Source organism: Vitis vinifera, chromosome 10 (genome assembly GCF_030704535.1).
Source record: "Vitis vinifera cultivar Pinot Noir 40024 chromosome 10, ASM3070453v1".
Classification (NCBI taxonomy): domain Eukaryota; kingdom Viridiplantae; phylum Streptophyta; class Magnoliopsida; order Vitales; family Vitaceae; genus Vitis; species Vitis vinifera.
The window spans coordinates 13,547,829-13,663,534 of record NC_081814.1 but is presented as its reverse complement, the minus strand read 5'-3'; the positions used below and the strand labels follow the sequence as shown (position 1 = coordinate 13,663,534).

General features: G+C 32.6%; 4 protein-coding genes and 4 long non-coding RNA genes across 15 annotated transcripts; 1 reads left to right on the top strand and 7 right to left on the bottom strand.

The window, feature by feature from the left end:
- Positions 1–19,461: 19,461 nt before the first annotated feature.
- LOC104880530 (probable LRR receptor-like serine/threonine-protein kinase At3g47570) lies at positions 19,462–20,482 on the bottom strand. The gene is made up of 2 exons (XM_010657438.3): positions 19,921–20,482; positions 19,462–19,799 (listed from the first exon to the last, which is right to left on the bottom strand). Exons 1-2 carry the CDS (start codon positions 20,387–20,389, stop codon positions 19,462–19,464), a joined length of 807 nt encoding a protein of 268 aa, XP_010655740.2. The 5' UTR covers positions 20,390–20,482.
- Positions 20,483–21,499: 1,017 nt separating this feature from the next.
- LOC104881025 (uncharacterized) lies at positions 21,500–30,949 on the bottom strand. 6 transcript variants are annotated; one of them, XR_009466788.1, is made up of 11 exons: positions 30,704–30,942; positions 30,229–30,346; positions 25,069–27,378; positions 24,675–24,986; positions 24,479–24,575; positions 23,660–24,400; positions 23,406–23,553; positions 23,012–23,259; positions 22,717–22,920; positions 22,464–22,557; positions 22,324–22,380 (listed from the first exon to the last, which is right to left on the bottom strand). It is a non-coding gene; the product is annotated as an uncharacterized LOC104881025 (long non-coding RNA). The 6 variants fall into 6 exon arrangements; XR_009466786.1 differs by having other exon boundaries at positions 24,675–27,378; positions 30,704–30,949; XR_009466787.1 differs by lacking the exons at positions 30,229–30,346; positions 30,704–30,942 and having other exon boundaries at positions 25,069–28,037.
- A 4,071-nt stretch (positions 30,950–35,020) lies between these two features.
- LOC100256005 (LRR receptor-like serine/threonine-protein kinase GSO1) lies at positions 35,021–37,029 on the bottom strand. Its single transcript, XM_010657520.2, has 2 exons — positions 36,765–37,029; positions 35,021–36,645 (listed from the first exon to the last, which is right to left on the bottom strand). The coding sequence occupies exons 1-2, from the start codon at positions 37,027–37,029 to the stop codon at positions 35,021–35,023; spliced, it is 1,890 nt and encodes a 629-aa protein (XP_010655822.2).
- A 13,932-nt stretch (positions 37,030–50,961) lies between these two features.
- On the bottom strand, positions 50,962–52,410 carry LOC132254501 (uncharacterized). Its single transcript, XR_009466803.1, has 2 exons — positions 52,101–52,410; positions 50,962–51,565 (listed from the first exon to the last, which is right to left on the bottom strand). It is a non-coding gene; the product is annotated as an uncharacterized LOC132254501 (long non-coding RNA).
- Positions 52,411–57,389: 4,979 nt separating this feature from the next.
- LOC109123283 (uncharacterized) lies at positions 57,390–59,934 on the bottom strand. The gene is made up of 3 exons (XM_059740439.1): positions 59,821–59,934; positions 59,556–59,759; positions 57,390–57,566 (listed from the first exon to the last, which is right to left on the bottom strand). Exons 1-3 carry the CDS (start codon positions 59,932–59,934, stop codon positions 57,390–57,392), a joined length of 495 nt encoding a protein of 164 aa, XP_059596422.1.
- A 20,039-nt stretch (positions 59,935–79,973) lies between these two features.
- LOC132254495 (uncharacterized) lies at positions 79,974–83,252 on the bottom strand. Of its 2 annotated transcripts, none has more exons than XR_009466793.1 (3): positions 83,115–83,252; positions 82,276–82,767; positions 79,974–80,258 (listed from the first exon to the last, which is right to left on the bottom strand). It is a non-coding gene; the product is annotated as an uncharacterized LOC132254495 (long non-coding RNA). The 2 variants fall into 2 exon arrangements; XR_009466792.1 differs by having other exon boundaries at positions 82,276–82,809; positions 83,115–83,225.
- A 17,314-nt stretch (positions 83,253–100,566) lies between these two features.
- Positions 100,567–102,668, top strand: LOC104880528 (uncharacterized). 2 transcript variants are annotated; one of them, XR_786780.3, is made up of 3 exons: positions 100,567–100,648; positions 100,730–100,796; positions 101,970–102,668. It is a non-coding gene; the product is annotated as an uncharacterized LOC104880528 (long non-coding RNA). The 2 variants fall into 2 exon arrangements; XR_002030970.2 differs by having other exon boundaries at positions 100,633–100,796.
- Positions 102,669–105,987: 3,319 nt separating this feature from the next.
- On the bottom strand, positions 105,988–113,442 carry LOC104880527 (probable LRR receptor-like serine/threonine-protein kinase At3g47570). Its single transcript, XM_010657437.3, has 4 exons — positions 112,958–113,442; positions 109,537–110,022; positions 106,836–109,415; positions 105,988–106,720 (listed from the first exon to the last, which is right to left on the bottom strand). Exons 1-4 carry the CDS (start codon positions 113,298–113,300, stop codon positions 106,383–106,385), a joined length of 3,747 nt encoding a protein of 1,248 aa, XP_010655739.2. The 5' UTR covers positions 113,301–113,442; the 3' UTR covers positions 105,988–106,382.
- Between the last annotated feature and the right edge of the window lie 2,264 nt (positions 113,443–115,706).

The following is a 115,706-nucleotide window of genomic DNA, read 5'->3' as shown; positions in this document are numbered from 1 at the left end:
TTTTCAAGGAAAAAGGATAAATAAGCAAAAAAAATATATAAATTTTTATCAAATTTGATTTTCTATGGTATTTTTTATCCCATAACAAATAAGAGAATTTAAAGGCCTCTTCACCCATGTTTTAAAAAATAATTCTCAAAAAACAGATTTTTAAAACTGTATTAAAAAGTTTTTTCAAAATTGAACACAAATATTAAATACAATCTTCTAGGCTTATTCTCTATAAATATATTATATACCTATGTATAATAAAAAAAATCAAAATAATTTTTATTTTTTAATTATTTCTCAAAAACTATTAAATAAAAAACAACAACTTAAAACACTTTAAAAATTATTCTAGAAAAAACTTGTTTCGGAGCAAATTCTAAAAAATAAACTTGTTTTTTCATCAAAAGTTTGTTAAACTCAATTTTTAAGTTAAAATTTTGTTTTCTCTTTAAAAATACTTTCCAAATAGAGCCTAAGATTTCTTTACATTTTCTTTTTCTTTTTCTTGTAATTTTTTTTTAAAATTCTGACCAAATATAATAATAATAATAATAATAATAATAATATAATTGAAAATTAGAAATTCTAGTATTGTGCATTTATTAAATTAAAATACCTTTGTCCTTATGATTTAATTTAATAATATCAAAAATATAAAATGATATTATTGATTTTTAATTTATTCATATATATTTTAAATTTTTTATAATTAATTTTAATTTTAATAATATACAAATTATACATTTATAACGTTATTCAGCCATACTAATTCAATCACCACCAATCCCATTATTTTCATTACTTTTTGCTTCCTGATTTCCATTGGTTTCTTTCTCTTTTAATAATCGCATTGACTAGACCCTCATTTACTTTTTATATTATATTATATATCTATAAAACGTTTTTTCTATCATCCTTCACTTTCTATTATTACTATTTATTTATTTATGTTGCTTTCTCTTCATACAAGAAAACTCCATCCGTCCACATGAAATTGTTGGGAAAGAAAAGAACAAGGAGACCCATCTATACTTTTTAATTTTAACTTCTTCTGATTTTTTTTTTTTTATTTCATTCCTTCACTTGCCGTGAAAAAGAAGCTAACTTTAATGGACACTAATTTTCTTCAAAGGACAATAATTCATTAGGTGAACCCACATCACACAAAGAAAATGAACGTCACGGATTTATTTGCGTCTTCACCATAATTGTTGTTAGGCAAGTTCATAATTACAACATAATCACAATTGTCCACCCAAATGTTCTCAAATAAAAGAAAGAAAAATTTGTAAATTAATAATTTTCAGAAAATATTTTCCGATATACCCTCTAATTAATCTTATAAAGACAAGAACACCATTTTAAGTAATTTAGTACTTAATTTTGAATCAAAGATGATTTCATCAACAAACGATAAATTATAAAGTTTTTCAATAAAAAGGAATCTTCAAATCTTCTTTTCCTCGAGAAATCTTCAAATCTTTTTCTCGTCTTAAAGAAATCTCCAAAGAAAAGCTACACAATAGTATTATCTTCTCTTCTTAAAAGGAGTGAATATGTATTAACTTCTTTTTAATGAAATTTTTTATTTTTAATTCCTCTTTAACTCATACTAAATCCATCAACCTTAATTGTGCTTGGAATTCTCTATCTTAATTATACTCAAAAAAATTTATCCACGTTTTATAAATTAATTGAATAACATGTTAAAAGTTTATACATTTTGATTATGAAACATAAAGAGGGGTGAATATCTAATAACTTTTTTGCTACAAATTTTTGTTTTTAATTCTTTGTCAATAATTAGAAAGAAAGAAGAGAAATCAACAATTTTTATGTGGAAAAGCATCTACGAAGTCTTTCAAAGATCATATAGATATAAAAATAACAGGATTAAAGATCGTAAAAGAAAAATATACAAATTTACGTAGTGGATATATATTATCCCTAAGTTTTATTCACCAATACATATACTAGTTTTCAAGTTTGCAACGCAGCATGCATGTGCAACCAATAGACTATCTCAATACCTAAAAGGATACATATTTTTCTCACGAACCCAAAGAATGAGAACTATAAAAACCTAAGAGTGTGAGAATGTAGTAAAGGCTAATAATCTCTTTTTCAAATTTGCATCAATAACGAAAACAATTTTTAGGCATAATATTTATATAGGGATGAAACCCTAGTGGATAGATATGTAATTGAAGTTTCCAAAAACCAATTCTTAAAACAAAATCGAGAATTCAAATTTGGAAAAATATGCTTCAAACACTCAAGCTTCCCCTTCTTGAGTGCTCTCAAAGCGCTTAAGTGCCAAGTATGAGCACTTGAGCATTAGGTTTGAGCGTTTGTCCAGATTTTAATAATCTAATAAAAATATTTTAGCTCAATTAAAATCCTAAAGTCCACCATATCTTATAATTGGGAAAAAAAAAATGAAGCAATGTGACTAAGGACATAAAACAATTAGATCATGGTACAAATTAATAGAATAAAGGATTTATAACTTTTCCATTGAAAGTAAAATTAAGACATATATATATATATATATTAGAGTGGAATAAAGCAGAATTAGGAATTATTAGAGAAGAATAGTATTATATGGAAGCATGATACAAATTATCGCAGTGGAATAACGAATTTATGGGTGTGAAATTAAGGATTATTGGAGAATCATATATACATGAAGTCTTACATTTTCTAGAAGTAAGTTCCAAACCTATAAACATGAAGATTTACATTTTTTGAATGCCATGATTGAACCATTGGATAATCATCAAAGAAGCCAGACTTTTCTAACTCCCATCCAAATTATAATTCGAGAGAATAATTTTCTGCATGACCATTGACCAAATCGAAAGTTTGATACTTCCTACACATCATCGAATGCATGGACTATGACTAGAGTTGCTGCTACTGTCTCTCGTTGGACATATTTACTCAGAACAATTCAACAACATTTGAATGTGTCATAATGCAATTGGAGAATGTAGGAAGAATGAAGAAAGAACAAAGTAATTGTTGGGTAACCCGGTGTTGTGGACCCTACAATGAGAAGAACACCCTCAACCTCTTTTGGAGAAGTGGGTTAAGCCGGTCAAGAAGGGGCAAAAGACCTAGTCTCGAGTCAAGTCTCATGCAGTGAATAAGGGAATTATTAGAGTGGAATAAAGCAGAGTTAGGGATTATTAGAGAAGAATAATATAGTATGGGAGCATGATACAAATTATAGGAGTGGAATAATGAATTTATGGGTGTGAAATTAGGGATTGTTAGAGAATCATATATTCACGAAGATTTAGGACCCATTTGGTCATGTTTTCTTAAACTTCTTTTTAAAAACTGTTTTTAAGTTCAAGAATAAAAAATAGTTTTTAAAAACAAGTTTAAGAAAATATGGTCAAATGGGTCAATGTTTTCCTTTTATTTTTAAAAACTAGTGGCAACAACTCTTGTTCTCTAAAGATTGTTCTCTATTTTACTTTGTTTTAAAAAATTGTTTCTAGTAAACAATGAAAAAACAATGTAATAAATTTTTAAAAACAATTTTATATTTTTAAAAGTAAAAAACTGTTTTTAAATCACACAGTCAAACAAACTTCTACATTTTCTGAAGAAGTAAGTTCAATCCTATATACATGAAGATTTAAAGCTTGTTTGACGGAGTTTTTTAAAACAGTTTTTAGTTTTAAAAAATAGAAAACAAATTTAAAATATTTTTATATGTTTGGTAATTGTTTTTAAGTTACAATTTTCAAAAACAAGATTCTCTATTGTCTTTGAAAACTCAGGCTTGGGGTACCTGAGGTTATGGGCAGAAGACTGCAGAATAGCACTGAAAGAAGTGTTTGAGGTGTAAAAGGCCGTGGGTACTGGGACAAGAATCTCGGAATTGAGACACATTGAGCAAACTTTTCCACAGTAGGACCTGAAGCTAATAGCAGAATGGAAAGTAATGGAAGGATGGCAAGTTTTTTGTTATTTTGTTTTTAAAAACTATTTTTTAAAACATCTTATCAATCACTCTCGTTTTTTTTTTTTTTATAAAAAAAACTGTTCTTTTTCTGCATGACCCTATACCAAACACAAAGTTTGATACATGGATTATGACCACAGCTGTTGCAACAACTGTCTTCCGTTGGACATACTCAAAACAATTCAACAGCTTTTGAATATGGGGCTCCCTAAAATGATAAGAAAACCCTCAACCTCGTTCGGAGAAGTGGGTTAGGCCGGTCAAGAGAGAGCACCTACAGTGCAGTTTTCCAAAAGGGGCAAAAGGGCTAGCCTCGGGTCAAGCCTCATGCAGCAGAAGAGTGCGGCCTACGGTGCCCTAGTCCACGTTCCACAGGAGACTTAACTCCACTTGCATATAGAGGTGTCTACCTTTTGTAAATGGATTGGCGAATTTATGGGTGTGAAATTAGGGATTGTTGGAGAATCATACATTTTCTGAAGAAGTAAGTTCCAAACCTATATGCATGAAGGTTTAAATTTTCTGGATGCCATGCTTGAACCATTGGATACTCATCAAAGAAGCAAGACTTTCCTAACTCCCATCCAAATTTTAATTCCAGAGAGTTATTTTCTGACTGACCATCGACCAAACAATTCAACAACATTTGCATATGTGTCATAATGCAGGTGGAGAAATGTAGGGAGAATGAAGAAAGAATAAAGTAATTGTTGGGTAACCCTGGTGTTGTGGTCCCTACAATGAAAAGAACCCCTCAACCTCTTTTGGAGAAGTGGGTTAAGCCAGTCAAGAAGGGGCAAAAGACCTAGTCTCAGGTCAAGCCTTGTGCAGTGAAGAGTGCCGACCATCACGGTGCCCTAGTCCACACTCCAGAGGAGCCTTGACTCCACTTGCATATAGAGGTGTCTACTTTTTGTACATGGACTGGCCATCAACCATCCAATACTATTCTTTTGCCTCTTCTTCGTCTTCTCAAGGAAAAAAGGATAAAGAACTAAAAAATGATTTTTAAAATTTATTTCTCTTATTTTCTCGTTCATGTAAGAAACAAGAATTTAAAATATACAAAGTATAATCAAATTTGATTTTTATGGTATTTTTTATCCCATAACAAATAAGAGAATTTAAGGGCATCTTCACCCACGTTTTAAAAAACAATTCTCAAAAAAATAGACTTTTAGATGGATACTAAAAAAAAATGTCAAAATTGAACACAAATATTAAATACGCTTATTCTATATAAATATATTATAAACCTATGTATGATAAAAAAAAAAATTCAAAATATTTTTTATTTTTAATTATTGCTCAAAAACTATAAACAAAAAAAGAAAAAAAACCAACAACTTAAAACACTTTAAAAGTTATTCTAGTAAAAACTTGTTTTCAAAGCAAATTCTAAAAAAATAAATTTGTTTTTTCATCAAAGTTTGTTAAACTTATTTTTTAAGTTAACAAAATAAAATGAAGCCAAATATTTCTTTACATTTTCTTTTCCTTTTTCTCGTACTTTTTTTTTAAAAAAAATCTAACAAAATCTAATAATAATAATATAATTAAAAATTTGGAAATTCTGATGTTGTGCTTTTATTAAATTAAAATACTATAAAATCAAGGTAAACTATTAATAAGAATATATTATAGGTTGGGGTAATGAACCATAATTGTGGTAACATAACTTACATGATTTAAAAGATTGGATTTAGGTTCCCAATTTTGACCTAAGTTAATAAATTGTTGTTAGGCAATTTCATAATTACAACATAATGACAATTGTACACCCAAATGTTCCCAAATAAAGAAACTATGGAAAAATAGTAATTTTATAATTTGAGGGAAATAATTTCCAATAACAATGACAAAAACACCATTTAATAATTTAGTACTTGATTTTGGATCAAAAAGGATTTCATCATATACAAAGTTTTCTGATAAAAAGTAATCTTCAAATCTTCTTTTCCTCAAAAAATATTCAATTCTTCTTCGATTCTTAAAGAAAAATCTGAATCATCTTTGATTCTTGAAGAAATCTTCAAATTTTCTTGAAGTATACAAGAAATCTTAAGTTTTCCAAAAATTTCTTCAAGAACTCTCTAAATTTTCTTTGATCTTCAAATTGTCTCCTTGAAATTTTTATTTTCATATTATCTCTTGATTTTCTAGAGATAATTATCTTATTGATTATCATAATTATCATTTATTTTAATTATAATAATTAATTATCGAGAATAATTATTTGTGGACTAACATTTTTCACGTGTGTTCCATTTGATAGTGAGACTAGTTTTTTATTGTGAAAAAAATAATTTTTAGAAAAGATTTGGAGTAACCACTTATTTTTGTTTTATTTTTTATAGAAAAAACAAAATAAGAAAGAAAACCCTAAGTATGACTCTTAGAAAAGAAAAACAGGTCTATGAAAAACAAAGTATAGATTCGGGGATCATGTTATATATAGGAAAGATACGGTGGTAAGTCGTAACACCCCTTTAAACCCTAAAATCAGGTCACTAATAATAAGTTAAGGAAATGGTTAATCTATGGATATCGAGCAATAAATACAATATACAATAATCAAGATATGGATAGACATATAATCAAACATATGAGAATGAATAAAAGGCGTACTTGAGCAGCTAACTAAGTGCTTCATGAGAAATTAGGTTAGTGTATAATAGCAAGCATAAAATATCTCATGCATGTCATAGAACCGAGCAAAATCAATCAATATCCAATAAAAAAAATTAGAGATGTTGGGCTCCACTAATGCCCAATTTATTTTTGTATGAATTAATTCTATAAATTCCATTTTGCTGATGAGGAGAAGGATCATAGGAATTTGGAGAAAATTCAATTACCGTAGAATTATAGAATTTATTCATGTTTATTAAAAATTGAGAAAATCATAAAATTAAGAAATTATTTAAAAATCAAGAAAAATAAAAGAATGCATGCTAGAAGGAAATTTGGCAACAAATAATTTATTAAAATCGGGATTTTATTATTCTAAAAGAAATATTAAAGAAGAATTTTAAAAGAAAAAGTTATGTGGAGATAAATTTATTGAAAATAGGGTGTAAAATCAATTTTAAAGCATGAAAGAAGGTGCAGTATAAAACCAAGAATCTGCACAATTGGCAAAGGCACACGTGTGCTTGAAAATGGCACACCAAAAGTGGCCATGTAAACCATGCAAGAGTGGGTCCCAGGATGCCAAGGTGTTGTTGATTGCAGCTTCAGGGAAGAGTGTGAGCTCTCCAATTCTGCTATCCGTGGTCCAACAAGTCTTTGTATTGCTGAGAAAAGTTTTTATCCTCCAAGTGCAGCTGCATGGCATAATGCTTCCAACAAGAGGAAAGTAGCAATACTCCAGCTTTGGGAACTTTTGAGCCTCATATTGAGAGTAGCCATAATGCTCTTTTATCTCTTGCGACCACTTAAGCATTTGCTCCAATCCTTTTGCACGCATCTTCAGACCAGTTTATCAACAGCTTCTGGATGACAAGAACCCACTTCTGTTTCAAGTTAACATCATCACTTATGTTGACATCCGCAAAACATTTCTCCAATAGTGGTAGAAATTCAAGAACATGGGCATTAGATAGTGCATTCCAATCAACAAACCAAACTGGAGCTCCTACACTTCAATGCAGATATCATCTAAGGGTCCCTCATACAAGTTCTTAGCACGCACTGAAGTGGCCATGCATTCTTTTGGGAAACTGCAAATGCAGCTTGTTCTGGAGCCATGTTGTCTTGAAGAATCTCTAAGAAGATGGCCATGCAGCCATGCAGAAGTGCGACCTTCTGTTATCTAGCCTCCACACTAGGATGTCTCAGCTACATTAAAGCTGGACTCTTATGTCAACTGCATTCATCCCAAAAATCACAAACAAGCTGCACTCTTGGACCACCATAGATAGTGAAGTACGGTGTATATAAGAAATTTTTTTTTTTTTTCAATATTCTAAAAATTTGTTGTGCTCTATATCGGTGGAAGTTATTTGATAAGTAGGAAGTACGGTGAACTCCAAAAGCATCACTTTTAAAATAGAAGCTGAGAAATCATTGCAAGAGCCGTAAGAAAATCATGTTGAGGACTCTACCCCGAATAAAAAACCATATACATCTCCTCTCCTATACCGGAGTGTGCATATATATATATATATATATATATATATATATTTTAAATTAAAATTAAGAATCTAAACACCATTATCTAACCTATTGGAAAAACTCAAAATTGGTAGAGGTAATGTGGTCCGTTTATTGAACACCATTATCTAAAACCACCTCTCCCATCCAAAATCTCATCTTCCCTTTGTGTATTTAAAAAAAAAAAAAATTAAAAAAAGTCTATTTCAACAAGCTTTACCAAGTCTATTTTTTTGGGAGGTCTTTTTCTTCATTTTTAATTTTGTAATATATATGTATAAGATTCTTTATATTATAAAAATAATAATCTTAATAATAGAAGAAGTTTCATTTTTATAGTGTCATTTTTTCTCCTTATAAAATATTTGATAATAAATAATGTTTGAATTCTCATTATATTGTTAGTTGTGAGTTTATCTACTTAATGCTCTCGCCATGTCATCTATGTTCAACATAATAAATTACAAACATCTTTCTATATATTTATACTTCACTCTAACATTTCCAATTTCCATATTGGTTTCCATGCAATAAAAGGACATTTATCCTCAATGACCACTAATAAGGTATTACATCTTAAATATAATATTCAAAATATTAAGTTTTAAATGTGTACTACAATTACTAATTTAACCAAAATAATCTTAGTTGAAGCTACAACTTTATAGTCCATAATGGAGTGCTACATACAAAGTTAATCCGCCAAATTCTATGGATGATGGTAAAAAATATTTTGACAAAATAGAAGAAACAATGGTTTATTTTCTTAACTTATAAAAACTAATTCATTTTTATCATGAATTTATAATAACTCTAATTTCATATTTTTACATTAATCAATAATACAATTGCTATATCTTTAGAGTTTGAATTGACTATGGTACGTATCTCTTTATCGATAATATTACACAAATTAATCTTTATACTATTCTTAGCTAGGTAAAACTCATAAAAAAGACGATGGGATGTCGACTTTCTTAACACGAATATCCTATATATTCTATAGCTTATTTCCAAATAATTAAATTGAAATTTTATAAACAAAATCTATCTTCCCACCAATTCATTTCAGGAAAAAAAAAAATATGAAAGAGAAGAATTTTATATTAGTGAGGTAAGTATATGTTAGTATCATTATAAATGAATGTTAAGTTTCATCAATATTACCATTTTCTAAGTTAAATTTTAAAATAATAAAACTTATTTCTTCAATGCAAATTATGCAGTTTTTAAAACATTAAGAGAAAAATGAACAATATATATATATATATTCAAAAAACAATATAAGGTAATATACCCTTAACTTAGATAAAAATGTTTTGCACATATTTTTTAAAACGTTGTTTTTCTATTTTATTTAGTACCTTTTCAAATATGTGTTACTTTTATGAAGGAGAAAAAAAGGAAAGGAATATGACCCAAACTATTGCAAAAACAAACAAGTAGTTAATGATCATTATAATAATGATTCCTCCAAAGTTTTACAAGAAGACAACTAAGTTAATTGTTTCAAATGATACATTACAACAATGGTTGATTATAAAACATATAGATTATGACACAAATATGTTCATTGAAATTTTATATTCTATCTATTTTTCTACAAGTAAAATGTCTTAAAATCATAATAATAAATATCGATTTAAATAATATATTTCAAATAATGATGAACAACAAATTCAAATTTTTAAAAACAAATATATGACCTTTAAGATGGATTTCATACCTAACTTAATTACTTAATTATAAAAAATATAAAGAATTTAAAGCAACCTAAAACATCATCTTACATTAAAATAATATATTACATATATTAGCTATCACTATAATCATATATAATAATATATTCCACATATATATATATATATATATATATATATATATATATAATTATTATTTATGGATTAATTAAATTATAGGTATGCTACATCATTTTATATATTATTTTAATCAATGTAAAATTATTTATAAATAATTCAAACCCAATAAATTATAATTCATTCACTAATTACCTTTCTAGACATTCTTTATCCCCTTCCATTAATCTTATATATCAACATCACCTATCTACATACACACCTTCACATGCATCGCATGTGCTTTCTAGACAAAAACTCATAATTTTCCCAACATTCTTTCAACTTGAGCACTTTTAATTTGAGGATGAAGCCCATATATATAGCAGGCTTTACTCGATAATATTAATCTTCAATACTCTAATTAGGTTGGAAGCAGAGTTGTCACATAATTGAGATGGATTCTGTCAAAATAGTTTGGAGTTTCACTTCAAGTATGAGCCTGTTTGAATAAGTGATTTTTTTTCTTAATCAAATTATATTAATTTATTCCATATTTTTAGTATCACCAATCCTAAATTCTTTAATATACTTTATGAAAGAATTATTTCTCATATTTTCAAATTCCTAAGTTGAAGTATTCACAAGAAATCTAAGTTATCTCAAATATTTGATTAAAAAATCAATTTGAGTTCAAATTTGTTGATTACTATATATGTTAATTTGATGAGATGGAAACTTTTTGTTTATAAAAATATAACCGTAGTTTGCATTGCCCTTGTGATTTTATTTTTAGGAAAAGTTGTTTCCTTGACAAATCAACTATAAATATTATCTCAAAAGCTAATCTTCATTCTTTTTTTTCCAATATGAGATTTTAATTCTCACATATAAAAAAATAAAAGATTAAAATTGTAAGATTTCTCAAAATTGCTGGAATTCAATTATAAATATTGATCATGTCATATCTTTGATTGAGTAAAGCAAACACCCTTTTTACTCCATTTTTTCAACAATCAATTGTTATCAATTTATATTAAATTCTTTTGAAACATAAAACATATTTGGAAAAAGAAAGATGTATTTGAATATCAATTCCCTAATTGTTTAATTCTCACATGTCAAGATTTTGAAATGAGTCAAATCCAACTATGCATACGTGTTAAGTATAGTAACTAAGTTTATTATACTGTTTAGTTTTTTTTATTAAAGATTGTTATCTATCTAAATTAGTATTATATATGAAATAAAGTTCAAAGTTATCATTTACAATATGAGAGTCTTTCATAGTTATTTCCTTTAAATTTTATATCCTATTTCCGTATCATAACTTGGTATCAGTGCTTTCTTGACTAACATAAATGGCAATCGATCAACTCAATCCCGTCCCTACTTCAATCTCATCCATTAAAACTTCTCCTTTTGTGAATCCTCAATCAACCATTGAAACTAGTACGATATTGCACTCGTATCAACTACAATTCCTTTCTCTTCTAACCTAAATCCTATTTCAATCAAGCTTGATAGGAACAACTATGGCTTTTAGAGATCTCAAATTCTTCCAGTAGTAAGAGCCCACAAACTTGATGGTTTTCTCATTAGAACCAAAATTTGTCCACTATGATCCATCGAAGTTAAGATTGAAGATTCAATTCAGGTAATTCCAAACCTTGAATATATGAAAATTGGATTGTGTCTTTATCAATTTCTCATGAGTTGGTTACTGTCATCCATCTCTGAATCAATGTTAGACATGTTTTTGTTGCATCAACTCTATTGATATTTGGTCTATCCTAGAAAGGCTTTTCATCTTAAAATCCAAAGTAAGAACCATGCAACTCTATTATATGTTGCAATCTTGCAAGAAAAGGTTTCCTTAACATCAATGACTATGTTCTTAAGATGTAAAACATATTTGATACTTTCTCAGCTTTTGGAAAAATTATTTTAGATGATAATTTGGCTCTCTATGTTCTTGAAGGTCTTGGATTAGAATATGATTATGTAGTAGTGAAGATCAACTTAAGGAGTGACAACACCTCCTTCTAAGAAGTGAAATTCCTCCTCTAGAGCCAAGAACTATGTTTAGAGTAGTTAAATACTGTTATTTCCATCGATATGACAATTTCTGCAAATTATGCAACAAAGGAAGACTACACCTACAACATCAGTTAAAACAAAGGTAATTTCCAAAGAAATTACAACCAAAACACACAAAAGCATGAATTTCAAGATTAAAAATGTTACCACCAAGCAAACTAGGTCACATAGCAATCAAATGTTATCACAAATTTGATCTTAACATCACTGGTACAAACATTAGTCAGAACAACAATTATACAACTTGTTAGGCTAACAACCCAAATCAAAATTCTCAAGCATACTTCATTAGTCCAAAAACTGTGAATGATCCTTCTTGGTACATGGGCAGTGGTCCTACAATTCATGTTACTTCATATCTCAATGTCTTGTCTCTCAAGAACGACTACAAAGGCAAAGGCAAATTAATAATAGGTAATGGTCAAAACTTATTTATGTCTCATATAGGTTATTGACTTAAATGCACAATCTAAACCTCTTCATCTCAACAACATTTTACACATTCCTCACACTACCAAAAACCTATTGAGTATATCATAATTGACCAAAGATAATAATGTGATTGTTGAGTTTCATCCTTATTTTTGTCTTGTCAAGGACAAGAATACGAGTATCTTACTTCATGAGAGACTTAAAGATGGTCTGTAGCAAGACATTAGCACTACAATATTTGTCATCAATAAGATGTAAATCGTCCTCATGTTTTCTTGATTCAAGTCAATTTCTTGTTAGTTCTACCTACACTCCTGCCACTAGTTCGTGTCAAAATAACAATAAAAGCAAAATGTTTTATTTGTGACATAGAAGACTTTTATATTAATTTTAATTCTGCTATGGACCTTTCTTTTTGTCAAGCTTGTTAATTAGGAAAAACTAAACTAATCTTGTTTCCTAGCTCAATTAGTAAAACTTTTTCTCCCTTTGAACTTGTATTTTTCTATTGAAGTAATTTCAACTCATAAGACAATAACTAAAATATGTCTACAAAGTTATTCATGGTTGATGCATGTTGTGTGTCATTGGCTCTTTATTACCGTAACTTTATTGTAGTAAACTTTATCTAGGTCTGGAAGGCATATCAATCCCATCTTTGACAAATCTTGAAAAGAAAAACACAAAATATTCTTCTAGAAATTACTCCTCAAGTACCCTCTCCTAACACTACGCTGATTATAAAAGATGAAATAAACGCATACAAACCCATGAATTATTCAAGCTAAATGATGGAGTTAACTCTCAGCAAGGATGAAGGTTGGGGCTCTCTCTTTAGAAGACAATGGCTAAGAGTATCCAACCCTAAATGCCTGAGGGGTTTATAAACTTTCTTATAGGTGAATTAAGCCCATCTTAAGCTTGGATCACTTAATCTAATCCACTTGGTCTTAATTAGTTAGTTAGTCCTATTAATCTCCAATTAATTTTAAGTAGCCCAATCCAAAAAAAAAAATCATTCATAAACTCTTGTGCAACCTTGCATATTTACCAAACACATATGAATAAAAACTCATAAATCATTGAAAATAATATGTTACCAAGGAGTGTGAGCTCAAATAAGGACCACTAGGACCCTAAGGAAATACTAGCTCCCTTAGAATCCAATTTTGAAGTTAACTCAGCATTTTAGAGAGTTAACTAGAATATTCTTGTACCCTATGATATTAGATAGAGAAAAAATTGATTAAATCCAATTTAATCAATCTTTCGTGTTTGTGACTTAGTAAGCATTGTATGTAAGCTCTTCATGAACTAGTGTTTGTAATCTAGTGAGGTATAGTCATCATCCTCTTAAGATCACTCTACTATCCTTGAGTCTTAAATCCTCTTATTATGTAATCAACTGAGACATTCTAGCTCATAAGAGCTTATGTCAAATTCCACCAAAGGAATTATTATGACCATAGATTTCATGATTACAAATCCTTAGGATAACCTAAGAGGACACATTATCTCAAACCTATGAGATATCATGGTGTATGTCTTGAAAATACCTATTGTCACTTATCTTAATCAATAGTAACTCAACCCATAGGGAATATATAACCATCTTAAGGTCTCACTTGTACGTTAAAGCCACTAATGACCTCACGTAGACCCCCAATTTTGTTCTCCTAGCACATGTCCTATTAGATACTTGTTCGATACTTTACAGTAGTTCCTTGGTGGCCCATAGCTACTCACACTACTTACCTTTTTTGAGCCACCTCGAACATTTTGGTTGAGGGATTTATCTAACCGTTGTGACTCTTGGCAGCCCTAATTTAGACTTAGGCCCATTAGGCATCACCTTAGGCCCATTTAGATGCACTTGGCACCTTCTAGTTTGCACACATTCACCCTAGGTTACTTAGACAATCTTTTAGAATAGGTCACTTGGACACTTCTTTTGGCATAGCCCACTTGGGTGTGTTCTTGATTTTGGTTACTTCTTTTTCCGAGATAGGATAAGTATTGGCTTGACTATTTATTGCATGAAATGAATTTTTATTTTTTATTTTTGAGGGTTTGAGTTTGACATTTAAATTATTATAATCCATTGCATTACTTTAATTTCTTGATTTTTTCTAATTGCATACGTCTGATATTTATTTTTATACCCTTATCAATTTATTTGTTTATTTACTCACTTATTCATTTATTCTTTAATTCCATGAATTGACATTTTAGATTTTTGTGGCTATGTGATTTGATTTTCTATTTTATTTTATTCTATTTCCAATTACATGATTTCTTATTTCAACTTTATTTTTACTTTGCATGAGACTTGGAGCCATCAAGGAGAGGAGATCACGACCAACTAGGGAAACTTGGAAGGAATCAGGGCTGCATATAGAAAGTGGGCAGATCACGGTTGAGACACATCCGGGAGCATATGGAAAGAAGATTAAAGGGGATCTGATCACTTACCAAACAAGATATGGCTACATTCTTGGGGAAATCTCCAAGTGAGCCACACATAATGGGCTTCCCATATCCACACGCACGTTGGAAAAAATGGAAATAAGATATTCCATAAGGAGTGGGCTGCCTTATAAATAAAGGGGAGAATCCAAGCATGGAGGAACTTTTTTTCGGAGGGGAATAGGCGGAAAGAATTTTCACACGGAACTTTGGAGGAGAGCAAGGGACTTCAGGCAAACAGGACACAAGAGCAATTCTTTTGAGAGGACGCGCGAAGAACTTTGAGGAGCCGACACATAACCATAAAAAAGAGAGGAGCAGCCCACAAAATCTCCACAAATAACGGTTTATAGGTAAGTGTACGCTTTCAAATTTATTTGGATTTTGTTTTGATTCATCTTTTTAGTCTTGAGTGTTTTAATGATTTTAGTTCTTTGATTTAATTAATCCTATATAATAAATTTCTTTTTTTAATTTCGATTGAGTTTTAATTTTTTTTCTTTTTTTAGTTTGGATATGTTCATGGTTTTAATTCTTTAGTTTAATTTATCCCATTAGATAAAGTTCCCTTTTTTTTTTTAATTCCAATTCGATTTAGTTTTAATTTATCTTTTATGTTTAGATGTGTTTGTAGTTTTCTTTAATTTAATTGTTTCTATTATAAAAGTCCTATTTTTAATTTTGATTTAGTTCACTGTTAATCTACCTTTTATGTTTAATGTTTGTTGTTTTAATTCATTAGTTTAATTGTTCATATTAGAAAAGTTCTTATTTTTAATTTCAATTTAGTTCAATTTTAATTTATCTCATATGTTTGTGATTTTAGTTCTTTAGTTTAATTGTTCATATTAGAAAAGTTCTTATTTTTAATTTTAATTTAGTTCAATTTTAATCTATCCCATATGTTTGTGATTTTAATTCGTTAGTTTAATTATTCATATTAGAAAAGTTCTTATTTTTAATTTCAATTTAATTCAATTTTAATCTATCCTATATGTTTAGATGTGTTTGAGATGTTAATTCATTAGTTTAAGTATTCCTGATAGATAAAGTTCATATTTTTAAAATCCCAAATTAGTTTAAATTTTAATTTAGCTATTAGTTTAAATATGTTTGTGATTTTAATTCCTTAGTTTAAAAAATTTAAGAGATAAAGTTTATTTTTTTCGGATTAATTTAGTTTTAGTTTATAATTTAATTTGAGTGCGTTAATGATTTCAATTCCCTAGTTTAAATAAGTTGTGAGATAAGGTTTATTTTTTTTAATTTCGGATTAACTAAGTTTTAGTTTATGATTTAATTTGAATGTGTTAGTGATCCTAATTAGTTTGATTTTAATTCGTTTTTTAGTTTAAATAATCACGCTAAATAAAGTTTGTGTTTTTAATTCCAATTACTTTAATTTTAATTCGTTTTTAACTTAAAGGCATTCGTGGATCTTAATTCTTTAGTTTAAATGATTGTATCAAATAAAGTTTGAGTTTTTAATATTCCAATAATTTTATTAAGTAGAATTTAATTTCAATTTAGTTTGATTTTAATTTATTTTATAATCTAAATGCGTTCATGATTTTAATTCAATTGTTTGATTAACCCTCTTAGACAAATTCTATATTTTAAATTTCGACCTTAGTTTAATTTTATTTTGTTAATTTATTTATTTGCTTTAGTTTATAAATATTTTTTATTTCAATTTGATAGTTTAGCCAATCTTATTAGATGATGATGATGTTCTTAATTTAATCTAGTATTAATTATTTTTAGTATTGAATGTGTTTGTGTGTTTTTTATTTCATTAACTTTGTATTTAATCCATTTATATCCAATTTTGCAGTTGATTATAATTTTTTTTAATTGATTAAGTCAATCACGTGTAATTATTTTCATGTTTTAAGTATGGTAATTTTGGCTTTGATCTATTGACATTTAGTATGAGCTTTAGGAATTTTAGATAATCAATCCAATTAATTGTATGTCATTGTTTTCATACCTTCAAGATTGTTGAACTTTGGTCTTTGATTCATCATATTTTGTTAAAATGCTAATTTACCTTAATTGATTCCATATTATTATCTCCATATGCTAAGTTTGTTGGCTTTAATATTTGATTGGTTATTTTTATTTTAATTCATGCGTTTCTTGAAATCTAAATGTTAGTCTTGGGTAATATTTTGTTAGTTTGTTTGATTAGGAAATCATAAATTTGATGCCTTAGTGATTGTTAGTTAAATTCTTATTTTTTCAAGGCCACTGGAAACTCATGAAGGTTGGTCTTACCCTCACCACTTTAATTGACATGATTTTCTAAATCTTTATTTTGTGATTTTTGCTTTCTTTTGTTTTGATTGGTATTTTGTTTTCTATGTTTTATTATTTTAAAAATTAATTCCTTTTATTTTAAAATCAAAACCTTTTTCTCCGAAGACCCCTTTAAGAAATTCTTTTTTTTTTAAAAAAAAAAAATCATTTAGAGTCCTTAGAATAAATAAAAAAAAAACCCTCATTTTCTTAAAATAATATGCAACCATTTTTTGATCGGTTTGCATCTTTCTCGGTTTTTTTAATGAAGATTTTGGTTTAAAACCAGACACGAATCCAAGCTTATGGTCCCACATAAATGGGATAATTCCAGGTTAGATTTGTATATATCAATTGGGGAATTGGTGAAACCCCTACATAAAAAAAAAAAAAAAAAAAAAAAAAATCTTTTCAAAACTTATTTTTGCTACCACATTTGTTTGTTGTTACAATCATATCTATTTTTTTTGGAATTGTACATAAGATGTGTGTAATAATTGATGATTTTGTATTCTTTGATCATTTTTGCTATGCCAATTAGTTAAGTATCTTAGGGTTTCTTATTTTACTATTTATTATCTAACCCCCCATGTCCCGCGGAAGCACGCTATGAGTTATATTACCCACTTTCTAAACCCACCCCGTGAACATGATTGTCATTGCGTACTATGCCCATGCTTGCTATTCTGTTTGATTGCCTTGATATACATTTGATGCTTGTTTGATTATCTTTGACAAATACACATGTTGTGTGATGTATTTCTATACTAACTTTTATGTTTTATGATAGCGTTTGAGAAGCAGTCCAGGTATGCACCCTAACTCTCCTTTATTGTAATTTGGTATCCTCAATTAATCAATTAATTGTCACATTTCCCTTAATTTAGTCAATAGAGACCTCTTTAGGGCTTAGAGGGGTGCTACCTCTTAGAAGTACCTTCCCAATAAGTAACCTGATCCCCGGACCTAGACTTGGGTTTTCAAAGACACGTTTTTCCGAAAATTATGGAGTCATTTTTTAGGGTTTTATTTCTTGTTTTATTTTCCCTTTAAAATAAAAATAAAATAAGTGGTGGCTCCGAATTTTCTTTCTAAAAATTAATTTTTTCCAAATAAAAAAGCGAGTCTCGTTGATCGAGTGGGGACGCACGTGAAAAATGCGAGTCCACACCTCAACTATCGATATACCTATGAAAATCAATAATTTTTTTTAATATTTTTCAATATATCCCTAAAATCCAACTCTCGATATAATAAAATGTAAAATTTTACAAAAGAAATTTTTTGTTGATTGTATCTTATTTTCCCTTTTTTTCATCCATTTTTTAAATTATGGAAGGATTAAAAATATGATTGCAGCCATATTTTCAAGGATTTGATTTGCTCATCTGAAATTTGAGTAATGATAAAAATCATTTTTCATAATCCAATTTTCTTGCTCCAAATTCATCTCCATAGCATACAATTCTATCTACAAGTTTAGTCTGGGTTTGTACATAATTTGTAATTACTATTCATATTTTTATTTGGGTAGTACGTTTTTCAAGTAGTAGAATCATTAACAACTTAGAGGACTATTTTGAATATGAATTTGTTTGAATGGTTGGATTTTAGTATTTTTTTTTTCTTTTTTCAAATGTCTCAATTGTTTCTAAAAATTTAATGAAATTGTGAAGAATTTACTCAAGTTAACAAACAATTATGTTTTCATTTTATATTTAGAGAAAATTAATCCCACTTACAAATTAAATGTATGTCAACTAAAATTGTACTATAGACTATCAAGGCAAGAAAAAGAAATCCAGATGCTAAATTACTTGAGGACACAACAAGCTTTAACACATATTGCTCATTAAAACTGCATATATTTGGAAACTATGTTTCTATTGAAGATATACTTAAGAATGATACCTTGATTTTCATGGTCATTTGATCAACTGGTAGTTATGTTGAGATAATCTATTACCATGATTCCTTTAGTTTAAGTTTGGGTCTCGAGAAGTATTAAGGAAAGAAAAAAAAATAGTATGGAAAATTATTTTCTCATAATTGGTTGTCTTATGGAAAATACCAAAGAAAATCAAACATATATACCCATGACATACATATACCTAATAGTGCCAAGGGTGTTGTTTTGTGTACTCTTAACCAGCTCCGACTTTCGACTTCCTTTGAACTATTGACATGAAGTATTATGTAACACTTTGATGTTCTTAAATTCCATCCCATCTTTTGAAGTAATCCTTACATCAACAGTTTGATTTTGATCTTCTTGAGTTCAACTACCACATCTTTCATGTTGATTCTCTCCTTAGGTGAATCAGTTGTACATGCCAAAGCTAAAGCCATAAGTGAGGATAAATAGCTCAGCTTTGTGGCAAGGTCTTCATCATCTCTTCTCAATAGATTGGCATCAACAACCTCTATCACTGAACTGGATAATGACTCCACCCAAGTCTTCAAGGTTACATCCCCAGTGAACATTTCATCCATAGGCTTCTTCCTTGCAAATACTTCCATAAGCAAGATCCCATAGCTATAAACATCGCCCTTTGTGGATACTATCCCATCTGAGCCATACTCTGCTTGCGTGTGATGTTAGTTTTGGTCATAAATTCAACAAAAAATATAATAAAATAAGGTAGATACTAATTTTTTGTTTTTTTTGTAGTAAATAGGCATATAAGTAGTGAGGAACTTTACCTGGTGCCATATAGCCTATTGTGCCCAAGGTCTTTGTTTGCTGCATAGACTCTGTTTCAGTTAAGAGTCTTGCAATCCCAAAATCAGCCACATGAGCAACCATGTTGTTATCTAACAAAACATTACTGGGCTTCAAGTCGCAATGCACCACAAGGCTCGAACAATCATGATGAAGATACTCCAATGCCGATGCTACATCTATCATAATATTTAATCTTTGGATGAGATCCAAAAAATAGTTGTGGGAATACAACCACTTCTCAAGACTTCCATTAGGCATATATTCGAGCACCAACGCTTTCAAATCGAGGTTTGAGCAACAGGTAATTATCCTAACAAGATTTCGGTGGCGAATCCCTTGCATCACTTCACATTCTGAATCGAAACTCCTCAAGGCTCCTTGGAATTCTAAATTGAAAACCTTTATAGCAACAGTCAAGCCATTAGATAATACCCCTTTATATACCATGCCCTGGCTTCCTTTCCCAATCAAATTGTCTTCACCAAAGTCGTTTGTTGCATAAAGAAGCTGCTGGTGTGAAATCTTTTCATGTGTTCCAGGGAGCCACAACAAGAAATATCCGACCGTCACCAAATCTTATAAATCCGTGACCAAAACCTATTGTCGCGGCCTTATGAAACCGTGACCGAGCGTCACAATATGAGGCGTAGCTAAAGGTATTGGTCACGGTTTTCTAAGTGATTGTGACCATATGATTCCTTTTTGTGACGGCCATACAAAAGTTGTGACCAAAAAGTTAAGAATACTTTGATATTTAGTAAGTTGATTTAGTCACGGTCAGGTAATAAACCGTGACTATATGTAAACTTATGGTCACGGTCAATGCCCTAACCGTGACTAAATGGAATGTTATGGTCACGGTCAATGCCCTAACCGTGACTAAATGTATGTCTATAGTCACAGTCAATGCCCTAACCGTGACTAAATTCAATGTTATGGTCACGGTCAATGCCCTAACCGTGACCAAATGTATGTCTATAGTCACGGTTAATAAGATGACCGTGACTAAATTCAATGTTATGGTCACGGTCAATTCCTTGACCGTGACTAAATGGGTTGTATGGTCACGGTCAATTCATGAATCGTGACGAAATATTGGTATATGGTCACGGTAATTAAGTGACCGTGACTAATAATTAGGTCTATTATGACAAAATGTCCACTTATGGTCACGACTATTAATGACCGTGACTGAAAATAATCATGTGATGGCCGCCCTGTCCCCAAATTTTGGTGACGGTTAATGATTGATTGTGACTAAAAGTACACTTATGGTCACAATTTTTTAGTGGCCGTGACTAAAATTTGTTATATTTTGGAAATTGGTTTTTTATAAATTCAAATTTCCCAAACCTGTTATAAACCCAAACAAACCCATTTTAAACCTGTATATGCAATTAAGCAATTAAAAAAATTTCTATAGATTACAATCAATTATTCCAAGCTAGTTAAAAACTTATATATCAATATATAGTCATTAAATAAAAAAAAACATAATATAACAAAAAAAAAAAAACAAACAAACAAAAAATAAAGAGATTCAAATTTAGTTTCACATTTTAACATAATATAACAAACCAACCAACCAAACATCACATAATAGTCATAGAAAGCAAAAAAAGTTAGGAGAATCTATCATATAAATAAGTAGCATAATCTTCAAAAAAGTTAAGATACTCTATCATATAAAGATGTAGCAAAACCTTCAAATTTATACTACTTTTGCTGAAATTGTTGCATCATTCGCATCATCTGTTCTTGAATTTGTGCTTGCATTTGTGCTTGCATTTTTCTTTGCATTTCCATCATTTTTTCTTCAAACTCTTCTTTCACTTCTTCTCGTGTCTTCTTTTGAACTTCTATCAACCTTTCTTCAAATGTTTCTTTCACATGTGAGAGTTCATCTTTCACATTGGAGAGTTCTTCAGTTGCAGTTGTAAACTTTTGTTCTGCAGCCATTAGCATCTCTTGGGCATTTTCAAGTTGTGTTGAAAGAATAGCTCTTGATCGCCTTCTACTAGTAGAACCAAAGACTAAGGTAGGAGTAGGACCAAATCCATACCCTCGAACACGACCATGTCTCTCTGGACCCATGACTCGAGTATATATCTCATCTACATATGTAGATGCTACAGATGTAGATGATACAGATGTAGATGCTCCAGATGATGCAGAAGTAGAAGAAGATGTCCCTTTAGGTTGGGATAGTAATTGCTGAAATTGATCCTGGAATTGTAAAAAACAAAAAAAAAAATTGTTAGACTTTTAAAATAATTTAGTATGAGGCTATGACTGAAATACAAGTATATAAAATTTATTTACTTCATTACCATAATCTCCTTTGAATGATCATCAACAGGTGTCCCATCTTTTCTTGTGTGTGTCAAGGCAAACATCTCAATTCTATTAGGCTCACTTCGATCCTCTTTCTTTTGTGCCTATTCTTACAAGTAAAACAATTGAGTTATTTATGATGAATTATTTATGTATAAACAAATCATATTAATAATAAATTTCCAACCTGTTCATATCGAATTTGAGCATAACTTTTTGATCCCGATGTATGCTTTATCACTTGCTTTGCCCTATTTGCCTTGTTTTTTTTCTGAGATATCCTACATTAATTAAAAAATAGCAAGTCACCTATATAGGTAATAGAAACATAATAAAAGTTATATACATGAATTATTAGGTTAGATATAACTAATAAATATCATTTTAAGTGAATATGACTATCATAAGATACATTATCAAGAAAAGATAATTATCTTTACCTTGGCCTCAGGTGTACTCCAAAAGTGGATGAGCCACCTCCAATCATCATCCGATAAGTGTGGAGGTCGATGGCACAATCTCTCCTCATCTGTATTATAAGGGTTATAATACTTGGCCTTCATTTTATTTCTATAGCTTCTAAACAAATTTCCACAACATTGAAGAATGTAGCTCTTACATGTTTCTTCTAGTTCATATTTTTCCTGTATTGCATTAAAATGTCATGTATAAATAAGAGGTATCATTTTTAAACAATAACATTACAATTTAGATTGAATAGTAACTAGCATATACCAATACTAAGGCCCAAATCTTTTCCTTCACATCTTCACTAACATGATTCCAATCTTGAACTTGGATGGGTACATTGTGTTGAGATCGCACCAATGTTCCCATATAGCTTGATAATCTTTCCCCTTTTCCATCATAAACAACTTGCCCTCTCGTATTGAATCGTGTAGTTTTTTTTTCCCCGGGTTTCATACTAAGTAAATCTAAGTTACGTGTTGGGCCACGTGTCCTCTTTTTGCTAGAAGATGAACCTATTAAGAGTAATAATGAAATTAAAAGAAACATAATTTACTTATCTTATATAAATTTAAACATTAAAAACCTACCATTCAAGAAATTAAACATATGTAAACACATTTATCATATGTAAAGTTAAACATAATCTTCTTAATCATACCAGCAACAGAAGGATCTGAAGAATCAGAAGGATCAGAACTACTAGGAGTAGTAGTTGCAGCAGGTTGTATGTCTAAGAGTTGTTGTAGATTGTTCAACTCATCTTCTGGAGACACTATTTGTACTCTTCCTCTTCGATGTGACATTTCCTACATAATAAAGTAAATTAGAAAAAGTAATACAAAATAAGTTACATAAATAATATGAAATAAATTACAATTTGTATATCTGGTAAGTATATATGTATGTACTTACCAATATTATTAGCTACACATCATCTATATCATCATCATGAATGAATTCATTATCTCTTTCAACAATGTTTTCTTGTCGTGATAGTAGAACATCCGTTTGGATAGTTTCTCCTGCAATATCATTTCTATCCCAATTGATTAAATCATTCTCGACCAACTCATGCACATCACGTTGATTATGAAGTGTTATAAGCTGTTGATATGGCTCTGGATCATTAGTAGATACTTTCTGATTCATATCATAAACCCCTCGAGTTTGTATCTCTACAACGGTGTGCCAATTTTCCTCATTTGAATTTTGAACATAGAAGACTTGTTTTGCTTGAGATGCAAGCACAAATGGTTCATCTGTGCATATGGTACGTTCAAAATTCAAACACGTGAACCCATATTCATCCTTCTTTATTCCCCTTCCACTATTGATTACATCCCACCAGTCACACTTGAATAAAATAACTCTATTTCCACCAAGGTAATGTAACTCAATTACATCAGTTAGCACACCATAGTAAGAAACATGACCAGGAATTGGGTTCTTATCTCTTGCACTTGCAAAGCTTGATACCTCTGCGGTCACAACAACTCCACTATTTTGAGTTTTTTTTCCTTTTTCTCGTTCTCTTGTGTGAAATCTGAACCCATTAATGATGTATCCTCTATAACATATAACTGATGTACTTGGTCCACGAGACAATGATAGTATGTGTTCAGAAATTGGACCTTCATGTCGCATTTGTATAATCTATAGATTCAAATATAAGATGTTAATACATACATGTGTATTAGATAATAGAACAATTTATGTAGTGAATGAACTTACACGTTCTTCAAACCAACTAATGAATTCTCTTGTGTGAATCAAATCTACATCTCGTGCACGAATACGAGGCTTAACCCTTATAGATTGCTTATGCTCTCTGATAAAAAAGAAAAAATTAATTATAATGTTCACAAAGACCAAAGTTAAATTTTTGTACGAGAATTAATATAAAGTTTTATTCAAATAAGTGTCTTACTCAATAAATGACGTCACTTCCTCACAATTAGTCAACACATATAAATATGCTTGGGACCATTCTTCTGTGCTAAGAACACGAGATGTTGACTTTCCTATTGTACGTCCCATGCATTTGAAAATGGTTAACCCTCCACCATTTGTTATGTTATTTTCAATGACATAATTTCTTTCTTCATGGTCATGCTTTGTTTCAACATCATGCAAATATCTTGAACAAAAGGTTGTACATTCTTCTGCTATGTAGCCCTCTGCAATAGAACCTTCTGGACGACTCTTATTACGGACATAAGACTTTAATGTACGTAAATACCTGTCATTCCACAACATGATAGATTTGTTTCATGAACTATACGAAACCTAATATACATAAGATTAATTGAATGAGAACATACCGCTCGATAGGATACATCCATCGATATTGCACTGGTCCAGCGACCTTTGCCTCACTTGCAAGATGAATAGGTAAATGCACCATAACATCAAAGAATGATGGAGGAAATATTCTTTCTAATTTTCAAAGTGTGACTATTATGTCATTCTCAAGGTGCTCTAATTGATCAGTCTTTAACACTTTAGAACACAACTGTTTGAAGAAACTACATAGTTCAACTATAACAGCACAAACATTCTTATGTAGAACTCCTCGAATTGCAAGTGGAAGAAGTTGTTGCATGAGAACATGACAATCATGAGACTTCAACCCAAATATCTTTCTTTCATTCACTTGTACACACCGAGAGATGTTAGAAGCATAACCATCTGGAACCTTTACTTCTTTCAAAAATTTACAGAATTCCTTTTTTTCATTTGAAGTTAGTGAATAGCATGCAGCAGGCAATATAACTCTATTCCCTCTTTGTATGGGGTGAAGTTGATCTCTGATACCCATAACTTGCAAGTCAAGACGACTATTGAAGTTATCCTTCGATTTACCATCGATAGTCAACAAGGTGCCAACTATACTGTCACATATATTCTTTTCAATATGCATTACATCCAAATTATGACGCAAAATGAGGGTTTTCCAATATGGCAATTGGAAAAAAATGCTTTTTTTTTTTCCAATTATGCTCAAGTTCAACATGTCCTCTTTTTCTTTTTGCTGACACCTTATTTTTTGATGTCTTCCCTAAAGTAATATGTTCCATTCCATCTAATTGATGTAGAATATCTTCCCCAGACAATTGTTTAGGTGCTGCTCTATGCTCTTCATTTCCATCAAAGGACTTTTTATCACGTCGAAATCTATGATCAATCGGCAAAAATCGACGATGACCCATGTAACACCATTTCCGTCCGTTTTGTAATCGAAATGAAGAACAATCCTTATTACAAATAGGACAAGCAAATTTCCCTTTAGTACTCCAACCTGAAAGATTTGCATATGCAGGAAAATCATTGATAGTCCACAATATAGCTGCACGCATACAAAAATTTTGTTTTGTTGAAGCGTCATATGTTTCAACTCCAACGTCCCATAAGTCATTCAACTCATCTATCAATGGTTGTAAGTATATGTCAATGTCATTCCCAGGTGTAGTTGGACCAGGAATAAGTAGTGACAACATGAAGAATGTTTGTTTCATACACATCCATGGTGGTAAGTTATATGGAATAAGAACCACAGGCCACATACTGTATGAAATTGACATATTCCCAAAAGGATTGAACCCATCACTTGCTAAACCGAGCCTAACATTTCGAGGTTCTAATGCAAATGAAGGGTGTACGTTATCGAAGTTTTTCCAAGCCAAAGAGTCTGCTGGATGCCTCATCATCTCATCTTCCATGCGACCATCAACATGCCATTTCATGTGAGAAGTTGTCTTAGCTGACATATATAACCTTTGAAGCCTTGGTTTTAAGGGAAAAAAACGTAAGACCTTAGCAGGAATTTTCTTTTTCTTTGCTGAATTAGTGAACTCATCTGTAGAATGATCATCACTTGATTTCCATCTAGAGACACCACAAACAACACACTCATTTGCATTTGCATGCTCTTTTGAATACAACATGCAATCTGAGGGGCATGCATCAATCTTGATATAATGAAGGCCAAGGTCACGAAGTATTTTTTTAGCTTCATAATAGTTGCTTGGCAATGTCTCACCCTCAGGAAATGCCTCCTTCAACAATTCAAGCAACATTGTAAAGGACTTATTGCTCCATCCATTAAGACACTTCATATGAAATAATCTTATGATAAAAGACAATTTTGTGAATTTTTTACACCCTGGATATAGTTCCTGCTCTGCTTCTCTTAACAAATTATAAAATTTGTTTGCATCCTCATTTGGTTTTTCAAACTCCCCGTGCACATGTGGACTTCTTTCAGATTCCTCATTTGGCATTGGCATTCTAAATGCATCATTTAACATTTCTTGCATCTCATCATGCATATTAGACTCATTAGTGCTAGTATTTGTAGGTTCGCAAAACTCATATTCCCCATGCATCAACCACCGCACATAATTTCTAGCTATCCCATTGTCCAACAAATGATCATACATGATTTCTCGCTTCTGCATAAGACAATTATTGCAACGAATGCAAGGACATGGGAGCATTTCTTTTCCAGGTGCATTGCTAAAGGCAAAGTCTAAGAATTCCAAAACACCTTTATGATATTCACTACTTACTCTTGACTTCTGCATCCAACTCTTATCTATTGCCATTTTCCTCGTACTTCCGCAAATTAAACCCTTCAATCACATAACAATGAATCTTCATATCAACTTATAATGAATGTGATATGCTTTTGATCATCTCAAATTCCTATATTTGGTAGTGGTTCCTATCCCATTTGGAAATACATAATCCCTATGAATCAATCACTAACATGCTTAGTTTCATTTTGATAAAATTTCGGCAGCATTTCCCCATAGTTCTCCAAGTACACGAATTGGCTAAGGTATAAACATACTATTAGTTAGCTTAACTAAGTTGCTAACAATATGTCACCTTCTCCAAATATGCACCCAGAGAACAAGGGGAATCACTGTCAAAACTTATCAATATGCTAAAGCATAGGCGTGTGATTTCATAGATATTATGTATTTCCAAACTGTCCAAACGGACAATTCAAGCATCATTTGCATACAATTCTACCAATCATATACAAAACATATAGGTTGAAAACTTGAATATGATCACAATAAATAATCATATCCACAATTCTACAACTTATATGTTTTTAGTATATGATAAAAGAGACAATTGTCAAGCAAGGATACTTGAACGGGATTTCTAGGGTTTTCTAAAATGAAAATGAGTAAATGATAAAATTACTATAAATATAGTTTAGAGTAAATTACAATTAGTCTAAACAAGTATGTTTGATTAAATTACAGTTTCAAGAAGTAGGTCATCCTAAATGGAAAATTACTATAAATATAGTTATTTTTCAATTATGCCTATAAAATATTGATTTCATAGATATGTAAGTTTTATAGATATGTGGAGCAATTATGCCTACTCTTCCTTGTTTTTGGGAAAGAATTTAATGTGTTTAAAGGAAAGGGATAAGAATAAAGAAAAGTAAAAAGAATAAATTGAAAAAAGTAAAAGTGTTTACCTATATGTTAAGGAAGGAATTCTCTTTTTATATTTTGTAAGTGTTTATCCTTATGATTTCCTCTTTCTTAAATAAAGAATCCTACTTAAAATTTTCTAATAAAAAATGCTAGTACATATATATATATATATATTCTAATAGATTGATTTGCTTTGCCTAGAAATATAGCTAAAGTTCAATTTTAAAGAAACCATCCTCACCCCTAGAATTCAATATATTTTTGGAGTTTATACATATATATATATATGTTCTCATTTCAATAATAAAATTGATGCTAGTGACCCCTACTAATTTTTTTTTTGGTATTCTAATTTTTTAAAACGTAATTAATAGAAATAGAATGATAAAGTACTAACTATAAGATTAAATATGTAAGTCTTATTGATTTTGATAATTTTTTTTAAAAAAAAATGAATTCAATAGGAAAAAAATTATTTTAATAGATATTTTAAAAATAACAATTTATTAACAAATCAATAATGCTAATAACAAAGATTATAAATACAAGTCTTGATTTCACTAATGTAAACAATAAAATTTTTAATTTTATTGGTTTTAATTGTGTTTTTAATTTTTAAAATTTCTTATTTTATTGTTGATGTCAATTAATAAAATTTTTATAAAATAAAGAATGAAAAAATGAGTGGATTTATATAATAAATTATATAAAATCATTATTATTTGGAAAATTAGAAAGATTTTATTTGTTACATAAGAATGTTGAGAATTTTTTCAAAATAATTTGTATGCCATATTATATACTAAAAAATTTATAATATATTTATTTGTAAGATATTTTTATCAAATTAAAATAATAAATTAATTTTTTATAATATTATTTAATATTATCAAGTAGAAGGATATTTTAAGAAATAATAATATGACTTATAAAAAAGTACATATATTTAAAAATAATTAAACGAATAAAGATAAAATTAATTTATAAAAATTGAGATTTTTTTATATTAGTAAGTCAAAACTCACTTTTTCTAAAAAGATTTTATATGAAAATTTTGGAAAAATGAAAATTTAATACATTTTCTATTATCTTTTTAAAAATAAAATATCTTGTATTAAAAAATATGGATTTATTTTATATCTTTAAGAAGTAAAAGATCTTTTACAAATTTATCTTTAATCTTTAAAAATTATTTTTAAAAAAATTTAAATTTAACTCATTTTTGTACTTTTCTCAAATAGTTTTTAAAATCACATGTTTCTTAATGTAATTAATATTATTTTCTAATTTTAAAAAAGGCAAAAAAAACAAAAAATATATTCAAATAAGACAATAAAATATTATTTTTATATTTTGAAAATATAAGTACTTTAATGATGAAAATATTGAGGAAGCAATTGAAATAAAGTAAATATGTTATTTTCTTTCTTTATGAAAACCTATTTTCCATTTTAGTTGCCAACAGATTAATCTTATCTACTTATCTTTTTTTTTTTTTTTTGATAAGCATCTTATCTACTTATCTACTTATCTTATTTTTCAACCATTTCACATTATTTTTATTTATTTTATCCATCAAATTTATTTATTTCACATTATTTTTAATTTTCAACAATATCATACTATACCTTTTAACGCATCAAATCAAATGTTGTTACCATAAACCGAATATCATCAGAAGCATTCAAAAAGTCCTCCAGAATTTCAATTAAACCTAAAATTTTGGTTGACTTTTGGTTGACTAGAACTCCTATATTATCTATAAATAACAAATAATAAAAGATAAAAGCCTGATCTCAAATGAGAAAGGAAGCAATTATGAAGAAAATTCCCAAATTCATTAGTGCTTAAGCATTTAAATCCATTTTCATCACAATTGCAGCTCATAACAATCGAGAAAACAATTCAAACCTTGCAAAAAAAAAAAAATCATAGATCTAGAAACAATTCACATAAAACCAAACAAATGGAATGAAAACAAGACGGTGAACTGAGATTGAGATGAGAATCGAACCCTACCTCACTGGAAAGAATTGTGGAGATCCGACTTTGAGGAGATCGAGTAGAAATTCTAGAGGGCGAAGATAGATCTGAATCGAGGGTTCCGTTTCTCTGCGCTTCACTCCAGTTTTGGATCCTTCAAAAATTATATACCATTATCATTATTCCAGACCTGGTTGGGTAGTCTTATGCAAGGATTGAAATGTTGAAAAATTTCAGCAATATTTATTGGTCGACGAAAATTTCGGTAATTTTTATAGTCTGAGGGGTTTTGAGATATTGAAATTGAACTTCCATTTGAGTCTCATCTTCCTTTCCAACCAAATAGAAACCTAATAAAACCATTTGGTTTCATCCACAAGCTCTCCGATTTTTTTTAATTAATATGAGAATCAAAATTTTCCACTATTCTCTTGTCCACAGTTTCCTAAGAAAGCAAAAAACGGGAAAAGGAAAAAACAGAGTAAGGGAGAGAGGAGGAGGAGGGGCTTACGCTTCGATTATCAGGAGAAACACTGGAGTTTCGGGCCATGAGGGATGACAGTGTTCAAATGATGCCTCTTCTTCTCTAGTTTTTCAGATGAATCTGCGTTTTCAATTAGGCTCCTCCAATCAACACCACCATGAGAGAATGTAGCTCTACCTCTGCGAAACCCTAGAGAGAAATGGAGAAAGAGACTATACCCATTAAAAAATAAATATTCAGATGAGTCTGTCCACTATAGTCAAAGTTTTGAGAGTAAAGTTTTGAGAGTGGGTCCATTGCCTGACACTATCATAATGATGATGAGGATTTGAAGGGATTAATATTAAAAAGGAAATCACGTTTTCTGCCACCTATCAGCTTCTCTCCTTTACCAATAAATAAGGTAAGGAGGAGAATTCATATTAAAAAGGAAATCACGTCTCCTTTACCAATAGAGAAGGTAAGGAGGAGAGGTGCTACCAATTTGGACTCTTGCGGTTGATGTTTAATGCATCCGGTTTTTTTATATCTTTATCTCTTTTATTTATTTATTTTTTATATCATCATTTTTTTTATAAGGATTTATATTTTGAATTCGATGAATATTTTAGCCACTCAATCCCCTTTAAATTTTTTCGATTGGAAAATTTTGTGGTGATTTGATTGATCCGGGTCAGACTTTGGCTTAGACCCGAAGGGTGCTGGAGAAAAAAATAAATGTAAAAGATATCATGGATCATGTATATCCAAAAAGGAATAAGTCCTTTTCAACGCTGGAACTTATTCCTCTCACATACAACTATGCTCCACCAAATAATCATCAATAATGACAAAAATGTGCAAGAGATGGGGACACATGGGTAATTTTTTTTTTTTTTAGGTAATATTAATATTTAAAAAATAAAGTTGGCAGTTTTTTAAAGTAATATTAATATTATAAAAGTTTAATCCAACATGAAAAAATTTCTTATATAAATGAAAATATAATTTTTACAAAATGCAATATTTAAAAAAAATATATATTAAAGATTTTTTTAATTATAATATCTTTGAAAAAATAGCTAAATAAAAATAAATTATTTTATTAAAATTAAAAATAGCCTTTTGGTTTCTAAAGGGTTGATCCAAATAGAGCATCCTATGATCCTTAGGACGTGTTTGATGTCCTAATGAACTTCAATTTCATATTTATTAAGAATAAAAATAAATTTTAATTACAAATAAATTTAAAATATATAGTTTTTAATAAAATATGAATACTAATAATATAATAAAAGTATAAATTATATTTCTTTATAAATATTATAAAAATATTAATATTAACATTAATTGATTTATTTTGTTTAAAATAAATAATAATAATTCAAAATTAATAATTTCTAATACCATTTATATGATTTTATAAATATTATAAAAATATGGATATTAAAATCTTATAAAAATATAATTGATTTATTTTGTTGAAAATAAAGAATAATTATTCATTGCTAATACTATTCTATTTTAAATATATATAAAAACACGTAAAATTTAAAATTTTAAAATATAAATGAGTCAAAATTTTATTATATGCATATATTTATTACTTAATTATGAAAATGACATTCTAAATTATTTTATTTAATATGTAATCAATTAATTAGGTTTTTGAATTTCAAATTATTCTTAAAAATTACAAGATTTATTATACTTAATTAATGCTATATTTTTTTTATAGCTATTATATATATTTTTTGAGTTTTCAATTATTTTTTAAAATTATTAAACTTATTAATACATTTAATACAAAATCTCAAATTAAATTATTTTTTAAAATTATTAAACTTATTAATAAATTTAATACAAAGTCTCAATTTGAAAATTATTTTCTCTAATTAAAAAATCGGAAGAATAATTTTATATTTTCCTTTGCTTTTAAAAATTGTTTCTAAAGAGTACCAATCAAATGGTAGTATAATTTTTTTTTCATATTTTTCTTTTTTATTATTTTTCTCTTATCTTTTTTCCTTTGATTTTATGGGAACCAAATATTATTTATGATTTTATGGGAACCAAATATTATTTAAAAGTTTCAATTGATTTTGGTTAAAATGTTTTCAATATTTACTTTTAAAAGTGATTTTTGAAAGAATAGTTATAAACCACTTTAAAATTTAATAGTGATTTAAAAAAATACTTTTAATATTTTTAATACTTAAAATTTTTTATCATTTAAATATTTAATTTGGGGATATGATCTGTAGATTTGGATGAAGATTGGGCATTTAATGGGATGTGGATTGAAATATGGTAGATTAAAAAAGTTTTTTTTAATTTGGTAACAAATATTTTTTTAAACAAAATTTTTTATCTGATTGGCAGATTTGTATCCAACTACCACATTGAGATGGAGGCAGTGGTGGATGGAAAAATATTTACTCCTATTGCAGGGCACCAACCACCTCAAGTTGAAAATTTAAATTGCTTTTAGGCTTTTACCGGTATTTATATTCCAAGTCTTTTAAGTGGTTTTCCTTGAAATTGTTTAAGGAGATTCATTTTCTGGTGTTTTAAAAAAATGTTTATAGCTCTAAAAATACGTGTTTGATAATATTTTAAAAAATAATTTAGAAAATTTAAAAAAATAATTGAAGTGTTTTTTAGAGAAGCAATTGTAGGTGATTTTCTAATATTACAAAGGGATTTTTTAAACTTAAAAAAATATTTTTAAAATTTTATCAAATACTAAAAGTGTTTATAGCTCTAAAAATACGTGTTTGATAATGTATGTTTAATTTAAATTTATTTCACACTATTAAATGTATTTGAATTAAATAAATTATAATTTTAATATTAAATGTTTCATAATTTATCTCATTAATCTTATTCTATAAAATCAATAATAATAATATTATTGTTATTACTATTTATTAATATTATTATTATTATTATTAATTGAACAAGATTATTTTTTACAATATTTATTTTAAAATTAAAACATTACCATAAAGAGTCAGGAGTAACTATAGGAAGTTTAAAAGTATTTTTGAATATCTAAAAAATATTTTATAAAAAAATAATAAAATTTTTATGGTAAAAGTTTATTACTTTAATTTTTTTTATTGCTTTATTATATTTTTCCTTTCCCCTTTTCAAGTTTTCCATGATATATAATAATAAAATTTTATTATTTATTCAAAGAAAAATAAATAAAATAAATTTAAAAAATATATAAAATAGTTTATTTATATTAAATGTATTTATAAATTTATATTATAAATTTTAAAAATACATTTTATGGTAACACACTAATTTTTTTCTTAAATTAAAATAATAATAATAATAATAATAATAATAATATAACTTTAAACTTTTTATAATTAATAAGAACTATTATTATTACTATTAATGATAATTTCTATGATATATAATATTTTCTAAGAAATTATAATAGGTAACAAAAAAGGTTTAAAATAAATAATAGACTTTGGTCACGATTGTGTCAATCCCGTGACCATAGGTTCAACCTTTACGCATTTGGTCACGGTCAATAAGAAATTTGTGACTATAAGTTCCCATACAGTCACGGTTAATCAATGGCGTGACTAAAAGTCACAATATATATATATATATAGTGACGGTTTCACAAAAAACCGTGACTAAAACAGCATTTGTTATACTTTTTGTCACGAATTATAAAATTACCGTGACTAAAATTATTGGCGCCAAAATTTCCTTCCCTAAATTTACAATTAGTCACGGTTTCAAATAAATCCGTCACTAAAATATCCTCTCATCAATGTTTTTGGTGACGGTTGGTAAAATCACCGTGACTAAATATGTTTTTTTTCCCACCCTAGCTTCATTAACACATATAGTCACAATTTGACCGCGACCGTGACAAAATAATACCTTTGGTCACGATATTTGTGGCCGTGACTAAAAGTTCGTCATTAAAAACCTATTTTGTTGTAGTGAGCCATGAATCAATTGGAGTTGGTATTTCCATGTTATCTCGTCTACGTATCCACAGAACAATGAAAACCACTAAAGTTACTATTGATCCGACTGGTAATAGAATATATTTCAAGATGAATGACTTTGTCTTCCATGATTGAGTGCGGTTGTTTTTATCACATGCCATGACTTGAAAATGAGGTGCTCCACATAAGGCTTCATTGAACATGAACGATTCAGCAGTGAAATTTACGAAAGGTCCTCCATTTGGAATTTCTCCTTGTAGTTTATTGAAAGAAACATTTAGATGCTTGAGATAAATAAGGGCCTCCAATGACTTGGGAATGGTTCTAGATAAATTGTTCTGAGATAGATCCATGGATTCCAAGCTTAGAAAATCACCAAATTCTACGGTATTGAGCCGTGTAGTTTGTTTTGGGACAAGGAAAGATTAACCAAATTTTGTAGTTCTTCCATCCTTCTTGGAATGTAACCTGAAATAAGGTTCTTTGACAGGTCCAATGTTGTAATGGACTTCATGTTTCCAACTTCGGGAGGTAGATTACCAGTCAAGAAATTTGAAGACAAGCTAAGAACCAACAAATCTCTAAGGCTCCAAAAGGACATAGGAATGTTGAAAGCTAACACATTGGAGTCAAGAGAGAGTTCTCGTAGCGCAGGAAGATCTCCAAAACAACTTGGGATTGATCCAGACAATTTGTTAGAACTCAAATGCAAGTATCCCAAGTTCTTCAAATGGCAAAGATCATTTGGAATGGATCCTTGTATTCTATTTCCAGCAATGTACAATCGTTGGAGCTTCTGTAGCTGTCCCAATGTAGTTGGAATCGACCCTGTTAAGTCATTAGCTCCCAGGTCCAGCCATATCAAATTGGTCAAATTACCAATTCCTGTGGGAATGGTTCCTCTGAAATGGCAGGCTGATGCTGTAAAACTTTCAAGAGCAACAGAAAGATTCCCTAGTGAATTTGGTAGAGTGCCTCTTAAAGGATTATAATCTATCCACAATGTTCTCAAAAATTTGCAATTTGTCAAAGAAGTAAGAAAACCAACCTTAGAGGTTAAGTGTTCATCAGTCAATTGATTGCCTGCAAGGTTGAGAACTTCAAGCTTCCTTAGGTTACTGAGATCTTTTGGCATATTACCAGTGAAATAGTTGTCCGATATGTGTAGCCGGATAAGTTTTGACATATTTGAAATAGACACTGGAATTGTTCCACTGAATTCATTGCCTCCTATAAAAAGCCCTTCAAGATCTGGGAGCCAAGTGCCAATACTTGATGGAAGACCGCCTGAAAGGTGATTTTGCGCCAACGCAAGGGTCTGTAGTTTAGAGATGTTAAAAATATCTTCTGGTATCGTCCCTGTAAGATTGTTGGACCCCAACTGAAGGAATTTTAAGGCCTTCAAATTACCAAATGAAGTTGGAATGGAACCTATGAGGCTATTGGTGCTTAGATAGATCTTTTCAAGCTTTGATAAGTTGCCAATATCTCTTGGTATGCTTCCCGTGAATTTATTGATTGATAATGACAGTAACAGGAGCTCTCCACATAAAAATAGAGTTGTAGGAAGTTGACCACTGAGATGATTCTGAGAAAGATAGAGCCCTTGGAGATTAGGAAGATGTTTACAAATATCCATTGGAAGACCCCCCGAAAGGCTATTATTAGTGAAATCAATCCTGTGCAATGAAGAGATATTGAAAATTTCGGCAGGAATAGGGCCATTGATTCCACTAGACGCTAAGTGCAAAATATTTAAATTTGAAAGATTCCCAATCTCTCTAGGAATTCCACCTGTCAATTTGTTATAACCAAGATATAATTCTTCAAGATCAGACAAACCCCCTAAGGCTTTTGGAATGCCTCCAGTGAACTGATTGATTGATAATTTTAGCACTCGAAGCTCTTGACAATGAGAAAAACTAGAGATTTCACCTTCTAGGTTATTTATTTCCAAATTCAAAAACCTTAACGAAGAGATGTTGAATAGTGATTGAGGTATTTCTCCTGCAACACAATTAAAATGAGTGCATTGGAAAAATACTAATGCTTTGTTTATATCTTTGAAAGCTTGAGGGAAAGTGAGTGCATAAAAAGAAGAAAAAAAGAGGAAAGAAAAAGTGTACCTGTCAAGCTGTTATTCTGGAGAGATAAGCTCTGAAGCTCTACCAAATTACCAATTCCACTTGGTATGCTTCCCATGAAATCATTACATGATAAGGAAATTCCTTGAAGCTTTATACATTGGCCTAAACCGGTGGGGACCTTTCCACTCAAATGATTTGATGAAAGATTAAGCTCCTTGAGCTTTAGATTGGCGTAGCATATATCCATGGGAAGACTCCCAGAGAGGCTATTATAGGAGAGACTAATGTTGAGCAAAGAAGACATGTTGAAAATGGTGGTTGGTATGGAACCTGTTAAGTTGTTCATTGGGAATGACAATACCTTCAGATTAAGAAGATTACTCATCTTCTTTGGAATTTCACCAATCAACTGATTATTGCCAAAATATAGCTCTTCAAGTTTTGATAAATTACAAATGGCTTCTGGAATACTTCCAACTAGTTTATTATTGAATAAATTCAACTGTTGAAGCTCCTTGCACTTACCTAACATAAAATTTTAAAAAAAATTATTTAAATTATTATTGGCGTGAACATATGTGGTTCTGGAGGAGAATAAAAGAAAGAAAAAAAATATATTAAAAGAGAATTGTTTTCTTATGATAGATTTTACTAAAGAAAATTATTTTCTCATGATAGATTTTACTAAAGAAAATAAGAACAAAAATGAAATATAATTAAAATTAATTAAAAATTTATACATTTTTAAATTATTAAATCTTTATATAGAAGAATTAAAATAAGTAAATGAATTTGAATAAACATATAAAATCAATTTATTAACTTTAAATTTTTTTTTTCCATTTTTTTCTTCTAAGTTTCATCTTTATTTTCTTTCCCTCATATTTTTTGGGAACTAAACATAGTTAAAGGTTTTACTTGATTTTAAGAAATTATGAGGGAAAGAAAATAGAGAGGAGAAATGAAAAAAAAAAAAAGTAAAGAAAAATAGAAAATAGATTTAAAGTCAATAGATTGTTTACATGCTATTTCAAACACATTTCATTTATTTTAACTTTTCTATATAAAGATTAAATAATTTAAAAATAAATAAGTTTTAATTGATTTTAATTATTTTTTATTTATTTTTTATTTTTCATAGTAAAATCAAATATAAAAAAAAAAATGCTTTAACATTTTTTTCTTAATATTTTTTTGGAATCAAACATCTTGATAATATTTAAAAGAGACACTAATATTGAGGAAAACTTGTCTTAAGTCACATTAATATGGAGGAAAACTAATCATGAATCACATATTGATGGCTGCCAAGCATTTAGGTTGCACATTTTGGTTTGATTGTCTACAATTTCTAACCTATATGATGGTTTGAATTGTATACAATAATGTTTCTTACTCTATAATATATTATCAAATAATTTGTGAAATTGACTATACACTTAACACAAATGTTGAGTATAGAATATAATTAACTAATTGATGTTTTATTTTTATTTTTTATTAGGAATATTAACAACAAAAATATCTACTTTGTCATAAATAAATATTATATTATAGCTTTAAATATATTAAATTAAATTAAATTAAATTAAGTTTTATATATGTGAAATTATTTGATATATATTACATATTTGATTACATTTTAATGTACAATATACTTCCTTAAATTAAGTTTTGTTTTCAATAATTTAATTTTTTTGGATCAAAATTTTCTAGAATTAAAATTATCTATCAAATGAAAAATGTTCTGATTTGTGTTTGGTAATACCCATTCTAAAATTTAAAATAAAAATTATTACAACTACTATGATTATGTTTACTTGAATTCATTCAAAATAGAAAGAAAATAATAATTTTTAAGAAATGAAAAAAATATGAACTAATTTTTAAATTGTATAATAATTTATTTAATTAAAATAAATTTTATATCAAAATAAAGAGAACAAATTAAAATTTTATCAGTCTTTTAGATATTATACATAATCACAATAATTTAACAATCTAGTTACCAAATATTTAATTATTATTTTTAAAACTACAATTTATCAATTCCTCAATTATCTTTTATCACACCTTAATTGTTTTCCTTTCAACCCTTTGAAAGATAAAAATCATCATAATCCCAAACATGCCCCAAGATTGGAGAAGAAAATCATTTCTAATTAAAATCAGTTAAAACTTCTGTATTTTAAAATTATTTAATCTTTATATAAAAAATTAAAATAAGTAAAATGAGTTTAAAACAAGATATAAAAATAATTTATTGGCTTTAAAATTATTTTTTATTTTCTTTCACTTGTTGTTTTCTTTTACTTTTCCTCTTTATTTATTTTTAACCTTTGCATTTTCTCTTAAATTTTTAGGAACCAAAAATGAATTGTCTTTATTGATGTTAAATATTGAAACAAAAAACATGAGTATTGACTCATAAAGTAGACAAAATTTATGAGAATCTTACCAATATCCTTAGGAAGAGAGCCATGGAAGTAGTTATTACTAAGATCAAGCGAAACAAGAAATGAAAGGTTGCCGACTTGTGGCGCAATAGTTCCTTCAAGACCCATGTTAGAGAGATTGATTGCAGAAACTCTTTGTTGAGGAGCATTGCAAGAAATACCATACCAACTGCAATGGGAGCTTTTTGTAGACCAATTTGTTGCCAACATGCCTTGAGAATCATATGTGATATGGGCTTTCAAGGCAATAAGGGCAAACTCATCAACTAAATTGAAGGACAACACCATGGGTGTGAAGCAATGCACCCAAAAAAGCACTAAAACATAAGGTGTAAAAAGAAGCATCTTTTCTTGAGAAAGCAAAATGAAAAGGTAGTTGTGAAGGAGAGGATGAGGTTTATAAAAGCAAGGGTTAAGGAAAAGAGAGGGATTGGTGGGCAACAAGGAGAGTAATTGGTGGGCAACAAAGAAGCAAGACTTTTCTAACTCCCATACAATTAACAATTCCAGAGAGCCATTTTCTGCATGACCATTGACCAAACACAAAGTTTGACACTTCCTACACATCATCGAATGCATGGACTATGACCAGAGCTGATGCAACTGTCTCTCATTGGACATACTCAAAACAATTCAACAGCATTTGCATGTGTCATGATGGAATTGGAGAAATGTAGGAAGAATGAAGAACCCCGGTGTTGCATGTGGTCCCTAAAATGAAAAGAACACCGTCAGCCTCTTTTGGAGAAGTGGGTTAAGCCAGTCATGAAGGGGGAGCTACGGTGCAGTTTTCCAAAGGGGGGGCAAAAGAGCTAGCGTCGTGCAGTGACAAGTGCCGCCAATCACGGTGCCTTAGTCCTCATTCCATAGCAGACTTAACTCCCCTCGCATGTAGAGTTGTCTACCTTTTGTAATAATCCTTTTGCCTCCTCTCCATGCATAATTATTCTTAAAAGAACTTGTTTTCAGAGCAAATTCTAAAAAATAAACTTATTTTCTAAATTAGAAATTTGTTTTTCTTTAAAAATAGTTACCTAATAAAGCCTAAGATGATTTCACATTTTCTTTTCCTTTTTCTCATACTTTTGTTTAGATTATGACCAAATCTAAAAATAAATAATAATAATAATAATAATAATAATAATAATAATTGAAAATTTTGAAATTTATTAAATTAAAATACCATAAAATCAATATAAACTATTAATAAGAATATATTATAGGTTGGGGTAAGGAATCATAATTGTGGTAACATGCGTTACATGATTTAAAAGACTGGATTTAGGTTCCCAATTTGGACCTAAGTTAATGAATTGTTGTTAGCCAAGTTCATAATTACAACATAATGACAATTGTACACCCAAATGTTCCCTGAGGAAATAATTTTTAATATGCCCTCTAAGACACACCATTATAATAATTTAGTACCTAATTTTTTCTCTAAGTATTCAAGAAATTACTTCAAGAACTCTCTAAATTGTCTTTGATCTTCAAATCTTCTCATTGCAATTATCTTATTGATTATCGGTCCCGCATTTTTCACATGTTGCCACTTAATAACGAAACTCTCGCTTTTTATTGTGAAAATTTGATTTTTAAAAAAAATTTGGACTTACCACTTATTTTTGTTTTATTTTTAAAGACCCTAAGTTTGATTCCTTAAAAGGAAAAGTCGTCTTTGAAAAACAGAATTTGGGTCCGGAGATTAGGTTACCTATTAAGAAAATATGATGATAAGTCGTAATACCCCTCTAAACCCTAAAATTAAGTCTTTACTAATCAGTTAAGCTAACTATAACAATTGATTAGTTAATCTATGGATACCGAACAATAAACATAGTGTACAATGATCAAGATATGGATAGATGTATAATCAAATATATGAGGATAGAGGGCGTACCTGAGCAGCTAACTGAGTGCTTCTTAATTGAGTGCTTCATAAGAAATTATGTTAGTGCAAAACAGCAAGCGTAAAATATCTTATGCATGTCATGGAACGAAGCAAAATCATTTGACATTCAATCAAAAAATAAGATATGTTGGGCTCCACCAATACCGATTTATTTTTGTATAAATTAATTTTATAAATTTCATTTTCTTGATATTCATGGAGAATTAAGGAGCATAGGAATTTGGGGAAAATTCCATTATTCTAGAATAACAGAATTTATTCATGTTTATTAAAAATCGAGAAAATAAAAAAATCAAGAAAAATAAAACAATGCATGCCAAAAGGAAATTTGGCAACAAACAATTTATTAAAATCAGGAATTTTAAAAGAAATAGTTATGGAGATAAATTTATTGAATATAGGGTGTATAATCAGTTTTAACGTATGTAAGAAGGTACAGTTATAAACCAAGAATCCGCACAATTGGCAAAGGGACACGTGAGCTTGAAAATGGCACACCAAAGGTGGCCATGCAAACCATGCAAGAGTGGGTCCTAGGGATGCCAAGGTGTTGTTGATTGCAGCTTCAGGGAAGAGTGTGAGCTCCACAAGTCTTCTATCCGTCATCCAACAAGTCTGTATAGCTGAGAAAAGTTTTTATCCTCCAAGTGCAGCAGCATGGCATAATGCTTCCAACAAGAGGAAAGTAGCAATACTCCAGCTTTGGGAACTTTTGAGCCTCATATTGAGAGTAGCCATAATGCCCTTTTATCTCTTGCAACCACTAAAGCACTTGCTCCAATCCTTTTGCACGCATCTTCAGACCAGTTTATCAACAGCTTGGATGATAAAGCCTTAGCCTTATACAATTTGATTTTTACTTCCAGAACTTTCTACTACTTCTGCTCTCCATGAAGAAGACCATCAGTTCATGGAAAGCTCGGAGAAGAACAGAAGGATCACCATTAGTGGATAACCCTCACTGCGAGAAACAAGAGCCCACTTCTGTTTCAAGTTATCATCACCACTAATGTCGCCATCAGCAAAACATTTCTTCAATGGTGGCAGAAATTCAAGAACATGGACATTAGATTGTGCATTCCAATCAGCAAACCAAACCGGAGCTCCTACACTTCAATGTAGCACACACTGCAGTGACCATGCATTCTTTTGAGAGACTGAAAATGCAGCCTGTTCTGGAGCCTTGTTGTCTTGAAGAATCTCTAAGAATTTGGCCATGCAGCCATGCAGAAGTGTAACCTTCTGTTATCTAACCTCCATACTAGGATGTCTCAGCTACGTAAATTTTGGACTCTCATGTCTGATAGAAGTGGTTACACAGGTCAGAAAATACAAAAGGAAGAAGAAGAAGAATTGTCTCATTGCATTCAGAGTACACCGGTGTGGGTATTTATAAGCTAGGTGAGGTGGTTGGATGAGTTGGTTTGGGGTTTGTTACATGGTTGTTCAGTTACAACTATGGGAGAGGAGGTTAGGTTAGAATCTATTTGGTTATCATCCCCCCTCAAGCTCATAGGCGGGGAGGTGACTGTGAGCTTGCTTCGCAAGCTACAAAATTGGGAAATAGACAAATGTTTGGTTAGAATATCAGCAAGTTGATCAGTGGACGGCACATAGCAGATTTGAAGCTCTTGTCGCAACACCTTTTCCCTGATAAAGTGCAAGTCTAATTCGATGTGTTTGGAACGAGAATGAAAGATCGGATTGGCAGCAAGATGAGTTGCACTTTGATTATCACACCATAAGACTGGTGGAGAAGTGGGCAAGCAAAGCTCCTGAAGAAGAGACTGAATCCATACTAGCTCAGCCGTGAGAGAGACTAATCCTCGGTATTCAGATTCAGCACTGCTCTTGGAGACTAAGCGTTGTTTGGAGGAGGACCATGAGATGAGATTTGAGCCGAGGAAGACACAATATCCACTGGTGCTTTGGCGATCATCCGGACAGGAGGCCCAGTCAGCATCACTATATCCCTGAAGCTCCATAGAAGTGGAAGGTTGAAAATGAAGACCAAGAGAGATGGTGCCCTTTAAATAACGAAGAATGCGTTTGACAGCCAACCAGTGAACATTAGAGGGCTTGGCCATGAACTGACAAGCTTTGTTCACGGCAAAAGCAATATCAGGCTGAGTGAGAGTGACATACTGTAAAGCTCCCACTATACGACGATATTCTGAGGGATCTGGGAGAGGAACACCATCAGACTGAGATAATGTGCGTCCAAGGCTGCCGGGTGTAGGGGCTGGTTTAGAAGCCTCCATCTGAGTGCGGTGGAGCAAGTCAGCAATATATTTTTGTTGATTGAGATGCAAAATCGAGCCCTATTGTTGAGCCTGAATGCCCAAAAAAATGATAAAGGGCCAAGATCTCTGAGGGCAAATTTGTCATGGAGATAGGAAATGAAATAGGAAACCAACTTGGGATTACTACCAGTAACCAAGATATCATCCACGTATACAAGAAGAATAAGAATGTCAGAAGCGGTATGGTGAATGAAGAGAGAAGTGTCTGCCCGAGATGACTAAAAGCCATAGTCAACCAATGCAACTCGAAGCTTCTGAAACCAAGCTCTAGGGGCCTGTTTCAGGCCATAAAGAGCCTTGTGTAATTTGCAAACATAGTGAGGATATTGGGGGTGGACAAACCCTTGAGGCTGAGCCATAAAAACCTCCTCTTGAAGGTCCCCATTAAGGAAGGCATTCTCCACATCTAATTGACGAATTGGCCATTGAAAGGAAACTGCCAAGGCAAGGATGAGGCGTATGGTGCAGGGCTTCACAACTAGACTAAAGGTGTCAATGTAATCCACTCCCGGAGTCTGGGTGAAGCCTTGAGCAACCAGCCTAGCTTTATGCCTTTCTACTGAGCCATTAGGGAGATATTTTAACTTGTATATCCAACGGCAACCAACAATGTGTGCTGAGGGCGGAGGAGGAACTAGACTCCAAGTGTGGTTGCGAAGAAGGGCTTGATATTTATGTTGCATAGCCTGAACCCAAGGTTCACTCTTAGAGGCCTAATTGTAAGTGTCAGGCTCACTTGTTGTTTGCATAAGAAAGCTCTTTTTCTTATGAATTCCAGATTTTGCCCTGGTCACCATAGGGTGGGTGTTGAGAGGTGAAGAAGAAGATGAAGGTGTAGGAGAAGGAGTGGGTGCAAATGGGACCTGAAGTAGTGGTGGAAGAGAATCTGAAATGGAGGTGCAATCGGTACTTGAAGTAGGAACAAGAAATGACACAGTTGAGGGTGAAGATGTAGATAAGAGAGGTGGATTTATTAAGGCATACGTGAGAGGAGTGTGTTGTGGTAAGGGTGAAGGAGCAGGTATTGACTGAAATGGAAAAGAGGATTCATGAAAGAGAACATCTCTGGATATGTATAGACGACTAGTGGAGACATCAAGACAAATGTAACCTTTGTGAGCTGAGGCATAGCCAAGAAACACACAAGCAGTAGATCTATAGGAGAGTTTGTGGTGATTATAAGGTCTTAAGGAGGGAAAACACAAGCAACCAAAAACTCTGAGATGATGATAGTTTGGAATTTTATGAAAAATAACTTGTAGATGAGATTGAAAATTGAGGAGTTTAGCTGGTAGGAGATTGATGAGATAGACTGATGTTTGAAAGGCAAATGACCAATACTTTGAAGGTAGGAAGCTTTGAGCCAGAAGGGCCATGCCTGTTTCAACAATTTGGCGGATTTTCCTTTCTGCCCGACCATTTTGTTAGGGTGTATGTGGACACGAAAACTGATGAACAATTCCATGAGCTTCAAGGTAAGGTTTAAATGCTATGAATTCCCCACCATTGTCAGATTGAATGCATTTTATGGTGGAATTTAACTGGTTTTCAATCATTTTTCGAAAGGTAATGAAAGTGGAGAGGGCCTGGTCCTTGGTGGAGAGAAAATAAATCCATGTATACCTGGAATAATCATCAATGAAAAGAAGAAAATACCGTGCACCTGATGTGGAAGGAGAAGGAGCAGGACCCCATAAGTCAGTGTGAATAAGAGCTAAGGGTTGGGATGCATGAGAAGATGACAAAGAATAAGGTAAAGAATGAGACTTAGCCAGTGGACAAATTTTACATGGAGCAATTTTATTAATCTGAAATGAAATAGAAGGATTACAAGAGGCTAAAGCCTTGGAAAGAATAGGAGCTGCTGGGTGTCTAAGTATGGAATGCCAATTGCACCAGGAGTGAGAGCAGGAATGGAGCTTGTAGACACAAAAGCATGAGTAGATGATGAAGAAGGAAACTCATACAGACCATCCCTAAGCCATCCCTTGAGAAGTGTCTGCTTGGTGACCTAATCTTTGACAAAGAAATGGGTTGAATGAAACTCAAAAAAGACAGCATTATCAGTGCAAAATTTGGAAACACTGATGAGGTTAGTGGAGAGTTGAGGAACAGGAAGAACTTGATTTAAGCAAAAGACCTTGGAATGAAAGAAAAAGGATTTGTTACCTGTGTTTAGGATGGGTAAGGAATGACCATCACCAATGGTGACCTGATCAGCACCTGAGTACGGTTGAACATGAGAGAGAGTTTGAGCAGAATGACTGAGATGGTGGGTAGCTCCAGTGTCAAAGAACCAAGAATCTTGATGATTTGGTGCTGCAGCAAGCATGGCTTGTAATGGAGAAAAGTCTTGTGAAGAAGATACACCATTGGTTCCTTGATAGGTGATGTCAAAACGGTGATAACACTTTACAACGGTATGTCCAAATTTACCACACAATTGGCATTGAGGGCGAGTAGGGAGGTGAGGAGGTCTGTGAGGAGCAGATGAGGAAGATCTGTTAGCAGGTCTGTTATGAGGTCTGTTATGGGGTCTGGTATGAGAAAATGGGACATGCTGGTGATTTCCTGAGTAATGAGATTGGAATCGAGGTTGAGGAGATTGGAATCTGGGGTGATGAGGTCTGGGATGTTGGGTGGAAGGGGCAGCAACTATGTGGGCAGCCGCAAATGGCAGGTCTGCAGATGAGGTATGGTGATGGTTTAAGCGTTACTCATGGGTAAGCAGAATGCTGTGGACGGAGTGGAGAGAAAGATCATCTTCACGGGCTGTTAAGGAGGCCACAATAGAGTTGTATTCAGAACCTAATCCTCCAAGAAGTTGCAGGATATGATCAGTTTCCTTAACATGCTCCCTAATAGCAGCAAGATTATCAGAAATAGTCTTGATCTTGAGAATGTATTCTAGCATAGGATCAACCCCTTTCTTTGCTGTCTGAAACTCAAGACGAAGCTGTAGAATGCGAGCCTTGGATGAGGCAGAAAAGATTTTGTGTCGAGCCATCCAAGCATCATGGGAGGTCTGAAACCCAACGATTTGGCCCATAATATCTGGTGTTAACGTGGAATACAACCAGCTAAGAACCATGCGATCGAAACGTCCCCATTGCACAAAGTCGGGATTGAGTTCGCCAGTATGGAGCTCTTAAGGCGGGCATGGCTTGGTGCCGTCGATATATTCTTCAAAGCCATTAGCGTAAACTACATTTTCCATCTGGGTTTTCCAGAGAATGTAGTTGTTACGGTCAAGTTTGATTGGGAGGGCATGGTTGAGGGATAAAGAAACGGGGCTGGAGGTTGAAGAAGAAGGTAAATGAAGATCAGAAGAGTGAGTAGATGATGGCATCTTGAAAAAAAAAATCAAGAAAACAAAGCTGGCTCTGATACCATGATAGAAGTGGTTACACAGGTCAGAAAATACAAAAGGAAGAAGAAGAAGAATTGTCTCATTGCATTCAGAGTACACCGGTGTGGGTATTTATAAGCTAGGTGAGGTGGTTGGATGAGTTGGTTTGGGGGTTGTTACATGGTTGTTCAGTTACAACTGTGGGAGAGGAGGTTAGGTTAGAATCTGTTTGGTTATCAATGTCAACTGTATTCATCCCAAAAATCACAAACAAGCTGCGGGCTTGGACAACCATAGTCAGCGATCAAGGTTTTGCATGGTGGAGGTCCGAACCTTGTTTGATCGAGTTTATACAAAGCTCCATACAGTGTAGTTCCATCATTTGCCTGTATTTGGACCATCTCTGGAGGCTCTTGATGCACTCACTCCACTCAGCATCACAGTCAGACCCACCGAGAACTGCATTGGCTATATCAGTAGCTTTAACACGGACTGGACAAAGAGACTTGATTATAGATCCAAGCATCTGAGTAGCAGTGATCGCTTTGTGGTAATTCTCGACTCAGATTCAGATGATGCTCTCTAAGGAATATTCGTCGTGCTTTCATCCAATGTTCTATTTGTGGATTCACCCACTTGTGTTTGATTTTCTCCCGATTTAGATGTTCTTGCGTGTGAAGCAGTTGAGGGCATGGATTGCTGAATATCTGAACCATTCACCAATGAACCCCCTTTTACTTTTGCATGCACCGGATCAGATTTCACAAGTGAAACATTTTTTGTTCTCTCCAACCTCCCATTCACAGTTTTTGCTCTTAATACCTGCACCTTGACCAAATTCCTAGCATCTAAATATTGGGTTCCAGCAATAGGTAAGGTTGTGGCAGTAAGTTGAAAGGGGCTTGGCAAAGGACTTAGACCAGAAACTGCATGGGTGACAGTCCCAGGTGGGCCCACCTGTGGATGAGATGAGGTAGCAGTGTAGCACAACAGTGGGGAGAAATCCTTGGTGCAACAGGAGGGACTGTCTGATTGGAGAAAGCAGAACCCATGCCATTGAACAATTCTCCTGCTAAGAGTCCTGGGTACAAGTAAGAAGGGAAACCTCACCATTGTTGAGCAAAACAACGTCTCCATCTGTGTGAATTTTTTTTAGGTCCATGGTAAAGATAGCCTCTTGCAAATTACCGAGGAAGGAATCCATGACTAGAGCACCCGATGTCATTTAAACACCAATTAAACTGAAATTAGGAGACGTGCACTTCTTTGTGGATTTAAACATCAGCTGTGCCAGATAATTGAGGAAAGCCAAGGATCCCTTTTGATCGACATTTCCATTGTGAATGTCTTCGTTCACACATTTCAAGTTCTTGTGCTGAAACTTCTGTAATGTCAGACTCCATTCAACCATATGTATTTGCAATGATCTTGTGAAGTTTTTGAACTTGGATGTACTGCGAAGAAGATCAGTCATCAGAGTTCTCGTCTAGGACCCAACTCTACTAGATTCACTTTACTGGGTTGACCCAACAACTTTCCTGATTCCTCAACAGTTTCATCACAATTCTCAGCATAAACACCCACATGATCTACAGCTTCATATGTTATACCAGTGCTTGATGTGTCAAACTCTAGACGTATGCAGGAATGATCAGGCTCCAGTGTATGCAACTCTTGCTGAACTGTAAAATTGACTTCTATATTCAAAGATAACAGTTATTCGAAGAATGGACACAGGACTTATATCATCTTCATCTCGGAGTAATAGATTTAACTCAGGCCACACTAATTCTCTCTAAGCAGCAAATCATCTTTATGCACCGATCGTCATCGCCAAGACCAACTGGAATAAGGCATTTTGCTCCTTGCTCGCTTAGTAGTTCAGATTTCAGAAGATGCTAAAATACAATCCTGAGTTCACATTGCTCTCTCTATCATCTTCTTCATCAATGTACTTGAGTTGGAGTGGCTCCTTACATGGGTGGTTTCTCTCTGGAACACGGAGACATGTGACATGCGCTAAATGGAAGCTCCATCACCACAAACAATTCAGGAGAACTGCTTATACTCTGAAAAACAGGATGCTCTTCTCTACCACCCATTGTTTCAACACCTTTATTTGCTGAGGCCGCCTATCTGCTTTCACAAAGTAGAAGTCATACAGTAGAGTATCCTCAACTTGCCTAATCAGAAATTCTTTCTTCCATGTTGCCAAGATACCCTTGGGAAGTACAACAAGAGGTCTGGCTTGGGAAGACATAGCTAGGAAACTCTGCATGAAACTGATGATCATGAAAGTTTTCCAAGACCCTGGAGCATGAACCAGAAGGCCACCCCTGGGATTTTCTGCCACCAAGTTACTTATCAGAAAATTGAAGCCCTCCATTTGATGGGGGTTCACTTGCATGTTTTGCCTTATCTCCCATTCTGGTGTCCACTTTCCTGGTTATCTATGACTGGTTTGGATTTCCCGAAAGTATCTAGCTTTGCTGATCATGAAGGTGCCTCGCATTGCTTGTCCCCAAGGGGGGATTCAATGATTGCCCGTAATGAGTAATGAGTTCCCCAAAATAGAATATAATTATTGTCAGCCTTACAATACTACTCTCTTAAAATTTTCTGCTCGCTCAACAGTAATAGCTCAGCCCCAAATGTCAAAAGACTTTTCCGGGCAATGTTTACAATGTTATCCAAATCAATAACAAGTGTATATAATAAATATACAAATAAAAAAAGTAAGTAAAAAATTGGAACTCACAAATAAGGTTGATCAAGGCTAAAATTTGACTTTATGTCCTTAATACGAATTTCTCCCGCTCAAGTGTTTACCAATGTTTTAAAAACCGGACCGGACCGGCCGGTCCGACCGATCGAACCACCGACCGGTCAACTTTCCGGTTCGGTCCGTCTCAATGAACCGTTTAGTGATCGAACCGGCATTGAGCCATTCAAACCACCGGTCGGAGCGTCGAACAGGACAAACCGTCCGGTTTTTCACGAACCGGCCAAGCCTTATTTTTTATAATCTACAAAAATTTGTTTACTATTAAAAGGCCCATTATCCATTGAGCCCATTCCACACCCATAACTTTAGAAACTCAAATTAATTATAAGCCCATAGTTGGTTTAAACAACTGGGCCCAAACAAATAAATCATTAGCTTATTGACATGTCCCTTGGGCCATGCCTTTCAAGCCCAATTTGTTGGCTTGTTTAGCTTGTTTTGCATGTTGCAACTTGCAAGGTATTTATAGAGCACTTGAAGCACATGAATTCCATATGCTTCCGATGTGGGACTGGGAATAGGACTGCCTCTTTGAGGGCTGGACGCATGAGGGCTGGATGCATGGGCTGGACGGCTGGACGCATGGGCTGGACGCATATCATTGCAATGTTGTTAAAAAAATATATATATATAAAATGAGACTTAACATTAATGTTTTTATTTCAAATTTTTATCATATAAAATATTTAAAGAAATGTAAATATTTAAATTCCTGTTTATTTTTATAACAATTATAAAAAAAAATATAAATTAATTAATAGAATAATTTTAAAACAATAAAATACAAAGACAAAAAGATAAAATTAAATATATAATTTTTTTCATCTTAAATATATCTTCATTCTTAAATATTACATCTTTCTATTTAATAAAATTTAAAATATTAAACTTTATCATTTAATTTAATATACCAAATATAAAAATCAAACATTATTAAAATTTATAATTTTATATATTTATAATTTTTATAATTATTTTTAATTTTATATAATATATAAATTATATATTTATTACATCATCGGTTCAATAGCGATTCGACCGCCGGTCCGACCGGTGAACCGTGAACCGGTAATTTTTCCGGTTCGATCACCGGTCCGGTTCTGAAAACATTGGTGTTTACGGTTTATTGACAATTGTCTTCTAAAATGAAACAATTAGTTTCTTGTAATAGTAGCAATTTAAATCACAAGAAACAACAAATCACTTAGTTATTTGTACTCTTTTGTATATCAAATATTTGGTAAAAAAAATAAATGACTAAACTTGAAGTTAGGGAGGACTTGAATGACACGAAATGACAAAGAGTGCCATGGGGGGCTATTTATAGATTTGAAGGTGACTTATTAGAAGAGATGTGTTTTTAAAATACTAGACACATCCTTTGAAGGGTTGTGTCTTAAGACATCAAACACATCCTTTGGAATAGTTTCGTCTTTTAAATACAAAATACATTCTTTAAAATAAGTTGTATTTATTAAGAAATAACATGTCTTCAAAGGAAAAAATAATAATATCCTTTATAAAAATTCCAACATACAAGGCAAAAACTACTTTCTTCCTCCAGTCTGGGTACTATACAAATCTGTTTTTATTAATGAATTCTGTCGGAACAGTAGCTGCATTTAACTTTTTGTCCATTGTATTCTACAAAAGTGCATGCTCACACTGTCTTGCTGCTACTTCATCCACCTCCCTGGAATTTTCTCCACTTATAATTTCGCCCATTGGATAATCAGATGATCCCATACTCTGCAAGCCCCTCTTGAGTCTATCAGTTTTTACAAAACAAATGCTGCCTGCTGTGGGTTGAAGCTGTTGCATATCCTTGGGAACATTAACTGGGCATGCTTTAAGCTTCATGGAAACTTTGGGAACAAAGTAGATTCCACTAAACACTTTGCCAATTTCATAAGACGAGCACGGTTCTCTCCAGGCATGGTACGAGTGAACAAAATAGACATGAAGGTTTCCAATATCATCCAAAATTTCGGAGTCTTTCACTGTGTGTAAAGCATTCCACCCAATATGAGGTACTCTGAAACCATTGGACGAGTCAAATGCCCAACAACACCAGGTATCAAACCAAAACCTCTACTGGTCCATTGTCCATTTCTCCATTGTATCAAAGAATGACAGGCACGGGGAGTAATGATACAGTCGATGATAAATGGGATGCACAGAACAGAGCACAAATGAAAGAAATAGAAAGCAAAGGTGAATAACTAATTCGTAAAACGCATTAGTTACATAGCATTCGTAAGCAGCTTGTAAATTATTTATCCTTTTTTCCCAAATTAACTTCTTTTTGTTATTTAAATTCTTTGCCATTATATGTTCTAAGGTTTTTTTAATAACATCGGGTCGAATCGATCTATCTAAGGGATATAGAGATGCCACGCTAAAGCTACAGCAGAGACAAATCATGCTCAAACGGAACCAAATGAAATGAGACAGGAATCAACTATAACCAAATCACAGAATCCAAAAGATCAACAACAAGAAGTAAAGAAATAATAGTCAAAATCAGCAATAACAGAGAAGGAAAGCAAAGAAATCCATAGTGGCCATACCTAAGTTTCTCAAGCAAAGCTTGCTCAGTTTCCCCTCCTCTGGCTCTCCCACTCCTTTGCTTGCTCTCCCTCTCCTTGCCTACTTTCTTGCCGTCCAAGCCTCCTCTGCACCTCTCCAAAAACCCCAGAATATCTTCCTCTGTCACCCTCCTACGTGTCACTGCTGCAGCAAACTCTTTCTAACACCTCACACAAAATCCCCTTTCTTGCAGGAAAAGCACCACCTCACTCACAGCTCACCTCCTGTCCATGCGTTTCCCTCTTAAAGGGAGCAAAAATATAGCAAAAGTCTACAAACCTCCAAAACAACCAAAAAGATGTCTCCCTATAGACCCAAAATGAGGGGTCTACATTATTATTATAATTAAATTTTTTAAAGATAATTATCCTATAATAATTATCATTTATTTTAATTATTATAATTAATTAAGACAATTATAATATTTATTTGTTTTGTTTATTTATTCCTCTACAATAATAAACTCAATTCATGTCCTCTAACTTTTCAAATTGTGGTTTGTGCCTTTATAATTGTTCCTCCTCTATATGTGACAACACTATTATAAAATAGGTCACTTTCAAGTTTAAATTTGGGGGGAGGGGGTGTCAAGAGTGGGCAGAACAATTTCTCTCACCTTCCTTGCCCACCCAACCTTATTTAATTTTTTAATTATTTAAAAAAAATAAAAATTATAATTATATTAAAATAATATAATTTAAGAATAAATACTATTAATTTATAATTTATTTATATAAGAATTGAATTTTTCATTCTTCCTTAGTTACAAATTGAAAAATAAAAAATATTAAATTATTTTTATTTAATTATATATATGTACTGGAATGGGACAATACAATACCTAAACCTATCCCACTAACACTAGAGTTTTAATAAAATTCTCAAACATTAAAAGTATGAAAGGGTGTTTGTAAAGTAAAAAAAAGACTAAAATAAATAAATAAAGGTGCTTGGACACACTATTTTTTTTATTTTGGGCCTTTTATAGTTATAATCTGAGAGCCTTTTATAGTTATTTCATTTAAATTTTATATTTTATTTCTATATCATAACTTAGTATTAGTGCTTTCTTAACTAATATAAATGGCAATTGATCAACTCAATCTTACCGCTACTTCAATCTCATCCATTGAAACCTCATCAATTAACTTGCAACTAGTACGATATTCAATGGTATCAACTAGAATTCCTTTCTCCTCTAACTTGAATCCTATTTCAATCAAGCTTGATAGGAACAACTATGGCTTTTGGAGATCTCAAATTCTTCTAGTAGTAAGAGCATACAAACATGATGGCTTTCTCACTAGAACCAAAATTTGTCCACTACAATCCATTGAAAAATTGGATATTCAATTCAAGTAATTCCAAACCTTGAATATGAAAACTAGATTGTGTCTTTATCAATTTCTCATGAGTTGGTTAATGTCATCCATCTCTAAATCAATGTTTGGACTTATTGTTTGCTGGATCAACTCTATTGATATTTGGTCTACCCTGAAAAGGCTTTTCATCTAAGAATCTAAAGCAAGAACCATGCAACTCCATTATATTTTGCAATCTTGCAAGAAAAGGTTTCCTCGATATCAATGACTATGTTCTTAAAATGTGAAACATAGTTGATATTCTCTCAGTTTTTTGAAAAATTATTTCAAATGATGATTTTAGTCTCTAAATTCTTGGATGTCTCAGATTAGAATATGATTCTATAGTAATGAACATCACCTCAAGAAGTGACAACATCTCCTCACAAGAAGTGACAACACCTCCTTACAAGAAGTGCAATTCCTCCTCTAGAGCCAAGAACTATGTTTAGAGCAATTAAATATTGTTATTTCAATTGATATGACAATATTAAAAAATTATGTAGCAAAGGAAGACTACACCAGTAACAACAATCAAAACAAAGGAAATTTCCAATGTAATTATAAACACAAAAGCATGAATTTTAAGATCAACGATGTTATCACAAAGCAAACCAAGTCACATAGCAGGCAAATGTTATCATAGATTTGTTCTTAGTTTCATTGGTCCAAACATTAGTGAAAACAATAATTCTTCAACTCGTCAAGCCAATAACCCAAATCAAAATTCTTAAGCATGCTTTTTTAGTCCAGAAACTATGAATGATCCTTCCTGGTACATGAGCAGTGATCCAACCAATTATGTTACTTCAAATCTCAACAACATGTTTTTCAAGAATGAATACAAAGGCAAATGCAAATTGATAATAAGTAATGATCAAAACTTATCTATTTCTCATATAGAAGCAATTATTATTGACTCAAATGCACAATCTAAACTTCTTTTCAACAACATTTTACATGTTCCCTACATTACCAAAAACCTATTGGGTATATCACAATTTACTAAAGATAATAATGTGATTGTTGAGTTTCATCCTTATTTTTGCCTTGTCAAGGACGAGAATACTTGTGTGTTGCTTCAAGGGAGACTTGAAGATAGTTTGTACCAATTTGATCACTCTAAGACATTAGCACTACAATCTTTGTCATCAACAAGATGCAAATTGTCCTCATGTCTTCTTGATTCAAGTCAATTGTACATGTACTTCTACCACTAGTTTTTGTAAAAATAACAATAAAAGTAAAATGATTAATTTGTGACATAGAAAACTTTGTCACCCTTGTTTTACAATTTTATCTCATGTACTAAAACACTTTGATATTAATGTTAATTTTGCTAGAGACCTCTCTTTTTGTCAAGCTTGTTAATTAGGCAAAGCTAAACTAATCTTGTTTCCTAGCTCAATCAATAAAAACTTTTCTCTTTGAACTTGTATTTTTCTATTAAAGTAATTGCAACTCATAAGACAATAATTAAAATATGTCTACAATTCATGGTTGATGCATGTTGTCTGTCATTGGTTCATTATTACTATAACTTTATTATAGTAAACTCTATCTAGGTTTGGAAGGCATATCAGTCCAATCTCTAACGAATCTTGAAAAGAAAAGCATGAAATGTTCTTCCAGAAGTTACTCCTTAGGTGTCTTCTCCTAACATTATGTTGATGGTAAAAGATGAAATAAAAGCATACAAACCCATTCAATTATTCAAGTTCAATTACATAGGAAAAATAAAAGGAACTGCACAAACACTTAAGGATAATTCATACAGAGTTAATATAATAAGGAATTTTCAATACCTGACAGATAATGCCTAATGGTCCTTGGTTCTTGATTTGTATCAAGAAATCAAGCTTAGCATGGAAGAAATGGATCAACATGATCTCCATGCCTTTTTTTTCTTATGGAATCCTTACATCAACAATATGATTCAAGATCTTTTTTACTCTAACTACACATCTTTCATGTTAATCCTCTTCCTAAGAGAATAAACTCTACAATCCGAAGCTAATGTCATGATGGAAAAAAAAACAAACTCGTTTTAAAGAAAAACATTCATTTTCTTCTTTTAATAGATTGGTATATATAACTTTCACTATGTTATTGGCTGATGTCTTTACCCAAGTCTTCAACCCTAGAAACATACCATCTATAGCCTTCTTCCTTGCAAAAGGTTCCATTAGCATGGTCCCATAGCTATATATATCACCTTTCTTGGATACTATTCCCTTTAAATTGTATTCTGCATGTTTGCATTCTAGTTTTCATCAATAAATAAACATATTGTTGGAAAAATATTTTCATTTGGTATTTAATATTGAATTTAAAAAAAAAAATCATTTAGGATATGAAGAAGAAAAACATACCTTAATCCATACTCCTAACTTTAATATGATTTGAAGTCCTTCAAGAAACCATCTTAAACTCTTCTACTCTTGATCCTCCCTTTCCTACTCTCTCTTTATGCATTCCTTAGTAATGGGTATGGAGATACTTCCACTAAATTGTAAAAGTGGAGAGAAGGACCAAGAATTCTTCTATTTATAGGTGTAGTATGGCTTTTCCCATCAATATTGAACTATCAACCAATTATGAGTTTTAAAATGAATCTAATTTAATTTCATCAAAATTCATGCATGGGAGAATGAATCAAGATATTTAAGAAAAGAAAACTTAACTTATAAGAAAAGAATATTTAAGGTGGTCATTAAGACTACTTTTGGTTCTAACATTCTCCCACTTGGTTTATAATGATGACTTTAAATTTTCCTTTACTAGATTCATTAGGTGGTTATCCATAATCACAATTACTTGAAATTCCAAAATTGTATAACTTGAACAAACAAATTGCTACTCTGGATAATGATGGTCCTATATTACTCTTTTAATGTAATTCCAAACATGCTCCACAATATCAATAATTTTCTTGCTCAAACAACCTTTGATGAAGAATTTGGGTTAACATAACTCTATTATGCCCATAAACTTTAATGGTTCAACTTTAATGTCAAATACATGACAATATTATTCTGAATATTATTCCATCAAGATGTGCACATAATGGAAATATGATAGAGTAGAATCATAATAAACAATAAAGAGATCTCATAGTGTCTCAATTAAAAATCCTTTGACAAAATATGAAGACCCCATTTTGCAAACATGTTCCTTAGAGGTCTTTGGATCCAATGCTTTAGTCAAAGGGTCCACAATCATCAAGTTTATATTAATTTGTTCTATTGACACTATTAAATTTTGTATCTCTTCTCTCACAACAAGATATTTTATGTCAATAGCCTTTGATGCACTTGAACTTTAATCCCTTGTACTATGTTATCTAAACTTTTAAAATAAATAAAATTTTAAGTTTGGGAATCGAAAAATAAAATGTATGTTATTATCATTAGTAGGAAATATATATTTAATAAAAAAAATTGTTGATATTTGTACTCCATAAAATAAAACTTCTAAATATGAAAGTAAATTATTAATAATTATATTATTAGACTTTAATTCATATTTCAAATTCTAGAATTATGGATTAACTCCTTTATATTATAATTAAACCATGGTTTTAGAATTGATATTTAATCCCGATGTGAGAATTTGTTTAACTTGACATGGAGTATATGTTTGTTTGACTTTACAATTTCATGGGACATGACGAAAACATTATATCTGCATAATGAGTGATTATGATATCTCATATCAAATAAAGGAAAAAGTTTTTTATGTTATATATGTAAGAACTCCTTTTAATCATGTAAACAAATTTTAAAATTATTAATGCTATATATATATTATATTGATAGAAAGTTATAATGGATTGCAATAGCAACAACTGGCTCCAAATATCTTTCTGGAGACTTTATTCAATTATAGTTTTGAGCATGTAGGGTAGAACTAGAAGCCAGTCACTGAATATCCACCATCAACACATATCACTTGTCCTGTGATATATGAAGCAGTAGGGAAGCAAATGAATGCCACCAATGATGAAACCTCATCAGGCTCTCCCATGCAGCAAATAGGAGTTCGAGAGATTGTGCGCTTTAGATTTTCTTCTGTGGAAGGATCATCCTGTAGAAGGAGGAAACCAAAACAATGATGAGTTTCGCCTACTAAATGGATGGAATCATGTGAGTGAATCAAAGAGATGAAAGCACCATGCAGATAAAAGCAAAACATTAGTAATTTACAACTATATTGTTCTTGAGACGTGTAGATCATTCAATATTTGAAATCAATATAGATAACAAATTATATAAATTTAATTCAAACAATTAAAAAACAAAATACTTAAACTAATTTCTTTGAACCTTTTTGTTTGTTATAATAAAATAAAAAATCAAATATAATCATATTGTTGAACTACTAATCTTACATGAGGGCGTGCAATCCTATATTTGCATCCACACATGGAAAGGTATCATAAAATTACAAATTGGAGAAACAAACATATAAATTACATAGAGATGTCTCAAACCCATAAACTCCGATCAAACCAAGTTTTGATATTATATTAAATTATCAATTTTTGTAAAAGTTTAAGTAATAAAGTTAGAATTTTACTTTTGCTTTATGGATGAGTAATAAATATATTTATCACATTAATTTTTTCATATGTATCACATGAATCAAATTAAATAGATTCTCCCACCTTTACTTTTAATTATATTTATATATTTTTAAATATATATATATATATATATATATATATATATATATATAGATTAAATCTTATAATTTTTAAATATTAAAAAGATAAACTTATTGATAAATAAGTAAAATATCAAAACAATAAATAAAAAATATTTTTTAATCCATATGTAATTTCAACAAAATTTATAAATTTATTTTTATTTTAAATTTTCATAAATAAATAACTTAAATGGGTATCGAAATATTCACCTCACCTAACCATCTATATAAATAATGAATAAGGAAAATAGATGCATTAGTGTAGACCCTCCATTTTGTCTGTTAGGTGTTTGTTCGGTACTTTACAGTAATTCCTTGGTGACCCATTACTACTCATGTAGCTTATCTTTTCTAAACCACTTGGAGACTTTGATTGAGGGGTTTATTCGACTCCTCATTATGACCTTGGTTGTCATTCAAGTTTAGATTTGATTTCACTTAGATGCGTTTTAGGTTAGACCCACTAAGGCTCATTAGGCCCATTTAGGTCCAGTACTTGACCCATTAGGTACCACCTAGGTCACTTGGGCCCACTTAGGCACACTTGGCCCATTAGACATGCTTAACATGACTTACATGGTTGCATGACTTGCATGGTTCAATTTATTTATTTATTTATTTTTATTTATTTGTTTGTTTATTATTTTTATTTATTTATTTATTTATTTGTTATCTTGCTATTTATTTATTTATTATCATTTTATCATTCTCTAAAATTTTTATTCATTTATTTGATTTAATAATTTGATGTTTTTTTAGGAAATTTACCAATGGATAAGGAAAAGTTGATTCTTGTAAGACTTTGAGAAGGAAAGAAACTCTTTTGGGCGTTATTGGAGATCACCTTTGGAGAGTTAATTATGGTGATTAAGAGATTTTTGAAGAAAGTGGGACTCTCCTAGAAGACGTTTTGGGAGAGTTTGAAATTTTCAGTAAGGAAGATATGGATATTGGGAGTTTAAGGAAAATTGGACTCCTTGAGAATAATGGGAGAGTCCACGATATCATGTATTTTTTTTTTTTTAAGAGAAAAAAGAAAAAGAAAAATGGTGGACTTTATTATTGGAGAATGGATTCACAGACAGATGGAATTCTTTGGAGATCGGATCATTAATGGAATTATGTGGGCTGCCATATAAAAAAAAAAATACCACCATTGGAAAGGGGAGGTTGCCACTAAAACTCGGGATTGACGCTGCCATAGGGGGATGGGTGGATTCTTCTTAGACAGGTTGATCACTCCAACAATGGGACGGATTCTCCAGGGAAAAAGCCAGGGAATCGGCCGTCATCTCGACGGGAAGAAGTAGTAGGCATGTGTAGGCTTTTTTTTTTGTCACTTGGAACGCAATATGAGTTGAAGACAACCAGTCCACGCACAAGCATTCCAACGGTTGCAACTTTTGAAGGGTCCACATCCCAACTTCCATAAGATCTCCATGATATCTTCAAGAGAACCATGCACGTCACTGATTCAAAGCGAGTAGGCTGCATCTTCCAAAGGTAAGGAGAGACAAGGCAACACGCATGGATGAAGGCTTCATTCTGTTGCCAGTCCATAACCTCCACGGGCTACAATTCAATGGACATACAGTCCAATTTGAGATGATCACGCACCATAGAGAGTGCACACCATGGACGTCTCCAACACTTTGACCACATATGGAGAATACCATCCATGGACCTTAGGGAGAAACATCAATGCACACCAGATTCTTGTTCGAAAGATGGCACACGTCATCACCATTGGCGTTCCATAGATGCACCAGTAGCAACCACCATTTTGACATGGATAGGAATGTCACACTGCTTTGGAGTGGAAAGAAAAAAAGAACTAGCTGCCATCATGTCCATAAGAGAAAGATGCATAGTCCACCTTTGATGAGGATTTATACAACCACATAGAAGTGGAATGGGGCTAGCGTATAAAATCAATATAGCCACGCATGGATTGAAGGGGCAGTCTACTTTCATAGAGAAAAACGGTCAGCACACCAAGATGAGGGATCTCCACTTTCCATTGACAATCACATGGCTATAAATAAAAGGATGCCACGGATTCTCTTCATGAGTACGTTTACATGGGATGCACAGTCCACAATGAAGACAGCCTGCATGCATAAATGGATCTCCACACGAGCTACAATTTTTAAGAGAAAACAGCCTGCACCTTTAGACTTCGAAATAGCCCCCATGCATTGATCTGAAAGGTAATTTCACATTCTTAAACTCATTTTATTTTAGTTTAAATTTATCCCTTCGGTTTAGATTTTTTATTTCTTGTTATTTCAATCCATTAGTAAAATTGCTTTTGTGCTAAAGTTTTTATTTTTTTAAACATGTTTTCATCCATTTTAGTTAGTTTGGATTTTAGCTTTGATAAGTACGGATGTATGTATTGGTGTTGGTGAATAATGGACTTTAGTTTTCGAATAATTGTTGATGCTAATTTGGATTTTAGTTTTTGATAAATAATGAGGTTAGTTTGAGTTTGAGTTCTAAAATTTTCATTGAGTACTAGTTTCTTTAAGTTTACATGTTTGATGCCTTTTAAAAACTTATTGAGCATCTATTTGTTTAAATTCACATGCTAAATGACTTTTATAAATTTATTGAGTTTTAGTTTGATTAAATCCACATGGTAGATACCTCTTAAAAAAATCCATTGAGTGATATATGGGATGTTATATGTGACTGAATTGTTAGTTCTCTTTATCTTTGATACTTATTTTACTAGCACCTTAGGGAAGTCTTGAGTTTGAACTTTCTTTTAGAAAAGGTTTTTTTTGTTAAATTGATATTTTGAGTTGAGTCAAACTTTCTTTTTTCAAAAATGATTTTTTCCATCATAAGTTTACTTCCCTTAAAGTCATTTTTAAAAGCATTTAAATCACCAATAAAATGTTTTAGAAAACATTCATTTTAGCTTTAGGCAAAGAACACACTTTCTATTAAAATTATGCAACTCATTTCATTTAAGTTGCATTTCTCCTTTGTTGGTTTTTCAAAAATTTGATATTATTCACATAGGTTTGGACTTGTACTCCCAAACTAATGGGGATACAAAAGTAAAACTTACGGGAATTGATGGAACCCCTACATAAGAAAATTTTTCAAAACTCTTCCTTGCTGCCAATTTTCACTCAACCACTAACCCTTTAGTTTTAAAATTCATTTCAGCAACTTCAAAATATTTTTAAAAAAAAATTTCAAAACTCGTGTGATTTTCCTCACTTCTTGAACTTGAATTTAGAATTTTGTTTGAGTTAGAAAGTAATTCTGAAATAGAAAATACAAATGAGTCTTTAAGAGGGCACTATTTTCACCCAGTTATGGACACCCAAAATATTTTTCTAAAAATAAAATAACAGGTTACTTTTAAAATTTGATTCAATATTTTTTCTTCATTCTAGACTTCTTGAAATTGATCTTAGAGATATAAAATATTAAAAAATATGCATTTTTGAGGGAGATATTATTTTTTAAAGTTGTACATACTGTACATGATGGAATTTGGACATTTGATTAGCTAGAGTGTTTTAAAAATATTTTTGAGTACTATCCAACCCTGGATTTATTTTTTCTGTGATATAAACACTTTGAAAAATGTGTGTGATTTTTTTACAATTTTATGTTATCTATTATTATTTTTAAAAAATTTGTTTATGCATGTCACTATTTTTTTTTACCTAATCTGGATCTTTTGGAACTTTTGGGTGTCTTTACTATAATTTGTCATTTGAATGAGTATTTGGCTTTTGGTATGTTGTTCTAGATGTATAGGAGTTGTTTCCTGAATTTTTTTGTAATTAAATCCTACTCTAAGATATTTTTTTAGAAATTGTTTTGTGATGCTTCCTTTTCTAATTGCATGTTGATGATCTTGTACTTTGCTTGAAATTGTTATTATTTTTGGAGTCATTTGACTAACCTTGGCTCAATTTTGGCTTTGGTACTATATATTAGACATAATAAAGATGTTATATAATTTATACTTGTCCTAACCACTCTAGCATTTTTGGAGGAATCTTATAAATTATGCATGCTATCCAAGTATGCTCTCTATCACTTACTTTTTGGAATTTTATATAAGTGATAGAGAGCATACCTGGATAGCATGCATAATTTATAAGATTCCTCCAAAAATGCTAGAGTGGTTAGGACAAGTATAAATTATATAACATCTTTATTATGTCTAATATACAGTACCAAAGCCAAAATTGAGCCTAGTTAAGTCAAATGACTCCAAAAACAAATAACCAATTCAAGCAATGTACAAGATCATCAGCATGCAATTAAAAAAAGGAGCATCACAAAACAATTTCTAAAAAAAATATTTTGGAGTTGAATTTAATTACAAAAAAAAAATAAGGAAACAACTCCTACACATCTAGAACAACATAGCAAGAGCTAAACACTCATTCAAATGACAATTGCAACAAAGACACCCAAAAGTTCCAGAAGGTCCATATTAGGTAAAAAAAAATGGCATGCATAAACGAATTTTTAAAAAATAATAAGAGATCACATAAAATCATACAAAAAAATTAGATATATCGTTTAAAGTGTCTATATCACAAGAAAAACAAATTTAAGGTCGAGTAGGAATAAAAAATATTTTTAAAACACTCCTATGAAACCAAGGTTTGGTTAATCTTGATTTTGATGACAACAAAACAAGGTTTAGAACTAATGATTATATTTCAAGTGTGATTAGGCAAGACGATTTCCAAAGTGGCAATCACAAAGACAAATCAAGCCAAGGAGAAATCATGAAGAAGAAGACCACCTCTAAGTGAAGTGTTTTTCAAGACCCAAGCTTCATAAGATCTCTTTGTAAGGTTGTTGGTGCACTAGGATTTTCATGCATTACATTCTTTACTTATGCACCAAAATCATCCAAGAGTTATTTTGTTTTAAATATTTTAAAAATTATATGATTTCATGTTTTCAACTAAAACCTTGTGTCAAATGTTTTTCAAACTTATTTAAAAAGGTTTTTAAGTTGAAAAAGTTGGTTGTTGAGCCAAAAATGGCTCAACCGGTTGAACTGGATGAGGAACCGGTCGACCATCAGCTCAATCGATTGAGGTCCGGGTCGACCCCCAACTCAATCGGTCGAGGTCCGGGTCGACCCCTAGCTCAATCGGACGAGGTCCAAGTCTACCCCCAGCTCAACCGGTCGAGGCCCGGGTAAACCCCTAGCTCAACCGATCGAGGGTGCAAAAAACTTTCTCTTTCTTCCAGAACGGTTGTTCAACTGGTCAAGGTTGAACCTCAACCGGTTGAGGTCCGGTCGAGGTTCGGTTGAGGTCTGGTTGAGGTCCGTTCGAGGTCCAATGGTCACCTGCCAAGCATTAAATGATAATGGCTAGTCAACCAGTCGACCCCTTGCTCGACCGGTCGAACCCCCAACGGCTAGTTTGACTTTTTCTTCTATAAAAAGGCTTCAATCTTCATTGTTTAATGAGCTTAACCTTCCCAAACCTTTCTTGAATATATTTGAGCCTTGGAAGAGTGTTAGTGCACCATTATTCTAAAACTTGCATATCTTTAGTGCACCATTCAATCCTAGTTTTCTTGTATCATTTGAGCTTAAAGTTTTTGTACTAGGATTTTGTGAGATCATTTATTTGTAAATCTTTTAGAGGAAGTTTCTCAAGTGTCGGGTATCACTTGAGGGGTTGTTCAAGAGTGAGACATCTCTTGAGAAGTGTAAAAGGTACTTGGAGCCAAAAGTCCAAGAGAGTGAATTAGAACCATAATCCAATTGTATTGCTTAAAGGCTTGGTTTGGAAGCCTTGAATTAGTGGAACCTCAAGCTTGGGATTGAAGCTAGAGGAGAGTGGATGTAAGTCAGGTTGCGCTGAACCACTATAAAATCTTGTGTTTGCATTCTCTCTTTCCTACTCTTTTAATTTATATGCAATTGTATTTATATTGCTTATTATATACTTGTATATAATTGTCTCTTACATGTTTAAATTTGCAAAAAAAAGACCATCACCCTATTCCCCCCCCCCCCCCCCCTCTAGGGTGATTACCATAGGTTGGATTAGCCTAATTTTTCTAACAACTCCAACTAATCAAATGTCTAGATTCCCTTATGTATAGTAAGTACAACTTTGAAAAATCATATCTCCCTCAAAAATGCATATTTTTAAATATTTTATGTCTAAGATCAATTTCAAGAAGTCTAAAATTAAGAAAAAATATTGAATCAAATTTTAAAAGTTATCTGTTATTCTATTTTTAGAAAAAGATTATGGGTGTCTAGAACTGGGTGAAAACAGAGCCCTCCAAAAACTCATTTATATCTTCTATTTCATAATTGCTTTCTAACTCAAATGAAATTTTAAATTCAAGTTCAAGAAGTGAGGAAAATCATACTAGTTTTGGAAAAAAAAATTAAATATTATAAAGTTGCTAAAATGAATTTTAAAACTAAAGGGGTAATGTTTGAGTGAAAACTGGCAGCAAGGAAGAGTTTTGAAAGAATGATTTTATGTAGGGGTTCCACCAATTCCCTAATTGATATACACAAATCTAGCCTATAATTATCCCATTTATTTGGGACCACAAGCTTGGATTTGTATTCCACTCAAAACCATAATTTTTATTGAAGACTGAGAAAGATGCAAACTGATCAAGACATGGTTGCATATTATTTAAGAAAATGAGATTTTGATTCTAAGGACTCTAAATGAGTTTTTGAAATGCACTTTAACGAGGAACATTTTGAGAAAAGGTTTCTTTTTAAAAGGAAATACATTATTTGCAAACAACAATACACAAGGGTCAAACAAAGGCAACTTAGAGGAAGACAAAATTTCAAAGTAAAATTTTCAACAACCAACCAAACCAATATGGTGAGAGTAGGAGCCAACCTTCATGAGTTTTCGATGGCCTCCAAGAATTAAACTTAATGGACAAACGTCAAAGCAAATAACTAAACGACCTTAAATCAAATAAAGTCAATCAGATATCAATCAAGAACTAACAAGGATTAATCAAGCGCATAAACTGAGGATATAATCAACAATTAGTTAGATCACTCGAACACACAAACCTATGATTAAAGTAATGTAAAATATAGTACCATTCTAAAACACTTGAACTAAATAAGGATCAATCAAGAACTAGAGCTTAACACACTTGAAACATGAATATAATGAAAGAGGGTCAGATAAATTAATTAGTTAAAATTCTAAAGACTCGTAAACCAAATATGATCGATCCAAAAAAAATCAAAATTAACAAACATAGCGATAATGACAGAATAAAATGAATTAATCACCTACAAACCCAAAGCATCACATGAATCAACTAAGATGAAATAAAAGAGAATAAAATAACATTAAAACATGATGATAATGACATAGAATCAAATAAATTAATCCACTAAAATTCTAAAGCATCACACGAATTAATTTGGGTCAATCTGGAAACTAAAATTAAATAAAAACAAGATGATAATGACATAAAACCAAATAAATTAATCGACTAAAATTTTGAAGACTCGAAAACTAAATTGAATAAAAAAAAACTAATAAACAAACTCTAATTTTCAATCTAATAAAAAAAAACTAATAAACTAATAATTAAAAAAAGAAATCAAAAACTAAAGAACAAAGAAACTCACTTACCTTATCGAATAGGTGCACGGACTCTTGCAATGTCTCCAAGCTGTATGTGTGTGGCCATTCCAAGATGTAGCCTCCACTTTCATTCTTTAATTGTCCAACCTGCCTTTCATCCTATGGTGCGTCATATGGAGAAATTCTGTGGTGCGGCTTGTTGTTTCCCCTCAAAGTTGTAGCCCACATGGAGGTGCGTTGGACTGTGCGGCTACCATATCCTGAGTGGCAGCCCGCCTTTTCTCTCGGAAAATCTGGGTAAACCCCTTAATGAATGAAAATTTTCCATGACCTATGCGTGGACTCCTCAAAAAAAAAATTCTGGTGCGTGTATATTCCTCCTAAAGAAAATTCTAGCATGTCCCTCCTTCCTCCCTCCATGGTGTTGTGTTCCGGAGCCTCTCTATGTAGGAACGTGGCCCATTTTCCTTCAAAATCTGCAGCTGTATTCATGTCCAGAGTCCTAATGGTTGCAGTTGTGTGTTTGGTGCCCATAAGAGCCCTTTCTGATGATGAGTTGTGTCCACCACAAAATTCAATCTTCAAGAATCCACCTTTTGCATGAAACTACCTTCAAAGGAACTCTTCATATGCAACCATATATTCCACGATTCATCCATGGAGATTTATAAATTCAAGGCCATTATCTTCGTTAAGCTATTATAAAATTCATCCATGGAGATTTATGAATTCAAGGACATTATCTTCATTAAGCCATTATAAAAGTCATCCATGGAGATTTTATGTTCAAGGCCATTGAAACCTTATTGAAATCAAGTAATTAGTATTCACAAAGTGGCTGCCCATTCTCCATCAGAATCAAAGTGTTAACACGGTTGAAAGTGAATGAAAGCCTTTCCATTTAACCAAGGCATCAACACGACTGAATGTGTATAGAATCTTCTCCATTAAATCAAGTCATCAACACGCATAAAGGGGATGAAATTTCTCCATTGAAAAAAAAATTTCCACTAAAATAAATTCCATCAAGCTGCCATTTTTTTCCTAAAAATTCAACTGCAATTCCAAGCATTTTAGTGCTCAAAAATAAAGAAACCTGATAGTGCGTGATGGCGATTGTTAATGATGCATGTTGATTCCTCCTACAATGATCCAGACTGATTGTTCTTCAATGGATGAAGTTCTGCTGATGAATCACAATCTGGTGCATCTCATGATGGTGTGTGTTGATAGTCTTCAAAGAAAAATAGTCGAATGCATTCCTCGATTCTCACCAATCTTCAGATCCTTAAATTTTTGAAAATTCTCCCATCCACTTATCTAAGAAAATATGCCATTTGGTTCCTTTTTTCTTTTCTCATGGCCCCTGAATCTGCTCCCCAATCTCCATGGAGCATGTCTAGAATGCCAGCTAGTTGGGGTTTCCAGTGAAAAATTCTCTTGATCGTGCCCGCAGGTTCCATCTCCTCTTCAAAAAAAATTCTGCCATCTTTTTCTTCCGTAAAAAAAGAATTCCAACTCCTCAATAAATCTGCTACTTTTATTTTTCATATAAAAAATCTGTCACTTTCTTTTTCTTCCCAAGGTAAGTTCTTGTTGGAAAAAGGGGATGAATGAAATTAAGTAAATCCATTGAATTAAGTAAATTCATTCAATTTTCCAGAATTCTAAGAGTCTCAAGAAGCCAAATTCATTTTGGCTTTCTGAACCTGTCTGTGTTCTTCCCTCCTTGAAGTCTATAAATAGTGGTAGACTTTCTTTCAAAAAAGTACAGAAAAACTTGGAGTATTGTCAGAGTGTTTAAGAGTTCCTTCCTTCCGTGTTCGTGATAGAGTTGAACAATTTCCAGTTCGCCGGAGTGGCTGCAGAGTGCTGTTGCTGCCATTCGAAGATCGTTTTATCCTGGGAGACAGACGCCTTGCGATTCTCAAAGCACCTGTGGAGAAGGCGAATCTGTTTTAAGGAGATTGTGTTTTCCACAAGACTCGGTCTAATCTTCTTCCTTAATTCTCTGTTTTTTTTTTTCCAGTTTTCTTTATTTTCTTATGAACTAACCAGTGTGTGCAGTGTGGTTGTGTAACAATCTTAAAACAGATTTTTTCAAAGGAAAACCAGTGGTTGGTGAAAAAGAAAAAAAAAAAGAAGTTATCAGGAAGAAGAAGAAGGAAAAAAAAAAAAAAACCGTGGTTGTGAAGAAAAAAAAAATTAAATTACAATTTGTAATTGGAAAAATAAATAAATAAATAATCTTGTTGTTTATGTTTTCCGGGAAAACAAACAAACAATTTGGTTTGTTGTTTTCGGTTTTAGAAAAAAAAAATTAAAAGTTTTAGGAAAACAAGTTGTTGTTTTCTAAAAGAAAAAAAAAATTGTTTGTTGGTTTTTTTTTTTGGAAAAACAAATTTTTTTTCAAAAGAAAAAAAAAAAAGTTTGTTGAAATTGGGTTTATCTGAAAATTCTGCCATCTTTTTCTTCCGTAAAAAAAGAATTCCAACTCCTCAATAAATATGCTACTTTTATTTTTCATATAAAAAATCTGTCACTTTCTTTTTCTTCCCAAGGTAAGTTCTATCATTCTTCTTTTTCCATGTCAAAAACTCTGCCACTTTCCCTTTCTCCATGTAAAAAGTCAATCACTGTCCTTCTTTATAAAGGAAACTGCTTCTTTCCTTTTCTAAAAATCTTCAACTCTCTTAAAAAAATGTCACCACATCTTCTCTTGCAAAACCTTATGTGCCATGTAAAGAAACTACTTTCCAATGTGGCCAAACTTTCCATCCATAAGCCAATGGGGTGATTCCTCTCGAGTCAAACTTGCTTGGAAAGTGAAGATTTCCTCCTTGCAAAATCTCATGCAAAATAAAAAGTAAAGAATAGAATAAAAAAATCATGTAATTGAAAATTAAAAATTTAAAATTAAAAATTAAAAATTAAAATTATGCAATTAAAACTAAAATATCAAATGCATACATATTTAAATACTAATAATAATAAAATATAATTTCAAATAACTTAAAGAAAGAATCATTAATCTTAAGCAATTTCCTAAAAACATGTAAATAAATAAATAAGTGAATAAAACTAACCAATATAAAAAAGAATCAAGCACATGCAAGTTGTACCAGCCATGCGAGTCATGAAACTATGCAAAACATGCAGGAAAGTGAGTCAAAAAATGTCTAAGTGACGTAGGGCAAACTAAATGGAATCTAACCTAAAGTGCACCCAAGTGAAGCCTAACTTAAACTCAAAGGACTACCAAGGTTACAACGGGGAGGGCCAGATAAATTCCTCAACCAAAGTCTCTAGGGTGGTTAAAAAAGATAAGTAGTATGAGTAGCAATGGGTCATCAAGGAACTACTATGGAGCATTGCAAGTGAACTTAAAGACATGTGCTAAAGGGAGAAAATGGAAGGTCTACAATTAGTCCAAGGCTTTGAAGAACAAGCAATTTCATTTAAGCCATTGTAAATGCTTGCTAACACCGGAACATCAAGGCTAAGTGTCTCACCTTGAGCCATTCTACTAGCTACCTTGAAGACTCCAAGACGAATCAAATTGACACCCCCCAAGGAAGAACGAACTTACATAACTAGCATGCCAAGAAAATGGCCAAGTAAGTTTCCTTAACATCTGTCTCAGCCACGCCAAGGTCGTCAAAAACTTTCATTTCTGATTGGGATACGATATTTAATAGGATCAATATCCCCAAAGGGGTTATGAGTCTCCTTAAGCCTCTGTGTCTTATTCCTTATACTCTTATTTGGGGGTTTTGCATACTTCATGGAGTCTTTGTACCAAAATGACACCCAATAGGCTAACTTGATTGAAAACTTCCCCTTCATCTTAGAGAAAATTCGATGATATGCAAGGAATAAGTTTCGACAACTTGGTGGGAGTGAAAACTTCATTGCATTATTAGATAGCTCTTTCACGCACGGTACCATATCATCATAAAAAGATCTAATGATGGGTAGTCCAACAATACAATACAAGTCCCAAAAAGATATGGAAACCTCTCCAATGGAAGTATACAAGGTGTTAGTGGTAGGACACTAACGTTCACAAAAGGCCCTAATCATAGAGGCATGGTGATTGGAGCTGAATAAGGATGTAAAAATAGCTTCATAAAGCTTTCATCCTTAAAGAAATGGTCCATACCAACCCAATACATCCTCTACCCATTCCCAATATCTTTCAATAAAGAAAGATTCTCCAAGTACCTTGAAGGAGCTTCCTCATTTGGTTTCTTCATCACAAACACAAGAATCCAACAATCCAAATTCATCATGAACTTCAATAGTAGTTAGGCGAGAGGAATTCAGCAGCAAGACATCATAAACAAGTTTCACCTTATTAAGTTTTGAATTGTTGACATTTGTAAGATTGCACGATGCAATTTGGGACCAAGAAGAAATGTGCAATGGATCCTTTGCCACTGGCACTAACAAAGATTGAAGGTCAGTAAGTGACTTATGCACGGACAAGGTAGTCCCTTCCTCAAAATCTTCACTATCATCCTCAAGAATGGTTACAATTTTCTCTTTGAAACATTTGAAGAACGTCATCCTACAAAAAAAAAAAAGAATAAAATATGGGTCTAAGTTTTTAGACACCACTATGCATTCAAGTCAAGTCAATTCGCATGAGTGAAGACCTTAGCACTTAAGTCATATTAAGTGTTGAAAGTGCAATACAGTGTAGCATCAGAGCCATAATTTGTTTGCATAGATACCAAGTATTATTATGGTTTTAATTAAATGTTAAAACTTGAACATCACTATGCATTCAAGTCAAGCCCATTTGCATGGGTGAAGACTTTAGCACATAAGTGTTGAAAATGCGACACCGCTTCGCATCAAAGTTATGCCTTGATTACATGAGGGTCAAACTTTAAATTTTTTTTTTATGGATATTTAAGTTTATTAAAAATTCCCCCTCAAGTATTAAGGTAATTTAAAAAAAAATTACCTAAAATCAAATTCATCTCTACAAATGATGAAGTCCAACACGTGTTCGAAAAATGTGAGTCTTTTTCTTCCTTGACAAAAAAAAAAAGTTAAAAAAAAAATTCGAATAAATAAGGAGATTGCATGTCAATATATATATATATATATATATATATATATATATATATATATATATATATATATATATATATCACTTATGGAAGGTTTGACTTTTTCCATGCATATTATATACATTAAAAAAAATCTCCACCACTTTTCAGGAGATTATCTATACATACATACATATATATATATATATATATATATTACAACCCAGTCATTGAAACTGGCATTCCACCACTGTGTGTATAAATATATGTATACACAGGCATTCTAGTTTGGCTCCACAACATGATTTTGGCATGCCACAAACGGCCTTCTATACTCGGCCACTGTTGATGCCTCCCCAAAGCTTGATGTTGAATGCCACAACATGATCTCCAATGCATATATAATATGAAAAAAAAACAAAAAAACAAACAAACTTATAGGTTTGGAAATTGATCCAAGGTTGAAGATGATTGAAAAAATGGAAGGATTCCTCGTGGAGAATTCATATTGGGTTCCTTAAAATTTGGTTGAAGATCACCCAAAAATTGAAAGAATTTCTAAAAGGATTCAAGTCAAGTTTCTCAAATTAGGTTGAAAAACATCCAAGGATAAAAAAAAACTCTCTAAAAAAGTTCAAGTCTGTTTTCTCAACTATTGTCCCCTTTATATAAATATATATAATATATATATAAAGGGTTGACAGATTGGAAAAGGATTCAAAGTGTAAAGTAAGAAGGAAAACGAAGTGAAGTTTGGTAAAAAGTGATAAAGAAATATTTAAAAAAAAATAGGAAACTTCCTATTAAATATTTTTTTGAAAAAAAAAAATTTACTTCAAGACTCACCTCATCCACATGACAATACATGTACATGATACGTCTTGAAGTAGGGGCATTTGTAGACATAAAAATTTTAGTGGATTAAATTACCACTATTTTGGTCTTCAAAATAAATAAATAAATATCATATTATGGATAAAATTTCCTAAAAAAAGTGGAACTAATCTCCAATTATAAAAAGGATAATGATAATATATTATTATCATTATTATCTCGATGAAACCTCTGGATGAAGAAAAGTTGCTAAAATCAAGTAACTAAATCCCTTGAATTAAGCAACTAAAATTCGAGAATTCAAAATTCAAATTTCATGTCTTTACCTATAAATACAAGTGGCTTCTTTCAAGAAAAATAGGAGAAATTCAAAAAAAAAAATCCAGAAAGGAAATCCTAAGGAGAAAATCTAGAGACCACTTAAAAAAAGCTTCATCAAATCTCCCTACAAATTCGATAAACGACAGAACTACTACACACGTTCTTCGTCATTCAACAAGTTCATTTGGGAATAAGCCACTTGTGGTCCTTGATTAATCTTCGAAATGAAGAAAACATCATTATCGCCTTCCAAATTGTGATCAAGGCAAAAAAATCAGAGGGGAAATATTTTGTAAAGAATATTATTTTTGAGATTATACCCATAATATTTTAATTTAATTAAATATTTTGTTCACATTATTTTTTATTTTTTATTTTTTTGCTAATTTTGCAGGACCTTTACAAAATTTGAGCTTACACACAACATAAAAAATAAATATAATTTTATTATTTTAAATAAATTATCATGAAAAACGTGAAACAAATTTTTTAATGTCACCATTTAAATTGAGAAATTTCAAAAATAAAAATAAAAATTACTCTATATAAAATTTTATTTAAAAAATTATAAATAATTTAAATTTTTAATCAATATATAATAACTATTGTTTGCTTAAAATTTATAACTATTTTAAAATTTTAAAATTTTTATAAATAAATGAATGGATATATATTAAATTAAATACTTTTTCTATAAAATTAGGTAAAGGAGGATACAAAGACATAAAATTAAAGTACAAAGGAATGCAATCAGGGTGCGATGATTGGACATTTAGGAAGCGACATTGAGCAACTAAGAAGTGGATTGTGAAAACACGAGAACAAAATCATTAAAATTATGAAGAAAAAAAAACATGACAAATGGAATTGTCAATCATCTATACATTTTCCAAATATTATGCATTTTTTGCTCTCTTAGCGAAAGAATTTATATTATTTAATTACATATTCTTATTTAAAGCAGTCACATAGGACATAAAGTTATAGGACCAAGGTACAAAAATATGAGATGTGATATAACAAAACGAGACTTTGAGTATAAAGCCACTAGACTACTTGTAATTCTTTCCTTCAAAGTGGAATTGGACAACTTGGAGGTGTAATTGGGAGACTAAGGAGCAAAATTTGAATGTATGAGAGCAAAATCACAAAAAATGTTTAGACATCACATTTGTTGGATTGGAAAAGCACATACATGTTATAAACATGATAAATTAATCAAATAATTAACTTTATTATAAAATTACTTAAATACACTTTGGGTTTTTTAAACAATGAGCTCAAGGGTATAAAGTAAGGAGACAAAGTAAAAGAACAAATAAATAGAATTAGGATATAAAGAAATTGGATCTTTGAAAAAAAAAATCAACAAAAAGTCATATTGTAGCTTTATATAGCAATTTTTACACTCGAACCGTGATGAGTTTATTTATTTTTAATATGGTGCCATAGTTTTTTAAAAAAAAGAAAAATTATTTCCCATATTTATCACTTTAATTTTATATCTTAATAATTTTCTTATAAGTTATTCTTCAAAAATAAATTTATTTGAAAAATATATAGCTCTCGTGCCTACCAAAAAGGATGACTTTGACGTCTTAACTAAACCCATTGTTTATACCTTCCATTGCATTGAAATCAACAAATGGTGGAACATAGATGCATTGTATGCTATGTCAATTTCTTAGACAATTATTGTTGTTTATTATTATGATTTATTTAGAAGATTTAAATTAATATTTCAAAATTATTTTAATAATATACTATGTTGTGTTCTTTTATTTAGTGTTCATAATAGTTATACCATGTCCAACACATTTTTTCTAATATCGATGTGACAACATGATCACTCTCATTTTCAATCAAACTCATGAATTTGAGTTTTTGACCAAAATAGCCCCTTTTAAAGGAAAAATAAAATAAAATTTAATGACTTTGTCAAACTTATATTTAAAATGATTTTTTTATTATTATATAAGAATCATATGATTAAAAAATATTTTTTTAAAACAAATAAGTTGAAATCTCAATTCTTAACTAAGGTGGTGTTTGTTTTTTTACTTAATTCTAAATAGAACCTTAATGCTTAATAGTGTTAAATATTAGGTTGTTTGTTTTTGTAGTATTTTATTTCTATTAAGTATTAAAAAGTAAAAAAAAAACCAATATGTTATTTTTTCTATTTAGAAAAAGCTACATATTTTGGTTTTTTCTATTCAGTATAAAGTTTATAATAAGTCATGAAAAAGTAGAAAAACAAACAACCTAAATTGTAAAACTAAATTGTTTTAAGTAAAAAGCCCAAAAAACAAACACCACCTAAGACTTCAGTTAAAAAAAAATAAAGTTTCAATTATCAATTATGACTTTATTTTTTAACCTAAAATCTCAATTACCAATTGAGGTTTTGATTTAAAAAATATTAGTTATGAGAAGATGATGTGAAGTCTCAATTATCAACTAAAGCTTTAATTGCCAATTAAGACTTCAAATGTATTTGATACTGATTTTAAAAAGTGTTTCGAATATTTTAAATACTTAAAAAATTTTATTTTAAAACATTAAAAATATTAAAAATATTTTTTTAAATTACAATCAAATACACTCCATTTTTATACCAAACTCTCTTCATTTTTAGGAAATGATGATCCAACACGATGGGAAAGAAATCACATTAGATATAAGTTTTAAAAGGGGATTAAAACCTGTATTTTGTGGTCAAACACATGACCCAAAATTCCAAGGATTTACTTCTAAATAATTTGTTGGGAGCGTATATGCCTCAAAAGGAAATTTATAGGGAAAATTGTGTTTGTAGTCGGCTATTTGAAAGTATTATGACAATCAAACTATAATGAACTGGAATATGAGATTTGACCATGAAAGGGCAAAATATTATCTTTCTCATGCACTCTTTGCTGACTCCATTTTATGTTCCTAGATTGCCCCTCCATGCCTCCATGTCAACTGCAACCCTATCTCCATATTAGCAGGAAACCTTCCATTTCACATGAGAGATTGAAAATTTATAAAACAAAAAAATCTGAATTTGAAACCTATGAAAAATCACCCAACCCGACAACCGGTTGTTATTTCCCTAATTTGAAACCTTTCTTCTCTTTGATTTGGGAGTATTTCTCTCTCTCCGTCTCTTGGATTCATCACCCATACAATCCTGAGACCCATGTAAAATTTCCCAAAAATTGTCTAATTTGAGAGAAAAACCAATAATCCAAAACTCCAACCTGTGTGTTTCTCTCTTGTCTACATAAAAGTGCAACAAAATAGAGCATTCCATCCTAAGAATGTCCGGTTAAAAGACGATTTCAAGAGGCGCATCTGTGACGGTGAATCTACTACAGCAGTGCGTATCGGAATGAAAAGGTGGAATCCAAAATATTGGGTTCGTGAACAAGATATCTCTTCATGTCATTGAGTGGCCATTTTCCCTAACCCCAAACCAAAATCTGAAGGTAAATTATTTTCATTTATTGTTATTTAGTTCATTTATTTGAAATAGAGCACATCAACGATTTTGGAGTCGTTAGTGGACTTGAACTTTTGTGTTGGGTTGTGGGAACCATATTAATCCCTAATAACCATATGACCCACAAGTCATATTGAATCTAGATGAAACTTACAACATATCTAGTTGTAAGTTGCATTGTTATTTTGGGGATTGTATCATAGGTACTACCTTAATAGCCCTTAGGTACCACCTTAATCTACCTTAGGTACTACCTTAACCGACCTTACGTACTATCTTAGTTAAAGTTGGGTTCTACCTATCCGAAGTCTCGGGCCTTCCTTTGTGACCCTTAGAGCATGCCATTATGTGATTCTTTTCTGTGGTCAAGTGGTTCACCTTTAGTTTTTTGGTGGACTGTACCTTAAGTACTACCTTAATAGCCCTTAGGTACCACCTTAATCTACCTTAGATACTACCTTAAGCCACCTTAGGTACTACCTTAGTTAAAGTTGGGTTCTACCTATCCAAAGCCTCGAACCTTTCTTTGTGACCCTTAGAGCATGCCATTATGTGATTCTTTTCTGTGGACAAATGGTTCACCATTGGTATTTTGCAGACTGTACCTTAGGTACAACCTAAATAGCCCTTAGGTACCACCTTAATCTACCTTAGGTACCACCTTAATCTACCTTAGGTACTAGCTTAAGCGACCTTAGGTACTACCTTAGTAAAAGTTGGGTTCTACCTATCCGATGCCTCAGACCTTCCTTTGTGACCCTTAGAGCATGCCATTATGTGATTCTTTTGTGTGGTCAAGTGGTTCACCTTTGGTTTTTTACGGGCTCTACCTTAGGTACTACCTTAATAGCCCTTAGGTACCACCTTATTCTACCTTAGGTACTACCTTAAGCGACCTTAGGTACTACCTTAGTTAAAGTTAAGTTCTACCTATCCGAAGCCTCGAACCTTCCATTGTGACCCTTAGAGCATGCCATTTTGTGATTCTTTTGTGAGGTCAAATGGTTCACCTTTGGTTTTTTGCGGGCTGTACCTTAGGTACTACCTTACTAGCCCTTAGATACCCTTAATCTACCTTAGGTACTATCTTAAGCAACCTTAGGCACTACCTTAGTTAAAGTTGGGTTCTACCTATCCGAAGCCTCGAACCTTCCTTTGTGACCCTTAGAGCATACTATTATGTGATTCTTTTGTGTGGGTAAATGGTTCACCTTTGGTTTTCTATGAACTGTACCTTAGGTACTACCTTAATAGCCCTTAGGTACCACCTTAATCTACCTTAGGTACTACCTTAATCTACCTTAGGTACTACCTTAACTAACCTTAGGTACTACCTTAGTTAAAGTTGGGTTCTATCTATCTGAAGTCTCGGACTTTCCTTTGTGACCCTTAGAGTATGTCATTATGTGATTCTTTTGTGTGGTCAAGTGGTTCACCTTTGGTTTTTTGCGGACTCTACCTAAGTACCACCTTAATCTACCTTAGGTACTACCTTAAGCCATCTTAAGTACTACCTTAGTTAAAGTTGGGTTCTATCTATCTGAAGTCTCAGACCTTCCTTTGTGACCCTTAGAGCATGCCATTATGTGATTCTTTTGTGTGGGCAAGTGGTTTACCTTTGTTTTTTTGCGGACTATACCTTAGGTACTATCTTAATAGCCCTTAGGTACCACCTTAATCTACCTTAGATACTACCTTAAGCAACCTTATGTACTACCTTAATTAAAGTTGGGTTCTACCTATCTGACACCTCGGACCTTCCTTTGTGACCCTTAGAGCATGTCATTATGTGATTATTTAGTGTGGTAGAGTGGTTCACCTTTGGTTTTTTGCGGACTCTACCTTAGGTACTACCTTAATAGCCCTTAGGTACCATGTTATTCTGTCTTAAGTACTACCTTAAGCAACCTTAGGTACTACCTTAGTTAAAGTTGGGTTCTACCTATCCGAAGCCTCGAACCTTCCTTTGTTAACCTTAGAGCATACCATTGTGTGATTCTTTTGTGTGATCAAATGGTTTGTTTTTTTTGTGAACTGTACCTTAGGTACTACTTTTATAGCCCTTTGGTACCCCTTAATCTACCTTAGGTACTACCTTAACTGACCTTAGGTACTACCTTAGTTAAAGTTGGGTTCTACCTATCTGAAGTCTTGGACCTTCCTTTGTGACGATTAGAGTATGCCATTGTGTGATTCTTTTGTGTGGTCAAGCTATTCACCTTTGGTTTTTTACGGATTGTACCTTATGTACTACCTTAATAGCCCTTAGATACCACCTTGATCTACCTTAGGTACTACCTTAAGCCATCTTAGGTACTACTTTAGTTAAAGTTGGGTTCTACCTATCTGAAGCCTCAAACCTTCCTTTGTGACCATTAGAGTATGCCATTGTGTGATTCTTTTATGTGGTCAAGCTATTCACCTTTGGTTTTTTGCGGACTATACCTTAGGTACTACTTTAATAGCCCTTAGGTACCACCTTAATCTACCTTAGGTACTACCTTAAGCGACATTAGGTACTACCTTAGTTAAAGTTGTGTTCTACTTATCCGACGCCTCGAACCATCCTTTATGACCCTTAGAGAATGCCATTATGTGATTCTTTTGTGTGGTCAAGTGGTTCACCTTTGGTTTTTTGCGGACTCTACTTCAGGTACTACCTTAATAGCCCTTAGGTACCACCTTAATCTACCTTAGGTACTACCTTAAGCGACCTTAGGTACTACCTTAGTTAAAGTTGGGTTCTACTTATCCGACGCCTTGGACCTTCCTTTGTGACCCTTAGAGCATGCCATTATGTGATTCTTTTGTGTGGGTAAGTGGTTCACCTTTGGTTTTTTGTGGACTGTATGTTAGATACTACCTTAATAGCCCTTAGGTACCACCTTAATCTACCTTAGATACTACCTTAAGTGACCTTAGGTACTACCTTAGTTAAAGTTGGGTTCTACCTATCCGACGCCTCGAACCTTCCTTTGTGACCCTTAGAGCATGCCATTATATGATTTTTTTTTTTTTTTTTTTTTTTGTGGTCAAGTGGTTCACCTTTGGTTTTTTGGGAACTGTACCTTAGGTACTATCTTAATAGTCCTTAAGTACCACCTTAATCTACCTTAGGTACTACCTTAATTAAAGTTGGGTTCTACTTATCTGAAGCTTCGGACCTTCCTTTGTGACCCTTATAGCATGCCATTATGAGATTCTTTTGTGTGGGCAAGTGGTTCACCTTTGTTTTTTGCAGACTGTACCTTAGGTACTACCTTAATAGCCCTTAGATACCACCTTAATCTACCTTAGGCACTACCTTAAGCGACCTTAGGTACTACCTTAGTTAAAGTTGGGTTCTACCTATCTGACGCCTCAACCTTCCTTTGTGACCCTTAGAGCATGGCATTATGCGATTCTTTTGTGTGGTCAAGTGGTTCACCTTTAGTTTTTTGCGCACTGTACCTTAGGTACTACCTTAATAGCCCTTAAGTACCACCTTATTCTACCTTAGGTACCATCTTATTCTACCTTAGGTACTACCTTAAGCGACCTTAGGTACTACCTTAGTTAAAGTTGGGTTCTACCTATCTAAAGCCTCGAACCTTCAATCCTAGACATTACTAGTTATATTTTAAATTTTGCAGTTAATCATCATTGTTATTATTCTATAATGTGGTACACATGTGTGAATTATATACGTTTCGTACTATATTATTCAATAGTTATTACTTGATTGATTATAAAAAATTAACAACAACAATTATGTCATCAGATGACGAACAAGCAAACACACTATGTAGTGTTTGTGGGTCATAGACATGGAGTGTACGATTCTTGGGCTGAATGTCAAAAGAATGTGCTCCTTTACACTACAAGAAAAAAAGCCTTCATTGACAGTTTTTCACTGTCAATGTAAGGTATATCTGTGAAGGTAGGTTATTGTTCATATATGTTATCTATGCCAGTGTCAAGAAAAGTTTAAAGGTAACTTAACATATACATATGTTAAGATTTTCTCCATTTTTACAAATGATGAAATCTTAGTAGTATGTGATATGTCAATGTTTCTTTCATTTATGTTAAGGTTGGATTCAACTTATATCAAGATTACTTAATCTTATGTCAAGGTTAACTCACTCTTTTGTTAAGATTAGTCCTACAAATGTCAAGGTTAGGTATCATATATGTCATGATTAACCCCACATTTATCAAGGCTTTTAGATACATATGTCAAGGTTGGATTTTCTATATATCATAATTGACTTATATATGTCAATGTTTGGTATCACATGTCTTGGTGGGCACCATATATGTTAAGGATAGGTACCACATGTGTCATGATTGCTCCCATATATCTCAAATTTGAGTATAATGTATGTCAATGTAAGGAATAAGTACTGTCAAGGTTCCCTAAAAAAATTTTAAAAATTATTTTTTAATATGAAAAATTATACCTGTTTCCATGTATAATCAATTTGATATTATTTAAGAATGATAATGACAATCAAATTATAATGATTTTATATATAATCAAAACATATTTAATATACATTTGATTATTAATTAAAGCACAAATCAAAGAACTTGTTTAAAGTTGTCCCCAATTTCTCTATATAGAAGAAACTCATATAATATACAACGAAATTAAAAACACACTATAAGACAATATACATAAACTTAAATTAAGTTGCTCGTTTATATATCTACAACCAAGTCTCTTGCCTCCATCTTGAAGCATTACTTTATAGGAAAGCCTTAAATTTCCAACACCCAGACTTCGAATCTGTAGAAAAAAATATAGAGCATATTAACAAATTAAAAAGAAAAATGTATAATGAGAAGCAATCAAATATCAAGCTTTATGAAGAATTTTAATAGCAAGCTAGCCACTACACCTTTATTAGACAATAATAGATTATTTCTTAATAACACAAGTAAACAAACCAACTCTCAAATATTAAAATATTGATATAGCAAAAACATATGGAGACTAAAACTAGGAGCAAAACCTAAAACAAAAATCATTTTAACCTAATGAAGTTATTGTTTTGGTCCAACCTCAACCAAGATATTTAACTATTTAGATCATTATTATGATTTTTTAACCTAACACTTTCCCTAAAATGTCCAAGGTTTCCATCAAACTATACAAGTCAAAGATAGCCCTGAGTTATTCATAGTATATAAATTAGTATAAAAGCCTCAAAAAATGATTTAATATCATGATATATAAACATGCAATTTCACATTCAGTTCCCTATAGGGTTGGTTAATATTTGTAGCCTAGACTTCGCCGTAATATAAAATACAATGATATTTCATTTAAACTTGTTTTGAAAATAAATGCAATGATAAAATGACACTTGGAACCTATTTTAAACTTGAGTGCATGCCTACATTGAATGCTAAGACAAGCTAGAGTGGGGATCTCTAGCTTAATTTGACACCAAAGAAAAGACCGAAAATAAGAATCACTGAGTATATTGAAATCACATCTATAGACAACAATTAAAATAAATCAAATGATATTTCATTTACAAAATTGTTTGTTTGGTATATGTTTATCCTGACACTATGAAAACATATGGACATGTATTTTCCTATCCAACATATGCCATATGCACAGTCATGTCAGCTCATATATATGCCTAGCTAATGAAGTCATCCGTGATTTGTGAAGACAAACATATAGGCAACAAGAACAGTTAAATTTTCCATCTAACCTTTGAACCACTAAATGTTGTATGATGCAACTGGGGGTAAGGGACACTAAAGATATTTTAAGTTCTGCATCAGTACTATAACAATAATATACCTTTTTCCCCCTCTCAACCTGTTCATTTCAGCAAAAAGAGCCCTGACAAGATGCTTATGAGTTATGTGGCTATCCAAGTAAATGATTTCTAAACCTATCAAAGCTGAAGGTTATTCTTAGCCTGCATCAACATATTTCTATGATCAAATTTCTACAGCAGTCTTGAATAACTTTACATCTGTTCATAGTCAAGCGCACTTGATGATAAAGGGAAAAAGCATCACTAGAACAACCAAAAATTTCTCTATAACATAGGATCTGGTGGGTAGTTTAATAAATAAATATGATCGCAGCAACTTTGTTATGCAAGTGAGCAAGTCGATATGCCAACATGAAAACATAGACTATATTCTATAAGCCTACAACATGCTGCTTGTGGATCAACATAATATGATTCTCAAAATCAAAACAAAGACAAAAGACTATATACAACAGCTGACCTAATGAATGATTAGTTTACAAAGTGTATTGTGACATCCATATAAATAAAAAATTCACTGCAACATAAGGACAAAGAAATATCACAAGTATCTTTATGATTTACCAAAATCAATGCAAGGGCTTTATGCATACTCCAATCAGAAACTTAACAACATACTGCACAAGGATATGACTGAAATTTTCATGAGTCAAACCTTTCTGAAAGCAATCACAACCATGCCTTCCACCTCAGCTATTTTGGAGACAATTTTAGATCATTTTCAGAAGACAACAACCAAAATAACAAGGAGCTTAGTTGTGAAAACCTTCTATATATCATTTTTATTAATCGTTCTAACATGCAGAAAAAAAAATGATAACAAGACATATCATTTTCCTTCACTTTCTTGGAAACCAATTAGAAATCAAGAACACACTGTACTTCATTCCTATTTCATTAAAACCAAACAAACACTGAGAAAAAGAAAGAAAACACAGTGCATATTAAACCTAGATTACTTTCTTGGAAACCAAACAAAGCAGAAGAGGAAAGATAAAAACATACGTTTGAAAACACACTCAATGGCTTCTCAGCCGTGGCAGCTCTGGCGCGCCAACAGGTCACGCACTCAATGCCATCGGAAAAGGTGGAAGTGTTCAAGTCACTGGAAGGGTGGGCCTCCGAGTGGGTCCTACCGCTTCTGAAACCCGTGGAGCAGTTGTGGCAGCCGCAGGACTTCCTACCGGACCCCGCGCAGCCGTTCGACGCTTTTTCTGAGCAGGTGAGGGAGCTACGTGATCGGACGGCGGAGCTTCCGGACGAGTACTTGGTGGTGCTAGTGGGAGATATGATAACGGAGGACGCCTTGCCGACATATCAGACGATGATCAATACGCTTGATGGGGTGAGAGATGAGACGGGCGCGAGTGCGAGCCCTGGGCCAAGTGAACACGGTCATGGACGGCGGAGGAGAATCGCCACGGGGATCTGTTGAGAACCTATCTCTATCTTTCTGGTCGGGTTGATATGCGTATGATTGAGAGGACGGTGCAGTACCTGATTAGCGCCGGAATGGTGAGTGATCTAGAATTTTTTTCCCTGAAGGATTTAAAGCGAATCGGTGTAAATGAAAAGGATTTTTTGAGGAAATTTTTTGATTTAGGGTTCGTGAAATTTAAATCCAATGGCACAAAAGCAAAAAGACCCCTAGGACAGATCCAGAAAACACAGGGAGCAACAAAAAAAAGCAATTTTTTTGGTTTTCCTTGGGGGTTTTGCATGGATTTTCTCGGAAATCAAACGATGATGAATTTTCCCGGAAATTGAATGGGGGATGGATTTTCTTGGGAATCAAACGGGGGTTGAAAAAAAAAGTAACAATAATAACATGATTAGATTGGTACCTGCGAGGATTGAGAGATGCAGAAAAAACTAGGGCAAATTCTGTCGTCTGGATAGCAACTTCAGAAAAGGGCTTCTTGATGCCCGAGGACCAAGTGAGAGAAGTGGATGGCCCTTTTATATTTATATTTAATAAAGATAAAAAAATAAAAAATAATAAAAAAGGAAATAAACAATTTTCCTCTCTCTATATAAATAATTATTAATTACCCATCTTTATTTTGATTAAATCACTTCCACTTCCATGGATTGAAATTTCCATTTTTATGGACAATATTTTATGAATTAAAATTAATTTAATAAAATAAGTTATTAATAATTTTAATTATTTAAATAAATTAATATTAATAGAAAAAGTTGTTAACACATATTTTTAATAAAATTTTAGAAATTAAATCTCAAATAAATATTTTATATAAATTAATTTAATTTTTCATTTAACGTGTTTTAATAAAAATATTTTTAAAAAATTTAAAATAAATATTGTTTTCAACAAAATAGGCTCCCTTCATCTAACAATATGGTGGAACCACATTAATCTTCATTTTGATACTAAGACTATTTCAATGTCATATGTATTATATTTATGTATAAATTATTTTTATTCAATAAAATCAAATATTTTTTTAACTCAATTCTAATTTTATACACTTCCAAAATTCATATTTATTATTCTTAAAATTCAAATATTGAATCTATCGATATATCTCTGTCTACCGATGTTTTTTTTTATTTTATCATATTTATGTCAATTATATTTACAAAATAACTTTAAAATATAAATTCTTACTTATTTTATCATTTTTTGGAGTTTTTCCAAGCATTCCTATAAATTTTAAATAATTTTCGCTCAACCGATATTTTTGATATATTCGTAAAATCGAAGTACCGATATATGTGTAATTACCGATATTTTCATCCTTGGTCTAGAGCAAAAAGTTTCAAACCCTAAGCTCTCAAAATGAATATCGGGTTTTGAGAAAATGAGGAGTGGTCTTTGTAAATACCACAGGGAACCTTGACAGGTAATTATAACATAATATAGTGACTTATAATTCATAGGTCATTTAAGATCATTTTACTAGAATTAAAATGGCATATATGTTTAAAATCATACTTTGACTTTTGATTTTATGTCAAGCTAGCCACATTATATAAGTACCTTGACATATGAACATACTAACTATACATTGACTTATACATTATCTGTCAAGATTCTATTATATAAGTCATGAAAGAATTCAACAAAATTTTATATATGTCATTATTGGTTTAAACAAGTTGTATATGTCATAGTTGTTCATTTAAAGAGGCAATATTGACACATATCACCTTAAGTCAAGATAATATATGTCAACAATGGCCTTTTTTCTTGTAGTGTTATAAAGGGAGTGTTTACAAATCATATACTTCTAAAGAGGAAGTTGTTCGAGCTTGGGTGTTCTATGCACCAAGATTGAAGAGAAGTGATGAATGTTCATCAGCTGGCAAACCAAAGTTTGAACTTGCAGTTGATGATCAACATTCCTTGCAAAATATTTCATATACAAATGTATTCAATTTCTTTGTTGGCTTTTTTTTAGCATGTGTTTTGCTTATTGTAATATCTAGTTTAACATAGGTTGTGGAAATATGTTATGAATATCAATGTCTAGTAATGTATTTGTCGTAGTGTTCACAGGTACTATGTGATTATTATTATCAACTTTGTTAAACTGAAAATGCTTACTCAAACGTTTGGAGCATAAGACAATTTGTTTATTAAAGGTCATAACATTAGAGAAATTGAGAATTTTTGACACATCATAAGCTTTGGAATAAATTTTAGTGGAGATGTAAAGCTAACAACTATATCTATGGAAATTAAAGTTTAGCATTTTCCAAATTTAAATTTTACCTAATATGTACAAATTTTGTCAATATAAGCTAAAATAAATTTCTAATTATTTAAATTATGTTTGTTTCTTTTGATAGAAATTATATTTGGATAATGCAAAATTAATGTAATTAAAAATTATAAAAAGCAAGAAGAAGGGCTAAGAAATTTTCCGTATCTATAATTTAATCATGGACAATAAAATGATAGGAATTCTTTTCAACTCAAAAATTTATGTCCCACTTATTAACAAACATAAATTGCCTGCAGTGACTAGATTTGGATAAATGTTAACCAACATAAAACATTTGGCATCTCATAGCCAGAATGCCCACATAATGTTATATGGGGTCTCTAGTTGAATCTCTCAGTACTTACAAACTCAAAATCAAAAGTCCATGTCAAGCCCCTTCATTTTCTCATCATCACCCACAACTTTCTTACACACTTTCACTCAATTTCCAGGAAAGTAACACTTACCTACAACAAAAAGGATCCTAAAATCAACCCAACAAACTTCAAACAAGCAATAATTAGCAACATAAACCAAACCCCATTTCACGTTTCAACTTACACTGCACTTACAATTAACAAAACAAACCCATAAGAAAACAAAAGAGCAGGAAAATCTAACCAGGTGCAGACGGACTTAAATGAGAGTTTGATTTCATTTGCCTGAAAAATCAACCCATTTTTACAGCTATAATAATTGCCCTACACTTATCCAAAAAGAATACAAGACCAATAATTTGTGGATTCGCACTTTGTCTAGGATGACTACGTGTGGAATAAATATGAGGAGTCACAATACTATCTGTTCACTCTCATAATATTCAAATAATGTTTGTACTAGACCCTATTTGTACTTTAAAGATTTACAAATCAAAAGACTTACATGCCCAAAACCCTTTATCTCGTCCCCATGATGCACAACTTTCTCACTCTTAACCAACTTTAAAGGGAAAAAATTTATTTAGGCACCATACTAACATTCATCTAAAAATGGTACAAAAAAAAAGAATTGAGTCATCTTGTCCTTAAGACAAAACATAAAAAAAAATACAAGAGAACCAAAAAGGTCTTCATTCATGCTTTATCTCACTTTCTCTTACTGTGTGTATCCGTTCTCACCACCCCATCAAAATCCTTTATCCTTACAACAACAGCAAAAAGGAATGTCATAGTAAGGCTTATGAATAAAACTTACATAATGATGCAAATGTAAATGAAAAATAAATGCAACTCTATTTTGGATAAAATCAGAAACAAACCATTCCATGCGTTTTTTATCCATACTGGTATATTGGTTTCAAGTAAAAATGGATCTCCATAGAAAAAGTCAAGGACCACCACGTTGAATCCAGCACCCACAACTTTGTCAGCAAGGTTCCTTTAGAGTCAAAGTAGAAAGATAATGATATTAATCTTAAAATCTGCACAAAATTATGTGCTACAATCTACTTAACATCCAGTCCCAATGTGAAGAAAAAATTTCTTCCTTTTTTGTGTACATAAATCTAAAGGTGAAAATGATAAATAAAGACATTAAGTTTTAGTTTGTGGATTTTCTTGCTACACCTTATTCTATTTGCCCGTATCAAAAGCTAGAGAAAAACAGTTTAACGTGATTTATAAAAAAAAAATAGTTGGCACATACTGCAATTCTAGATAGGAAAAATCAGGGGGTCTTCGGAGTTGAAACTTAGAATCAACTAAAAAGATTAGAGGTAAAGTTATCTTTCATTACCCTTAATTAAAAGAATTCAAGCTTAGCATGCCTATGCAATTCCATAATTGTCTTTGAATAATCAACAGGCATGCTATGATTAGCCTAATTAGATTAGATTGTCCTAACCAAAATGCAGGATGTAGCTCATGTAGCTTCATGCATGCCATCTTTGATGGGTCACCAAATGCTTGATGATTGGAATTTCCATTGTTGATGAACTCCATAATCCTGCAATAAATAAAAGATTAGCCTCTTACTAGTGAAATATTAACCACAGATAGACTATGGGTCAAGAGCAAAAATGATAATTATGAAAGAATGGTAGGAAGATGAAGAGCATTTAAAAGTTAACAAAATAGCTAATGCTGGACAAAAATGGAAAAAATAAAAGCTGAAAAATCAATGTTTTTTCCATTCAGCCTTATGGACACCCATAGTCTAATTAAATCATAATCTTTAGTCTTCTCTTACTGTTTCATCCTGTTTTCATTTTGGCCATTTCCTCTTTGTCCTCATGCTAGCCTTAAACATCTATGCTAGTGCAATCATTAGCATTTTTTATATACCATCCCTACTTCCTCATTCATTTATGATAATTTTTTAGATGTATTGTTTCTTGACTGCCCATCATTCTGTTCCATAAATCATGGGTGGCCTCAGATCAGTTTCACAAAATTCTTCCTTCAACTTGACAGAAACCAAATGAACACTATGGAAGCACTTCTTCCTATCACCAGAAGTGGAATATAAATAGTAACCTTGTTCTGTTTTAGTTATAGAGGGGTTCAACAAAAGGCCCACATAAATCCTATTTACATATTGCTTTCTGTGTTTTGTTTTGTCACTGCATATTGTCCAATAATTTCTACACATTTCACCACTATTTCAACAAAAACCCATTAAAGAAATCACAAATTCAACAATAAAAAATTACCCCACAATTCATTTGTCCATTTTCCACATGGCTAAACTAAGGAAAAATGAAAAAAAATAAAAATTTGAAATGTATTTTTATTAACCAATTAGAATTGCCTCCCAAGATCTATAATTGCTTCAAAAGGTCCAACATACATACATTATTAGACCTATTGAATAGAGTCAAAAAGATTTTGTGAAAATTGAAGATATCTGCATAGAAGTAAGCACTTCAAATTAAAACATAGAAGTCGAAATGCGAATTGGAAGTACCTCAAAATTTGAGGTGTTCAAGATGTGGCCACCATCAGATTAACAAATTAACGCCAAAAAAATAGCATATGGCCACAATATTGATGTGTGCCAATTGTATCATAACAATATGGCACCATCCTTAATTTAAGTGTAAGCTGAAACATAGATTCAAATCAACAATATTTAATACAAGAAAGAATAAAGAGAAACAACAATAGAGTAGCAAGAACTTACTTGTTATGTTGTGGCTTTCGTAGCTATGGCTACTCAGATTCAAAAAACTCAAATACAAGCTCATTATTACTTGAAAATGCAAGTAAAGAAATTATACTCAAAGACTCATTTCCATCATATGGGGAAGCCTCGAATGAATGGACAAGCTCCTGAGCTTAGTAAATTTCAACAGTAATTTTATTTCCTCCTGAATATGCTTCATATCTTTTGCTTCTAGAGAAGGTTCAGAAATCTGGGTTTCAAAAGGAGAATGAGATTCGACTTCGCTTATGTCCTGAATTTCAGCCTCCATGTGTTCTGTACTTTGACTGTTGGAGAATTGTGGGTAACAAAACAACTGAACGGCTAAAAGGAAAGGAACAAAATGGGCATGAAATGATAATGAATCAGTAAGTAGCCTTAACATCCAATCCATAATTTCCTGGCTTCTCATACCAGTTCCAAAACAGCATTACATGACACATCAGGTATCTGATGTTTGCAAAGGGGACCATGGGAGGGCTGAATGTGATAAAAAGTGATAGAAAGCTAAATTGGTAGTTTAGGCCTTTCTACAGGCTAGGGCCATTGATTATTGAAAAACTTTGCTGCTATTGCTATGATGAACTCGATTTAACTCCATCTGAAAATTTCTTTTACCAAAACAAAATTTTCCTCTATTTCATTCATGCGAAAATGAATCAAAATACAACAAATCCCAAAATATAAGACCTTCAACCCCAATATTTTCTCAACAGCCAAACGAATCCTTAAATGGAAAACTCACTTGTGATTGATTAATCCACAACAAGAGGAAACTTCACTTCGGTTTTCAGAAACCTTAAAAAAATTCCACATTTGATGAAAAAATATGAAGATATGCCTCAACTTTACTTCATTGAAGGTTTTTGGAAGATTCTTATTGGGTTTGGGTGGTCAACTCGTGAAGAGAGACACACTAGGGTTAGGCCAAAATGAGACGAAGACGACTTTGGGAAGATGGGTATCCATCACCTGGTCAGAACGTCAATAAACGAATCGGCTGCCTATCTTCATGTATCAAACGAGCTATGAAAATGAGAATTTTCTGATATTGGGTTAGGGCAAAACAAAAGGAAGTGACAGAGAAAGTTTCCCAACTTTCAAATGTTTCTCAAGTCGGGTGTTTTGTGGGTTTCAGATTTTGATGCTTATTAAATTGTATACCTTCTTGCTGACATGGACACCGGTGGTTGCTGACAGGGAAACATTAAAGGGCAATTTTGGAAATACATACCTATACAGTATATAGTGCATGAGAATTATAATATTTTCCCCATTAACAAGGAAATCTCATATTTCACTTGTGTAGGATTCCAAAACCATATATTTTCCTAATCATGGGTTGGAAACACAAGTTTCCCAAATCTATAATAGATGTACCCGAAAGTCCATCAAATCATCAACCAATATACTACATTGGGAGTACCACATATCCTTCTAAAGCTATGAGCTCATCATTAGAGTCACTAGTTGACTTTAGTGATGGAATTGTTCCTTAAGCTCAGCATTCAACCTCGACAACAGTCCAAAATCGAAGGGAAATAAGTGATTAGATGAGAATACCTTTTATTCAACCTTAATCAATATATGAGCAATGGGCATGATTAATTTATTTTTAATTTTTAATTTTAAAATAAATACAAAATAGGTTACTATTAAATATTATTATTTTTAAATTGAAACTCTTGTTTGTGTGGATTTATAAATATCCCATTAAAAAAAACAAAAAATCAAGATATAAATACAATAATTAGAATAAGATTGAAGGCTCAATTCCTAAATGGTTTGAATTTGAAATAAAGTCTTAATTTTTAAATGCGATTTTTTAATATGAATTTGAATTTGAATTTGAATTAGAGTGATAGTTTCTAATTGTGAATTTTCAATATAATTTTAAAAAATAAAAATAATATAATTTTAAACCTATTTGTAGACCCCCATTCTGGGCTTGCTTTTATGCAACCATTTTTTACAGGTGTTGCCATCTAGGGTGGCCACGTGTCAATCTCTGGTTGGCTGTTAGGGCACCAGAGTGGTGTTTTTAATGGCCAATGGGTGTGCGACACGTGTCCAGAGAATATGCAAAAAGCTGCAGACCGTTTTGGAGGAAGGGGTTTTCTGTTGGGCTGTGAAAGGATATTTTCAGAGGCTGGCAGCGGCAGGAAGGTGGTGTCGTCTGGACGTAGGAGAGGGCTATTTTGGCTGTGGAGTGGAGTGCGTTTCTGTTGAGGGGTAGCAGGCCAGCTGCAGGTTAGGAGGAGCATCTCCTGCAAGTGAGAGGCAGCTGCATTGAAAGGGGGATGTTCTTTCTTAGGGAGAGAGCAGGGAGAGGTGGTCTGTGGTGCTGCCGTTAGAGATATTTTTAGAGAGGGGGAGCGTCTCTTGCAAGTGGGGGGAGAGCTTTTGATGCTGGTCCGAGAGAATGAGAGGTTCCGGGAAGCTGGCTGAGCAGAGAGATGAGTTAGAGGGGGAGCTTAAGGAGAGATATTTTGAGGGCATTGCTGGAGAAGCAAGAGAGAGAGCGGATTTCTGAAGCTTGGGGGAACCGGAGAGAGGGGAGAGCTTTCACAGGAGGTCAAGACAGAGGGAGAGCAAGTTAGGTAAGAGGCATTTGGCTGCCATAGTGGAGAGATGGAGAGGACAAACAGGGAGAAGCTCGGTTGGCTTCAGGGGAAAGGATTCTAGCTAGAGTGAAAGCCATTCCCAAATCGAGTAAGAGAGAAAGGGAAACTGGTTTTGCTGAAGGTAGCTGGTAAGGAAAGAAAATTTGAAAGAGCATCTCAGGTACGTTTGTTGCAACTTCTTGGACTATTCTCACTCATCACTCTATTTTTTTGGTTTTCTTTTATTATCTTTCATTCTCCCTGATTGTCTCTATTTTCCTAAGCCTTAGTTGTTTGTTCAGATATGAGTGTGATTACTGTGTTACTCTCCTCTCGTATTTGTTTATTTTAACATGGCTCACTCCCATTTTGGTATTGGTTTTAAACTCTTCTGCTAAACCACTGGTCGGAGCCCCTGGATTTCAATACGAAAGGGGATCCCACTTAATGCTTGGCTCACTCTGTTTACTCTGCCATGGGTACACTATATCTTGTTTTATTTCTTCCTCCATTTCTGGTATCTGAATCCACATCTTGGTTTCTGGCTCACGTTTCTGGATTTGTTTTGGACTATTGGTTTTGTGCTCTGGTTTGTGCTTGAAGGGAGAGGGTGGTGCTTTAGCTATTGCCACAGATTCAGGGTTCCCAGTGGGCGAGATGCATATGGGTGATACTTCAGCCATTGCTTTGACTGGTCAATGGGTGAAAATTATAGCAACTGAAGTAATTTTCGGTTGATTGGATTTCTCTTCCATGGAGTTCTCAGGCAAATCAATTTCCCTTGGCAAATGAAGTTGTAATGAAGACTGCAGCTGTTCCCAATTGAGATCGAGCCTTAAATTGTAACAGGGTGCCTATTTGGAATAGACCAAGTTCCTTAGTGGCTACTATGCATTTAGATTTTTGCCTTGTTTCATGGTCACGGCTAGCAAGAAGGTGCAGTATTGTCATGCAAATCCCCTGGTTCTGAGCTTATGTTTTCTGAAAGATTTGGTCAGTGTGTTTTGTGGCATCAGTGCACTGGAGATTCATCAGGTGGTGATAAGACATCATGGTCCATTTCTATATATTGAAGCCAAGGATTTTTTTTTTTTTTTGTTCTAGCTTTGCCACCTGGACGCGTATTGCCCTTTGGTTGTAACAACAATTCCTAGGAGATGAGTGATATTGGTCCTTGAGGGTCTTGCGCCGAGATACATTTTGGCAACTAATGCTTGACCATATTCAGGGAAAGTTGGATCAGATGATACAGACAAAGTTGACATGGTATACAAGGTTATTGCTGATCACTTAAGAACTCTTTCTTTTGCTATTGCTAATGGGTTTTGCCCAACTTAAAGCACTTTTGACTCGTGGATTGGGTATGGGTGGAAATCCACTATGAAGGATGCTGCTGCTAAGATACTTGCCCGTTTTAAATGATCAGAGTGAGGTTGAATTCCCCTTGATACCTATTTAATCGCATGCATGGTTGTCCAAAGCTCCTTCTAAAGCCCTTGTTGACATCCCAGATCCATCCACCCACGTACATGGAACCATGCAAACTCGTCCATCATTTATACCCATTTCTTTTACCTATCACCTTTCTCATTATCCAAATTCACATATCTATCATGTCACCACTCTAGCAGATGATGGGCCAGGATCACTTTGGATTGTCTTTGAAGTTTCAGGCATCATTCATCTCTCATCTTACCTAAAGGTATCATCTTATAAAACCATTGATGGGCGGAGCCAGAGGATAAAACTCATAGGAAAGGGTTTAAGATTGAATATGTGAGCAATGTATGACAACTCTGAATCTAGAGTTAAAGGCTTCTGAGTAAAAAAATGAAGAAGCCATGGTAGCTGACTCCCATTTGATAAAAGACAGCCATAAGAGCAAGCGTCTTTGCCCTATCCCTTGTCAAGAGCCAAATGCAGTAAGATCCGAGAAGCTCTGGGATTCTTGTCATCATTGGAGAGAGGTCTTGGAGTTCAAGAGATAAGCCCAGGTCAATATTAGTCAAATGCTGATGATCCATCTTTTTGTGTAAATTCTCCCGTTCTTCTCTAGGGCTTGTAAATATGGAGAAGTAAAATTGAGCCACTGCTTGCACTACAATGCCCTCAGCCAAAGAAAATGAAGAGGAGTCCTCTATAGGTCCTAAATTGGACTTCACTCTGCGTCTTGGCAATGAGAAATCTCGGTGCTGAATCCCTTTGCAGAGGTGACATCGCCTTCGGGTCCTTGTGGTTCTTCACCTACGTCGGAATCTATCGTTTCCTTGTCCCCTCCATCAGTATTGTTAATGTATATTATGGGTATATTATATGGGTATATTATGTTATGGGCTTTAGGCCCAGTTAGGTTACTTGTACCGCACACATATGCCTCCTATATAAAGGCACTGATGTATATTCTTTCTCCTATGAAATACAATACAATTGTTCAGTATTTCTAACATGCTATCAGAGCCACTGCTCTGACCCTTTCTTAGCAGTCTGTCTTCATTAGTGTGACTTCCTTTCTTTTTAACGCTTCCGCCAATCACAACTGCCGCCGCAGCCTTTTGCCGTTGAACCTCCGACGTCATCCAGACGTCGTCCTTGGGTTCTGGACCTGCAGTCCTTAAGGAGTTTCACACCGCACAAGATCACTGTTTTTCGCATCACCGCTGCGAATATTGCTCCGATTTCAATTTTGACGGTACCACTGAGATCGTCCAGCGCCGATCTACACATTCGTGGAAACCTCATCGCCATCGGAGCCCGTACGTCATTCTCTCTGCCACGTCAGCGCCACGTCAGCCCTAGCTACGTCACCACTGCTTGACGCGTCAGTGCCATGTTAGCCCTAGCTGACATCATCTCCACGTCATCTGTTGACCAGCGTTGACCGTGACCCGCGTTGACCGTTGACTTTGACCAATGTTGACCGTTGACTTTTCCAGGGTTGACCAGGTTCTCCTTACCCAGTTTTTCACGTAGATTTCACTTTTGCAGTCTGTTTTTGCATATTGTGTCTCTAAATGGATAAAAATGATATTTTTCTTTATCGCCCCATCAATACTGTATTGGAGGGAAATAAAAATTACTTATCTTGGTCTCAAGCTATGCGCAGTTTTCTTAAGGGTCGCATGCTCTGGCATTATTGTACTGGTGTAATGACTATTCCTGTCAAGGGAGCAAGTGAAGGAGATGTTGTTTTTCTTAATCGCATGATTGAATGGGATAGTCATAACCACATGATCCTCACATGGATTCGGAACACTTCCATTCCCTCTATTTCCAATCTGATGGGCAGCTTTAATGATGCAAAATCTGCATGGGATATGTTGGCCAAAAGGTACTCCACTACTCATGGATCCCTGAAATATCAGTTAGTGGTTGAATTACATCAACTCAGGCAAGAACCAGGGCAATCCATCAATGACTATTATGATTAGCTTCGCTTTATTTGGGACCAAATTGACCTTTCTGATCCAACTTGGACATGCTCAAAAGATGCTCAGCAATATGCTTCCATTAGAGATGAATTTCGCCTCTATGAATTCTTGATGTCACTTCACAAGGACTTTGAGCCCATTCGTGGTCAGCTACTTAATCGCAGTCCTACTCCCTCTCTTGATACTGCTGTAAATGAGTTGGTTAGAGAAGAAGCTCGTTTTGCAACCCTTCAAGCCCAGAATAAGTTCAATGTTTTGGCTATTACTCCATCTACTCCACTCATAGAGCAACCCCAGCAATCAGGTGATTCTTATGGTTCTAGCAATTGTCGCAAGCAGACTAACAAAAAGTTTTGCAACTATTGCAAGCGTCCTGGCCACACCATTGAGACTTGTTACCGTCGTAACAAATCTACTGCTGCTGTTGCTAATATTGAGCCTACTCCACCAATGGCTTCCACCTCAGTTGAGTCCAAGTCTTCTGGATCTACTATCAACCTCTCCTCCACTGAACTACAGGAGATCATAGCTCAGGCTGTTCGTATGGCTGGTAATGCATCTCTTTCCACTACCTTATCTGTTCTACCTGGTAAGTCTCAAACTTGGCTTTTTGATTCTGCCTGCTGCAATCACATGACACCTCACTCATCCCTATTCTCCAAACTTGACCCTGCACCACATCCTCTAAATATTCATATAGCTTATGGTTCCACCATGCATGGGAATAGTCTAGGTTTTGTTTCAACCTCTAATCTTTCTGTTCCTGGAGTCTTCCATGTTCCTGACCTATCCTATAGTTTGTGCTCTGTGGGACAATTAGCTGAACTAGGTTATCGCCTTATTTTTTACTATTCTGGGTGTATTGTGCAGGATCCGAGGACGGGGCAGGAGCTTGGGACCGGTCTTAGAGTTGGGCGTATGTTTCCCATGAGCAATCTTCATCTTCCACCTGTTGCTCCTGTTTCTATTGCTACTGCAGCTGCTGCAGTTTCTTCCTTACCTTCTCTTGCACTTTGGCATTCTCGTCTTGGTCATGCATCATCTTCTCGGGTACAACAGTTAGTGTCTAGGGGTCTGTTGGGTTCTGTTTCTAAAGACATTTTTTATTGTACTTCTTGTCAGTTAGGAAAACAGCCAGCTTTGCCTTTTAATAATAGTGAATCCATTTCTAATAGTATTTTTGAGTTAATTCATTCTGATGTTTGGGGACCTTCTCCTGTTGCTAGTATTGGTGGATCTCGATACTTTGTTGTTTTTATTGATGATTATTCTCGTTATAGTTGGATTTTCCCTATGAAATCTCGTTCCGAAATTTTATCAATATATAGCAATTTTGCAAAAATGATTGAAACACAATTCTCCAAACGTATCAAAACTTTTCAATCTGATAATGCTCTTGAATATACTCAACATGCGTTTCAAGCTCTGTTACATTCCTATGGCACTGTCCATCATCTAACTTGTCCAGGTACCTCTCAGCAAAATGGTCGAGCCGAAAGAAAACTTCGTCATATTCTTGACACTGTTCGTGCTCTGCTTCTTTTTGCCAAAATTCCTGCCCCATTTTGGGGTGAAGCGGCTCTTCATGCTGTTCATGCAATTAACCGTATTCCAAGTGTTGTCATCCATAATCAGACTCCGTATGAGCGTCTCTTTGGGTCACCCCCTATCTATCATCACCTTCGCTCATTTGGATCTGCTTGTTTTGTTCTTCTTCAGTCTCATGAGCACAACAAACTTGAGCCTCGCTCTAGACTCTGTTGTTTCCTTGGTTATGGTGAAACTCAAAAGGGGTATAGGTGTTATGATCCTGTCTCTCATCGTCTTCGTGTTTCTCGTAATGTTGTCTTTTGGGAACATCGATTGTTTGTTGAACTCTCTCACTTTTTTTCTTCCTTAACTAACTTCTCTGTTTTAGAAATCTTTCCAGATGAGTCTCTTGTTCCTTCTACAAATACTTTTGATCCTCCTTTGGACTTCTCTCCAAATATTTTTGATGCTTCTCCTAGACAGGTTGCAGATGAACAAATTGATGACGAGCTACCCCACTTTGAGACTGGGTCCCCTGCTCCTACTCTGCCTGAAGATCCTCCACAAGACATTCCACCTCGCCACTCAACCCGAGTAAGATCCATTCCTCCATACCTACTTGACTATCATTGTTACACTGCCCTTGCTACACTTCACGAGCCTCAAACCTATCGTGAGGCCTCTACTGACCCTTTATGGCAGATTGCTATGAAAGAGGAACTTGATGCATTAACCAAAAACCATACTTGGGACCTGGTTCCTCTCCCTCCTGGACAATCTGTGGTTGGTTGTAAGTGGATCTATAAGATCAAGACTCGCTCTAATGGATCCGTTGAGCGCTACAAGGCTCGTCTTGTTGCCAAAGACTTTACACAGGAATATGGGATTGATTATGAAGAGACTTTTGCTCCAGTTGCTCGTATCTCATCTGTTCGTGCTCTCTTAGCTGTTGCTGCTGCTCGTCAATGGGACCTTTTTCAGATGGATGTTAAAAATGCCTTCCTTAATGGGGATCTGAGTGAAGCAGTCTATATGCAACCTCCTCCTGGTCTCTCTGTTGAATCAAACAAGGTTTGTCATCTTTGACGTGCACTTTATGGTCTTAAACAAGCCCCACGAGCTTGGTTTGCCAAGTTCAGCTCCACTATTTTTCGCTTGGGTTACACTGCCAGTCCGTATGATTCTGCCTTATTTCTTCATCGTACTGATAAAGGCACTATTTTGCTTCTTCTATATGTGGATGATATGATCATAACTGGTAATGACCTTAGTGGCATTCAAGAACTCAAGGATTTTCTCAGTCAGCAATTTGAGATGAAAGATCTTGGACATCTCAGCTATTTCCTGGGTCTTGAAATTACTCATTCCACATATGGTCTTTATATTACTCAAGCCAAGTATGCTTCTGATCTGTTGTCTCAAGCCGGACTCACTGACAGTAAGAATGTTGACACTCCAGTCGAACTTAATGCGCATCTGACACCCTCCGGGAGGAAACCATTATCCAATCCTTCTCTTTACAGACGATTGGTTGGCAACTTAGTTTATCTCACAGTTACTCGTCCAGACATCTCCTATGCTGTTCATTAAGTGAGTCAGTATTTGTCTGCTCCACGATCAACTCACTATGCTGCTGTTCTGCGCATTCTTCGATACCTGAAGGGTACCATTTTTCATGGCCTTTTCTACTCAACTCAATCTCCTCTTGTACTCCGTGCATTCTCTGATGCTGATTGGGCAGGAGATCCTACTGATCGCAGGTCCACTAAAGGTTACTGTTTCCTTCTTGGTTCTTCTTTGATTTCTTGGAGAAGTAAGAAACAAACTTTTGTGGCCCGCTCCAGTACTGAAGCAGAATATCGTGCCCTTGCTGATACCACATCTGAGCTCCTTTGGCTAAGATGGCTTCTTAAGGATTTGGGTGTGTCCACCTTCTCTGCTACTCCCCTTTATTGTGACAAGCAGAGTGCCATTCATATTGCTCACAATGATGTCTTTCATGAACGGACCAAACACATCGAGATTGATTGTCATTTTATCCGTTATCATCTTGTCCATGGTGCTCTTAAGCTTTTCTTCGTTTCCTCCAAAGATCAGCTTGCAGATATCTTCACCAAGTCACTTCCTACAAGACGCACTCGTGATTTAATTGACAACCTCAAGTTGGTCTCACATCCACCTTGAGTTTGAGGGGGGCTGTTAATGTATATTATGGGTATATTATATGGGTATATTATGTTATGGGCTTTAGGCCCAGTTAGGTTACTTGTACCGCACACATATGCCTCCTATATAAAGGCACTGATGTATATTCTTTCTCCTATGAAATACAATACAATTGTTCAGTATTTCTAACAAGTATTATGACTAGTCACACCTAGGTTTCATGTCTCCCGGCTGCGTCGATTTTGAGTTTCTTCAGCACAGTGGCATTTTGATAAGAAGAGGCAAGTGGCTGCTATCTCTCTAGTTGTTCAAAAGCAACATCCGATCCTTATGACTCAGTTTCTTTGCAATGTTGCGTCCCATAGAGGCCCTCCCATTATACCTGGATGAGCTTTTCAATCCATTTGCTGCTATTGTACCTTCTGTTACTTTCGTCTTAGCTTTTGGAGAGGTTATTCCATAAGCAATGTGCAGCAGATTTGGACTTTCTGAAGGTGCAAATTTTATATTGCTAGTCCGTATTTTAATGATGACTTGCCATCCAATTGGGAAGATCTTAAACTTGGTACTTGGTCATAATGAAGCAGTATTCAGACGAGCTCAATTGAAAGCACTTGTCTCCATCCATGGCCAAGAGGCTAGCAAAGTAGGTGAATTCACTTGATGAGACAACAAATGTAAGTGGGGCTCTCGATTTGACTGAGAAGGTTGTTGAGGAAGTTATGTTACCAATTGAGTTAACATTTTCTCAGGATGTCAATTCAAAATGAATATGGGAATATGGGTACACAAGAAACTAGCAGATTAATGGGTGGCGTTCTTTCACTAGGTGACATTTATATCCAGAAAGTCTTATTCTTCTGTGGGAGGGCTACGATCTCAAAGCCAGGTCCAAGCAGTGAATAATCATTCAAATTCCATGGCATCATTAAAGGATTTGAGTGTCCATGAGAATGTTCCTTTTGACACAGATGATTTTCCCCAACTGACCGCTCACCTTAATTCTGCTGGTAGCTTTCAAGAATGGTTGGGTTCTCTGTGGAAGCGAAGCATTGGAGTTGTCCATCAAAACTGAGAATTCAGTATCCAGAATGAAGATTTTCTTGTATTACCGGGATTTAAGGGTAGAAATACTGATTTTCCTATGGACCCTCACCGGAAAGAATAACTTTGTGATAGCGCTGTGTCTATGATGCAATTTCAGCATTTTCCTATGGGACGGCCTGATGGATTTAACTTAGGGGCCCTTCACTCATCTCATCTTCGGCAGCAGCTACATCAAGCCATCTATAACCAGTTTAGCATGGGCTCCCGCGGCAGTACAGGACTTCACATGCTGTAAAGCGAGGCGAGTGATGCAAGAAGCAATGGAACTCAGGAGACCAGGGTGAGGCTGGAAAGGAGACTCTACACTTGAAAGTTGCTGAAGCTGTGAATTGAGAGACAGGAAATGAAGCTAATTGATGACCTGGCCATGCGAGCTGTTGCCTGTCTTCAAGTGCAATCTCTTGTTACAGAAGATGTTCCCAAGGAGATTGTGAGCCAGGAAAGAGAGATTGAGATGCAGAGGGAAGATCTTTTGTCGAACCCAGAATAGATCAAATCAAGGATTGCTGAGAGGCCCTAAATCTGGAAGTTGACTCAGTTTTTCTCAAATCAGGCTCGCTGTACTAAGAAAGGAAATAAGAGAAAGAACACTCCTTCAAAGTGGGCCAAAAATGGGATCTTCTCTGCATGGCCACCATCCTTATGCCGCATGTCACTTCCTTTCAAATCCCTTCCCTGTGATTTCGAAATAAAGATTTCCTAACCCTGTTTTTAAATGATTTTCCAATTTTCGGTTTTTTTTAAAAATGATTTCAAGTCATCAAAATTTTCATCTTTAGAGTTTTAGGTACCAAAATCATCTTTTCAATAAAATTTGGCCATCATTTTCATTCCGGCAAGCCACTTTCAAATTTTCTTTGTTTTTTTAAATGTTTTAAAATAAGCATGAATTAAATTCCGTAATTCCGAATAATGGAATTTATGGAATTAATTCATGCAAAAATAAACGGGCTTTGGTGGGGGCCCAACATCAAATAAAATTTCTTTAAAATAAAAATGAATTTTGAGTGGAGTGTCATGCGTGCCTTTGATGATTTTGTACTCGATTTAGTGACATGTGAGATATGTTCATGCTCCTTAATTATGCACTAATCTCACTTCTTGATAGCGCATTGAAGATCGTTGCCCAGGTACGCATCTGTTCTTATTCCGGTCTTGCTATACGCATGTTTTGATACTCATATGTGCATGATTGATTTGAGTATTTATTGATTTCCTCATCATTGCCATGTCAGTTTCATCTCATTAGTAGAGACCTGACTTTAGGGACTTAGAGGGGTGTCACGGTCTTTACCGTACCTTCCCAATAAGTAACCTGACCCCCGAACCCGATCCGGTTTTTCACAGACCACCTTTTCCAAAATATGGAGTCACACTTAGGGTTTTTCTTTCTTATTTTGTTTACCCTTTAAAAATAAAACAAAAATAAGTGGCGACTCCAAATCATTTTCAAATAATCAATAAAAACCAATTTTTCAAATAAAAATTCGAGCTCGCCATTCGAGTGGAAAACGCATTGAGCGGAAATGCGGGGTCCACACTATTATATATATTTATTTTAATATGAATTTTTAAATTGATATAAATTGTAAATTAATAAAAAAAAATAAAAATAGTAATAGTGAAGAGAGAAAGGGGAAAGGTGTGGGTGGATTTGCAGTGAAGTACGGAGGTAAAAAGAAGTCCAAATTTGAAATTTCTCAAGGTTTCTCGTTTCCCAAACAGACTTTTTTATTTATTATTATATTAGCAGCTGAGAAGAAGAAGAAGAAGAACCCAAAAAAACTGTAACAGGGACGACACAAGGAGCCATCTTTAAGGTAAAAGATCAAATCTTCAAACCCTAGCTTCTCGAGTCTCTTTTCCCTAATCCGTTTGGTTGCTGAGAAATGGTGCGGAAAATATAGAGAGAAGAAAACTATATAGAATTTTGGGTAATTGAGTTTTGGCTCCTGGAAACGAAACTTTGGATTTTGTTTTTTCTTCTTATGTTTTTCCCGAAAACCAAACGGATTGCTCTGTGATGTTGAATTGTTTTGGATCTTTTACATGTTGGAGTTTTGCTTTGTGGCATTGGGAATTGGCAGGGTTTGGAATCTATGCGAAGTGTTTAGGTTTTGTTTGTTGGGGAGATTTTTGGTTGGTTCTTCGGATAGAGTTGAATTTTGGGATTATATATGTTGGTTGAGGAGATTTTCCATATGTCTAATTCAGTTGATTTTCTGGGTTCGTGTAATTTGATTAAGTTGATTTCTTTGGTCTGTGTGATTCATTTTCTGATCTGACCTTTGAGTTGTCCAGAAATGAATCGGATGAAATCTTGCCTGAAAAATAGTGAAGACTGGTCACTTTAGTTTTCCTTTTTGCTGGAGTTAATTCGGTTGATATATTTGTTAATTCACATTAGAAACTAGCAAAATAATAAAAATAGAGAAAGGACAAGAAACTCTCACTTTGAGAGGGGTGTAAATCCTTTTACAGATAATGTACATTTTTAGTATTATGAGCATCTTTCCTATCCAAAGGGGGGGGGGTGGGGCGGTGGTGGGGAACCCAAAAAACCCATAAGTACAAAGTATAACTACATACTTATGGTTATATCTATCAACCAAGTTCCAAGTTCCAAGTTCTTGAATCCTCTTAGAAGGTGCTATCTTCTGTTCTATTCCTTAATCACTACCTAGATCAAGATACATATCATGGGTCCTGCTCAAATTCCCATTAGAAGTAACACCAGGAGTCAAAAAAGAAGAAAAAAGCCATTATTGTGATGACATGAATTATTGCTTGACTTCTTAACTTGTTATTGCTATCTCTCTTTTTTGCTGTGTGGTCTTGCTTGGAAATTTTCCATGTACGAGGATCATGTCTGGCATTCTTTTGCACTTATCATTTCTTATTGCCTCTTCATGTTACCATACTTTTTAAAATATATGGCACAAGGGCTATTGGTGCATGCTAACCTGCATTTATGCTTTTGAATGTGTGAACAGATTTGAGCCTGGGTATTCTGTGTCCATAGCAGCATCATGATGTCTTCTGTGCATGATCTTTCTGGTATTTTTCTTAAGATATTTTTTGTCTGGTATTTTTCTTCAGATATTTTTTGTTAAACATAAGTTTGTACAATATTGTTCTATGTTTTTTTTTTTTTTTTGGTCATGCCAGAACCTTTATTTTTCATATGGTAAGGTCTGTTAGGAAGGGTGTGGGGGATATTATAATTTTTGACAAGGTCTAATTCACATGAGATGTGTCTTTGTGTCGATGTAACTGGAGCTCATTTATCAGGTTCATCAGTGAAGAATCTGATGTGCCCAGAAAATTAGTGCCAGCCCAAAAGTTTTATTTGTAACATGCTGACCGCCTTTAACTTATGGCTGCTGTACCCTGAGAAGAAAGAAGTGCATGTGAAAATTGTAATAGTTGATATGTAGATCAAAAGGGTTAAAATAGTGATGTCAAGACGTTTTGATACCTTTTGGATTAATTTTCTTTTCCTTTGTTTTGATTAGGTTTTGTATTCAGAGAAAGATTTCTTGTGCTTCACTTGTTTACTCTATTAATGAAAATGTTTTTATTTTTGATAAAAATAAATAAATAAATAAAAATCTTATAATTGATTTCCTGTATGAAAGGCCAATGTTCATAAACTCAAGCATGGGAATGCATGCTTTAATTTTCCATTTTTTCACACAGTCATTTATCCTTGTGTCATTGGTACAAGTTTATCATTTCATTATGATGTGATTTCATGAAATGAAGAACTTCTATTCCTTTTTAATGAAGAATTTTTGTTGAGTGTTGTAAAGATTTTCTTGCTATTGCAGACATTCATTTTAATCAAAGGTTAAATGATATTCTTTATCTTTAGAGGATAAAAAGACAAACGGCATTTACATTATACACACATGGTGTACAACATGAGGAAAACAAAATCAATTATAAAATCAATACCTTATCCCTCTTTTTTGTGCTTTATTATCTTTTTTATTTTTTAATTTTCTTTTTTTTTTTTTGGCAAATTGTGTTTCGTACAAAAGAAGATAATAAGAGCATAAAAGGAGAGATTTCGATTTGGAGATTGGGAGCTATGAAAAATCATCCTCTTAAGATCATCCTCTTATTATGCAATCTAATGAGGTATAGTCATCATCCTCTTAAGATCACTCTACCATCCTTGAGTCTCAAATCCTCTTATTATGTAATCAACTAAGACATTATTACTTATAAGAGCATATATCAAATTCCACTTAAAGAATTGTTATAATTATAGATTTCATGATCACAAATCCTTAAAATTACCCAAGAGGACACACTATTTCAAATGTTTGAGATATCATGGTGCATATCTTGAAAATACCCTTTGTCACTTGTCTTAATCAATAGCAACTCAATCCATAAGGAATGTATAACCATCTTAGGGTTTCACTTGTAGGTTAAAGCAACTAATGACTTCAACTAGCAATTGTTGGGATTGAACCTTGGAAAGCATGACATGATGTAACAAATTAAGATTCATTTATAAATTTATTTATTTATGTTTTTTGGTTTCCCTTAAATATCTCATTTGTATTAATTGGTTATTTGAGTATATACACTCCACATCACTTACATTGTACATGACTTGGGTGCGTTAAGAGTTGCACAAAAGATTCAAGTCATGAGTTTCTTGTAGAGTGATAAGTTGTCCACAGTTGGTTCATGGATTTGGGCTATCCATTTGAGACTGTAGTGCACTCTACCTCTTAATTAGAGGGGTGACTTGTTTTAGTTGTTAGAATGGTTTTCCCATGGTGAGTGTAGCATGTGATGCGCATTGGACAAGACCTATGGCGAATCATAACACAAAACTATCAATCGTTATGATTGACCAAGCTACTATACTACATGGACTCTCAACCTTGAAAAGATATTGAGTTTGTGCCAAAGTTAACATTCGGCTTAGACCTATGGGTGAGACCCTAAAGTGTCATATATTCCTATGGATTGGGTCACTGTTAATAGAGGCTGGTGACATAGGTATTCTCAATAGAGGTTCCATGATATCTCATGAATTAAGACAGTGTGTCCCCTTGGGTGATCCAAAAGATATGTGATCTAGAAGACTATGGTCATAGCATTTCCTTTAGGGGTAATTTGACTTATGCTTCTAAGAGGTAGAGTATGTCAATTGATCACATAATAAGTAGGATCCGTAACTCAAGGATTGGAAAGGTAATCTTAATAGGTGATAGCACTATCTTGTTAAATTATAAACACTAGTTCATAGGGAGTCTACATGTAGTGGATAGTAGGTCACAAACCCCAAGTTTCATCTCATTATTATTTACATAGGATACTAAAGTGCAATTGATTTTATTTAGTGGAATATTGAATCAACTTTATAATTGAATTATGAGGGAGCCAGTACTCCTCTGGGTTCTAATAGTCCCCACTCTGAACTCATATACCATGATAACACGGTTTATGGGAAATGAATTGACTCTTGGTTCATTTTTGTGCATAAGGGTGTTTTGGTAATTACACAAGGTTGCACAAAGGATAGTAAACAAGTTTTCTGAATTGGGTTAATTGATTAATTAGACAACCTTATGTGGTTAATTAATCAATTAGGATCCATTTTAGGCTGATTAAGTGACCTAAGCCTTGGTGGACTCAAGTCACTTAAGCCTAGTAAGAGAACCCTATAAATACTGATAGAGGCTAGGGTTTCCACGACTTTTAGAGAGACTTTGTCTTCCACCTCCAAAGAAAGAGAGAGATAGTGAGAGGCAAGAGATCATCATTTTCCACACTTTGGAGTGTCAAGATCGTGATTCGAGTCATCGGGTGGAAGATCTTAAATGTATGAGACTTCTAAATTCATTGTTCTTCATCTTCTCCAAGTAGAATTGATTTGGGAACATCCAAATAAAAGGTAAAGTTTTCTAATGGTTTTCCTCTTAATCTTAGAATTGTAAAAACATGTTTTTTTGCTTCCGTTGCATAAGATCTAGAGGCCTAGGGTAGTTTTGCATGTACCTATACAATTCAGGGTATGGGAATGGAGAGATCCAGGGTTCCTACCAACATATACCTGTGAAAATTGATATTTTTTAATATATCCCAATATATACATAAAATCCAACTATTGATATAATAAAATATGGAATTTTACAAAAGAAAAAATTTCCAAATTGTATCTTATTTCCTTTCTTTTTCCATCAATTTTTGAAATTGTGGAAAGATTAAAAATATGATTGCAGTCATATTTTCAAGGATTTGATTTGTTGCTTATCTGAAATTTGAGTAATGAAAAAAAATCATTTTCCATAATCCAGTTTTCTTGCTCCAAATTCATCTTCATGGCATACAATTCTATATTCAAGTCTAGTTTGGGTCTGTACATAATTTGTAATTACTATTCATATTTTTATTTAGGTATTATGTTTTTAAGTTGCTGATTCATTAACAACGTGGAGGTCCATTTTGAATATGAATTTGTTTGAACGATTAGATTTTAGTTAATACTTTCTTTTCTTTTTTTCAATGTCTTAATTGTTTCTAAAAATTCAATGAAATTGTGAAGAATTTACTCAAGTTAACATACAATTATGTTTTCATTTTATATTTAGGGAAAACTAGTTCCATGTACAAATTAAATGTATGTCAACTAAAATTGTATATTTCTTCCATAAATAGTTATTTTCCAAGTCTATCTAAAATAATTAGGTTCTTCAAATTTTGGTTTTCCACCGCATTTTTAATAAAATTGTTAAAATAATATTTTAATGGTTCCTCTCATTGTTATATTTGAGGTTAATCATCACATGTTTGATAAAAGTTTCAAGTTTTTCAAGTCTTGTATAAATCATAAATCATATCAATAATAGGATAAGAATTGAGGTGGTTCTCTCAAGTTTACCCAAAATGCCCTTAGAGCCATGGGTTAGATGGACTATCAAGGCAAGAAGAGGAAATCGATATGCTAAATTACTTGAGCACACAACAAGCTTTAACACACATATCTCATTAAAACTACATGTATTTGGAAACTAGGTTTCTATTGAAGATATTACTCAAGACTAATACCATGATTTTCATGGTCATTCAATCATCTGAAAATTATTCTAAGATAATCTATCACCACGAATCCCTTAGCTTATGTTTGGTTCTCAAAAAGCATTAAAGAAAAAAGAATGCTAAGACAAATGATTTTTTTCACATTTGGTTGTCATGTGGAAAATACCAAAGAAATTAAACATCTAGACCCATGACATATACTTAATAGTGCCTGGGATATTGCTTTGTGTACTCTTAACCAACTTCGACTTCCCACTTTTGGCTTCCTTTGAACTATTGACAACAACTGTTGTGTAACAATTTGATGTTTTTAAGTTCCATCCCATCTTTTGAAATAATCCTTACATCAACAGTTTCATTCTGCTCTTCTTGAGTTCAACCACCGCGTCTTTCATGTTGAGCCTCTCCTCAGGTGAATCGGTTGTACATGCCAAAGCTAAAGCCATAATGGAGGACAAACAACTTAGCTTTGTGGCAAGGTCTTCATCCTCTCTTCTCAATAGATTGGCATCAACAACCTGTATCACTGAATTGGATAATGACTCTACCCAAGTCTTCAAGGTTAGATCCCCAGTGAACATTTCATCCATAGGCTTCTTCCTTGAAAATACTTCCATCAACAAGATCCCATAGCTATAAACATCGCTCTTTGTGGATACTATCCCATCTGAGCCATGCTCTGCTTGTGCGTGGCGTTAATTTTGGTCATAAATTCGAAGAAATAAAAATAAAATAAGGTAGATATTCAAAAAAAAATTGTAGTAAATAGGAATATAAGTAGCAAGGAACTTTACCTGGTGCCATATAGCCTATTGTGCCTAAGGTCTTTGTTTGCTGCATAGACTCTGTTTTAGTCAAGAGTTTTGTGATCCCAAAATCGGCCACATGAGCAACCATATCGTCATCTAACAAAACATTATTGGGCTTCAAGTCACAATGCACCACAAGGCTCGAACAATCATGATGAAGGTACTCTAATGCTGATGCTACATCTATCATAATGTTTAATCTTTGGATGAGATCCAAAAAATAGTTGTGGGAATACAGCCACTTCTCAAGACTTCCATTAGGCATATATTCGAGCACCAACGCTTTGAAATCGAGGTTTGAGCAACAGGTAATTATCCTGACAAGATTTCGGTGGCGAATCCCTTGCATCACTTCACATTCTGAATCGAAACTCCTCAAGGCTCCTTGGAATTCTAAATTGAAAACCTTTATAGCAACAGTCAAGCCATTAGATAATACCCCTTTATATACCATGCCCTGGCTTCCTTTCCCAATCAAATTGTCTTCACCAAAGTCGTTTGTTGCATAAAGAAGCTGCTGGTGTGAAATCTTTTCATGTGTTCCAGGGAGCCATGAATCAATTGGAGTTGGTATTTCCATGTTATCTCGTCTACGTATCCACAGAACAATGAAAACCACTAAAGTTACTATTGATCCGACTGGTAATAGAATATATTTTAAGATGAATGACTTTGTCTTCCATGATTGAGTGCGGTTGTTTTTATCACATGCCATGACTTGAAAATGAGGTGCTCCACATAAGGCTTCATTGAACATGAACGATTCAGCAGTGAAATTTATGAAAGGTCCTCCATTAGGAATTTCTCCTTGTAGTTTATTCAAAGAAACATTTAGATACTTGAGATAAATAAGGGCCTCCAATGACTTGGGAATGGTTCCGGATAAATTGTTCTGGGATAGATCCAAGGATTCCAAGCTTACCAAATCACCAAATTCTATAGGTATTGGGCCTTGTAGTTTATTTTGGGACAAGGAGAGTTTAGCCAAATTTTGTTGTTCTCCCATCTTTCTTGGAATGTGACCTGAAACTAGGTTCTTTGACAAGTCCAATGTTGTAATGGACTTCATGTTTCCAACTTCGGGAGGTAGATTACCAGTCAAGAAATTTGAAGACAAGTTAAGAACCAACAGATCTCTAAGGCTCCACAAGGATGTAGGAATGTTGAAAGCTAACACATTGGAGTCAAGAAAGAGTTCTTGTAGCGCAGGAAGATCTCCAAAACAACTTGGGATTGATCCAGACAATTTGTTAGAACTCAAATGCAAGTATCCCAAGTTCTTCAAATGGCAAAGATCATTTGGAATGGATCCTCGTAATCTATTTCCAACAATGTGCAACTTTTGGAGCTTCTTTAGTCGTCCCAATGTAGTTGGTATTGACCCTGTCAAGTCATTAGCTCCCAAGTCCAGCCATATCAAATTGGTCAAATTACCAATTCTTGTGGGAATGGTTCCTCTGAATTGGCAGGCTGATGCAATAAAACTTTCAAGAGCAATGGGAAGATTCCCTAGTGAATTTGGAAGAGTACCTTTGAAAGGATTATTTCCTATCCACAAATTTTTCAAAAATTTGCAATTTGTCAAAGAAGTAAGAAAACCAACCTCAGAGGCTACGTGTTCATCAGTCAATTGATTGCCTGCAAGGTCAAGAACTTTAAGCTTTGTCAGGTTACCGAGATCTTTTGGCACATTACCAGTGAAGGAGTTAGCTGATAAACCTAGCACGGTAAGTTTTGACATATTTGAAATAGACATTGGAATTATTCCACTGAATTCATTGCCTGCTATAAAAAGCCCTTCAAGATCCGAGAGCCAGGTGCCAATACTTGATGGGAGGCTGCCTGAAAGGTGATTTTTCACCATCGCAAGGGACTGTAGTTTAGAGATGTTAAAAATAGCTTCTGGTACCGTCCCCGTAAGATTGTTTATCCCCAAATTAAGAAATTTTAAGGCCTTCAAATTACCAAATGAAGTTGGAATGGAACCTATGAGGCTATTTGTGCCTAGATAGATCTTTTCAAGCTTTGATAAGTTGCCAATTTCTTTTGGTATGCTTCCTCTGAATTTATTGAATGATAGTGACAGGAATAGGAGCTCTCCACATAAGGATAGAGTTGTAGGAAGTTGACCACTGAGATGATTCTGAGAAAGAGAGAGCCCTTGGAGATTGGGAAGATGTTTACAGATATCCTTTGGAAGACTCCCAGAAAGGCTATTATCAGTGAAAGCAATCACTTGCAATGAAGAGACATTGAAAATTTCGGCAGGAATAGGGCCACTTATTCCATTAGAGCTTAATTGCAAAATATTTAAATTTGAAAGATTCCCAATCTCTCTAGGAATTCCACCTGTCAATTTGTTATGACTAAGATATAATTCTTCAAGGTTGGATAAACTCCCTATGGCTTGTGGAATGCCTCCAGTGAACTGATTGAAAGATAATGATAGCACTCGGAGCTCTCTGCAATGCGACAAATTGGAGGGGATTTCACCTTCTAGGTTATTCACTGCTAGATTCAAAAACCTCAACGAAGAGATGTTGAACAATAATTGAGGGATTTCTCCTACAACACATTTAAAATGAATGGGTCGGAAAAACAATAACGCTTTTCTTATATCTTTAAAAGCTTGAGGGAAAGTGAGAGAATAAGAAGGAAAAAAAAATGAATGAAAGAAAAAGTGTACCTGTGAAGCTGTTATTCTGTAGAGACAATCTCTGAAGCTCCACCAAGTTACCGATTCCACTTGGTATGCTTCCTGTGAAATCATTATATGCTAAGGAAATTACTTGAAGCTGTATACATTGGCCTAAACCAGTGGGGATCTTTCCACTCAAATGATTTGATGAAAGATTAAGCTTCTTGAGCTTTGGATTGGCGTAGCACATATCCATGGGAAGACTCCCAGAGAGGTTATTATTGGAGAGACTAATATTGAGCAAAGAAGATATATTGAAAATGGTGGCCGGTATGGAACCTGTTAAGTTGTTCATTGGGAATGACAATACCTTCAGATTCTGAAGATGATTCATTTTCTTTGGAATTTCACCAATCAACTGATTATTCCCAAGATATAGCTCTTCAAGTTTTGATAAATTACAAATGGCTTCTGGAATGCCTCCAACCAATTTATTATTAAATAAATTCAGTTGTTGAAGCTCCTTGCACTTACCTAACATTAAAAAAAAAAAAAAAAAAAGATTTGAAATATTATTATCATCAACATATAGACTATGTTTGGTTCCATACAAGAATAAAAGAAAGAAAGAAATATTCAAGGAAAATTAGTTTCTCATGATTGATTTTACTATAGAAAATAAGGACCATAATAAAATATACTTAAATTTAATTAATTTTTATTCATTTTTAAATTATTAATTTCTTATATAGAAAGATTAAAATATGTAAATGAATTTGAAGAAACAAATAAAATCAATTTATTTACTTTAAATCTATTTTTTAAATTTTAAATGAATTTGAAACAATATATAAAATTAATTTATTAACTTTAAATCTTTTTTTTATATATAATTTTCTTTCACTTTTTTCTTTTAAGTTTCCCCTTTATTTTTGTTTTCCTTCATATTTTTTGGGAATCAAATATAGCCAAAGGTTTTGCCTTATTCAAAGAAAATGCGAGCGAAAGAAAATAAAAAGAAAAAATATAAAAAATAAAATAAAAGCAAAGAAAAATAGAAAATAGATTTGAAGTCAATAGATTATTTAAATGTTATTTCAAACACATTTACTTGTTTTAACTCTTCCATATAAAGATTAAATAATTTAAAAATATTCACTTACTTTAACTCTTCTATATAAAGTTTAAATAATTTTAAAATAGATAAGTTTTAATTTATTTTAATTATATTTGAATTTTTATATAGTTTTCATAGTAAAATTAAATATAAAAAAATTATTTTCTTTATATTTTTTAAATACTTTTTTGGAATCAAACATAACGATAATATTTGAAAGAGCCACTAATATTGAGTAAAACTTGTCATGAATCTCACTAATATAGAGAAAAACATATCATGAATCACATATTGATGGTTGGTTTGATTGAATACAATTTGTAACCTATATGATGGTTTGAATTGTGTACAATAATGTTTCTTACTCTATAATATATTATCAAATAATTTGTAAAATTAACTGTACACTTAACACAAATATTGAGTATAGAATATAATTAGCTAATTAATGCATTAATTTTATTTTTTGTTAGGAATATTAACAACAAAAATATCTACTGTTGTTTGTCACAAGTAAATATTATATTATATTATAGCTTTAAATATATTATATTAAATTAAATTAAGTTATGTGTATCCAGGGAGGAAAATGTCGCCGATTTTCGGCGATATATCGCCGAAATATCGTGTGTCGATGGGGATCGACACGATTTTTCTTGCAGAAATATCGGCCAGATGATTTTTCGGGATAAATCTCGAGAAATCGGCGATTTATCGCGATATATCGGCGATTTTGGCGAGAAATCGGCGATTTTTCTCTAATATCGCCTGGTCAACGCGGGGTCAACGGAGTCAACGCGCTACAGTGAAAGTCAAATGTGCTACAGTGTCCCCGCTACAGTGCACCTCCCAAACAATTTGCTTTTGCTTCTGAGGGGATTTGAACCCCAAACCAAAAGGTTTGAGGTTCAGCCTTCTTGCCAACTGGGCTAACTCGCCCTTATGATATAGAGTGCATTAAACATATATATACTTAAAGTCCTTATATAAAGAAAATGTTAAATGAATATTTTAAAGAGCAAATTAATTATAATTATTTTATAATTAAAAGCAAATTTTTCTTTTAATTAATTACCAAAAATATAAAAATTATATAATTTTCTTCATAATGTTTTTAATATCATTAATAATTAATTAAATATTAAAAAATTATATATATATATATATATTATAATTTATTTTATATTGTTTAATACAATTGAATTAAATGGATCATATTTTAATATTAATATATATTTTAAAATTAGACATATTGTAATCAAATATCATAATATTATATGTAATTTAATAATAAATGTACACTTATAAAATTCATATTTTTATCGATGCATACAATATTATTATTAAATATGATAAATCATGTTATATATATATATATATCAAAATTTTCAATAAAATAACTTTAAAATGTCTATTATGCTTCTAATTATATTATTATGAGGTTTTCTTTACATTTTCATGAGTTTTTAACAATTTTAAGCACCAATATTTTTTTCTAAAATATCCGCCGATATATCTCCGATATATCCCAATATATCTCCGATATATCCGATATATCCGTAAAATCGAAATACCGATATATCCGTGATTACCGATATTTTCATCCTTGTGTGTATCTATATATATATATATATATATATATATGAAATTATTTGATATCTATTAAACAATTGATTACATTTTAATGTACAATATATTTCCTTAAAATGAATTTATTAATTTATTTAATTATTTTATATCTATAATAACTTATTAATTAAAATGAATTTCATATCAAAATAAAGAGAATAAATTAAACTTTTTATCATTCTTATTTTTGATATTATGATTGATCACAATAATTTAACAATCCAATTGATCAAATATTTAATTATTATTTTTGAAACTATAATTTATCAATTACTCAACTATCTTTATCACAACTTAATTGTTTTCCTTTCATCACCTTTGAAAGACCAAAATAATCATAATCTCAACCATGCCCAAGATTGGAGAAGAAAATTATTTATAATGAAAATCAATTGAAATTTTTGTATTTTTAAATTATTTAATCTTTATATAAAATAGTTAAAATAAGTTAAATGAGTTTAAAACGAGATATAAAATAAGTTATTTATTTTAAAATAATTTTTTTTATTTTACTTTTCCTCTTTATTTTTTTACTCATTTTCTCTTAAATTTTAGGAACCAAACATGAATTGCCTTTATTGATATTAAATTTTTACTTGCATTTCTCTTAAATTTTAGGAACCAAATATGAATTGCCTTTATTGATATTAAATATTGAAGCATGAAACACAAGAAAACACGAGTATTGACTCATAAAGTAGACAAAATTTATGAGAATCTTACCAATATCCTTAGGAAGAGATCCATGAAAGTGGTTATTACTAAGATCAAGGGAAACAAGAAAGGAGAGGTTGCCGACTTGTGGCGCAATAGTTCCTTCAAGACCCATGTTAGAGAGGTTGATTGCAGAAACACTTAGTTGAGGAGCGTTGCAAGAAATTCCAATCCAACTGTAGTGGGGCCTTTTGGTAGACCAATTTGTTGCCAAAATACCTTGGGAATCATATGTAATATGGGTTTTCAAGGCAATAAGAGCAAACTCATCAACCAAATTGATGGACAACACCATGGGTGCGAAGCAATGCACCCAAAAACACACTAAAACATAAGATGAAAAAAGATGCATCTTTGCTATGAGAAAGTAAGAAGAAAAGATAGTTGATAATGGTTGAAGGAGACGATGAGGTTTGTAAGAGCAGATGTTAAAGAAGGGAGACTAGGTGGTGGGCAACAAACATCTTGGAAGAAGTGGATCAAGGAGGTGGAAAAAGACTTAAGTGGAGTCTCATCTAAAGTGTCAATCTTTAAAAGCATTGGTTATTTGGCTTGGTAGTCTCACTTTCGGTGCCACTCATTTTTTAAAAGATTGAAACCTATTTAATAATTTAATAAATTACTTTAACAACTTTTATATAATTACAACTCAATCATGAGTGTACTCAAACTAAACCCATGGTGCCCTAGTCCATATTCCATAGGAGACTTAATTCCACTTGCATGTAGAGCTGTCTACATTTTGTAAATGGATTGGTCATCCACTATCCAATACAATTATTTTGCCTCTTCGTCTTTTCAAGGAAAAAGGATAAAGAAGCAAAAAAATATATAAATTTTTATCAAATTTGATTTTCTATGGTATTTTTTATCCCATAACAAATAAGAGAATTTAAAGGCCTCTTCACCCATGTTTTAAAAAATAATTCTCAAAAAACAGATTTTTAAAACTGTATTAAGAAGTTTTTTCAAAATTGAACATAAATATTAAATACAATCTTCTCTATAAATATATTATATACCTATGTATAATAAAAAAAATCAAAATAATTTTTATTTTTTAATTATTTCTCAAAAACTATTAAATAAAAAACAACAACTTAAAACACTTTAAAAATTATTCTAGAAAAAACTTGTTTCGGAGCAAATTCTAAAAAATAAACTTGTTTTTTCATCAAAAGTTTGTTAAACTCAATTTTTAAGTTAAAATTTTGTTTTTTCTTTAAAAATACTTTCCAAATAGAGCCTAAGATTTCTTTACATTTTCTTTTTCTTTTTCTTGTAATTTTTTTTTAAATTCTGACCAAATATAATAATAATAATAATAATAATAATAATAATAATAATAATAATAATAATATAATTGAAAATTGGAAATTCTAGTATTGTGCATTTATTAAATTAAAATACCTTTATCCTTATGATTTAATTTAATAATATCAAAAATATAAAATGATATTATTGATTTTTAATTTATTCATATATATTTTTAATTTTTTATAATTAATTTTAATTTTAATAATATACAAATTATACATTTATAACGTTATTCAGCCATACTAATTCAATCACCACCAATCCCATGATTTTCATTACTTTTTGCTTCCTGATTTTTATTGGTTTCTTTCTCTTTTAATAATCGCATTGACTAGACCCTCATTTACTTTTTATATTATATTATATATCTATAAAACGTTTTTTCTATCATCCTTCACTTTCTATTATTACCATTTATTTATTTATTTTGCTTTCTCTTCATAAGAAAACTCCATCCGTCCACATGAAATTGTTGGGAAAGAAAAGAACAAGGAGACCCGTCTATACTTTTTAATTTTAACTTCTTCTGATTTTTTATTTTTATTTCATTCCTTCACTTGCGGTGAAAAGGAAGCTAACTTTAAAGGACAATAATTCATTAGGTGAACCCACATCACACAAAGAAAATGAATGTCACGGATTTATTTGTCTTCACCATAATTGTTGTTAGGCAAGTTCATAATTACAACATAATCACGATTGTCCACCCAAATGTTCTTGAATAAAAGAAAGAAAAATTTGTAAATTAATAATTTCAGAAAATAATTTCCGATATACCCTCTAATTAATCTTATAAAGACAAGAATACCATTTTAAGTAATTTAGTACTTAATTTTGGATCAAAAAGGATTTCATCAACAAATGATAGATTATAAAGTTTTTCAATAAAAAGGAATCTTCAAATCTTCTTTTCCTCAAGAAATCTTTAAATCTTCTTCTCTTCTTAAAGAAATCTCCAAAGAAAAGCTACACAATAGTATTATCTTCTCTTCTTAAAAGGAGTGAATATGTATTAACTTCTTTTTAATGAAATTTTTTATTTTTAATTCCTCTTTAACTCATACTAAATCCATCAATCTTAATTGTGCTTGGAATTCTCTATCTTAATTATACTCAAAAAAATTTATCCACGTTTTATAAATTAATTGAATAACATGTTAAAAGTTTATACATTTTGATTATGAAACATAAAGAGGGGTGAATATCTAATAACTTTTTTGGTACAAATTTTTGTTTTTAATTCTTCGTCAATAATTAGAAAGAAAGAAGAGAAATCAACGATTTTTATGTGGAAAAGCATCTACGAAGTCTTTCAAAGATCATATAGATATAAAAATAACAGGATTAAAGACTGTAAAAGAAAAATATACAAATTTACGTAGTGGATATATATTATCCCTAAGTTTTATTCACCAATACATATACTAGTTTTCAAGTTTGC

What these genes read in the sequence shown, in the direction of transcription:
- LOC104880530 (XM_010657438.3), bottom strand. Translation starts at nt 20,389, where the DNA reads ATGGTATATAAAGGGGTATTATCTAATGGCTTGACTGTTGCTATAAAG. An exon ending in AATAGGCTATATGGCACCAG is followed by an intron (nt 19,800 to 19,920) that starts GTAAAGTTCCTC and finishes ACACGCAAGCAG; the next exon opens with AGTATGGCTCAGATGGGATA.
- LOC100256005 (XM_010657520.2), bottom strand. Translation starts at nt 37,029, where the DNA reads ATGTCTTCTTTGCTCAACATTAGTCTCTCCTATAATAGCCTCTCTGGG. An exon ending in CCAGAATAACAGCTTGACAG is followed by an intron (nt 36,646 to 36,764) that starts GTACACTTTTTC and finishes ATTGTGTTGCAG; the next exon opens with GAGAAATACCTCAATCACTA.
- LOC109123283 (XM_059740439.1), bottom strand. Translation starts at nt 59,934, where the DNA reads ATGGTGATGACGTGTGCCATCTTTCGAACAAGAATCTGGTGTGCATTG. An exon ending in AAGTGTTGGAGACGTCCATG is followed by an intron (nt 59,760 to 59,820) that starts GTGTGCACTCTC and finishes ATTGAATTGTAG; the next exon opens with CCCGTGGAGGTTATGGACTG. An exon ending in GAATGCTTGTGCGTGGACTG is followed by an intron (nt 57,567 to 59,555) that starts GTTGTCTTCAAC and finishes CTCCTTCTACAG; the next exon opens with GATGATCCTTCCACAGAAGA.
- LOC104880527 (XM_010657437.3), bottom strand. Translation starts at nt 113,300, where the DNA reads ATGCATCTTTTTTCATCTTATGTTTTAGTGTGTTTTTGGGTGCATTGC. An exon ending in ACAGAATAACAGCTTCACAG is followed by an intron (nt 109,416 to 109,536) that starts GTACACTTTTTC and finishes AATGTGTTGTAG; the next exon opens with GAGAAATCCCTCAATTATTG. An exon ending in AATAGGCTATATGGCACCAG is followed by an intron (nt 106,721 to 106,835) that starts GTAAAGTTCCTT and finishes ACGCACAAGCAG; the next exon opens with AGCATGGCTCAGATGGGATA.